General features: G+C 39.8%; 1 protein-coding gene across 1 annotated transcript; it reads left to right on the forward strand.

Annotated features, from left to right (window-relative positions):
• Positions 1-34,058: 34,058 nt before the first annotated feature.
• On the forward strand, positions 34,059-117,180 carry LOC120917303 (mucin-5B-like). Its single transcript, XM_040328506.1, is given in 59 exon segments — positions 34,059-34,126; positions 35,883-35,942; positions 38,333-38,461; positions 40,159-40,218; positions 41,740-42,001; positions 42,102-42,216; positions 43,193-43,283; positions 43,363-43,469; positions 43,689-43,905; positions 44,634-44,759; positions 44,846-44,963; positions 46,209-46,347; positions 47,779-47,889; positions 48,033-48,102; positions 48,404-48,541; positions 50,663-50,827; positions 52,264-52,358; positions 52,666-52,708; positions 52,711-52,748; positions 52,750-52,792; positions 52,938-53,193; positions 54,504-54,556; positions 57,505-57,605; positions 59,305-59,456; positions 59,558-59,696; positions 60,954-61,064; positions 61,215-61,394; positions 61,476-61,715; positions 62,962-63,118; positions 63,216-63,344; positions 65,088-65,241; positions 67,143-67,180; positions 68,536-68,739; positions 71,149-78,045; positions 78,199-83,870; positions 84,024-85,473; positions 93,137-93,568; positions 94,080-94,178; positions 95,268-95,308; positions 95,938-96,063; positions 98,670-98,768; positions 100,746-100,874; positions 101,952-102,009; positions 103,370-103,441; positions 103,820-103,894; positions 105,247-105,318; positions 106,309-106,380; positions 107,014-107,085; positions 107,474-107,545; positions 108,183-108,254; positions 108,770-108,844; positions 109,859-109,930; positions 110,729-110,800; positions 111,437-111,508; positions 112,035-112,106; positions 112,727-112,798; positions 114,592-114,663; positions 115,231-115,393; positions 116,709-117,180. Coding segments are annotated over 59 exon segments (20,496 nt in total). The 5' UTR covers positions 34,059-34,098; the 3' UTR covers positions 116,956-117,180.
• The last annotated feature ends 4,101 nt before the right edge of the window (positions 117,181-121,281 follow it).

Genomic DNA, 121,281 nt, shown 5'->3' on the forward strand with positions numbered 1-121,281 from the left:
ACCCCAATGGTGCTTTACATCTATTTTGTTCTAAATACTTGTTAGCAAGCATCACATAACCTAATCCAGCCACAATCGCCTATCACTTACTTTTTTTTTACTTTGAAAAACAAATTCTTCCTGGATACTTCAGTACTGTTATCTGAGTCTGATTTCCACCCGTTCATGTATCCCTTTGCCACAATCTAGTGCATGTGCGATCATGTAATAGCCAAGCCTCCTTTTCAATCTGATGTTTCCACGACAACAGCCGCTCATTGCCGAGTTTGTAGAATTACTCATAATGGATAAGGGCCCTTTCACACTGGGGCATTTTTCAAGCGCTTTAGCGTTAAAAAAAGCGCCTGTAAAACGCCTGAAAGAAGCTGCATCTGCAATCCCAATGTGAAAGCTCGAGTGCTTTCACACTAAAGCGCCTGAAAAACACCCCAGTGTGAAAGTGGTCTTAGCGTTAAAAAAAGCGCCTGAAAGAAGCTGCATCTGCAATCCCAATGTGAAAGCCTGAGTGCTTTCACACTGAGGCGCTGAGCTGGCAGGGCGTCAAAAAAAGTCCTGCATGCAGCTTCTTTGCAGCGCTTTAGGAGCGGTTAATACACCGCTCCTAAAGCCCCCTTCCCATTGAGGAAGCTTTTTTTAAACGCCAAAGCGCCTGAAAAGCGCCTCAGTGTGAAAGGGGTCTTAGCAGCGCTTTACCAGCGTTTTTCGGGCGCTGGCAGTGTGAAAGGCCTCTGAAAGCACTTGGGCTTTCACATTGGGATTGCAGATGAGGCTTCTTTCAGGCGCTTTACAGGCTTTTTTTAAACGCCAAAGCGCCTAAAAAACGCCCGAAAAACGCCCCAGTGTGAAAGGGGTCTAAGCACAATTGCATATATGTGCCTGTCAGTCCTGCTGCAGCTGATCATCGCTCTAGAATACAGCATGATTGACAAGGTTTATCCCCCCATGTGACATCACACGGTCACACAGAGAGTACCAGGAAGTAGAAAACACTGCAGTCTCGCAAGCTTAAATTGCTGTGCCACTGGGAGAGGAAATCCCATTCACGGCACCATGTCAATGGATGGAGAGTACACAGAGCGCACCGTGAAACAAGGAAAGGTAAGCGCATGCGCTGGTGACGTCATTAATCAAAACAGGATGATTTGTAGCCAAACAAAACAAGTAAGGAGACAGTTATTAGCAGCGATCGTGAGTGTTTTTTACAATGAGGATTACAATGGGATAAACTTGTTAAGGAGAGTTTACAACCACTTTAAAGTTGTGGTCTTGGGGGTGAAGGCCTGGGGTGATGAAGTCAGTATTGTAAGGCCTGTTAGGCCCTGCAGGGGAGAAAGCTTGGTCTCCAATGGTGTGACCCAGTGTTTCTCAACTCCAGTCCTCAAGGCACCCCAACAGGTCTTGTTTTCAGGATTTTCATTATTTTGCACAGGTGATGTGATTAGTTTTACTGCCTTAGTAATTACCACAGAGGACTGGAGTTGAGAATTACTGGTGTGACCGATGAGGTATTCTGTGGAGGTAGGTGAGGGTTTCAATGCCTGCTGACAGTTTCCATGGGATAGAGGGATGTAGGTTAGAGTGGCTGGGGTGAGCACTTGCCTGTGTTCTGTGCCTCCATCAATGCTGAAAGCATGAGGCTGAGTGCCTACAGTGGCCCCAGTGGCCATCTTGGTACACCTGGCTCAGGTGGAGGCCTCGAATTGCAGTCCTAGATCTCGGTGAGCGGCCAACCTGCTCATCCGGGGGTGTTTTCTGGTTGTTCGGGGGAACGATCCGCTTACTGTGTGCCTTCCCAGGGTGAGCTGACCATTGGTTTGATGGGTGCAGAGGTCCGGGCTCAAGCGGCCATCTTGGATCTCTCACGCATGCGCACTGACCTGTTCCATTATTACCTTTGTATAATGTCACAAATATTGACTGTAAAATTAAATGATGAGGATTATAATAAAAGTTCAAGTACATTTTCCCTCCAGAGTTCTCCTTCCAGAAACACTACTTCTAGATCATCACAAAGAGTTTCTTCACCAGCAGCATCTTAAAGTAAGGAAATGTTACACACCAAATTAAAGCAACGTTTACCCATGTTTAAATGCATGTCTGGATCCATAAAAGTGTACACAACCACTTTTAAATAATAAAATAAAAAACAAATAGTGGTGCGCAGTTCCTCTTTATCAACAATAAAAATTATGTTGAAAATACTGTGCTAAGTGTGTAAACCTTTTTACATCATACAACAAATAAAAACTACAATAAAGCAATAAATACATTTCATTTGCAAATTCATCCAATGAGCAAAGTGCTCTCAAACTTAATAAGTGTCAATATTATGTGATATGTTGTGCTCCAATACAGTCTACATTCCAAAAAAAAAGCACAAAAGCATGAATAATCGAAACGTGCTTCCAGCCACCACCTCCAATGGTTATTGGTTGGATGCAATTGTTAGGTACTTACTTTTGCATCTCCCATTACATTGAGTAATAATCAGTGAATACATCTCTCTAATTATGATCTTAAGTCCAAACAAGCTAAAACCTGATCTCAGGGTTGTCTGAGCTCTGAATATCTCTTCTGGGAATAAAGTATTCAGCTAAAATCATAACTATAGATCCGGTGCCAACACGGATACAGCACATGAAAACAAGGCATTAGGGATGAGCCGAACACCCCACCGTTCGGTTCGCACCAGAACCTTCGAACGGACCGAGCGTTCGCGCGAACATTTAGAACCCCATTCATTGACATCTATGGGACTCGGACGTTCGAATTCAAAAGTGCTAATTTTAAAGCCTAATATGCAAGTTATTGTCGGAAAACATATATCAATGGAAAAAAAAGTTATAATAACGGTTGTTTTTTCTGGAGCAGTGATTTTAATGATGCTTAAAGTGAGAAAAAAAATGAAAAATTCCTTTAAATATCATACCTGCTGGGTGTCTATAGTATGCCTGTGAAGAGGCACGTGTTTAGAACTGTCCATGCACAAAATGAGATTACTATAAGAAAAAAGTAATTTAAAACTGCTTGCGGCTTAAATGTAATGTCTGGTCCCTGCAATATGGATGAAAATCATTGAGAAAAATAGCATGGGTTTCCCCCAACTCCCCCCAGGTCATTACAAGCCCCTTTGGCCCTATATACTTTGAACAGCAGTATATAGGCGGTGCAAACAAGACAGGGACTGTAGGTTTGTTGTTAAGTAGAATCTGTTTGTAATTGTGAACTGGTACTTTTTTAAAGTGTAGCAACAGCCATAAAATCTATTTTTAAGCTTTTCTAAAAACATAGAAAAGAGTTATCACTCCTGAACATTTGTTTTGCTGTCTGTGTGCATCTGTTCAGAAGATTGCAATTAATTTTCTGTCCCAATGACAAATGATTTTTTGAAAATGTTTTTTTTTTAGTGAAACAAGAATTGGTGATAAAGCATCAGTGGACAGGAGACACCTCTTATAGAAGAGAATTTCCCTTCCTAGGGGTAGATTTCCTCTCACTTCCTGTTGTCTCCTTCCGTTTGCAAGTAGGAGTCATTTGTAAGTTAGATGTTTGAAAGTAGGGGCCTGCAGTATATACTCTGCCTAAATTTGGACCCTAGGTGTTGGTGTTGCCACAACACTGTAAGCCCTCACAGTTAGTCTTGGTGGGCGCTAAAACGCCCTGCTGTGAACTATTATATCAAGAATTGTAATTACATGCCATTGTTGAACAGTGGTAGAAAAATTGGGCCTTTGTTGGTGGTGGTGGTGCTGGTGTCACAACACAGAGGACACGGGCAGTACACACCACATAGCTTTAGGTGCAAACTGCAGAGGACACAGGCAGTACACACCACGTAGCTTTAGGTGCAAACTGCAGAGGACACAGGCAGTACACACCATGTAGCTTTAGGTGCAAACTGCAGAGGACAAGGGCAGTACACACCACGTAGCTTTAGGTGCACACTGCAGCGGACACAGGCAGTACACACCACATAGCTTTAGGTGCAAACTGCAGAGGACACAGGCAGTACACACCACGTAGCTTTAGGTGCAAACTGCAGAGGACACAGGAAGTACACACCACATAGCTTTAGGTGCAAACTGTAGAGGACACAGGCAGTACACACCATGTAGCTTTAGGTGCAAACTGCAGAGGACACGGGCAGTATACACCACGTAGCTTTAGGTGCACACTGCAGAGGACAACACCTGAGATGCATATATATACTCTACACACTGTAACTTTAACTGACCAGCCTGCCTGCTCTATCTACCTACAAAAAATGACACTCTCTCTCTCTGTCTTCTCTCTCTTAACATTCGCAACACACTACACAAGACCGACCTGCAGGCGGCCTTTTATAGTGTGGGGCGTGTACTAAAACCCCCTGAGCCATAATTGGCCATAGCCACCCTGGCTTTGGCCAATTATGGCTCTCCGTTTTTTGCAAGCTGTGATTGGCCAAGCATGCAGGTCATAGTGCATTCTTGGCCAATAATCAACCAGCAATGCGCTGCGATGTCACAGTGAATTATGGGCCATGACACGCCACTCTAATTTGGCGTGAACGGCCCATAACGTTCGTTATTAGACATGGGTTTGACTCGAACATGAAGCTCATCCCTACAAGGCATACTATTAGTAGGGGCTGCTCTACCCAAGGTATAAACATTGTTAAAAGGAGCCCTTGGATAACCACCCGATGGGCAGCTGAAGCTACGCAATCGTATAGCAATCGTATAGCAAAATGCATTGATATCATCAACGACCGAGACACCACCTGAAATATCCCCCTGCAGTGTTGGCAAGCTCTAATGGGGAGGTTACTTTGATAAAGAGTGGATCCAGCGCCTGTCATTCCGAAGCCGGCATGTGCAGCCACTTCCACTACAGAGTGGTTCCAGCATCCACTATCTCGGAAGCCATCAGCGCAGGGTTTTCGTGTACAGCTACTTTGGCACTAGAATCATTTGGGACAAGCATGGAGCAGAGTATCCTCGGTGGAGACATATTTATATGGAGACCGGTTGGAGACCTGATTGGACAGTGGTAAATTATTGATGCCATTGGCAGAGACTGTCATGTTTGTACGCTTTGATGTCATGTTATGACTGCAATTTCTTGTCCCAACCTCTCCTTAACTGTATCTGACCCATGCAAGATCGCACACACAGCATCCACTCATAGAATGGTATGGGTCATACAATTCATGACCATTCTCACACAGGTGCATAGCGCAACTGTGAGATTCAGAAGATTACCCATCACCCAAAAGATGTGTACAATTGATCACTGCGACCGGCTGAGTTCCCATATACAACCACTATTCTCCAGTCCTTTGACTGCTACCGATGCATGAAGCATAAGTTTCCTTATCTGGGGGTTTCATATAATTATCAACAATTAAAAACAATAATAAAACAATTACTAAATATAGCTTGCAAATTCATCCAATGAACAAAGTGCTCACAAACTTAATAAGTGTCCATATTATGTAATATTTTGTGCTCCAATACAGTCCACATTCCAAGTATAGCACAATAGCGTGAATAATACAAACATGCTTCCAACCACCAAACACCTCCAGGTGCAATGCTCGCTCACCTTAGGATTTGACCACAAAGGTCAGTAAACGCAGGTTAAAAAGCTGGCCCAGTTCATTCATCATGTAGTTAATCATAGTAAATCCAAAACGCATTTGTAACCCTTTAATCCACAGACATGGCTCGAATATATAAACAGAAACCTATCTTTATTATTTCCTGGGTATCGTACGGTTTCAATTCCCTCCCATACCCCTTTTAGTTTTTTTCTGCATTGTATTACAGGGATTTTTCAAGCCTAGAAACCAAGCTGAATTTATAAACTGAAACAATTCAAAGCGCAGTATGTTTAACCAGTTCCCCACCGAGCCATAGTAATATGACGTTGGCAGGAACTGTCTGTCCCTCAGAGTAGACGTCAAATGATGTCCTTTGCATCGCGGCCGCTAGGGGCGTGCGCACGCCTGCGGCATTTCTTGCGACCCGGTGCGCGTGCCCGGCAGCCGCGATGTCCGCTGGGCACCCGCGATTACCGCCAATCAGGGCAGGAGTGTGGATCTGTGTGTGTAAACACACAGATCCACCTCCTGTCAGAGGTGAGGAGACCAATGTGTGTGTCCCGGTACAGAGGAACACAGATCGGTCTCCTCCCCTTGTGAGTCCCATCCCCCTACAGTTAGAACATACTTTAGGGAACATATTAACCCCTTCAGCACCCCCTAGTGTTAACCCCTTCCCTGCCAGTCATATTTACACAGTAATCAGTGCAGTTTTATAGCACTGATCGCTGTATAAATATGAATGGTCCCAAAAACTTGTCAAAAGTGTCCGATATGTCCGCCGCAATGTCACGGTCATGATAAAATCGCCACCATTACTAGCAAAATAAAAATAATAAATAAAAATGCCATAAATCTATCCCCTATTTTGTAGACGCTATAACTTTTGCACAAACCAATCAATATACGCTTATTGCGTTTTTTTTTTACCAAAAATATGTAGAAGAATACGTATCGGTCTAAACTGAGGAAAATACATTTTTTGATATTTATTAAATCAAAAAGTAAAAAATATGGTGTTTTTTCAAAATTGTTGCTCTTCTTTTGTTTATAGCGCAAAAAATAAAAAACGCAGAGATGATCAAATACCCCCAAACGAAAGCTCTATTTGTGGGGGGAAAACCATAAAGATTTCATTTGGGTACAGTGTTGCATGACCGCGCAATTGTCATTCAAAGTGCAACAGCGCTGAAAACTATAAAATGGTCTGGGCAGGAAGGGGGTGAAAATGCCCTATATGGAAGTGGTTAACTTTCAACCAATTAATTTAACCATACATATGCGCTCACCGCTCACATGTGATGTTTCTTGACTAAAGCATAGAAAACAGTAAAAGAACTGTCGGCAAGGATCCTTCTCTGTAACACTTGTCTCAGAGACATCCAGAAGTGACATCACTGGTTCCAACCAACGCATTGAGTCACTGTTCACGTGACTTCCTCAGTATAGGGAGCCAAGTGACGAGCGCAAGAACTTATAGCCGCTGGTCATTTTTATATAGCCATAGTGACGACTACCAACTCACAGTTTATACAGTGCCTATTGTCGAATATTACCAGAAACAAAAGAGCAGTATAAATACTGCAACAATGTAAAGCACCTAATCATACTACAAATTACAAAAAAAATGGGAATAATATATAAAAATATACACGTATATATCAGAGCTCCTAACAGCTTTATAATATCCATATAACCATTTTAAAATAGTTATAAAGGGTACATTAAGGTTTAATTAAAAAATTTAGTTTAACCTACTACTCAAATATATATTAAAATTAGATTTACCCTGATGCCGCGTACACACGGTCGTTTTTTGTCTTGTAACTCAAACTTCATTTTAAAAAACAACGTTGCCTACACACCATCGGTTTTTTAAAAAGCTCTAGCAAAGCGCGGTTACGTACAGCATATACGACAGCACTCTGTTCCATTCAAGCTCGCGTCATAACTTGCTTCTGAGCATGCGCGGGTTTAAAAACGTTGTTTTAAACAACGTTTTAGCCCACACACGATCATTTTTTATGACGCAAAAAAAAAACGTTTTGAAAAACGACATAAAAAATTGAAGCATGTTCGAATTTTTTTTTTTTCGTTTTTCAGAAGACAGAAAAAACGACGTTTTCCCCACACACAGTCATTTTAAATGACGTTTTTAAAAATGTTGTTTTTTTTCATCACAAAAAACGACCGTGTGTACGCGGCATTAAGGTTACATGGGTTAGACACTACCCTTCTCCATATAGTGGACAGAAAAGGGTACTAAGAAATATCTTGAATGAAGTGAAATTACCTAAATATACTTTATAACTAAAATCTACTGCAACCAACTGGGACAAAATCTTAAGGGTGAAAAGGGACCTTAAATACAAAATTTAAGCAGGGAAAATATAAATAAAAATAGAAAAAATTCAAAAAAAATAAAATAAAAATTGAACAAAAATTAAAACAAAAATAAAATTTCAAAAAGTGTAACATAAGATTAAAAATCCCCTCATAGAGCTCATTAGGAGTGATTCAAATTGATTTCTTAGGCCCCGTACTCACGACCAAACATGTTTGCTGAAACTGGCCCGCGGACCAGTTTCAGCAGACATGTTTGGTCGTGTGTAGTTACGAGCGTACAGAATTTCACCGTACATTTGCCCGCCGGGCCGTTTTTCAGCAGACATTTATTTGCAAACTTGTTTTAAAACCGTCCGCTCAAATCCTGTCCAAACGGACATGTTTGGTGGTGAGTACACAAAACCAACGTACAAAAACCCCGCGCATGCTCAGACTAAATGAGGCCACGGGAGCGCTCGTTCAGGTAAAACTCACGTTTGTTTGGGATATGGCACATTCGTCACTAGTGTTGCTCACGAATATTCGCATTGCGAATATTCGGCTCGAATATAGCATATTCGAGAAATCGCGCTATATTTCGAATTTCGCGGTGAATATTCGCAATTCCGAATATTCGCATTTTTTCAATTTGATTTTTAAAACAGATCACATCCTATCGACGTCTAAAAGCATTGCTGGTATGATTAGAGACCCTGGGCAGAGTAGCTAAGCTGAGGCGATCCTTTTATGTTGCCAAATTGAAAAAAAAAATATTGCGATTTTTCGCTATTGCGAATGCGAAAATAATTGCGAATTTTCGATAACTGTGGTAGGAGAACTCTGATTGTCTCTGATGCAAAAGGGGGGGGCTTTGTGTATGTGTATGTTATGAATATTTGTATGTTTGATATTATTATTTTTTGTAAGAAGGAAAAAATTGCGCATACCTTAAAAAAGGGGAGAATACAGCAGCAACTCAAAAATGTTATACAACATAAATTAATACAAGACAGAAAATGGAGTCGCTCTACAAGAATAAAAAATATGTCTAGTGACAAGACATGTGGGCAAATTATAAAATAAGCAAGCGCAAATAACTTGTGAAATACACAGTGAAACAAATATATAAAGAAATATAGTCCCAATAATAGAAAAATAATCTTTCATAAAAATGTCTTTGATATGTGAAGTGAAAAAAAGTCCAAAGCATGCAGCATGAACGTGTTCAATCTTTAAGGTGTTTGATTGACAAACGGCTGTGACAGATGGATAGAGTAAAGAATCACCACCAATGCAAAGAATATTCTGAGCCAATCAGAGTGCTCCTTCCGCATTTGCCGAATATTCGCAATTATTTTGTATTGTAAAATATCAAGAATATTCTGAGCCAATCAGAGTGCTCCTTCTGCATTTGCCGAATATTCGCAATTATTTTGTATTGTAAAATATCAAGAATATTCTGAGCCAATCAGAGTGCTCCTTCTGCATTTGCCGAATATTCGCAATTATTTTGTATTGTAAAATATCAAGAATATTCTGAGCCAATCAGAGTGCTCCTTCCGCATTTGCCGAATATTCGCAATTATTTTGTATTGTAAAATATCACGAATATTCTGAGCCAATCAGAGTGCTCCTACAGCATTTGTCGAAATTGCGCAATAAATATCGCATTCGCATGTTGCGATATTTCGATAAAATATCACGAATATTCTGAGCCAATCAGAGCGCTCCTCCAGCATTTCTCGAAATTGCGCAATAAATATCGCATTCGCATGTTGCGATATTTCGATAAAATATCACGAATATTCTGAGCCAATCAGAGTGCTCCTACCGCAGTTATCAAAAAATCGCAATTATTTTCGCATTCGCAATAGCGAAAAATCGCAATAATTTCATTTCGATAAAATATCACGAATATTCGAATTTAGCGAATATATCTCGAATATTCGAATATATATTCGAGATATATCGCGAAATCGAATATGGCATATTCTGCTCAACACTATTCGTCACTAGAAAGATTAATTCTAGCAATAGAACACTGAAGAAAACGACACAATAAACAACACTTGATGCCGTCGTTTTATTCATTCTTCTCTTGCTAGAAATAATCAGTTATTTAGCTCATGTTATTTCAACTGAGTTGTTCCATACTGAAAAGTGACATTTGTTAGCTGTGATGTAGTAAGATTTTAGCAATCTTTTATTGGCCCGACGTATCATATTTTTATTGGTCCTCCACATTTCATTTTTTTTGCTTTTAATGTTTAATGGTTATCTTTCCCACTTTATTTAGGTGTTTATAGTTATGTCACCATTTAGAATATTTTAATAGCAAATAGTTTTGATTTTGCTTTTGTTTGTATATTTAACAGGATTATTTTGAAGGTTGTTTAAATTGTCTACCATGTTGGCACACCAAATGCCCCCCCCCCCCCCCATGAGTTAGTGAATATTTTACATTAAACATTTTATTTGTTTGTAATGTTTGATGCCTAAAATAATACCCACAGTATTACAAACAATAGGCACGTTTTTCAAATCAACAAAAAGGCTTTTATTTGAGCAAATTATAAAAAGGATCAAAAACAGAATGGCAGCACTTGAACAGCTAGCAAAATACATGCAAACTTGCATTTCAAACATGGTGAAGGATAAACTAGCCAACCTCAGGAAGCACACAAAATAAAATCTGAAGCAGCAGCACATAACACCAAAGGAACCCAAGCTGTGGTAGTCCAAACAAGATGCCATTTGTGGGGGATCAAATGGAAGGCAGGGCATCAACGTCTCCTCTTCCTTGCAACCTTCCTTCCAGGCTGCCTTCCAGCGGGTCTTCCCTGGGCCCTTGCAGGTGGGGATGATGTGGCAGCAGGAGTATGATGTTCAGCAAGCCGGGCCGGGTCACATAGCCCAGTGTCTGGGGTCAGCAGCTCCCTCTGCATCCACCAAAGGGCCTGGTTGATGATGCCCTTGGCCAATAGCCTCTGCTCCTCCGTGCCTTTATTGAGATCATGTGCCACGGAGGCACTGTAGGCCTCAGTGGGGTTGAGGGGGGCCCTCATGATGGCACTCGCCTCCTGAATCATTTTGAGGCTGGCTTCCTCCACTGCCCCCAATTTCTTCTTACGGCCTGGTGGCCTAATATAAAGGGGAGGAGCCTGGCTGGTGGTGCTTGTCCTGGGGAGCTGCTGAACGCCACTGGGCCCGGCCTCCTCCTGGCTGCCACTGACCCCTTCGTCCTGGCTGACAGTGAGGAGAGGATCTGCCACCTCCTGGCTGGTCTCTTCTTCCTGTGTAAAAAAAAGGGACATGTTGTAATATATTTAGGAATATACTCACTCACATTTTCATGCTTGAATCTTATTTTTTGCCTTGAATTTAAACTTGAAAACAGACTCACCCTCTGACCCCTGCAGTTGTCATCCCTGACACCTATTTGTTTGGCCACGATTTTAGATTTTTACTTCCCAGCTTGTATTTTATTAACCAATATCAAGTCAAGAATCAAACAATAATTAAGATTATTACATAAATAGTTATGAAACTACTATACCTCATCATCGTAGAGGCGCAGATCTGCCTCTCTGTCAGCCAGGCCCTCTTCATCCGACTCTGCAGGGCTGTGGTGATCTGGGGAAGTCCCGCTGGGAGGTAGCGTGGAGGAAAGGTTGGGATTCAGACTTGACATAGATGGCCTGCCTTCCAGTTGATCCCGCAAAAAAGACATCTGGTTGAAATACCACAGCTTGGGTTCCTTTGGTGGTCTTGCTGCTGCTCCAGATCTTAGCTGCTTTTGGTGAGCTTTGTACGCTCTCCTATATGTGCCCCTGAGGTTGGCAAGTTTATCCTTCACCATGTTGGCACTGCATTCTGGCACCCATGTCCTCATGTATGCTGCTAGCTGTTCAAGTGCTGCCGCTCGTAGGTCCTTATTGTGGTAGGTGGGCTGCTTTGAATCCCACAGGATGGGCATTTCCCTAAATTTATCCAGCAAGTGCTGGATAATCTCTTGGGTCTGCAGGAGATCCATTGGGAAATTAGGATTTACTCTTTTTTATTCTAGATTTAAAAAAAAAAAAAAAAAAAAAAACACAATTAAAAAAAGCCTCAGCATTTACATTGATAGAATATGTTGTTTAAAAAGTAGTACCTATATAGAAATACAAACACAGTGTCTCTTGTTTAGCAAATGCTGGCCAGCTCTGCCCCATTGGTTGGTTTTAGCTAACATTTTTTTTATACATGCCGCCCCTTTGGTTACATTGCAGGAAATAATAGAAATCTACAACCATACACAATTTTTACAAATGACAGCATTCATCAAGGCACTATTGCATGTGTAGATATCCTGCCCCTCAGCATTGATTACATGAAAGAAACTTCCTAATGACCTCTGTGCAACCAACACAGAACAATACTTGGCCTGATCTGAATACACCCTACATAATTGATAATGAGTCACAGCATTTTTGACCTCTCTATTTTGTGATGTCTCCAAAAGCATTTTGTTACGAAAATCACATTCTGGTATCCAAGAGACATAATAGCTTAATAAAACTGTGCAACCAACAGACCAAACCCCCATCCCATGGCTCTACATTTTAGAGCCCGCTGCTGATCCCATGTTTAAATTTCTTACCTGCCTCTCTCAAAATCCTCGTTTGTTACGCTCGATGAATGAACACGTAACCTACGTAATCACGTCAATCGCCTTTTATCCACTCCGCGTATGTATGAAACGCCGCCCTCGTCACCTTTGCCATGCCCCTAATCAATTGAAAAAGAAAATATGGCGTTAACTGTGTAGGTTCTGGAATCGCGCGAATCTTCTCCGCGTAACCTACGTCAATACGTTGTTGGCATTTGCGACACTCCGCATATGCAAGAATCCCCGCCCTCATCTCCGCCCCTGACGGGACATTTCCTCGTTTCCACGCCCCTAATCTCTGTGGGAAGGAAAGATGGCGATGTCACACGAGCGGGCACGGAGCTCTCATGGCGCAAGTGAAGGGACAGAGGCAGGACCGTCCCGATCCAGGCCTAAAAGATATAAAGCCACTAATATGGCGTTCGAAGAAATGGTGGAGTTGGTTTACATCATGAGGAGGAAGGATTATGATGGTGAATGTGGGCCCTACAAAACACCGAACCGTAGAAAGTCACACATAATGGACAAGGTGGCAAGGAGAATTAGGAGAATGTTTGGTGTCACCAGGTCAAAGGAGCAACTACGGAAGCGTTGGTCCGATTTAAAATTGAGGGAGCCACATCACATGAAGAAGATACTCAAAATTCTGCGTAAAAGTAAGTCCATATTATTTAAGGGGGGGGGAATGTCTGCAATAATGTGTTGACATGTATTTTTTCACATCTGCCTCCTTGGCCTGCTTGTACTTTTGAACACGTGTAGATACTGTATTGTGTTTATGTAAAATAACAACCTTTACCAAATTTTGTGAAATAGTAAACACGCGTAATATGACATTGTTTTGCAAAAATGTGACGTTACTCCAGGAACAACACACCTGGACATGGCTGACTGGCCCCAAACTTGGTTTTCAAACATTGTTGACTAGCAAAATCACAGAAATTAAATTGAGTGAATGTGACAGGCAAACAAGATTCATTCTCCAAAATGCAAATGAAGATGATGTTTTAACATCTTGAAATGCAAAGCACCTGTGTCTCAAAAATCAAAGTATATTTATTTGGAGGGTCGACGAGAATTAATGTTTTGGGGGGACATCCATGTGTGTCACTTCTTTGCAAAAAAGGGGCAGGATCAGAGCTTGGCCTAGAACTACACAAAAAATGGAGGATTGCTGAAAGAATAAACAACCAAAAATCAGCATAAATGTATCGTCTATGCAATGTGTGCGATTTATGATATCCAATATCTGTGTGCTGATGAGTATACCTTTTGTTTTTTATTATTTCTTATAGGGGAAAGAAGACGCCAGCAATTGGAGGAGGCAGAGAGGGCCAGACACCCCCAAAATCAAACACCTCCACATGTTGAGCAGGAGGAGGCTGTGGAAGGAAGAGAGGAGGCTGTGGAAGGAAGAGAGGAGGATGTGGAAGGAGAAGAGGATGTGGAAGGAGAAGAGGATGTGGAAGGAGAAGAGGATGTGGAAGGAGAAGAGGATGTGGAAGGAGAAGAGGATGTGGAAGGAGAAGAGGATGTGGAAGGAGAAGAGGATGTGGAAGGAGAGGAGGAAGGAAGAAAGGAGGAAGAAGTAATTTTGGACTTAGAATGTATAGCAGATGAAGGGCAAGTGGCGGAAGAACAATTTGGCGAATTGAAAGAAGGTGGATTGATGGATGAAGGAGGAGTCGAAGATGATGGGGAAGTGGTGGAAGAAGGAGGAGTGATAGAAGATGATGGGGAGGTGGTGGAAGAAGGAGGAGTGATAGAAGATGAAGAAATTGGGGATGTGGAAATTATCAGGCCATCAGGTCAGTGTCACCCCTATATTAATAGGGCCAAACATATGCAGATAGGCTGGAAATTATTTACATATTTTGAATGCCAATTTGTTTCTTTTTAGGGGATGAAGATGGTGTTGCACATTTTTCACGTGCAAGTGCTTCTATAATTGTACAGCAAGTAATGGAGTGCAGCACGGAAATGGACATTATGCGGGAAAGGATGCTAGTAATGGAGCAGAATGTGCGAAATGTCATTTCAGAGTGTAGCACGGAAATGGAGAACATGCGACAAAGGATGCTAGTCATCGAACAAAATTACAAAAATATCATTGACATGATGGGCCGTGTCAAAGACTGAACCACAGAAGCCCATCCCCCGCCCATCCCCCGCCCACAAAACCATTTTTAATTTTTGTACTTTATAATACGCCAACATTTCAAAATGCACACACAGTGTGCCAATATGTGCTATCTGCCATCACAGACTATCTATTGTCTGTGCTTTGTGGGTACAAACCCCTCCTCGATCCTCAAGTAGTTGAGAGGAAGGGTTTGCTCCCACAAAACACAGACATTGATCACCCATGATGTCAGATAGCACATGTGGCCATTTGTCTGTTTAACCAATGACATTTGGCGAGTTTTCACTGAATGTGTGCATTTTGAAATTTTGGCGTCTTCCAGTGTGAAAGCACACATCCATGACTGACTGCTGTTCTTTTTTTAAATTTTGGTTTGGTGTTGATCTTTTTTGGTTTGTAAATGTTTACAGTTTCAGATCACAAAACGAACAAGAAATCTCACCTAAAGAAAGAAGTTAACTAATTTTTAGGAAAAAAATACAAAAATTTGGGTTGTGTTAAAATGTTTTAGAAAAAATTAGACACAAACAAATACACAGCCAAAAAATGTTTTCTCTAAAAAAAATACACAAACATTTCTAAATGTAAATAAATGTCTTCGAAACAAATTTAAAAAAAAATATAAAAAAATAAAAAATAACCAAAAAAATTTCTACCTAAATTAGTCTGGGTTATTGAAAACCTAACTAAATAAGAACTTTAATTTTGAACCAAAGTCTAAAAAAATTATGTTTAGAAGTGTGTATATATATATATATATATATATATATATATATATATATATATATATATATATATATATATATCTATCTATCTATCTATCTCTAGAGATAGATATATAGGAGACAAGCCCAAAAATTCTGGCGTATAGTTTCAGTGAAATTATTATTACATTGTGTTTCGATCAGTATTATTGCTAATCACTGTCAATAAAGACAAATACATAAATAATTAAAAGCCAATATTTTTATACAAAAAATTACAGAAAATGTTTTCTGGCTAAAAAAACACATTTCTTGTTACAAAATGACTAAAATAAAAAAAAAAATTGTGACATCAAAAGCAGAAAAATGAGTGGCTTCTTATTTCTAGACTGAATACCCAGTTAGTAGATGAGTGAATAATGTGCAAATGTGGTTAGTTAATACATCTGAGTAAGTAAATTTGGCACTAGAAGTGCACTATTTTTGGAGATAACCTGGAAGACAGAAAAATAGAGAAAAAGCAGTAATGACAAACAACTGTATAAAGTCCAATGGTCTAATTATTTATTAGTTGTGAGAATATTCCTTTCTTTGGGGGCCGAATTAGAAAGAAATATGATCTGGCATAGCAATGGCCCCCCGACCCATGAAGTACTCAACATATTTGTCGCGTACCTCACGAGCAGATTGGGGGGCCAAGCCAGCGCGACCAGTGTCCAGGCCAGGAATGTTCTCTGAGGGTAGTCCTGCCTCAGAGCCCATGGAGGCTAGGTACGTCTGGGAGTGCCTGCGTAGAAAATTGTGCAAAATGCAGCAGGCAAATATAATGGTGTTCAATTTATATTCCGCCAAATGTATCGATGTCAGGAACAGGCGGAACCGGTTGCTGAGGATCCCAAAGGCATTCTCGACTACCCTCCGAGCCCTGGACAACCGAAAATTGAAGGAAACAAAAGAGGAAAAACGGAGGGCGCACCGACCTAGTGTGATACTGTTTGGTGGATTTTATTAAATCAATAAAAACAAATCATAATACTCACAAAAGGAGTGTTAAAAACAGGCCTTGAATCACAATGCAGCAAAGAACCAACACCATCGGCATAGCACGATATTGTTTCGATCCGTGACCGTGGCTAGGGCTGACGCGTTTCAGGGGAGAACCCCTTTCCTCAGAGCTAAAAGGTCTGCAGTGCTTCCTCACCAAGGGACTTGTCTCAATAAATACTAGCTTTCAGTAAGTGGTAAAGACGCCCCTCCCATAAAGTAGGAGGTGCATGGCCGGACACCCACCCACATGTCTGTCACCTTTTCCTTATTCCTCTCTCCATATCTATATCAAGCCATTCTTAGTATGAATGCACAGTCCAAAATTGCACTATACCCAGCAATAAAAATGTACATACAAAATGACTACCACAATAAGGCATCAATATGTATACACATGCATACACACACCACAATATGGAAAGCCTTTTCAGTCAAAGCACTCAGCAGATTGCTGCCTCCAAGTGTATAGTTATAGCAAATCAAATCAATAAAGTGCCAGAGTGTAATGAGGCCTCTCCTAATCACACTTCCAATAAGGGGCTGTGTAGTTGCTCATATGTGCCACACAAGCCCCACTTGCAGTGCTGTGCCTACCTTCCTCCTCTTTTGTTTCCTTTAGTTTTATGAATTCCAACGATTCAGAGGAGGGCTGCAAGACTTTGGAAGATACCTTTTAATTGAGTTGCTATTGAGTATCACCTTTTTCTTCAAACATCTTTCCAAAGAATACCGGAGCGCAGGAGATTTGTTTTTGTATTGCAACCGAAAATTGAACACACTCCTCTCTGAGGTGAGGGTCCTCTGGGGAAAAGGCCGCATTAGGTGAGGTCCAAGGCCGAAAGCCTCGTCCGCTAGGAACACAAACGGAAGTCCTTCCACATTATCTTCATCTGGTGGCAATGCCAGACCACCAGCTTGGAGACGATCATAGAAATCAGTCCGTGCGAACACTCCCCCATCTGACATCCGGCCGTTCTTCCCCACGTCCACATATAGAAACTCATACTGTGCCGACACCACCGCCATCAACACAATACTATGATAACCCTTGTAGTTATAATAGAAGGACCCCGAGTGGGGTGGGGGCACAATGCGGACGTGTTTCCCATCTATTGCTCCACCGCAGTTAGGAAAATCCCACCGCTCGGCAAATTGGGAAGCCACAGACTGCCATTCCTGTGGTGTGGAGGGTAGCTGTGGGGACAAACAAAAAAAGAGATTTAGTACTTTGGAACATAAACATTGCAAACAGAATCCTACAAGCATCCTTGTGCAACTTTACATTTTTAAAATAGCATTTGCAAATTATGAAGGGAGAATTTCGGGGCACAAATAGATAGGCCCACTTAATTAATAAGAGACTCCACAGCCCTCTGATGGGGACAAAAACACTTTGAAGGGGGGGTGGGGGGTGTTTAAAATGTTTTTATAAAACAAAAAACCAAAAAAAAAGTGGCATGGTGGGGGTTGGCCCGAAGATAGAATGCTGGACAGGTTAATATTGGGTAAGATCAAAATATGCAGGTAGGCCAAAATAAAAAGAACATGTAAAAGCTGATATCAACATGCATAGGGAGAAAAGGGAACGTTAGTTAAACACACAGCATATCTGGGAAATAAAATCAAAAGTTAGTTTGCCACATTATTAAAGACACATTGTGAGGTTAAAATGAGGAAACTTACCTTCATATACTCCTCGTGCATAACTTTAATGATGGCAGCACACGTGTCCGGTATGATGACCCCAAGCGCCTGCGGAGAGATGCCTGTCGAGAACTTGAGGTCCTGCAGGCTCCTCCCAGTCGCCAGGTACCGCAACGTGGCAATAAGCCTCTGCTCGGCCGTGATGGCTTGGCGCATCACAGTGTCCTGCCTCGTGATATAGGGGGACAGAAGTTCCAGCAGACTGTTGAATACGGGGTCCGTCATGCGGAGAAAATTCCTATAGTCATTAGGATTATTCTCCTGGAGTTCCCTAAGCAGAGGCATATGTGAGAACTGGTCACGCTGGCGCAACCAATTCTTGGTCCAGAAACGCCTCCGCCCCCTGTTTCTGGCCAAAGTACTGGAATAATGAACATATCCAGCAGCCATCCCATAAACAGCACCAACTCGCGAAAATTGACGCTGCTGCTCCATCATGGCTTCAAACCGGCCGGCTGGTCAGTCAAGAACACACTCCAACAGAAAGCACAATCAAATCCAGCGGTACCTGCAAAGAACGCACGACACACAGATACGAACGCACAGTACGAATCTGCTAAGCAGAACGAACTGCACGCCTGTACCCGAATGCCAACTACGTACCCACAAGCACACGCACTGAACGAGAAAATACTACCTGCTAAAGCGTGGGGACCGAGAAGCGCGAATCAGCTCTAACCAAACCTTCACTAACACGAGCAAAGCCGTAACTAGCAAAAGCGGAACAGAGGGCGTCGCCATTGACTTTGGCCTTTCCCTTTATAGTGACGTCAAACGTGGATTACGTGCACGCGTTCAGGTCCGCAGGGAAATATCGTCCGCTGGTGTGTACAAGCCAGCGGGCCAAATGAAAAAACAGCCTTGTACGCCGGAAACAGCCCGTCGGACATTACGAACGAACATGTTTGCTCGTGAGTACTCGGCCTTAGTTAGAAACACCCCAGACCAAAGTACACAATATAGATTTTGTTTTATTTTAAATGATTAACTACAGTATTTATTAAGTACCTCCGTTCTACCATTAGATGGAGTAAGGCTTCACCCTTGGGGCTTCTTGCTCTTGTTACACGTTTTTTAATTAAAACTTTAATTTTAATTTTTGCAGACCAGCCACCCTCATTATGCTGCAGCAAGGTGGCACGATCCCGTGAATTGCCGTAGGTGTACGTCAGCGCAAGATCTCGCTTTTTTGGGCTCCCATTGGCCATTGGGGGAGCCAGTCAGCTGGCCACCAGCGATCATTCCCCGCAGTGACAGAACGGGGATCTGTCTGTGTAAACAAGGCAAATCTCCATTCTGACAGGGGAGATCACACAGATCCTGTATTTCTGCTGGTCCTTAAGTGGTTAAAGGCTAAGATAAAACAGCGCTTTGATATACGGTATGTATAAAGGCAGCAGTGGAGCCCATCATGACACATTTCGCCTAATGAGACGCGTCAGCACGGGCTCCACTGCTGCCATTATACATGTACCAAAGCGCTGTTTTATCTTCTCAAATGTGAGTTTTTCTTTTTTTTTATTCACATTTATGTCATTATTTATGTGAACATATATATTCATAGTTTTTTTACACATTTGAAAAATTGGTCTTGAAATTCACACTTATGGTCTCAGTTTATTCCGAGATGTGTTTTTAGCGCTGCACTTTTATTCACTTTATTTTTTTTGTAATTGTCTGTTTGCTGTGCTGGCTGCTGTTTGTTGTTTGAAGGGACAGCGCAATATAACTTTTTTATTTCTATTATTTTACACATGCTTACCTCCCTCTCTTCATGGCTGTTTACAAACAGTTCTTCAAAGAACCTGAAAAAGTTTAGAATGACCACAAAGAATTTATCAAATTTTTTTTATTTTTTATTACAAAGCATTTAAAAAGATAAATGCATCCTGTGCAATTGGCCATATTAATGAGCAATCATCATATTTAAAAGTACACCAAAAAGGCCATACTGTTAAATAGGGATGAGCCCGATGTTCGACTCAAACATCAGGTGTTCACCTGCTCACCGAATAGGGAACAATTTGGGGTGTTCTTGGCAAATTCGAAAGCTGCAGAACACCCTTTAAAAGTCTATGGGAGAAATCAAAAGTGCTAATTTTAAAGGTTAATATGCAAGTCATTGTCATAAAAAAGTGTCTGGGCACCTGAGTCCTGCCCCAGGGGACATCTATCAATGCAAAAAAAGTTTTAAAAACCTTCCGTTTTTTCAGGAGCAGTGCTTTTAATAATGCTTAAAGTGAAACGATAAAAGTCAAATATTCCTTTAAATTTCATACCTGGGGGTGTCTATAGTATGCCGGTAAAGTGGCGCATGTTTCCCGTGTTTAGAACAGACCCTGCGCAAAATGACGTTTCTAAAGCAAAAAAAGTCATTTAAAACTACTCGCGGCTATAATGAATTGTCGGGTCCCGGCAATACAGATAAAAGTCATTGACAAATGACATGGATTCCCCCCCAGTCCATTACCAGGCCCTTCGGGTCTGGTATGGATTTTAAGGGGAACCCCACGCAAATGCACCTTGTTTCCATGTTGATGGGGACAAATGACTCTATGTGAATTGGTAATGGGGTACAATGTACCCCTACTATTTAACAAAACAAGTGTAAAAAATGGTAAAAGACACAGCTTGGGACAAGTCCTTTATCAAAAAATAAAAAAAATTCCAGCGATGTAATACATTGTAAAAAACGCCGCCACCATCCGATTCACCTCCATGGGAGGGGCCCGCTGAATGATGCTACACCCGCCGTGACAGCTCTATAATAGCTAAGGGCAGGACCACCCATCACGTGTATGGTTTACCCTGCCCCCTCTGATGCAACTGGGTTTCCTGTGGTTTCCCAGTGGCGTCACGGTTGTGTCAGGGTTGTGGGGATGAGGCCCTTGTTGGGGTCTTAGACCCCCAAAGCATTCTCCCCATGTTGAGGGCATGTGGCCTGGTACGGTTCAGAAGGGGGGGTGTTCTCTCATCCCCCCTCTTTTCCTGCGGCCTGCCAGGTTGCGTGCTCGGATAAGGGTCTGGTATGGATTTTTCGGGGGATCCCCGTGCCATTTTTTTATTTTGAGGAGTTATGGATTTTGAGGGGGACCCCAACACTATTTTTAGAAAGAAAAATAGGACCGGGGTTCCCCTTAACCACTTGCTTACTGGGCACATATACCCCCTTCCTGACCAGAGGACTTTTTGCGAATCGGAACTGCGTCGCTTTAACTGACAATTGCGCGGTCGTGCGACGTGGCTCCCAAACAAAATTGACGTCCTTTTTTTCCCACAAATAGAGCTTTCTTTTGGTGGTATTTGATCACCTCTGCATTTTTTATTTTTGCGCTATAAACAAAAATAGAGCGACAATTTTGAAAAAAATAAATAATATTTTTTACTTGTTGCTATAATAAATAGCTCAATTTTTTTTTAAGCATTTTTTTCTCAGTCTAGGCCGATACTTATTCTACATATTTTTGGTAAAAAAAAAAATCGCAATAAGCGACTGGTTTGCGCAAAAGTTATAGCACCTACAAAATAGGGGACATAATTAGTATTTTTTTTGTACTAGTAATGGCGCGATCTGCGATTTTTATTGGGACTGCGACATTATGGCGGACACATCGGACACTTTTGACAAATTTTTGGCACCATTCACATTTATACTGCGATCAGTGCTATAAATATGCACTAGTTACTGTATAAATGTGACTGGCATTGAAGGGGTTAACACTAGGGGGTGAGGGAGGGGTTAAATGTGTACCCTGTGTTACTAACTGTGGGGGAAGGGGACTGACTGGGGGAGGTGACCGATCTGTGTCCCTATGTACAAGGGGCACAGATCGGTCTCCTCTCTCCCTGACAGGACGTGGATCTGTGTGTTTACACACACAGATCCACGTCCTTGTCTCTGTAACCGCCGATCGCGGGTGCCTGGCGGACATTGCGGCCGCCAGGCACGCACATCGGCATCTCAGTGATGCGGCGGGCACGCGCGTGTGCCCCCCAGTGGCCAGGAGGAGCGGAGGCCGTAAATAGACGGCGAGTCAGAGAATTACAACCACCCTGCGGCCGTATAAAGTCGTACAGCCGTCGGGAAGTGGTTAATATCCATACCAGACCTGTAGGCCCTGGTATGGAATTTGGGGGGACCCCCACGCAATATTTGTTTTAAACTTTGGTTCAGGGTTCCCCTTACTATTCATACCAGACCCAAAGGGCCTGGTAATGGACCGATGGGGGGGGGGAACCCATGCTGTTTTTTTCAATGACTTTTATTTGTATTGCCGGGACCCGACAATTCATTATAGCCGCCAGTAGTTTTAAATTACTTTTTTTCTTTCTTTCTTTTTCATCCTCTGAGGCCCCAGAGGATGCCTTTTTAGAACGCATTTAGCGACAACTTTGCGCAAAAAATAAAAAAAATATATATATTTTTCCCGCAACTTGTGTCAAAATATAAAATATTCCATGGACTCGACATGACTCTCAGCAAATAGCTTAGGGTGTCTACTTTCCAAAATGGGGTCATTTGGGGGGGATTTTAAATGTGTCCTGGCATTTTATGCACCACATTTAGAAGCTTATGGCATACATCACTCACTCTAACCACTTCTAAAGACAAAGCCCTTTCTGACACTGTTTGTTTACATAAAAACATATATTTTTTTTGCAAAAAAGTTAAGTTGAACCCCCAAACATTATATATTTCTTTAAAGCAAAGGCCCAACAGTATAAAATGGTGGGTATTGCATTTTTTTTTCCACACAGTATTTGCGCAGCGATTTTTCAAACTCATTTTTTGGGGAAAAAAATACACTTTTTTTATTTTAAAGCACTAAAACACACTATATTGCCCAAATTATTGATGAATTAACCGGTTAACGCCCGCCGCATGTATATGTACGTCCACAGAATGGCACGTACAGGCATATGGGCGTACATGTACGTCCCTGCCTTTCCGCGATTGGGGGCCCGATCGGGACCCCCCCGGTACATGCGGCAGTCGGAAACCCGCGGGGAGCGATCCAGGACGAGGGCGCGGCTATTCGTTTCTAGCCGCCCCCTCGCGATCGCTCCCCGGAGCTGAAGAACGGGGAGAGCCGTATGGAAACACGGCTGTCCCGTGCTTCACTGTGGCTGCATCGATCGAGTCATCCCTTTTATAGGGAGACTCGATCGATGATGTCAGACCTACAGCCACACCCCCCTACAATTGTAAACACACACTAGGTGAACCCTAACTCCTTCAGCGCCCCCTGTGGTTAACTCCCAAACTGAAACTGTCATTTTCACAATAAACAATGAAATTTACCGTAAATGCATTTTTTGCTGTGAAATAGACAATGGCCCCAAAAATTTGTCAAAATTGTCCGAAGTGTCTGCCATAATGTCGCAGTCACAAAAAAATCGCTGATTGCCGCCATTAGTAGTAAAAAAGATAAAAATAATAAAACTATCCCCTATTTTGTAAACTCTATAAATTTTGCGCAAACCAATCGATAAACGCTTATTGCGATTTTTTTTACCGAAGGTACCATAGGTAGAAGAAAACGTATCGGCCTAAACTGAGGGAAAAAAAATGTATATATGTTTTTGAGGGAAATGTATTATTTTTTTCAAAATTGTCGCTCTATTAAACCGCAGAGGTGATCAAATACCACCAAAAGAAAGCTCTATTTGTGGGAAAAAAAGGACGTCAATTGATACCAAACTCGCCTTTGCGCAAGAGCAGGGGGGGGCAGGGGTACTTTTTTTATATTTATTTCGTGTTTTTTATTTTATTTGTAAACTGTTCCTTCCATTTTATTTATTTGTTTTACCATTTTTATTATCTCAGGGAATGTAAATATCCCTTATGATAGCAATAGTTAGTGACAGGTACTCTTTTTTTTTAAAAAAAATGGGGTAGATCCTAGATCTTTCCTCTGCCCTCAAAGCATCTGACCACACCAAGATCGGTATGATAAAATGCTTTCCCAATTTCCCAACGGCGCTGTTTATATTCGGGGGGGGGGACATTTCCTCCCACTGAATGTAAAAGCAGTCTAGAGGCTAATTAGCCGCTAGGACTGCTTTTACATGAAAGCCGACTGCTGGCTGAAAAGAATGATACCAAGATGATACCTAAACCCGCAGGCATCAAGAAAGGAGGCCGACATCAAGAAAGAGTAGAGAGCAGCCACCCTATTCCATCACATTCTGCAGCTGTTATCTCCCAATCCACTCCCCAAAGCTCAGCTGTCTGGGCCTTTTTTAGCACATCTGCAGCAGATCGCACTGTTGCTATCTGCAAACTGTCTTAGGCAGATAAAAGGTGGCAAAAACACCAGCCATTTGGGTACCACATGCTTAACAAGGCATTTAACATCCAACCACTCAGTCCATTGGCAAGAGCACCTAAAAGCTACACAAAAGGGGCACAAATATGTCCCTCCTCCTTACCTACTTCAGTCTGCCCCTGCTATACCGAGTCATTACCTCTCAGCAGCCTCCACTCCCAGGGATGATGGTATAGCACCGGGTGTTCCAGGTCCTAGCAGCACATCTGCTGTAGACTGTAGCCAGCAAATTTCTCTGCCCCGTCTGCGGAACAAAAATACAGTCCCTGCCACCTACATGCCCAGCGTCTAAATGCAAGCTTGTCAAAGCTGTTGGCTTTCCAACTTCTGCCCTTCAGCCTAGTGGATTCTGCCCCCTTTCCATGAATTCACACAATGTGCTCTACCACAATGGCAGGTTCCCAGTCACTACTATGTGAAAACGTAAGACCGCTCCATCATGTGGATGGGAATGTTCTGGCATCATTGGGTAAGGCAGTCAGCTGTAAAAATCCACCTTACTGCTGACAGGTGGTCCAGCAAGCATGGGCAGGGACGATATATTTTGTTCACAGTACACTGGGTAACGCTGCTTGCAACTCGACAGGATGCAGGACAGGGCTCAGCTTGTTGTTCCCCCACGTCTTCAAAAAGCTGGTAGTGATGATGTCAAACCTGTGAGCTCTACCCCCTCCTCCTCCACCTTCTCCTCCGCCACCTCCATGCCCTCCTCAACAGAATTCTCCTATGAACATCAGGTACTCCCTAAATGTTCAAAGGGCTATTCCATGTGTCAGGCTAAAAGGTGCCATGCAGTGCTTCAGCTGATGTGTTTAGGGGACAGGAACCACACCGGAGAAGAGATTTTTGGAGCTCTGCAGGGACAGGCCCAGAGGTGGTTTTACACCATGCCAGCTGGAGCTAGGAATGGTGGTGTGCGATAATGGCTTAAACCTCCTGTCCGCCCTTAGACAGGGAAAGTTGACACATGTGCCATGCCTGGCACATATCCTCAATTTGGTGGTGCAGCGTTTCCTAAATACGTACCCAGGGTTGCAAGATGTGCTAAAGCTGGCCAGTAGAGTCTGTATCCATTTCAGGCGGTCATACACAGCCAGTGCTCGGTTGGCTGAAATTCAGCGGAAATTCCACCTGCCTTTAAACCGCCTGATTTGTGACATGCCCACCAGGGGGAACTCGACTTTGGCAATGCTGAAGTTGCTATACATGCAACAGAGGGCCCTCAACAAGTACCTGTGCGTGTTTGGCACAATGTCAGGCTCCGGCCGCCTCTGCTTTTTTTCCCCATGCCAATGGCTGATCATTAAGGTTGCATGCACTGTTTTGTCACCATTTGAGGAGTCCACAAGGTTGGTGAGCTGTGACAATGCATGCATCAGTGACACAATCCCTGTTGTGTTCCTGCTGGAGCAGATTCTGCATGGCATTATGGACAGGGCACTGGAGGCAGAGCAGCAGGCGGAAGAGGAGGACTTCCACCATCATTCCTATGTCACAGAACACACAGGAGGAGAGAGGGGAGGAGGATGAGGAGGCAGATTCTGACATGTTCATAGGCTTCAAAGAAGAGGAAGACATGCGTCAATCTCTAAGCAATGGCTTTCCAACCCCAGGACCCTTGGGAGTAGTACAATGCTGGGAGGAGGAAGTTCCAGATGCTGTCATCCTAAATGACCCCGAGTAGTCTCAAGCCTCAGCAAAATTGAGGCGCATGGGAAACCTTATACTTGAAAGCCTACAACAGGAGCCAAGAATACATGGCATAAAGGAGAATGATAATTACGGGTTGGCAGCCCTCCTTGACCACTGTTATAAGGGGAAGGTCTCAGAACTCAAAAAGACCAGTTTTTACGCACCGGTTACTTCTATCCAAAGTCAAAATGACACAAGAATGTATCCAAAAAATCTTGAATCTTGTTCCTAGTGCACTACATTGTGGCCTCATCATACACACTGGCTCCCTAGATGTTGCTGAACAAACTAATGGCAGCCTACAGAAAAAATGTCATTTTTGTGGGCTTTATAAATGCAATTATTGCTGCAGCAGATTCTAGACATTGTACAGATCTGCCACTTTACAGGTAGACTAATGGGACCCCCAGGCACTATATTCAAAGTAATTTTTCATTTTTATGTTTTTACTTAAAAAATATAAAAATCGCTGCTAAAAATTATGTTTTTCACTAACTTTTTTTATTGATACATGTCCCCTAGGGCAGGACCTGACCCCTATAACCATTGTATGCCCATTTACTTGCATATAAGCCTTCAAAATGGGCACATTTTTGACGTCCGGGTCCCATTGACTTTTATGGGGTTCGTTATTCAGGTCCGAACTTTTGCAGTGTTTTAAAGTTCTGGAGTCAACAGAACAGGGGTCCATTTGGCCTTACCCTATCCCAAAACATGGCCTCCCAAAAATACACAATCCCTTCATTTATAGAGAAAATTACACCTGAAAATCATGAGAAAATTAATCAAGCTCTTGCAAGAGCAATATATACCGTATTTATCGGCGTATAACACGCACCCTAACTTTAAGAGGGAAGTTTCAGGAAAAAAACTTTCCACAGCTCCCTGCGTATAACACGCAGGCACAGTTTAACCTCTATTTTCAGGGTAAAATAGGGAGTGTTATATGCCAATAAATACAGTACTTCTAGATCAGCTTTGTCAATAACTGAAAATGTATATTAGCAGTACGTTTTTAAATTTACAGCGGGCGGTTACCTGTTCTCATGTATTGGGGATATGTAGTTATCGTCCTTTAAAAAATATTTAAAAAAAAAAGTTTAGTTTATTTACTTTTACTTGAATTTTATTAAGCTTAATAAAAAAAATGGACATTTAAATAGTGCAAGAGGATTATGCAAAAACAGAAACAAATTCAGAAGGAGTTTCTCTCTGCAAAACTTGAACATTAACCACTTCAGCCCCGGAAAATTTGGCTGCCCAATGACGGGGCCATTTTTTGCAATTCGGCACTGCTTTGCTTTAACTGGCAATTGCACGGTCGTGCGATGTTGTACCAAAACAAAATTGATGTCCTTTTTTCCCCACAAATAGAGCTTTCTTGTGGTGGTATTTGATCACCTCTGCAGTTTTTATTTTCTGCGCTATAAACAAAAGAATAGCAACAATTTTGAAACAATGGGGCAGATCCACAAACGAATTACGCCGGCGTATCTGTTGATACGCCGCGTAATTTCAAAGTTCCCCCGTCGTATCTTTGTTTTGTATCCACAAAACAAGATACGACTGAATGAGGGATCGATCTGACAGGCGTACATCTTAGTACGCCGTCAGATCGTAGGTGCATATTTACACTGGCCGCTAGGTGGCGTTTCCTTCGAATTCCGCGTTGAGTATGCAAATTATCTGAATACGGCGATCCACAAACGTACGTCCGGCCGGCGCATTTTTTTACGTCGTTTGCGTTCGGCTTTTTCCAGCGTATATTTACCCTTGCTATATGAGGCGTATCCTATGTTAAGTATGGCCGTCGTTCCCGCGTCGAATTTTGAAAATGTTACGTCGTTTGCGTAAGTCGTTCGCGAATAGGGCTTTGCGTAGAATGACGTCACCGTCGTAAGCATTGGCTTGTTCCGGTTTAATTTCGAGCATGCGCACTGGGATACCCCCATCGACGGCGCATGCGCCGTTAAAAAAAACGTCATTTACGTCGGGTCACGATGTATTAACATAAAACACGCCCCCATCACATACATTTGAATTGCGCGCCCTTACGCCGCCTAAGTTACACTACGCCGCCGTAACTTATGGCGGGACATCTTTGAGGATACAAAAAAAAAAAGGAAGTTACGGCGGCGTAGTGTATCTGAGATACACTACGCCGGACGGAGAGAAGCGCCGCAATTCGTGGATCTGGCCCAATATCTTTAACTTTTTGCTATAATAAATATCCCTAATTTAAAAAAAAAAAAAATGTCCTCAGTTTAAGCTGATATATATATTCTTCTACATATTTTTGGTTAAAAAAAACGCAATAAGCGTGTAGTGATTGGTTTGCGCAAAAGCTATAGCGTCTACAAAATAGGGGGTAGTTTTATGGCATTTTTATTACTATTTTTTTTTTACTAGTAATGGCAGCGATCTGCGATTTTTATCAGGATTGCGTCATTATGGTGGACACATCGGACACTTTTGACACATTTTTGGGACCATTGACATTTATACAGCCCTCAGTGCTATTTCTGGAAATTTTACATCTCTAATCACACCTGATTAGCCTCTAATGCTATCCCATCTGCTTTAAGTCTTCATTCCTTAGAGGATAATCGAATTGTGGGAACAAATAAAATTTAGGTACATAAACTAGTTTTCTAAATAAAATACTTTTACATTTAATATTATTATTATTATTATTATTATTATTATTATTATTATTATACAGGATTTATATAGCGACAACAGATTGTACAGCACTTTACATAATAAAGGGAAACAGTACAGTTATAATAAAATTCAATACAAGAGGGTTTAGATTTTCTTTTAATCTGCTTGCAATTTAGCTTTAACAGATAAAAACAGTAAAACATCTTTGGTGAAAATGAAAATATATGCTACCACGAGGAAAGCTACTTCCCTTCACAGTGGAAGCAGGAGCTCAACATAGTACAAAAGCTGCACCCCATTAGGACACCTTTAAGCTACATTTTTAACGCACATAAGTAAATTACTTATCACAATGATATGTCCCGTATTGGATGGTTTAAGCTTACCATACACCAATTGAAATGCGGCCATTTCAGCAGGAATTTCAATAAGTCTGTGGCCATTCTGTCAAAGGGACATTTTGGAAAATGTTCCTCGATCAGTGACTACAACTGTAGCTGTAGCCGCTGATCAGTGTGTTCAGACAAAAGCCAATGTTCTGGGATTGTATATACAGTATACAGTAAAACAACAGTTATATTTTATTGCACTGAGCAAAATTATAAACGCAACACTTTTGTGTTTGCCCTTATTTATCATGATCGAACTCAAAGATCTATGACTTTTTCTATGTACACAAAATACCTATTTCTCTCAAATATTGTTCACAAATCTGTCTAAATGTGTGTTAGGCTGGCCATACATTATACAATTTTCTTGTACAACTTTTCTTTAAATTTACCAAAACCATATAATATGAAGTCACACCTCAACACTTTCAATTTGTGAAATGGGCCTCAGGATCTTGTCACTGTATCTCTGTGCATTCAAAATGCCATCAATAAAATGCACCTGTGTTTGTTGTCCATAGCATACGCCTGCCCATACCGTACCCCACCGCCACAATGGGTCACTCAAATCACAATGTTAACATCAGCAAACCGCTCACCCACACAATGCCATATACGCTGTCTCCCATCTGCCCTGTACTGTAAAACCTGTGATTCCTCTGTGAAGAGCATTTTCCCACTCAAGTCAGTTATGATGACGAACTGCAGTCAGATTTAGACCCTGATGAGGATGACAATCATGCAGATGAACTTCCCTGAGACTGTTTCTGACAGTTTGTGCCGAAATTCTTTGGTTATGCAAACCGATTGTTACAGCAGCTGTCCAGGTGGCTGGTCTCAGACGATCTTAGAGGTGAAGAGGCTGGATGTGGAGGTCCTGGGCTGGTGTGGTTACATGTGGTCTGTGGTTGTGAGGCCAGTTGTTGGCCAGGATGTACTGCCAAATTCTCTGAAATGCCTTTGGTGACGGCTTATGGTAGAAAATGAACATTTAATTCAAGGGCTACAGCTCTGGTGGACATTCCTGCAGTCAGCATGCCAATTGGATGTACTGTCAAATTCTCTGAAATGCCTTTGGTGATGGCTTATGGTAGAAAAATGCGACGTCCGTGGCATTGTGCTGTGTGATAAAACTGCACATTTTAGAGTGGCCTTTTATTGTGGACAGCCTAAGGAACACCTGTACAATAATAATGTTGTCTAATCAGCATCTAGATATGCCACACCTGTGAGTCGGATGGAGTATCTTGGCAAAGGAGAAGTGCTCACTAACACAGATTTAGACAGATTTGTGAACAATATTTGAGAGAAATAGGCCTTTTGTGTACATAGAAAAAGTTGTAGATAAATAGGGGCAAGCACAAATGTGTTGCGTTTAAAATTTTGCTCAGTGTATATATATTATTCTATATAAGTACCTCTAATATTTACACATTATAGCTTACCTTAAGGCTTAGTTGAGCTATAAAAGTAACAGCCAATTGTTTATAAGTGACAAATAAGTTCACCTATATGGCCCCGTACACACGACCGGATCTATCCGCTGAAACTGGTCCGACGGACCAGTTTCAGCGGACAGATCCGGTCGTGTGTAGGCCCGAGCGGACAATTGTCCGGCGGATCGGACAGTTTCCAGCGGATCAAAATTTCTTAGCATGCTAAGAAATCTATCCGCTGGAAACCTGTCCGTCGGACGTGTTCGGTCGTCTGTACAGACTCACCGGACACGTCCGACCGACCGTCATCCCTCGCATGCGTCATACTGATTCGACGCATGCATGGAAGCTTTGAACTTCAAGGCAGCCCACGTCGCCGCGTCATCGTCACGCGCAGATTTCTGTCTGATGGTGTGTACAACCATCAGACAGAAATCTCCGGGCGGACATGTCTGCTGAAAACGGTCCATCCGTCCGTGTGTACGGGGCCTCAGAGTTACTGGAGACAACACTTTTGGCACCGAGCTTCCTGCACCAGTTAAGATGCCTTTTAAGTGAATTTACCATTTGTTGGGCACTGAACTTGTATATTTTATTTTATTAACCTCCCTGGCGGTATGATTCTGTCTGGAATTACGTACCAAAAGCGGTACAATTATTTTGCAAGGAAATTTGGCGTTTTATACTGTAGGCCTGTAATTTTTTGAAATAACTCACTTAAATCTGACCAAGCAAGAGTCTTGTAGGCATCCCGGGTATGATTTTTTTTTAAAACAAAATTATAAATTATAATATAATAAATAATTATAAATAATTATAACAAATAATAATATAATTATAATAAAAATTATTCAATAATGTAATCAACTCAAAATCACTGAAATTTGCTCAGTTGCAGAATTGTCGCTGTCATTATTATTATTTTTTTATGACGAATTTCCCCACAAATCGCTATCGCACAATTCTGCAAGTGATTATAATTTATTATCGCTGTTTTCTAGCTGATCTAAAACCATTTTTGACATAAAGGGACACTTTTGGACAATCTACAGTTTCCAGGCAGAAAGAACATGTTTTATTATATAAAAGTACATGCAGGGCACTGGGCAGACCACTAGGGACAAGGGGGGTGTGTATTTTTTACATACAGTACTGTAATCTATAAGATTACAGTATACTGTATGTAAAGTGTTTGTTTACTTTTTTGAATTTGGCGCCGTTCTCCGCCCCCGTGCGTCGTAACGTCGCAGGGAACGGAGATCGGCGGCACACGGGGACACTGTGAATCGAGCAAGGAGGTCCCGCTCGCTCACACAGCGGGGTGGCATCGCTGGATCCAGGGACAAGGTAAGTAACTTGCCTGTGGATCCAGCGAGAAGGTAAGCCGCGTGGCTGCACACTCTGCACGTCCACCCCGAGCGTGACTCGGGGATACCGATCCTAACATTGGAAACCTACCCCGAGTCACGCTCGGGTTTACCGCCAAGGGGGTTAATGGTTGTGGTCAGTTAGTTATTTCACTTCACTGAAAAGGGTTAGCCAAGACAAATGAAAAACCCAACCCTTCTGTGATACCTTCTTTGATACCTAAGTGGTAAACTATACATAGTTGTTGGATATTCACCTTTTAATCTGTATGTAATTTTTCAGCTTTTTTTCACATACAAATACAGTGCCTTGAAAAAATATTCATACCCCTTGAAATTTCCACATTTTGTCATGTTATAACCAAAAACGTAAATGTATTTTATTGCCATGTTATGTGATAGACCAGCACAAAGTGGCACATAATTGTAAAGTGGAAGGAAAATAATAAATGGTTTTCAACAATTTTTTGCAAATAAATATCTGAAAAGTGCGGTGTGCATTTGTATTCTGCCCCCTTTACTCTGATACTCTCGAATAACAACAGATTCCACTAACAGCACAGTTCCGCTCCACTGGCCCCTCAAGATAAAATTAAGATAGGAAAAATGACTCCACAAGAGACATTGAGATGGGTAGAGATGGGTCTCATAGTGTAGTAATTTTAATGGATAAAAATATATGACAACAACAAATGGCGATTACACTCACATGTTTCTCACATGCTACAGTGCCGAACCGGGCACCAGGTGTAATCAGCATATGCAAGCCAACTAGTCCTAGCATCTCTTCTAAGGGCAAAGCATAGATTGGATGTGGGATGAGGACCTGGAATGGCTGCTCCTTTGAACATCACTACTTGGTGTTGGGATTCATCATTATGGACTTTTAGCTTGCTATTTATTTTGTATTCATTTTGATTCACTGGACATTATTAGCGCCTCATCCTTTAATATATTTTTGCAGTATAAAAAAAAACAACCACACTAAACATACAGCCAGAGCTGTAATGGAATGGTTTATATCAAAGCATATGTGTTAGAATGGCTCAGTCAAAGTCCAGACCGAAATCCAAGAGAATCTGTGGCAAGACTTGAAAATTGTTGTTCACAGATGCTCTCCATCCAATCTTATGGAGCTTGAACTACTTTGCAAAGAAGAATGAGCAACATTTCAAGCTTTAGATGTGAAAACCTGCTAGAGAAATACCCAAATAGACTTGCAATGTAATTGCAGTGAAAGGTGGTTCTACAAAGTATTTAATACAAATGCACGCCACACTTTTCACATATTTATTTGTAAAATAAATTGCAAATTCTTTATCATTTTTCTTCCACTTCAAAATGATGTTCCACTTTGTGTTGGTCTATCACAAAAAAAATGAAATACATTACGTTTTTGGTTGAAACATGACAAAATGTAGAAAATTTCAAGGGATATGAATACTTTTTCAAGGCACTGTACTTGATTATGATAAATTGCATGATGATCATAAATCCTCAGCTATCAATCTATGATAAATTAAATCTTAAGTTTTGAAAGCTTTGTTTACCATTGTTAACTGGTAAATTTACACAATTTTTTTAGCAATGCAATCATGCATTATCCAAAAAGTCTCTTTATAAATACTGTATGTTATTTCCATAAAATAGGCTTAAAGTATGTACACAACTTTCTAAGGAACCATATGGGTCATTTAACATTGCTCCTTAGAAGATCCTATTCTAAACAATTCTTTGCAGTATTTTCCTTCTTCCGCAGGTACTTTACATATTTACCATTTGTTTAAGGGATTTCTTCCATTGATTCTTCATCACTTCTAAGATTTATTTAGCAAAACATCCTGGATCTTTAGAGTGACAGGTTAAGCATTTGACGTCAATGGCCATCTCTAGTTTCTTCTGCCCACAACATGTGGCTTTGGAAAGGGAATTTTTTTGCTATATATACCACATTTGGTGAACAGAAACAGTGCCAGCTTTCAACATTCAGCTCATCTCATCTCATGAGCTGCAAAAAAATGGGGACCTCCAGGGGCCTCTGGATATCAATATGTGCCTTATTAATGATGAATACATGTCTTCCAGCACAAGGTAAGTGTTACTGACCTTTTCCAATTTTATTTTTTTTGGAAGTCCTAGACATATTATCCTGGAATGCATAAAAAATTAACTTTCCACTTGTAAATTTCACTCAACATTGCATCATAGCTAGTATTTAAATGAACAAAAAAGTAACAGAAAAACTCATGTGATGCCAACCAAAAATGTTAGTCTGATACACATTGCACATCTGAGTTTATCTTTTTATGTATGCAACTATAGGGCATACAATAAAATATAGCATCTGTGTTGATGTGCTGTCAGGGTTGATCCTGTGTTGTTTCAGGATCTGTCCAGCACTGATCTTGTGTTGTTTCAGAATTAGCCCTGGAGGGGTATTTTTTGTTGTTTAGGCAAAAGGGATTTTTGTTAAATTGCTCAAAATGTATGTGTTATATCATACTAAAGGGTATTGCATTACACCTATTATTTTTTATCATTTGCATCATTATACATATCAGTTATTTGCCTAGAAGTGCTAACTTTATTATAATAAAATATTTATGTTTTAAATCATTATTTTTAATATTTTTTTCATTGTACAATTTAACTAATCTACCATTTTTTTGCATATATAAAGTCTTAGCTATTTTTTTTAACATAATTAAATGTTTGGGTTTAACCTTAACTGGACAAGGGTTAAAACAATTCATATTGTCAATGACTACAAAATTATGACCAAAATTGTTAAGAACAATACCAGAATGTTTTGAATTTTCTAAAATATTATTATTAATATTGTTATTATACACGATTTATATATTGCCAACAGTTTGCACAATGCTTTACAACTATAGGGCAGACAGTAGAGTTACAATACAATTCAATACAGGAGGAATCAGAGGATCCTGCTCGTTAGAGCTCACAATCTAATAGACCTCTGACTAATATTTAATAATAGGTATATTACTGCTAACAATAATTTTAATGCCGTATTATCTTCCTTATCTTACATTATGGGAAGAATAATATAAATTGGTATAAAACACTTATACATTTTTATTGAAAAAAGTAATCTAAGGTTTAAAGGGGTTGTAAAGGTAAAAAAAAAAAAAAACACCTTAATAAAGGTAAAAAAAAACATCAGATAATGCCGCCCCCCCAGCCCCCATTTTAATTATCTGACCCTTCGAAAGTCCCGCACTTGCCCCCGTCATCCTCCTCGAGTCGAAGCCTGGCCGTTGATTGGCTGCAGTGAATGGATTGAAAGCAGCACAGCCATTGGCTGGCGCCGCTGTCAATCACATCCAGTGACACGGTGCGCCAGGGGCGGGGCCGAGTGAAACAGCGGCGGCTATAGCACTTGAGTTCCTGGGTCTATACACCTGATTTGGTTAATAAAAGGACCATGTTCTGTTGGATTTTCATTATTTATTTTATTTAATGTAGAAGGCAGTAAGAGCTTCTGGATCATACAAAGGTAGGCAGCAGCACTCAAACCTACCAGGTGGACAGGAAAAGAGTTGGAAATGATGGCAGGAATATTAGCAGTTGAACTGTCCTTCAAATAGGCTGAAACTCAATTTAATATATCACTTTAGGGTGGACTGATATAAACGTGCATAACACTGATGTAAATTGCGCTCACTAGTTTGACCCTATAATGCTTTTAAGGAGTGTAACCATTAAGATCTGCAAAGGAGGCACTTATTTAAAGTATATAAAATACCAGGTAGTACTAATAATCTATTAATGCTGACTTTTTTTATGTATTACAACAAATAACACTGAAAATTACCTTATACAGCAGCAATGAAAATGTCAAACAACAAGGTCGTACAGCAAGATGTAAATAGTGACTTATCAGGTAAGGTTTTATTTCTGCATGTTGGAAAATGTCAAAAGCTGGAACTTTATTATTATTATTTTTTTAATAACTTAAAGCAAACCTGTGCTTTGCAGGGAAAAAAACAAAAAGTTGCTACCCAAAAGCACATACCCACCCTTCCCTTAGTCCTATATCATTTTATTCAGTTACTAGAAGAAAGGAAAGGAAGCCCTCTTTAAGCTCCAAATCACTCTAGACAGGACTGAGAAATCTCTACTCCATGTGACAGGGATATGCCAATTGCCAAATACCAGAGCTGTCATGTGAAAAGAGTGGAGTGAGTCATAGATCCATTCTCAAAAGAATCAAGACATGGAATAAATGTTATCTACGGTGTAAAATCACCCACATTTTCCCTACAAATTAAAAGGATATTACGTAAATACAAATGTTTAACAAGGATCAAAAGAAAAAATTGAAAAATTAAAAATGAAAACAGCAAACTAGTAAAACCCCAACCAAGACACAACATACTTTATCATGATTACCAGTTAAAGCCCAAGCTTAAATCATCACTGTAGTAAAGTTAGAATGCATATACAGTAATAAATATGGCCCACTAAAACAAAAATAGTCAAGTATAGCCACAGACGGTTTGTCTGTGCAGTCAGATTAGCCGTGACTGTATTTGCTTTGTACCCGTCTAATATTTTCTCAGTTGTCATACGAACACCAGTAAGCACACAGTTCTTAGCCAAAAGTCAATAATTACACAGACTCAATAACCATCAACATATAAGCGTAAAACGTACATTGATGACATTATGCAGCAAGGTTTAAAACCAACAAAAACTTCCAATGTGGAAACATACTACAGACCATGCAAAGCCAATAACTACACACTTGGGTAAACAACCTCATTGAGTGATGTACATAACTCTGCAAATAATATTCTTTCAGTTTACACTCACCTGTAGTTTGGTTAACTAGGTGAAGTCATTGTTTCTGCACACGCAGAATTTGTTGCATCATTTGAGAAGCAACATCCCACTTGATGATATCCATGTAGCTGTTGGATGCGCATATCCATCTGTATGCCACAGGCATGTAATGATATGATAAATGTAGAGTTTAATCCACACGGGTGACTTACCTCACATGCTACCTGAGAACTGCTGTACTGAAACCTGTCCTGTGTGTTATACAGCTGCCATTAAAGTATAACTAAAGGCACCTGTATAATAATGTAAACAAGAACCAAATACAGTTACTATGCGATGTACAAGCCTCATAAATTAAAGAAGAGATACATTTACCTTCTGTGACTGCGCCATATCCTTCTCCATTTGTGCCTTACAATGTGTCCCAGTCATTGCAGCTCACGGTGGGAGAGTTTCAGTAACAGAGGCAGTGCTGCAAATCCAGAAAGCAGTGGAAGGACTAGGTGTGGCCAGGTGATGATTGACGAGTTACACAGTTGTACAACAGCAGAGATAATTCTGATATCCAGGCCCCCTGCACCTCAGCCCACTGAAATACAAGCTTCTGATAATACGTGTTGCTTGTCTTTCATCCTGATCCAATGCTTCAGTATTTTCTGGGTCAGTGTCCCAGAAAAAGTATGCAGATTAAAAGTCCTAATTTCACTCTCACTTTCCTTGATTTCACTCATACTTGTTTTGGCAAACTATCTTTTAAAGTGGACCTGTTGGTCATTTTAAATCTGCATGATTATGAAATCCTTACATGTCACAATATACAGAAAAATATCATAAAAATACTTATATAATTAAAAAGAAATCAGCTGAGTCTTAAGGTGGCCATAGACTGGCTGAATGAAAAGAAAACAGACTCCTTGAGAAATCCATCCCGCCGGGACATTCCAAATTCACGGCTCAGTGGCTGCAGTCACTGCAGTCACTGTTCGAAAATATTATTTTGTCCACAAAAGTTGATCAAACATTCGCTTTCAGCCCTTCTAAATATCCTGATCAATATATGGCCAGCTTTAGCGGAACATTTCGGAAGAATGATGTCATTGGTTTTCTGCAGTCAGAAGGAGGCATTTACCCAGTCTTCTCTAGTTTAGCCATGCTTGGTACTGTTGTTCAATGTAATTATGTGAAACAACACGTGTGCATCACAGCCCTAAAACAAAAGTCTACTGTGGAGGCAACATGACCTATGGTTGTGTCATTTATTGGCCAGTGCCCTGGCTCTAGAACAAGAGACTGAAAAAGATAGTGCTATCCCTCCAGTAAAAGGAGGATGGAGGTGCTATATCAGCAGGTGTACTATGAGCCTATTTATTTCCAAACTTCCAAAGAGTTCTGATTTAACATGAATCGCCATCCTAATAAAGATACAACTGTTTTATTAAAAACAGAATTTCAGTATATGGAATATATAATTGTGTACTGTTCCTGCAGGTGAAGGGAACAGCGATGAATCTCCTCTTACTGGCAATAAGCAGCAGATCTCCAAATCTGTCCAAATGCCGGATTCCAGCGCAGCAGACAATTCTTGGTACCACAATCAGAGGAACAGTTATGATACGAGTAAGTCATTTAAAAAAAAAACATCCAAATGTAATACTGCTACACACACATTTCATCCCTGAATTATAGAAATGTAAATAAAAGTCACATACAGCATTAATACAATAACATTTGAATGCTACTCTGCCACCCATAATCCTTGCACTGAAGGAGATCAAATAATTGCAATACATGAGGAGGATTCCTTTGTCATTTTTCACAACAATTACTCACTAGAAGCCCATTTGTATCAATACATGCTCTTAATAGTGTCAACAGGCAACCTTTTGTGAGCAGGAACACCAAGGGCTGAATCACACTTTTTCAATGCAGTATGTTGGCTAATGGATTGCATAAGAACAGCAAAGTGTGAATGGGCCCTAAACCCTTCATGTGCTCCTCATGGATATTGTTATGAGGACCACTTTTGGGCCTGTAATAGCAACATGGGGAAAAGGGGAAAGAATGTATTGAGTTTTCAGGGATCATTTGCTAAGATCATTTAATAGAGCATCATCTTTTTAAAGAAAATAATACCTAGTAGCTAAGTCTATCATTCAGAAAAGATATATTTGCAGGAATAAAATGTGCACCTTTTTCTTTAAGAGCCCACAAAGCATAGCAACTGCCCTTAGTGGATGACGGGTCCAATGCCAGGCTCCTGTAGGCTCTTCCTTCAGCTCTACTTCATTACCAAGTTATAGGCTTTCAGTTGGAAAGCTATAGGAAGTGTCAATGAACTACGGCTGTGCATGGTGTTGATTTACCTTCTTGATGACACAGTTGGACTACAGCTTTTTTTTCACAACACATTTTTTTATATGCTGTAATGTGCTTTTTATTTTATCTGGATGGGAGTAGCCCTACACTGTTATATTATATGAATGGACTATACGTGTGACAATTACCACACTTGTGTTCTATTGAGAACTACAAGCTCATCTCCTGCGGTGGCAGATGGGACTTCTAGTTTATGTTTTCACAAATCTCAGTGAATGAATGACTCAGCTGTGCAGGCAGATTAAAACTGCTTAATGTGCCTGTATAAGTACAATGCTCAATGCCTGTATTTTTAAATATTAATGGAGCAAAAAATAAAAATAAAGGCATATAGCAACTGAGAACATGCACTTTCCTTCCCCAAGAAGTCTGGCCTTTACCACATATCCACCAATGTGGGAGATTTACTAATATTGGTGCACACAGAATCTGGTGCAGCTGTGCATAGTAACAAATCAGCTTCTAGGTTTTATTGTCAAAGCTTCATTGAACAAGCTGAAGTTACATGATGAGTGGTTACTATGCGCAGTTGAACCAGATTCTGTGTGCACCAGTTTTACTAAATCTCCCCCAACATTTTAAAAGTGTTGCATTACAAGTACAAAAGTACTTACTTAAAGTGATTGTAAACGATCACCTGTGTTAACAGCATAGCTAGAGAACTGATCACAGTGTTTTTCTACTGCTTAGTGTGGTCAGTTTTTAATAGGAAAGCAGAGAGATTGGCAGGAACACCAGGGATTTCACATAAAGGAAGCAATGCAAAGAGAACAGGATACTTTCTCATACAAGCACATGGTACATCAGGAATATGGTGTGTTGGTTTAACAAACGCTTTAAGTAGGGCTTTATGTTTATGTTCATTTATGTATGTTAATCATCTTTAATTCATCCATGATATCATTGTTATTAATACCATATTGATAATACTTTTATAGGTGCAGAGCAATCCTCCAAGGTGACCTTTTTTGCACCAACAACTCCTCCTTTACTAAGAAGTAAGTAACTTTAGATTTAAGAATGCTTTATTCAACAGTATGCTGTACATTCTGACCACATGTCAGACTACATGTGTAAATTAAACCAAATTTGCACCCCAGCAAAAAACAAGTGACAAAACATATAAGGTTATGGCCACTGTTTCTTTCCAACCCCATTAGCACCTATAATGAAGAATAGACCTCAGCCTTTGGCGAGACCCGGATAACTGTTCAAAAAAGGCAAGCAGAGTGCAAGATTAGTCACTAGTATTGCCTGTAGGCTTCTTACAGCTGATCCTTCAGTAATAACTTACTTACCTTGATTTATACCATGGGGTTGATTTACTAAAGGCAAGTAGGTTGTTCACTTAGCAAGAAAACATTTTTGTAACTTTGTTAATGTGGTGAAATCCACTTTGCAAAGAATATCTGGTGATGTGAAAATAAAAATAAAAAAACAGTAGTTTTGCTTGTAAATGATTAGATGTTGGAAGTCAGCAGGTCTTCACCCCCTTCACTAAGCTTCACTAAGCCCGAGGGCTTTCACACTGAGGTGATGCACTGGCGGGAGAAAAAAAATCTCCTGTAAGCAGCATTTTTGGAGTGGTGTGTTTACCGCTCCTTCCCATTGAAAACAATGGGAAACCGCGGTAATACCGCCGTCAATGCTCCTCTGCAGAGGCGCATTGCAGGCGGTATTAACCCTTTTTCAGCCCTTAGCAGGGGGTTAATACCACACTGCTAGTGGCCAAATACCGCCACAATTCCGCAGCAATTCAGACGGTATAGTGCTGCTATTTTTAGCGGCGCTATACCTCCACCGTACGTCCTGCCCCAGTGTGAAAGGGGCCTTAAGGCAGATCTGCATATCAAACCTAGAAATGCAATTGTAAGAAATTTTGATCAATTCATCTCTTGATGTGCACTGTGATTTGCCAAGTCAAAGTCTGGAAAGGCTTCTTAGGTTGTTACAATCAAAAAGGATATGAAACCCCCCTACATATCCATATACATATCCATATACAAATGGAAACACCAATTAAAACTGCTAAAAATATATAACTCAGTATTGTGTTTTGTTTCACAACATTTTATTAGGGTTTTTTAAAGTAAGTAACAAAAACAGAAATATAAACAAATAGTAAATCAAAAGTGTTACAAATAAGATGGGCTAGCCAACCCCTTGAGTATAAAGTATCATTGAGTACCATGATTGCATATAATAGGTAAGAGGGGGTACAACTGAACAGTCAAGGTAATATGTAGGATCAGAAAAATCTGTATAGCCAATATAGGATTTATAGGTTAGTTAGTCCATGCTGAACAGAGTACTTAGGAGCCATGTTCCTACTTTGGAGGTTCATAAAAGGAGTTGGCAGATACAGATTTAATCCAATATCTATTGTTACAGGGCCAAAAGCCCAGATGATTGGGAGGATTTATGGTTTTACTGTTCTACGTTTTAATTATGCAAAATAAAAAAAAATGTGTATCAAAGAGAAGCATAAGGGCTAATTATAAGTATTTATCATAACACAGATGTCACATCCGCTCACAATGGACGAGTGTGCAGCACATGGGGTAACAATTACTTTAAAACCTTTGATGGTGATATCTTCCATTACCCCGGCACCTGCAACTATGTTTATGCATCAGACTGTAATGACATCTATCAGGATTTCAATATTCAAATGAGACGATCCATTGTCAATGGGCTTCCCACCATCAGCCTCATTACAATGCTACTTGATGGGGTCTCTATTGAAATATCCACTGGAAAGATTACATTCAATGGACAACAGTAAGTGTACACTTTTTGAATATTGCTTTTTAATGAGTCAAACTTTCATCTCTGTTCCAAAATCACAACACTAATGTGATTTTTATTTGTTTATTACCAGAGTGGATCTGCCATATGCTTTCTCAGGAATCCAGATTGACAGGAATGGAATATACATCACAGTTGTGTCCAAGATGGGTCTAAATTTCATGTGGAATGAAGATGATGCAGTTTTGGTAATGTTAACTTGAAAACATTTTAAAATACATGAGTAAATGCCTTTCTTATTATCACTGGTCATAAATTACTACTGGTCATAAATTACTACTGAGTAATAGGAATGAGAAAATCTGCCTGGGTTCAGTTGGCAAACAGTTTTGCAAATCTTTCTCAAAGTTTCTGAACTTTGCAGTGTGAACTCCATTTTTGGGAGGGGGGGGGCAAATCTTGGTTAATACACTCTGGTTTATCCATTCCTTCAAATTATTGGCTCTTGTGACTCATCTAACCAGATGTAAAGGCTATTCACTTATTATAAATAGTTCCCATTGCAGTGAATAATGAGTTTTTGTTAACAGTGGGAGAGGCTAAAAGGGACATGCATACACTTCAGCACAATCATTGTTTTTAAATGTACAATATAGTGCAGGGCCAGGACAAGGGGTGGGCAGGAGGAGTGGCTGCAAGAGTCTGTAATGTATCATATAGTGTATGTTGTGCAGGAGTCTGTAATGTACAATATAGTATATATAGTGCAGGGGTCAGACAAGTATTCCAGCGTTTCTCTTAAGTTTCTCTCCATCACCCAGCCAACGTGACGCCAGCGCTAACAGATAGGAGTGGGGGGGGGGGGGGGGGGGGCAAACAAGGATGTCCTCATGGCCTGGCATGATGCTGAAAATTGTACTTCTTCACAAAATTGTTGCTTTTTGTAACAAGACAGGCTTGATCCATCTGCTAGCTTGGTAACAATTTTGGGGCAATTTAGAACTATTTTTTGAACCCCTGAATAACCCAGATGAAACCCCAGGGTGCTGCAGCACTTATGTTGAGAAAATCTAATGGACAATATAGTGCATATAGTGCAGCAGTCTGTAATGTACAATATAATATATATTGTGCAGAAGTCTGTTAAGCTAGTCATACACTGATGTTGTGTTATATTTGCATTTGACTTTAAAAATCTTAACAGGTATTTCTCTTTTTTTTTAGCTGGAGTTGGATTCAAAGTTTGCCAATAAGACCTGTGGTTTGTGCGGTGACTTCAATGGCATTCCCATCTACAATGAATTTATTTTAAACAGTAAGCTAAAATCTTAATTTAGGATTTTAAATGTTACTGAGAGATGAGGTACCAACAGTATTTATTTATTTATTTTTAGATGCTGTAATGACACCCATCCAGTATGGAAACAAGCAAAGGTTGAATGGACCAACAGAAATATGTCAAGATCTGACCATCCAGCCCCTGAACAACTGCTCAGACACTGTAAGAGCTTATCCTAATATGATATATTATGGATATTTAATAAGGGGGCCTGGAATTTAGAATAGATTTTAGTTAAAATATATAATTATATGATTGTTCTGCAAGTGCACATTTTCTTATATGCCAACATTTTTAGTTTTTCCTTTTATCTTGAAATATTCAATCATTAATGTATGAGAACACTCACTTAATTATTTGTAATTTTTTTTCTCCTTACAGAGGAGAATGTGTGAAGTGATCCTAACCAGCTCACAGTTTTCATCCTGCAACCGCCTTGTGGACCCCACTCAATACATTGATGCCTGTGTACAGGATCTTTGCAGATGTGCTCAAAATGCAACTGGCTTTTGTCTTTGTAGTACCTTTACTGAGTATTCTAGGCAATGCGCCCATGCTGGTGGAACACCCAGCAACTGGAGAACTGATACACTTTGCCGTAAGTCTTCCTATAATGTGTTACTTTATTTTACCATCTGCACTTAAAAAATCAGAGAGACATCTCTAAAAAATAGGAAGCCAGGAATATAGCTTTAATCTGACATACATGCAGTTCTCTTGTTCAACATATACAGCTCCCCCCTCACCCCGATATGAGCCTTATTTACAGTTCTCACACCCCACACAATTATATAGTTTAAAGTTTGTAACCCCCACTGCTGTCTAAAAAACAATTAGCTTTTTCTCCTTCCCACATAGCAGAATTATATACAGTTCATTCTTCCCCTACCTCCACAACAGCCTCATAAGCAGTTCTCAACCCTCCACAGCAGCCATATATAAAACCTCTCTTCAGCAGGCTTATATACAGATGGTACCTTCCCAGCAGTCAACTAGAGACTGATCAGCCATCACATGACCACTTCACTTTGTAAAAAATACCCAATCACTTACACAAAAAATGCCTTTTTACTTGCACGTGATTGGATTATAGAAATCAGCAGAGCTGGGAAAATGAAGCCAACTGCATTTGCAAAATGCACAGCCTTTAGTAAGTTCAACCCAAAGTGCTCCACCTGTTACCTGGAAATCAAAATGAAGGCACAAAAACATCCCATTTTCCCTTCAAACAGACTGACATGCTATTCTTTCTTTTACAATTGTTGTGAAGTTAGTAAATTAACCTGTGTGCTTTCATTGAGTAAAACCTTTTATTTTTTATTGCAGCCCTTCAGTGTAGCTATAACCTTGAATACAGAGAGTGTGGAAGTTTCTGCCCCAACACCTGTACCAACCCTGACCGCTCCTCAGTTTGTGATACCCACTGCATCGATGGTTGCTTCTGTCCTGCAGGTGAATGCCTGGTTTGGTATTAGATTAAGCTTTGCTTACTGAGTTAATTAATTACATTGCTTACCGTGAGTAAATTCTTTTTTTAGGGACTGTCTTTGATGACATTAACAATTCTGGCTGCATCCCTGTACAGAGGTGTTCCTGTACATACAATGGAAATGTCTATAAGTCAGGCACAGGATATACCTCACAATGTCAATCATGGTAAGTTCTAATTGATTATGTTTAGTATTTATGTAATAATCTGCCCTATTATATAGAATTATATAAGATTAAATGTATACATATATACAGTACATATTGCTATCTATATAGTGACAAACAGCCCCAGGAAGTCAAGAGGTTAATCTGGGACAGGAGATAGTAGCCGCCAAGGCTGTGGTGCCCTACTGGAAAATCGTGCTATTTTACACAAGAGGAGGAAGCCAAATAGGAAGGGAAACAAGAGTTTTGGCGGTCATTAATAAATAGTAAACTGATAGCTCCCCTGTAATGCTTTTGGGGGTGTAGCAGTGGACAGCTACAGGCTGAGCCTGGATTTTCTCCATAAAATGCACTACCATCCATACCTCATTTTAATAGGTAAAGGACATCTCCGTATCCTTAATACAGACTGCAGAGTCACAAAACCAAGCCAATAAAAGCCAGGGCTAGTCAAATTCTCACGAACAACAATGCCTTACCAATCATTGAGGGATAATGTATCTAGCCAGACCACAGGTCATAGAAGTTTTATCCTGGGATGTAAACACCAACCTTTCAACTGCTATAATCTTATTTACTTCCATCTAACAATCTGAAATAGTTGGACAATTTTCCCAATACCTAGCGATAAAGCTTTTGATGGTATTTACTAAATGTGGTAACACTATTTTTATAAGGCTTGATGAAGGAGTGTATCATGACGTACTGGAGAGTATCAAATCTAATAGGTTTGAGGGTGGTCCTCTCTATTTAAGGTTATATGGATTCCAAATTTTGTTTATTTTACTATATGTCCAGCAAATATTAAGAAATGTACAAGACATGTGAACATCCCCATCAGCACCTGGGGGGAGGTACCAGGAAAAACAAAGGCCAGCCAGGAACAAGTCTTCTTGTGCCACCCAAGTTAGAATGTACAACAGGATTCCTGCTTTTTAGTACTACTAGAGGAGACTGTAAGAATCTTAGCTTTTCATTTTCTAATGAAATAAGACAGTAGTTGGACAGGAATTTGCATTCTGTCAGTTCAGCTTCTGGAGCCTGGCCAGGAAAAGCAAGGGTGGGATATGCAAGAAGCAGGTTAGTCTGATTTGTACAAGAGACTAGCCCTGAAGCTGGCCTGACATCTGCAAAAGTTGTTATAAAGTTGGATTTACCTCTGTGTTGGAAAGATTCCTGTACAACCTTAACCAGACATTTTATAATACGGTACTATTTTGCTAACATTTATGTTATTCTTTTTAGCACCTGTTTTCAAGGAAAATGGAGCTGTGTAGAAAACAACTGTCCAGGAATCTGTGCAATTGAGGGAGGTTCTCATATCACCTCTTTTGATTCCACCCGTTTTAACTTCTTTGGTGATTGCTCATATGTCCTTTCTAAGGTATGTAAAGTAACCATTATGATACAAAGGGGTTTATTTACTAAAGGCAAATCCACTGTGGACTAGGATATGCACTTTGAGATGCAGTCGCTGTAGATCGGTGTGGGACATGTAAGGAAAATAAAAAACATAATTTTTGCTCAAAGGATTATAGAAATCAGCAGATCTTCCCCCTCAGATCTATAGCGACTGCACTTCTAACTGCACTTACAGTGCACTTGAAGAGCACAGTGGATTTTTCCTTTAGTAAATAACCCCCAAAGTTAATAAATTAACTGCAGAGAACAGTCTTCCTTGTCATGCATGGAAAAAGGACAATGTTTTAAATACCTAATCTCTGATTAACAGAGTATTGCTTAAAGTAATGTCAGGTAAAAGATATTCTATGTGATGATCTCTTGTGTATTTATGAAACCATACAGATTCCTGTAAATACTCCCTGTGCTAGTGCCTGGCTGTCTCTGACTTCAATATTTCAAGTTACTAACTTGAAAAAGAAGTGCAGCACCAGGGCAGATTGAATTGATGTTTAAACTTCTAATCTGCATAATTGTTGAAAGTATTTAAACCATTAGATCAACCATCACAAGCAGGCAACTAGCATTTCTATAAAGGGATGTCAATACTATACAAATTTCCTTTAACAACCATTGTTGTACAACTGTACTGGTTACACACTATGCCATGAAATGACTGAACCATTCAGATAGTTTAAGATGTACTAATCATAATTTAGCGTAGTAAGGGAGGCAAATTTATGTTTTATTGACACATTTTTTAGCAACAAAAATATCCTATAACAATAGTTTTCAAAGTCCCAAGAACCCTTTGATCACACATAATTATAGATGAATGTTTGTCAATTTAGCATCTGGAATTAGAATAGCTTTAAAGGTAAGTTTAATTTTATAAACTCATAAACACATAGGTATTTGTTATTATTGGGTTGGAAATGCCAATCTGAAGGGCAACAATTTCAGAAAACACTCAAAAAGAAATTAACAAGATCTGGGTAGCTTTCGGAAAGCTCTTAATTTAGACAAATAATAACATTTTGTTAAACTTTTACATTGTTATACTAGTGTAACTTTACTCTCAGGGCCAGCTGTTCATGCCACTATTCAAATGTATCCTCTACCTGTCAGAGCTAAAATGGCTTTAAGGCTCCTTCAGCTGAACACGCTCTGCACTGATTATACAGTATGTGTATATATATATAGATATATATAGATACATATCTATATATATAGTATATTATAATTAAATAATACTTAATAAAATACACAAATAATTCACACTAACCAATTGCCTGACTTGAGTTATATTATAATTATTATTCATTTTAATTTCTTGCAAAATACCTTGTGGTTCAATGTGTCTGCATTTGCAGTATGGCTTTTTTCATTGCACTCTTGTTTTTTTTTTTTTTAGAGTTGCAACAGCAACAAATTCAGTGTTCTGGGAGAGCTGTTGAATTGTGGTCAGTCTAACACAGAGACCTGTTTAAAGAGTGTTGCCCTCAATTTGAATGATGGAGAAGATGTAAGTTCAATGAGATAATACCACTGTGTTTTGGCGATAGTTTCATATATATGTTACACCCAGTCATTAGATAATGAAATAAACACATTTTTCAACAATGACTATATGCAAATAACTTATTTATTTTTTAAATCTCTTAACAGGTCATTTACATTAAACCATGTGGCAGTGTGTATGTCAACTCAATGTACACTCAGTTACCAGTCTCTACAGGTATGTTTCAAAGCCCTGATAGTAACAAAAGTTCACACAATGCAAACTTTCATATTCCTCCTCTTTGTTCATTTATCTTGAATGTGGAAAGAATGTGTCACTGTATTCGTTTCATATTATCAAGTTCTTATTCCCAGACACATTCATCTTTCTTTTTACAAACCCCTCTATAGACAGATCTACTACGAAGAATAACTACGCTTCTCTTAGAGCAACCCTCTAACATACATACTGTTATAAATGACCCACTAAATAACTTTCTGTGCATTAATAAATATGAATATATATGTTTGATCCACAGCCAGTGTTACTATTTTCCAACCATCATCATTTTACATCATTGTGCAAACCAAAGTTGGAATCCAACTCCAAATCCAGCTCACCCCCACTATGCAACTTTACATCCATGCTGATCCATCCTTCAAGAGCCAAGTGTGTGGTGAGTAATAATAAATAAAATACAGTAAAATAAAACTGTCAAAAAGCAAAGAAAACTTCAAATGGCACATTACCATCATTCAAAGTATCCTTTTAAAGCTCTCTTATGAAGGCATAAATGCAAGGCCTGTAACCTTTTGATGTAGTATGCATCCAAATACAAAATACTTCTATTTATTATTTTCATTCTGACACAGTTTACGTGATATGGGCTATGCTAAGTATTTTGTGCAACTATTATACTACTATTGTGTTGAACTGGCATCTCTAGCTCTTAATTTGACCTGGAGCTGTAGCATCATTATGTAAATATACGTTTTGTAAAAGACCAATTGAAGCCTCAAATGTGCTAATAAGGTGCCTGTATATGGTGAAATCTAGCTATACAGATGTCAGCTTGAATATTATGGGTCCAGTTTTCCTCTCCCACTGCTAAATTGGAATTCCTCTATGCTCACTCATTTGCCCAAAGATCTGTATTCTTAACCTGCTCTGAAACTTGCCATCAGCTGTGGAACATCCCCAATCATAGCAGAAGCATAAGAAAACTGCCACTTGCAGGGCAGACCTAATGCTGTGTGTGATGCAGCAGTCTTAGAATTAGCACTGCTTTGGGGATTCAGGCAGAGGAAGGCTAAGGCCCCATGCACACGAGACGCTATTACAAACGCCTCTAATCTCAGCTTTTCAAAGGCAAAAACCGGCATTTAAAACGCCCGTTTTTGCCGCGAATCGCGCTGCGTTTTTCCGCGATTTGCGGCGTTTTACCACGATTTGCGGGTGTCAGCGTTTATTCCCAAAACACTGTAGACCCTCCCCAAGCTCAGAATCAAACTATTTGTGCCGCGTTTTGCCGCGATTAGCGGCGTTTTGCCGCATTTAGCGGCGTTTTGCTGCGATTTGCGTCTAAAACGCAAAAGCTGAAAGCTTCTGAACCCAAAATTTTGGGTTTGGAAAAACGGCCCTAAACCCAACTGCTTTGAAACGCCAAAAAAACGTGATCGTGTGCATGGACACATAGGATAACATTAAATGTGTTCAGGGGCAGTTGAAAAAAATGCCCAAATGCCTCTTGGTAATATGTTGTGACAGGTTCCCTTTAAAGTCCCATCAGACACTACTAGTGACCACAGCCTTTTTTGTTAAAATATATGTCAGTTAAAAAACATTTGCGGTACAATTTTGAAATACATGACCCTGCAATTGCAGAAAAATGTGTGTTGATCTGTACTCAGCAACTAACTTTCTGTTGAGGGCTGACAGCACAGAACCCTTTTGTGTACTGAAATGACAAGAAATGGTGTCAGCCCTGCCCATTTGTCATTTGCTAAACTACTAAATCCCTTCCAATCTGCTCAGCTCTGCAACATGGAGAGTGAGGCCCCGTACACACGACCAGTTTCCTCGGCAGAATTCAGTTTCCGACCGAGTTTCTGGCTGAATTCTGCCGAGAAACCCGGCCGTGTGTACACTTTCGGCCGAGGAAGCCGACGAGGACCTCGGTGAGGAAATAGAGAACATGTTCTCTATTTCCTCGTTGTTCTATGGGAGCTCTCGGCCCGCCGAGGTCCTCGGCGGCTTCAGGGCTGAACTGGCCGAGGAACTCGATGTGTTTGGCACGTCGAGTTCCTCGGCCGTGTGTACGGGGCCTAATTGTTATTTTGCCCCAGCAGCTAATGCTCAACTTTTTTGCTCCCCTGTTGTTTCATTTAGCTGTCAGGATTGAGGAATGTCCTGGGTAAGCCACAAGTCACCAGAGTCATAGTTTACACAGGGTTATAGGCTGCCTGTAAGGTAGAGCTGTTTGGCCCAGCACTGCTAGAGCTGTTTGGCCCAGCACTGTCACATTATGCACATAAAGTGTATTTATATCCTTTGTATCTATTGAGGAATATATAGCAATGCAGGTTGTTGTGCCTAGCATTCAGCTTTATCAGCAAAGACACAGATTAAAGCACTTACACTAGGGGTCACTAGACTCCATCAGAATGAAATAAGTTTGGCTTCTAACTGATCTGATCTTTTAAAGATAGTTCACAGGTATTAAGCTGAAAATCAAATAGCATGAAAAGCTTTTTTTTAAACTGAAGCACTGTAAAAATAACTGTTTTGTGTACTATAGGTCTTTGTGGAAACTTTAACAACATTCAAGCTGATGATTTCCAAATACTCAGTGGAGTGGTTGAAGGAAATGCTGCAGCATTTGCCAACACCTGGAAGACCCAAGCTAGCTGTTCCAATGCTAACACCAATTTTGAGGACCCTTGCTCTCTGAGCATTGAAAATGGTAAGTCCCTGTTTCAAACTCAGAATAGTTTTTCCTTCATAACTTATGTTACACCTCCCCTTTCCTTGCTTTTAAGTTACAAAACATGCTATAGAATTTATGATATTCACTTTTGTGGAAGGTACCTGACTTGTCTACCAGATCTGTAGTGCAAGTATTCATTTTGGCTCACAAACCAATTATTCCATCATATTGTGTGTAGTGTTCTCTTTACCCCAAGTAGCTGGTTGGCATTGCATGGTCTGGTATACGCCATCTGAAAATATGGCATTGTGCATGCATAGCCACAGGCAGGTCAGAATGATTAAAATGTAAGACCCCTGTGTAAACGATTATCCCTAGCACACATCAAACATATATACATCTATCAAAAACAGAAAAAGAAAAATGGGTGATAACAATGCAATAAGAGGTGCAATCCTATGACCTCTATGCATACAATCAATTCACCATTTTGAGGTATTGGTCCCCTTCATCAGACCTCTTTTGATGAAGGGGTCCAAAACACCAAAATAAAGAAATCTATTTTTTTATCATCCACTGTGCTGATTTGTTGGAGTCAACTACCTTGTAGATTGTTAAGTTTTGGGTACATATATATAGTGTCTTGACTTGCTGTTATAAGGTATATATACCTAGTACTCTAGGCATCTACTTGTCTTTATATGACAAAAAGTGCATTTGCTAGTAATTTTTGTTGCACTAATCTTTGAGTCCCTTCTCATCTGTATACTTTAGGTGTAGTGCATTGGGGGAGATTTGCTGAAACTGGAGCACACATAATTTGGTGCAGCTGTGCATAGTAACCAATCAGCTTCTAAGTTCGGCTTGTTCAATTAAGCTTTGATAATAAAATCTATAAACTGATTGGTTACTATGCCTAACTTCACCAAATGCTTTGTGTACAATTTTAGTAAACCCCCCCAACTTTATGCATATGTCTTGTTTAAGTGCATTTTCCATGCATTTTTCATATGTTACCATAGAACTATGCAATTTGTGCTTTGTTGGTAACCCCATCCAAGATCCAGAAACCAGTTTTTTTTTTTTTTATCACACTGCATCCACACTACACCTAAATAAAGTATCTATTAACAGGCCAACATCATATACCTGCACCCATGCCCATACTAAACAATGTACTTTGATTTATCATAGTAAAAATTAATGTTCCCCTTACTAGACCTTCACCATTCAGAGAACAGGCATGCTTTAGTCTTTAATAATAAAAAAATTCATTATATGATTTATTGGAAATAGTAGACTGATAAATGTATTGAAAATGGGGGAAGTAAACAATTGAATAATAATTTACTGTAGTCTTTGTTAATGTAAATACATGTTTAAACTATATTAAGCATTAAATAAGGTTTATTGTGATTTTTACTATTAATATAAGTTTATTGTATTAACTTTCCTTTTTTTTTTATCTGCAGAGCAATATGCTTCCCACTGGTGTTCAATGCTTAGTGACCCTAATGGACCTTTTGTAGATTGCTTTTCAGCAGTTAATCCAGCCTCCTACAAAGCGGTATGCTTTTCACCCATTTATTCTTTGAAGGGTCTCCACACTATGACCCTCCAGTTGTTCAGGAACTACAATTCCCATCATGCCTGTGAATGTCAGAGTTTTACAATCCTCATGGGATGTGTAGTTCCGCAACAGCTGAAGGGCCATAGTTTGGAGATCCCTGCTTTATTCCACTCACTATACTTTCTCTACAATAATCTGAAGGGGTCAAAGTTGAATATTGTTTTTAGTTGAAATGGTGCCAGTACTAATAACGGGTGCTTTATAGATAAGAAATGTCAACAGTGTTTCTCTCCTGTTTCTGCAGAGGTGTATGTTTGATTCATGTAACTGCGAGAAGAGTGAGGAATGCATGTGCGCCGCCCTGTCCTCCTACGTACACGCTTGTGCTGCAGAGGGAATCTACTTGAGAGGATGGAGAAAGAATGTATGCCGTAAGTATTTAGTAACTAATATAAGGAAAATAAATACTTGTAGTCCTGTTCTTGCTGTAAAGGTGGTACAACTCATAAATATTAATGCTCAGTAATGCTCATAAATATGTAAACCGAAAATATTTTTTTTCTGTTTAAACCTTAGAACTGTACACAACTACCTGCCCCAAGTCCCTGACTTACAGTTACTATGTCAACGCTTGCCAGCCAACTTGCCGCTCCTTGAGTGATCCTGACATCACCTGTGATATCTCGTTCACACCTATTGATGGCTGTGTCTGCCAAAATGGAACCTACATGGATGACAGTGGAGTGTGCGTACGTCAGTCAGCTTGTCCTTGCTATTACAAGGGAACCGCAGTGCCACCTGGAGAGGTGGTTCATGACAATGGAGCTCAGTGGTAAGCATTTTATTTATTGTCTGTGAATTTTTTTATTTATTTTCAGTTCTGTGAATATCTTGAATATTTTGTGATGTTAAGAATAGAGACATTTCTTGGCAAACTATTTAAGATGCCCCTTTTAAAAAATTAAGTGGGTGTTATCTTTAATTCTTATAAAATCCAATAATTTAAGTAAAATTTTAACCCCAGCCAAGCACTTAAATGCCCAGTTGGAATACTGGAATGTGTTATATTTTTTCCTGACAAAACATGCGTAATTCAATTCAGCTATTCTTCTGATTTTCATAAACCTTTCAAACTGTGTAACCAAAGGGTTATACTACAGTTCAAAGCCTGCAGCTTCACCTCTAACCTGTTTGAAGGATTCTACATGACCATTGCCACCCTGGTAAAGATGTGCATGTGCACTCCCATCTCTTGTAAACCTAAAATGCCTCTCCCTCCAGTGCCCCCAATATGTTAGGCCCCATACACACCATAGAATCTATCCGCAGATAAATCCCATCAAATGGGTTTCTGCGGATAGATCCTATGGTGTGTACACTCCGTGGGATATTTATCCGCAGATAAATCTCCCCTGGGATGGATTTCCAGCAGATGGATATTTGCTGACATGCTCAACAAATCCATCTGCTGAAATCCATTCCAACGGATGGATCCGCTCGTCTGTACAGACTTACCGGATCCATCCGTCCAAAGGGATTCCCCGCACGCGTCGTAATGATTTGACGCATGCGTGGAATTCCTTATATGACAGCGTCGCGCCCGTCGCCGCGTCATAATAGCGGCGACGGCGCGACACGTCATCGGCAGAGGATTTCAGCGCGGATTTCAATGCGATGGTGTGTACACGCCATCGCATTGAAATCTTCTGAAATCCTCGAGAGGATTTATCCGCGGATACGGTCCGCTGGACCGTATCTGCGGATAAATCTTCTCGTGTGTATGGGGCCTCAGGATGATGGAACTGTGCAGTGTAATAATATGATTGGCTCACAGTGTTGCTGTGTCCACTGATTTTGGGCAATTATTTTAAATTTTAAAATACATTTAATGATGTTAACTGTTTAAAGGCTGTGCATGCATATACCATCTTGTACACATGTGTATGAGATGATATATCAGTTGGGTGCAGTGGCAAATGAAAGCATTCCATTTGTTTTCTGGTAATTGTAATTGTGTAAAAGAGTATTTCCCTACTTTATATCAGCTTGTGTACAGATTATGCTACTGGAGATTAAATCTGTCCAAAAATATACATACATCAAGAATACACCAGTTTGAACTTGTTCATTTTAATATTGCAGCACATGTTCAATGGGAAAACTAGACTGCATTGGGCAAACATCCCCAAAGACAGGTAAGAATATATATCAAATCTTAATTTAGCAACATGGAACAAAGTCGTTTTTAACTTATGAAAAGGTTGTGAATATAGTCTGTTTCATAACAAATAAGTGACAAATTAGATAACAGGGGACTGTTAACATGCATCTAAATCCAAACATTTTTTTTTAGTTTTGGACAAAGTAGGAAAGAATGAGAAATAACTGTAGAGTTTTTACTGCTGTCTTCCCTACTGGGAAAATTCATCCTCTCTCTGTGCCCTGGTGATTATGTCAGTAGGGCTAAAAGAGGAGTTGGTACCTGGAAAAAACTTTCAGCAGAGGTTGTGAGTCAGTCAACAGCAAGTTAATTTAAACTTGTTTGGGGAAACAAAGAGCTATACTCAGAAAAAGGTTACAAAAAAAAAAAAGCTAAAAAAAAGGCAGATTTGATGGACTTGGTCTTTTTCTATCTCCTTTCTTCAATGTTTGTGTGACTGAAATTAAATCCGAAATTTTAAGTTGCTACTAGAACAGTGATGGCGAACGCGTGGCACGCGTGCCACAGCTGGCACATAGAGCCATCTCTGTGGGCACGCGAGAGGGGGATCAGGTTTGCGATGGGGAGAGCCAGCAAGCAGCAGCGAGGTGCAGGAAAACGAGTGCCCGAGTGAATGGGCGGCCTGCAGCCTCCGCGCGGAAGGTTACAGCCCTAAGAGCATAGGAGGGAGAGAAGCAATTGGCGGCGAAGTACAGGAAATGATTTGCCCAAGTGAGTGAGTGGGTGGCCTCTGTGCGGAAGGTTACAGGCCTGAGAGCATGGGACAGAGAGAAACAAGCAGCGGAGAGGTGCAGGGAACGATCTGCTCGAATGAGTGAGGCTCTGCATGGAAGGTTACAGGCCTGAGAATGGGACAGAGAGAAGAGCTTCACCGCTTACTTGATGGCTGAAGAGGGGCGCAGGCCCAGAGAACTTGCGGACTGTGGGCCCTGAAGATGAGGACAGGCGAGAGGCGCATGCTGTGAGGTAATAGAACAGAGAGCTCTCCCAGATCAAAGACGGAGACAGGTACCGGGCACAATTAAACATTGACTACCTGCAGACAAAGACGGGCAGGGAGGCAGAGCAGGGATGGCAGAAAAGGACAGAAATAGAGGTCTCTCTCGCCTCTCAGCCCCCTCCTTCTCTCTTAGCCCCCCTCTTTTTCAGTCCCTCTCTCTCTGTCCCCTTCCCTCTGTCTAACACCCCTCTCACCCTGTTCCCCCTCTCTCTCAGCTCCCGCCTCTCTCAGCATCTCTCTCTGTCCCCCCCTATCTCACACACTCCCCTTCTCTCTCTCACACACTACCCCCTCTCTCTCACAACCCCCTTCTTTCTCTCTCTCTCACAACCTCTCTCACTCTCTCACACACACACACACACACACACACACACACACACCCTCTCTCTCTCTCACACACAACCCCTCTCTTTCTCTCACAACCCCTCTCTTTCTCTGACAGCCCCTCTCTTTCTCTCGCAACCCCTCTATTTCTCTCTTTCTCTCACAACCCCTCTCTTTCTCTCTCAACCCCTCTCTTTCTCTCACAACCCCTCGTTTCTCTCTCTCTCTCTCTCTCTCTCTCTCTCTCTCTTTCTTTCTCACACAACCCCTCTCTTTCTCACACAACCCCTCTCTTTCTCTCACAACCCCTCTCTTTCTCTCACAACCCCTCTATTTCTCTCACAACCCCTCTCTTTCTCTCTCTCTCTCTCTCTTTCTCTCACAACCCCTCTCTTTCTCTCACAACCCCTCTCTTTCTCTCACAACCCCTCTCTTTCTCTCTCACACACCCCCATCTCGCTTTCTCTCTCACACACCCCCATCTCTCTTTCTCTCTCACACACCCCCATCTCTCTTTCTCTCTCACACACCCCCATCTCTCTTTCTCTCTCACACACAGCCATCTCTCTTTCTCTCTCACACACCCCCATCTCTCTTTCTCTCTCACACACCCCCATCTCTCTTTCTCTCTCACACACCCCCATCTCTCTTTCTCTCTCACACACCCCCATCTCTCTTTCTCTCTCACACACCCCCATCTCTCTTTCTCTCTCACACACCCCCATCTCTCTTTCTCTCTCACACACCCCCATCTCTCTTTCTCTCTCACACACCCCCATCTCTCTTACTCTCACACACACCCTTTTCGCTCAGCCCCCCTCTCTCGCGAATTGCTGTGTTGGCACTTTACAACACAAAACCAAGTTATTTATTTCAGTTTGGGCACTCGGGCTCAAAAAGGTTCGCCATCACTGTACTAGAACATGAATAAAGGGGAAACCTTCCACAATGAAGACGTGTTCCAGTGATAATTATCTGGGAGAAATTTCATCTCACTTCTTGTTGTGTGTATGGCAGAAAACTAGTCCCTACCCAATCCAAAAAATAAATAAAAATGTTTTGGCTTTGGATATGCTTGTTCCACTGGTTTTTGTAATGAAGTTTTGATGCAAACCTTTCCTTTATCAATATTTCAAAAACAATGCTGCCAATTGTGAATAATTTGGCATATACATTACACAACTTATCACTGCATAATACGTGAATAAAAAAGTTTATTTTGTGGATGCCACCATTTTACTTCTCACACAGTACAGAGAAAGTGAGGTCAGGATGTCAGTCACAGACGCCATGACAAAGACCACTCTGCTCTTCGTATGATTGTCATGTGTCACTGCTCTCTGCAAATGTTAGCAGTGTAGTTAGTGATTTGAGAGATACATCCTCAGCTCTTGACTTTTGATAAAGAGTCTAAATTTACATAATAGAAACCATGCTGGTTAGTCTTAGGCTGCATGTTTTGAAGAAAGTAGGGTGCATTTGAAATAGCTTATTATGATGGAGCCACCATGCATACATGTTTAGGGAATTAAAAAAGTTCATTGTAAATGTTAGAAATATATTGTCAAGTATTAATTAGTTGTGTTATAATTATGCAGCTTGTCAGTCCCCTATGGTGTACTTTGACTGTACTAATCAAACTGCCGGCACAAAGGGATCCGAGTGCCAGAAGAGTTGCCACACCCTTGACATGAACTGTGTAAGTAATCCTCTAGAAAAGCATTATTAATATATTTTTTTCGCTAGCTGAGTTATTAATATGGTCCTTACAATATAGTTACATGATACTGAAATTGGGAAAAATATGGAAGACGACATTGCTGATGTCCTTCAAAAATTGTTAGTTGCCTGATTATTACTGGCTTAGATACATTAAGACACGGACTCAGAACAAGCATGCAGGCCAGGAAAATTAGAGTGAAGCCTTTCTAAACTGTGCAAGTTAGTAACTTAGAAAGTACTGAGGCCATTGAATGAGAGCCAGAGAACTGCAATGGCAGTCTCTATACTTCCTCACGACATGTTTACATGACTACAAGTGATTTACCTAACTGCAGTGGACTGGTTGATATAACCAAGGTGTATGGAAGAAGAGTGAATGATTATGGACACTTGCGTCAATCTTTGAGATCTATTGGCTCTATTTAGACAATATTCGTACCCTGGAAATGTTGAGTTAAGGAAATGTCCATGACTTTGGCACTGTATGCTGTTTTACTGCTGCCATTATTAGTGCATTCTAATATCACAAAGCAGAATTCAAGACACGGGTTTTTGTTACTCTTCTATTACAAAGAGAGGATGCAGAGCAAGATAACGTTTTTGTTGCTGGATTATCAATGATAGTAGTTGCCATACAAATAGTCAATGGGGACAGATTTATACTTTTTTCTTTCCTTTTTCCTTGTGCCAATTCCCCCTATGTCCCCAAAACACATACATATTGTTCCAGAATGAAATAAATACATAATACTAAGAGGATTTAATATTAGTTACTGTTCAAAAATAGAACAAACAAAATTAAGAGCCCCTGAAACTCACCAGAAACATGTCCACATTGGTAAAATCAGATACTGACACTAGCAGAAACACGCTTGCATAGATAATTGTGCTGACAACCAGAAACATCCAAACAGAAACACAATCAGTCAGTACCATATTTCCATATTTACACAACCAGAAACATGTCCAAGACAAAATTAGTACCTTTCTGATATTATAAATTTGGAAAAAACATGCAGTCACAATCTCTAAATTATCTTCCAAATGATTGTGTCCTAGTGGAACAGCATTCAGTAGATGATGTCACTACATGCCAGGGGGTGGAGTTATTTCAGGAACATAGGAGTCTATGTAAATGGCCATAACTAGCAGTGCCAATGCTGTGTAGGTTCCACTAACAATGCCCACGCCCCACATTAGGGGAAAAGGGTGGCAGCTTTGGCTCCCTAGACCATGGCTTATATGGCTCACCCAGAAATCCAGAAATGCCAGTCACTACACAGCATAGGTATGTTTTTATTGTTTTGTATATGTTTTCTATATGCATTGCATTATTTTTCTTACAAAAATAGGCTAACAGAGATTATGTTTTTGTTTAGTTTTCAATAGAGTGAGCAAAGGCTTCAAACCTCTGCTTGTTTTTTCTTGCTGTATGTGTTCCCATTGGGGAGCAATACCCTCACTTCCTGTCTGGGTGACACTGGCACTGTCATGTGAAAGGGAGAAAAAATAAATCTCCCTGGTGGCGATGCAAATAGTACTGCCATACTCCAGTTGAAACACATTTAGCATTAAAAAAAATCTATTTAAAAAAAAAAAAATCTGCCACCTGGGCATAATTATGGTTTACAGCATTATGTATGAGGGTCTTTCAAAATGTTTTCTTTCTGTTACAGTACAGCACACAATGCATGTCTGGCTGTGTGTGTCCAGATGGACTGATTGCTGATGGAAATGGAGGATGTGTGCAAGGGGAACAATGCCCATGCATCCATAATAGCAACCCTTACTCACCTGGAGACACAATTAAGGTCGGATGCAACACTTGGTGAGTCCATAAAACTGCCAAAACAAAATGCCAGGTATATATCTTATTGTACACTGTTTATGACAATGAACTCTCTAATATACTACTCTATCTAATTGCAGCACCTGTAAAAACAGAATGTGGGACTGTGATAGTAAGCTTTGTATGGCCACCTGTGCTGTATATGGAGACGGCCACTATCTTACTTTTGACAGCAAATCATACAATTTTGATGGAAACTGTGAATATACCTTGGCTCAGGTAAGTAAACTTGATTTAACTGCTCAAGTAAGCAGGTAATAATTATAAAAAAAAATTATATCATTGTACAAACCTAGTTAAGGCATAGCTAGACAAGTTTATGTCAATTATGTTTGGGTTAGAAAAAAAGTGACTCTTTAATCTAAATAGAGTTCAAACGTTGGTGTAGCAGTAATTAAGGTTATCAGTTAGATTAGGGAATTCTAATGTAATTCTTAACAAGATTCAGAGTCATATTACTCAGTACTCGTGTGAGGTCTGAGATGAAATTTTCACTATACTTTCTGGCTGTCATCTAATTCTCGGCCACATGGGTCCTAGGACAACTTGAAGATATAGGGTCAGGATTTCATTGTCTAAATGTTCAGGTTTTAAATACACATGTTGGGGGGGGGCAGGGCGGGGGCTAATTAAGTGTAGGGCTTGGGGGTTGGGAACAGCTGTAGAGATTGAAGGACATTTATCAAAACTGTGTTTGTATGTGGTTGCTAGTTTGTTGGCTACCTTTATTTTTAATGCAAGTTAGGAACAGATTTGTTTTATACATATTCTGTATAATACATTTTCTGATATAAAAATAAACACATCTGTATTTAAAAAGGGATCCTTAACACTTCTAAGCTTCTGATTCTGAATTTCTTCCCTAAAAATAAGTGCTTGCAGTTTTGCAGTACAACAGAGAAAAGAGGTGAATGATCGCTATTTGGCAGTATGATCATGTTTTCACACCAAATAAATGCGCAATTTGACAAGCAATAGCATTAATACATGTTCCTCCTTCTATATTGGGTTCATGTTAAGGATGGAAGGACAATTGCACCATTGGTACTCTTTACTTTCAGATCTCTGACCTTGATTTCTACTGTAAATCACTTTTGGGTCAAAAACAAAAAAAGACTGATAATAAGACTAAAACATTACATGTTTATGAAATAATATGGTTTAGAAAGCTTCAGATTCTTTCATGCTTTTGAAGAATGCAGTAGATTTGTAGATTTGTTCAAATGTACAATTCATATTTCACTATGTCCTGAATTCTGTGATTCCCTGCATATCACTCAAATCTTCATGTAAATACTCAGGCTAAAAGATGTGCAAATCACCAAATCCTCCAAGTTACAGGAATATCTGTAAATGTATAGTAACATTAGCATACTATGTTGAACTATTTAATAGTACCAGTTGTACTTAGTTATATTTCACAGTTTAAACCACTAAAATAACTATTGTAATGTTTTTCTTAACCTGGAAATTTAGGACTACTGCAGCAGTGACACTAACAATGGAACTTTCCGGATCATCACTGAGAATATCCCATGTGGTACCACTGGAACCACCTGCTCTAAATCAATTAAAGTTTTCCTTGGCGTGAGTATATTTATTTTCAAATATATATTACTAATGTTGTATTTATCCTGTATGCCCCCATATACCGTAATTAAGATGAGAGCAAAATCAACCCAAAAAAGCTAACAAAACCATTCTGAGTTCATTTTTTTTTTTTTTGGGGTTTCGCAGAATTATGAACTCATACTTGCTGACAACACATTTGAGGTTGTGCAACAAAATACTGGAAATTATGTGCCATACAAGGTGCACCAAATGGGTATCTACATGGTGATTGAAGCACTCAATGGTCTGGTCTTGGTGTGGGACAAGAAAACTAGCATATACATCAAGTTGGATCCAAGCTTTCAGGTAATTCATCTTTAAATATTTAATTTAGTAATAGTTTATCTACAAGTAGGTTGCTATAAATACTTGTTTTTTTTCTTCTAGGGTAAAGTCTGTGGTCTTTGCGGTAACTATGATGGCAACTTTGTCAATGACTATACCACCAGAAGTTTGGCTGTAGTTGGAGATGTGATGGAGTTTGCTAACAGCTGGAAGCAGTCTCCAAGTTGTTTGGATGTTACAGACGTAGGAGATTCCTGTGCCCTGAACCCATACAGAAAAGCTTGGTCCCAGAAACAGTGCAGTATCCTCACCAGTGTAGCATTCGCAGATTGTCACTCCCTGGTAGGTCTTATATTTAATCCAGCTAACTGTAGTATTACATACTCTTTTAAGTATATCAACTTTTGTTTTCACAATTTTACTTCACTTAAAGGTTACATTCCTCTAAAGCTGAATTCAAGCAAATAAAATTATAAATAAAAAAATGCTTTTGCAGCAGAACACACCATCAATCTGGAGTTATCCTCCACAGTACTTTTACTCTGAGCCCAGTCATTTTTTAATCTTCTAAATTAAATCACAGCCAGCATCATGCAGCCCACTTGTTCTGAGTCCAGACTGCCATGGGCCTTCCATATAAAAAATATATGTATTAAATATTACCTGACTCTCAGGAACTTCCATGGCACATAACGTATCGTTTCTACGATGTGTGATATTTAAGTTTTACCTGATAATAAATAATGTGTTAATATTATTTCCAAACCTACTTCATAAAGTAAAACTATGGTCTTCTTAAAAAATAATTGTGCTGCAGCATATAATTATAAGTAAACCTGCAGTTACAGTATTCTTTTAGTCTCCCTGAAAATTGTCACAAATACCTGTTGATCCTGCTACTGTAGTCCACATAAAGCAGTTTCATGTGATGGTAAGGCAATGATGCTGCACTGCTCCTGAATTCAGAGCGGAGTTACACAGTTACATAGTTACATAATTAGTCATGTTGAAAAAAACACAAGTCCATCTAGTTCATCCAATAATATAAAAAACAAACAAACATATAATCCCACCAATAAAAACCTATAACCACAGTTGATCCAGACGAAGACGAAAAACCCCAGCAAAACATGATCCAAATTGCTTACAGCAGGGGAAAAATATTCCTTCCTAATCCCCGGAGAGGCAATTGGATATCCCCTGCATCAACATTATCTATAAATGTTGCCACTACCATGTAGACTGTGCCTGCCTGCACTACAGTGAGATGGCAAGATGTTGCAGTGGGTGTGGCTATTACCAGTGCCACTGCAGTGCTGATTGACAAGCTTGTAGCTTGCCTATCAGCAGCTGGAAACACCTAGTCTTGTCCACTGCTTTCTGGGTTTACAGCACTGCCTCAGTTGCCAAAGTCCTCCCACTGTGAGCTGCAGTGTCTGAAAGGGGGAGCATTTGAGACACAAATGAAAGGAAGACTTGGCACAGTCGGGGAAGGTTTATATTCAAGATATTGTTTAAAATTATGATTTGCTCACCAGTGTGCATGTAGCTTCCAATCTAATACATTTGCATATTGTGCCAATCTCAGGTGAATCCAAATAAGTTCTATGATGCTTGTGTCACTGACGCATGTGCTTGTGATACTGGTGGAGATTGTGAGTGTTTCTGTACTGCTGTAGCTGCATATGCCCAAGCCTGCAGTGAGGCCGGAGTCTGCGTCAACTGGAGGACACCCACTATGTGCCGTGAGTAGATTTATATTCTGATAACAGTACAAGCGATACAGTCATTAAATATGATTGATTCTTTGAAGAATAATCTTAATTTTCTTTAAACCAACAGCAATTTTCTGTGATTTCTACAATCAGCAACAGCTGTGTGAATGGCACTACAAACCATGTGGTTCTCAATGCATGAAGACCTGCAGAAACCCTGATGGTGTATGCTATCACAACCTGCCAGGCTTGGAAGGTAAATATACTGTAACTGTAAATTGCAAGTGGCTTCAGAATGAATGACACAATTCAGTTTTAGACCTCTGTGAATACTTTAAATGTTTGTGACTCCAGTAAAAATTATTGTTATGGTCTATGCAGAAGTGATATATTGTTAGACCTCGTACACATTGTTAGACCGTTTTCCTCGACAGAATCCATCAAGAAACTTGGTGGCAGAGCTTTTTTGCTGAGGAAAACGGTTGTGTGTATGTTTTTAATCGAGAAAACTGTCGAGGAACGGGAGTCTCAATTTCCTCGTCGTGTTCCTCGTCGGGCTGGTTTTCGACGAGAAACACGTTCGTGTGTATGCTAAGAAACCCGCGCATGCTCAGAATAAAGTATGAGACGGGAGCGCATCTTCGGTAAAAGTAGCGTTTGTAATGGAGATAGCACATTGGTCACGCTGTAACGGTCTGAAAAGTGCAAATCATCTCTTACCAAACTTTTACTTAACACGCAGTAACATGAGATTAGCAAAAGCAGCCCCAAGGGTTGTGCCAGTGGAATCGAACTTCCCCTGCCGTTGTATGTGTTGTACGTCACTGCGTTTGAGAACGAGGAGATTTGGTCTTGACAGTGTGTACGCAAAGAAAGCTTGTCAAGTTTCTCCACAAGCCTGACAAGGAACTCGTCGAGGAAAACGATGTGTCTTTTACGACAAGTTCCTCGATCGTGTGTACGAGGCCTAACACGTATGCCATTTGTTGTGAATAGTGACATACAAAAAATGCAGTAACATGGGAAAATGAATTACAAGATAAAATTACTGACTAGCTGTTATGTATTTCCAGGTTGTTTTCCAATTTAAAATGCCACATACAAAATGTTAGGGTATGTTACAGAATAATATAGAGATACATACATCATAATTAAAGAATTACTGGAACTTTACAGAATACTGCACTGTCCTGTTTAATTTTTGAAGGATTGGGGGATACAAATGTTGGGAATACCCTTCCCTGATAATAAATAATGATCTTTAAAAAAATGTCCAAACCACAGAATTACAGAAAATTATTAACCACCTGTGAATTTTTGGTGAATGGCACATTCACTGCTTTATAAATATGCAGGTTGTTACAATCATACACTTAACCTTATGGCTGCTTTCTTCTGAACCACAGTTTATATGTAACTCATCCAGTTCTATCAACAATTTATTTCTAAGTTTTGGCTTAAAGCGGAGTTCCACCCAAAAATGGAACGTCCGCTTTTTGGAATCCTCTCCCCCTCTGGTGTCACATTTGGCACCTTTCAGGGGGAGAGGGGAGCAGAAACCTGTCTAATACAGGTATTTTGCTCCCACTTACAGGGATAGATAGCCGCAGTATCCGTGGATATCTACGCCACGTCCGGTGCCTCCTCCGTCCCCCTGCTGTCTAATGGGAGACACACAGGTTCCAGAAGACAGCATGAATCTATCAGATCATGCTGCTTGACTCGCGCATGAACAGTAGGGAACCAGGAAGCAAAGCTGATGGCGGCGGCAGCACCTGAGAGCTGAGGGACAGATCGGCTTCAGGTGCCAACATCGCGGGAGCCCTGGACAGGTAAGTGTCAGCAGCTGCAGTATTTGTAGCTGCTGCCTTTTTAAAAAAAAAAATAATTGGGTGGAACTCCGCTTTTCCTTGCATTAAATACTATAATTGAAAAAATAATTCTATTATTTTCTTCCTTTACCTTTTTAAAATGAATCATGTTCTGTCTCTTTGTGCAGGTTGTTATCCAAACTGCCCACCTGAAAGACCTTTCTTTGATGAGGATAAAATGGAATGTGTTCCTGTTTGTCCCTGCTATTCGGTTAATGGAACAGTATATAATGTTGGTGATGTCATGCCCCGCAATAGTAATGATAGCATCTGCACCACATGGTAAGACTTATTTAGTAAAAGGGGTAAAAAGAAAAAAAGAATATATGTACTATGTAGTATATATATATATATATATATATATATATATACACTTTATTACCAATGGTATTGGGACGCCTGCCTTTACACGCAAATTAACTTTAATGGCATCCCAGTCTTAGTCAGTAGGGTTCAATATTGCATTGGCCCATAGAACAGCTTCAACTCTTCTGGGAAGGCTGTCCTCAAAGTTTAGGAGTGTGTCTGTGGGAATGTTTCACCATTATTTCAGAAGCGCATTTATGAGGTCAGGCACTGATGTTGGATGAGAAAACCTGGCTTACAGTCTCTGCTCTAATTCACCCAAAAGGTGTTCTATAAGACTGAGGTCAGGTCTCTGTGCAGGCTAGTCAATTTCCTCTACCCCAAACTCACTCACACGTGTCTTTATGGACCTTGATTTGTGCACTGGTTCAAATCATTTGATGGAGGGGCAATTATGGTGTGGGGTTGTTTTTCACGGGTTGGGCTTGGCCCCTTGGTTCCAATGAAGGGAATTCTTAAGGCGCCAGCATACCAAGAAATTTAGGACAATTTCATGCCCCAACTTTGTGGGAACAGTTTGGAAATGACCCCTTCCTGTTCCAACATAACTGTGCACCAATGCACAAAGCAAGGTCCACAAAGACATGGATGAGCGAGTTTGGGGTTGAGGAACTTGACTGGCCTGCACAGAGTCCTGACCTCAACCCGATAGAACACCTTTGGGATGAATGAGGGGGGCTGCTGCACACAGAAAGTTTTTTATCTTTATGCAAAGAATGAACTTCAGAACCACTTTAACCTCCCTGGCGGTATGATTCTTTCTGGTTTTAGGTGCTGAAAGCGGTACAATTATTTTGCATGGAAATTTGGTGTTTTATATTGTAGGCCTGCAATTCTTAGGAATAACTCACTTAAATCTGTCCAAACCAGAGTCTAGTAGACTTCCCGGGTATGATAAAGTTAGAAACACAAAATCATAAATTATAATATAATAAATAACTATAAATAATTATAACAAATAATAATGTAATTATAATAAAAATTATTCAATAATGTAATCAAATCAAAAACACTGAAATTTGCTCAGTTGCAGAGTTGTCGCTGTTATTACTTTTACTGTTTGATCACAAATTTCCCCACAAATCACTATCGCTCAATTCTGCAAGTGATTCTAATTTATTATCGCTGTTTTCTAGCTGCTCTAAAAGCACTTTTGATGTAAAGGGACACTTTTTGGTTGCTATGGACAATCTCCAGTTTCCAGGCAGAAAGAACAGTTTTTATTATATAAAACTGCATGCAGGACACTGGACAGACCACTAGGGACAAAGGGGATGTGCAATTATTTGATACAGTACTGTAATCTGTAAGATTACAGTATACTGTATGTATATAGTGTGTTTAACTTTTTGAATTTGGTGCCGAACTCCATCCCCATGCGTCGTAACGTCGCAGGGAACGGAGCTCGGCACTTGGCACTGTGAATCAAGCGAGGAGACACAGCGGAGGAGCTTGCACACACAGCGGGGACACATCGCAGGATCCAGGGACAAGGTAAGTAACTTTCCCTGTATCCTGCAATGCGATCCCGAGTCTGGCTTGAGGTTACCGCTTTTGGTATGTAAAATTCACCCTGAGCCAATAAAAGTTGATCTTGGCCCTGTCCCTTTCACATCCTAAACTTAATAGAAAGCAGGAAGGGGCAAGGTCCAGAAAATCAAGATTTTCAATTAATGTAGCTACCTATATCTTTTGATCTTATTTTGAGATGCTGTTTTCACTAAAGGTAATCTCTGCTTACACTTTTTTCATCATATGCTCAGTTTGAATTGCAAAAGGTGCTTGATGAGCACTTTATATTTTACTTTATTTTACAGCAAGTGTACCTTGAAGGGAAAAGCATGCACAACTGAAGGTAAGTTTAAAATTCATTCATTGTCTTTTTTAGGCTTTTTCTCCTTTATTTTCACCTGGTGATTCTGCGAGTAAGTCTGTTATATATGTAGCAGTTACAGAAATGGGAAAAAAACATTTACAGGGGAGTTTACAATGATTGGCTTTTATTCATTTAGCAGGGTTGTTAAATAAACCTAGACTTTATCACCTGCACTTAAATGGCCAAGCTGTTATTTGCAAATACAGATATCTGTCAGACTTGGATACACTTAATGATTTATAAGGTTTACGGGTGAATAACAAAAAATATAAACTCAAGCAAACAATTACAGTACATGCAAGATTGAAGAGGTTGTAAAACCTTGTTTTTAAAAATAAATAAATAAAAAAAACATGCCTATACTTACCTGCTCTGTGCAATTATTTTGCACAGAGCAGCCCCGATCCTCTTCTTCTGGGGTCCCCTGCCGGCACTCCAGGCACCGCCCCCATGTCACTGGATTTGATTGACAGCAGCGGGAACCAATGATGTGAACATCAGAGGTACACGTCTCAAAGGATGCATGAAATGTGTTCTTTCATGTAATACTCAAGGTAGGGAGATGTGACGTTTATGAGAGTCCTCCAACTCCTCCCATTAACCTCTACTTTGCAAAGGCCATCAGAAAGAGCCAACAATGATATCACTTAGTCTCAAAATGATTTGACTGAAGATTTTTAAATTCATGTTGATCAGGGAGAAGGTGTGTGTGGGGCAAAGGAAAGTATCATATACCGTATTTGCCGGTGTATAAGGCGACCGGGCATATAAGACGACCCCCTAATTTTACAGTTTTTTAAAGATTTTTTGCCTGTACTCACCGTATAAGACGACCCCCCTTCTGAGGCTTCCGACTCTTCATATTTCTTCCTTCTGTAGCCATATTCTTATTCCTTCTTGCTGGAGCTGGAGCCAATCACGGCGAGCGATGTATTCTATTAATGAATACAAAGCCTGCTTGGATTGGCAGAGGCTGTAACAACATCAGCCCACGCCTCTCTGACTCTCAAAGCCATTCCAAGCAGGCTACTATATGTAGCCTGCTCGGATTGGCAGAGGTTGTTACTCCAATCCAAGCAGGCTCTGTATTCATTTGAATACATCGCTCACCGGGATTGGCTAAGCAGTATATACTGTATGTAGCCGAAGCTATTTGCAGTATTACCGCACATCCAGCAGTCATCCGAGTAGCTGACTCGGCGTATAAGACGACCCCTGCTTTTTGGCCAGTTTTTGTAAGTGTAAAAGGTAGTCTTATACGCCAGCAAATACAGTACATACATTGCAATTCAGTTTTAAGCTTTCCTCACAGAATATTTTCATGTATTTTGCAGAATGTTGTATATATGAAGGAAACATGTACAAGTCTAACCAAGTTGTTTACAACACTACTGATGGAATGGGAGGCTGCATTGTAGCATACTGTATTGGCAAAAAAATCGTTGGTAGTATCACTCCCTGCACAACAACGGCACCAACCACAGTGTTCAGCTTTACTACAACCTCTACTGTCTCAACCACCACAGTAACCACTCCAGGTAATTTATGGTCATGATTTCTAATAAAATGCTATTTATTTGAGAAACTGCATGAAGGTAGATAAAAAGGTAAAGGAGAAGGTTAAAAAAAAAAACAATGCATGTCACTTAACAACTGCCATGTCACTGTCCAGGGATTTCAATGTAGTACCTGTGTGTGTGGTGACTCCTACTAATCTTAAAGCGGAGCTCCACCCTAAAGTGGAACTTCTGCTCATCAGAACACTCCCCCCCTCCTCTTTTGTTTCATCAGTCCACAAAACATTTTCCCAGTAGTGTTGTGGTTTGCCAAGAAGCTCTTTAGGAAACTTCATGCACAGAGCAATTTGTTTTGCTTCATCCATGGTGTTCTGCCAAGGACATCCTGTAAGTTCAAAGACTTATGTATGGTAGATTCATGAACATGAATTTTTGCCAGTTCCAGTGATGTCTTCAAGCCTTTACCTGATACTTGTGGGTTTTTCTTTACCTCATTTAGAATTCTTCTTTGTGCCTTGGGAGTCATCTTGGCTGTACACCCATTTCTAGAAAGAGTAGTCACAGTACTAAACTGTTTCCATTTTTAGACAATTTGTCTAAGGGCGTATCCACACTAGGAACAACATGTGAATCACACAAAAGCACTGTGCGGTTCCTGTGCAATTCAAATGCAGTTCTGTGCAGTGCAATCACACTGCACCAAAAGTACATGCACTTCTTTTTGAAACGAGCAGCAACTGCATTGCATGGGACTTTTCTTTTGTGACCTGCTTTGGGGTATAGTTAACTTTAAACTGCCCCTCCCCCCAGCAGATCGCTAGGGCAGTGCAATTGGAATGCAGTACGGGAAGCTGCACATTCTTGTGTGAACGGGCCCTAACTGTTGACCAATCGATGCCTAAACACTTTGAGATTGCTTTGTATTCCTTTCCAGCTTTAAGCAGATTAACTACTCTTGATCATATGTCCTCAGAGAGCCTCTGTTTTGTGAGGCATGGTTTACATCAGTTGATGCTCTTATTAACAACACTCTTAAAGTGTTTGAGTGTCTTTTATCAGTCAAAGTAGCTCTAAGCAACACCTCCAAACTGATTTCATTAACTGGACTCCAGGCATGGAAACTACTGACTCCAATTAGCTTTTGTTGAAGCAATTAGTCTATGGCTTGACTTACTTTTTCTTCTAGCATTGTGAATGTTTAATGGAATGTGTTTAATAAAGAAAGGAGAAATTAGAATTGTTTATGTTTTATTATATGTGTATGTGTTATGTGTCGCATTGTGCTTGTCTATTGTTGTAACTTAGATGAGAATCAGATCACATACTTTTTCTTGCCACTGTATATACTGCATTTGTTTTATTATTTAACAATGACAATTGCTTTAAAGACCTAAGTGATACCTCATGCAAGGTCATACATGAGTCATACATCATAACTCATTTATTCTATGTTGTATTTTAATTGTATGGATGTTTTATGTGTACGGTAGTTTTTATTTGGTGTTAATGGCTGTTATTGGTAATTTTTTCTTGTGTTTTTGCATCTTGTGCAGTCTATTGTTGTAATCTTGTGTTGTCTTTGTTAAGTGTGTATGTGTCGTAACAATTTCCCAAATTCCCAAGTATTCTGTATACCACATGTCTGGAACTCATTATAATTTTATTTTTGCTAGTGTATCCAATCATTTTTAATACTCAGTCCAAAAAGATTTTAATGTTTTTCCAAAGTTTTAAAAATACTTTTTTGTAAACATTTTTTGCCACACTTTGTACCAAAAACATCATTTGATTATATAAAAAAAATGGGACTATCTATAGAATAATTTTATAAATGTATATCTAAAGCAATTATAGATGTTTTCAAATGATTAAAACAACAACAAAAAAATGTTTTACTTTTTAAAATTAATTTTACTTTCAAAATGGAAAAAAAAATGGTGGGGGTCTGTATCATAAGTAACAGCAGAGGTATTGTAGAATAGGCCCACTAACTGAAATGTGCAAGTAGCTTTGGAGTTTAAATATTCAAAGTCTGATTTTACTTTTTCTACAAACTAAAAATAAACATACCACATTTTTTTTATTCACTAAATGCAATATCTCAAGTGTAATTTAAACTTTTTGGTAATAGAGCACACTTATGATTCTAGTAGGCTTAATTTTTAATATATTTTCCAGTGAGAGTTAGAGAGCAAAATGCCCCCAGTTTTTAATGATTTAAATATATCATACGTATTGAAAAGTAAGTCTAAGTAAAGAACAACATACAGGTTAAAGATAAGGAAAGCTGAATGAGACAACGATTTTACAGTAAAGCAGACAAAGAATTTGGGAACATAACAAACAATGCTGTATATACTTCTGATTACAGATCTTAAAAATAGTATGATAATGTCACTAAAAGAAGCACTCTTTGATTATTTCTTCCAGTGTGCACTGTAACCATGAAAGACGCAGGTTGCACTTGGTCGGACTGGATTGACGTGGACTATCCTGGAAATGATGAGGAGAATGGAGATTTTGAAACTTTTGAAAACATTAGGAAAAAAGGAATTAATATATGTGCTGCACCTCAGAATGTAGAATGCAGAGCAAAACATTTCCCTGAAGATGCCTTGGAAGATTTAGGTCAACAGGTGACATGCAGCAAATATGTTGGTCTAATTTGTCTCAATAGTCAACAGCCAGAGCGACTGTGTTACAATTATCAAATCAAAATTCAGTGTTGTTCTTCGACAACAACATGCACTAGAATTGAAACATTACCAACACCTTCTACTACAATAGCTACAGGAACAACTTCGACACCAACAATATCAACCACAGGTGAAATATCAACAACCCCACACTCTACTTATACTAAAACTATTAGTACAACACAGACGCCATACACTAAATCTACACCATTAACGGTTAGTGGAACAACAACAACCTCTACTACTTCCACGTCATCAACCACAACAGGAACAACTACTTCTACTGTATCCACTACCCCCACCTCAACAACAAAATCAACCAGCAGTGCAACAACTACTCCTAATTCTTCCACCACCAAAACTACAACAGAAACACCTCACACTACATCTAAACCATCAACGACTTCTACAACAACAACATCTACTACTTACACAGGATCAACCTCTCAATCTACCCCTCATTCTACAACACCATCCACAAATAGAACAATAACTTCATCTACACCTTCCACCCTTTTATCCACTACAAAATCTATCACAACGTCAACAACCTGTGCATTAGCAACTACAATGAAATGCTACTGGACACCATGGATTGATGACAGCAGTCCGATAATTAAATCCTACACTGACAGTAGTGACCGTTCAAGAGGTTCTTCTAGTAAAGAATCCCATGGTCAATTTAGAGATAACTGGATTGAGGATGACCACAGTCCATCAAGGCTTGACTCTAAAGAGAATCAAAAGAGCTCTCAAAGAAAGGATTCTTCACAAAGAGATCACAATCAATTTGGAGACAATTCTAATGAAAGAGGTAGCAAGAGTTCAAGTGGGGAGGACAACACTCGTTCAAGATTGCACTCTGATGAAAATCAAAGGAGCTCTTCAAAAAAGGATTCTTCACAAAGAAATGACAATTTATTCAGAGACAATTCTAAAGAAAAAGGTAGCAGGACCTCAAAAGGCTCTTACAGTGAAGAACACCAGAATCCTTCCAGAGTAAAATCCAGTGAAGAAAACAACCCCTTGGATAGACTGACAAATTCTGGATATGAAATTTGTTCATTGCAGGAAATGGCAAGCCAAATAGAGTGTGAGGTGGCAGATTCCAATAAAATAGCACCTAATTCTGTTTCAAAATGTAATGTAAATATGGGACTTGCATGCCTCGATCCAAATCTACGAGGACCAGAGTGCTCAAATTATAAGATTAGGGTGCAGTGTTGTTCTACATTCTGTGGTGAAACAACACCTGTTTCCTCAACAACAGTTTCAACCACAACAACTACCACCACTGTTCCTACAACCTCATCCACAACTAAAACTACTGCTACTACGGTATCCAGCACCATTACAAAAACACCAACCATTACTTCCTCTGTGTCCACATCGTCAACCACAAGACCAACAACTACTTCTACTGTATCTACTACCCCCACCTCAACAACAAAATCAACACCACCAACCAGCAGTGCAACAACTACTTCTACTGCATCTACCACCACCAAAACAGAAACACCAGTTACTTACATAATACATACACCTTCAACCACAAGTGGAACAACTACTTCTACTGTATCCACTACCCCCACCTCAACAACAAAATCAACACCACCAACCAGCAGTGCAACAACTACTTCTACTGCATCTACCACCATCAGAACAGAAACACCAGTAACCTACATAGTACCTACACCTTCAACCACAGGTGGACCAACTACTTCTACTTCTTCCACCACCAAAACTACAACAGAAACACCTCACACTACATCTAAACCATCAACGACTTCTACAACAACAACAACCTCTACTACTTACACAGGATCAACCACTCAATCTACCCCTCATTCTACAACACCATCCACAACTAGAATAATAACTTCATCTACACCTTCCACCCTTTCATCCACTACACAATCTATCACAACGTCAACAACCTGTGCATTAGCAACTACAATGAAATGCTATTGGACACCATGGATTGATGACAGCAGTCCAATAATTAAATCCTACACTGATAGTAGTGATCGTTCAAGAGGTTCTTCTAGTAAAGAATCCCATGGTCAATTTAGAGATAACTGGATTGAGGAGGACCACAGTCCATCAAGGCTTGACTCTAAAGAGGATAAAAAGAGCTCTCAAAGAAAGGATTCTTCACAAAGAGATCACAATCAATTTAGAGACAATTCTAATGAAAGAGGTAGCAAGAGTTCAAGTGGGGAGGACAACAATCGTTCAAGACTGCACTCTGATGAAAATCAAAGGAGCTCTTCAAGAAAGGATTCTTCACAAAGAAATGAAAATTCATTCAGAGACAATTCTAAAGAAAAAGGTAGCAGGACCTCAAAAGGCTCTTACAGTGAAGAACACCAGAATCCTTCCAGAGTAAAATCCAGTGAAGAAAACAACCCCTTGGATAGACTGACAAATTCTGGATATGAAATTTGTTCATTGCAGGAAATGGCAAGCCAAATAGAGTGTGAGGTGGCAGATTCCAATAAAATAGCACCTAATTCTGTTTCAAAATGTAATGTAAATATGGGACTTGCATGCCTCGATCCAAATCTACGAGGGCCAGAGTGCTCAAATTATAAGATTAGGGTGCAGTGTTGTTCTACATTCTGTGGTGAAACAACACCTGTTTCCTCAACAACAGTTTCAACCACAACAACTACCACCACTGTTCCTACAACCTCATCCACAACTAAAACTACTGCTACTACGGTATCCAGCACCATTACAAAAACACCAACCATTACTTCCTCTGTGTCCACATCGTCAACCACAAGACCAACAACTACTTCTACTGTATCTACTACCCCCACCTCAACAACAAAATCAACACCACCAACCAGAAGTGCAACAACTACTTCTACTGCATCTACCACCACCAAAACAGAAACACCAGTTACTTACATAATACATACACCTTCAACCACAAGTGGAACAACTACTTCTACTGTATCCACTACCCCCACCTCAACAACAAAATCAACACCACCAACCAGTAGTGCAACAACTACTTCTACTGCATCTACCACCATCAGAACAGAAACACCAGTAACCTACATAGTACCTACACCTTCAACCACAGGTGGACCAACTACTTCTACTTCTTCCACCACCAAAACTACAACAGAAACACCTCACACTACATCTAAACCATCAACGACTTCTACAACAACAACAACCTCTACTACTTACACAGGATCAACCACTCAATCTACCCCTCATTCTACAACACCATCCACAACTAGAATAATAACTTCATCTACACCTTCCACCCTTTCATCCACTACACAATCTATCACAACGTCAACAACCTGTGCATTAGCAACTACAATGAAATGCTATTGGACACCATGGATTGATGACAGCAGTCCAATAATTAAATCCTACACTGATAGTAGTGATCGTTCAAGAGGTTCTTCTAGTAAAGAATCCCATGGTCAATTTAGAGATAACTGGATTGAGGAGGACCACAGTCCATCAAGGCTTGACTCTAAAGAGGATAAAAAGAGCTCTCAAAGAAAGGATTCTTCACAAAGAGATCGCAATCAATTTAGAGACAATTCTAATGAAAGAGGTAGCAAGAGTTCAAGTGGGGAGGACAACAATCGTTCAAGACTGCACTCTGATGAAAATCAAAGGAGCTCTTCAAGAAAGAATTCTTCACAAAGAAATGAAAATTCATTCAGAGACAATTCTAAAGAAAAAGGTAGCAGGACCTCAAAAGGCTCTTACAGTGAAGAACACCAGAATCCTTCCAGAGTAAAATCCAGTGAAGAAAACAACCCCTTGGATAGACTGACAAATTCTGGATATGAAATTTGTTCACTGGAGGAAATGGCAAGCCAAATAGAGTGTGAGGTGGCAGATTCCAATAAAATAGCACCTAATTCTGTTTCAAAATGTAATGTAAATATGGGACTTGCGTGCCTCGATCCAAATCTACGAGGGCCAGAGTGCTCAAATTATAAGATTAGGGTGCAGTGTTGTTCTACATTCTGTGGTGAAACAACACCTGTTTCCTCAACAACAGTTTCAACCACAACAACTACCACCACTATTCCTACAACCTCATTCACAACTAAGACTACTGCTACTACGTTATCCAGCACCATTACAAAGACACCAACCATTACTTCCTCTGTGTCCACATCGCCAACCACAAAACCAACAATTACTTCTACTGTATCTACTACCCCCACCTCAACAACAAAATCAATACCACCAACCAGCAGTGCAACAACTACTTCTACTGCATCTACCACCACCAAAACAGAAACACCAGTTACTTACATAATACATACACCTTCAACCACAAGTGGAACAACTACTTCTACTGTATCCACTACCCCCACCTCAACAACAAAATCGACACCACCAACCACCAGTGCAACAACTACTTCTACTGCATCTACCACCATCAGAACAGAAACACCAGTAACCTATATAGTACCTACACCTTCAACCACAGGTGGACCAACTACTTCTACTGTATCCACTACCCCCACCTCAACAACAAAATCGACACCACCAACCAGCAGTCCAACAACTATTTCTACTGCATCTACCACTACCGGAACAGAAACACCAGTTACTTACATAATACATACACCTTCAACCACAAGTGGAACCACTACTTCTACTGTATCCACTACCCCCACCTCAACAACAAAATCAACATCACCAACCAGCAGTGCAACAACTATTTCTACTGCATCTACCACCACCGGAACAGAAACACCAGTTACTTACATAATCCATACACCTTCAACCACAAGTGGAACCACTACTTCTACTGTATCCACTACCCCCACCTCAACAACAAAATCAACATCACCAACCACCAGTGCAACAACTACTTCTACTGCATCTACCACCATCAGAACAAAAACACCAGTAACCTACATAGTACCTCCACCTTCAACCACAGGTGGACCAACTACTTCTACTTCTTCCACCACCAAAACTACAACAGAAACACCTCACACTACATCTAAACCATCAACGACTTCTACAACAACAACAACCTCTACTACTTACACAGGATCAACCACTCAATCTACCCCTCATTCTACAACACCATCCACAACTAGAATAATAACTTCATCTACACCTTCCACCCTTTCATCCACTACAAAATCTATCACAACATCAACAACCTGTGCATTAGCAACTACAATGAAATGCTATTGGACACCATGGATTGATGACAGCAGTCCAATAATTAAATCCTACACTGATAGTAGTGATCGTTCAAGAGGTTCTTCTAGTAAAGAATCCCATGGTCAATTTAGAGATAACTGGATTGAGGAGGACCACAGTCCATCAAGGCTTGACTCTAAAGAGGATAAAAAGAGCTCTCAAAGAAAGGATTCTTCACAAAGAGATCGCAATCAATTTAGAGACAATTCTAATGAAAGAGGTAGCAAGAGTTCAAGTGGGGAGGACAACAATCGATCAAGACTGAACTCTGATGAAAATCAAAGGAGCTCTTCAAGAAAGGATTCTTCACAAAGAAATGGCAATCCATTCAGAGACAATTCTAAAGAAAAAGGTAGCAGGACCTCAAAAGGCTCTTACAGTGAAGAACACCAGAATCCTTCCAGAGTAAAATCCAGTGAAGAAAACAACCCCTTGGATAGACTGACAAATTCTGGATATGAAATTTGTTCACTGCAGGAAATGGCAAGCCAATTAGAGTGTGAGGTGGCAGATTCCAAAAATATAGCACCTAATTCTGTTTCAAAATGTAATGTAAATATGGGACTTGCATGCCTCGATCCAAATCTACGTGGACCAGAGTGCTCAAATTATAAGATTAGGGTGCAGTGTTGTTCTACATTCTGTGGTGAAACAACACCAGTTTCCTCAACAACAGTTTCAACCACAACAACTACCACCACTGTTCCTACAACCTCATCCACAACTCAAACTACTGGGTCTACGGTATCCAGCACCATTACAAAAACACCAACCATTACTTCCTCTGTGTCCACATCGTCAACCACAAGACCAACAACTACTTCTACTGTATCTACTACCCCAACCTCAACAACAAAATCAACACCACCAACCAGCAGTGCAACAACTACTTCTACTGCATCTACCACTACCGGAACAGAAACACCAGTTACTTACATAATACATTCACCTTCAACCACAAGTGGAACCACTACTTCTACTGTATCCACTACCCCCACCTCAACAACAAAATCGACACCACCAACCAGCAGTCCAACAACTATTTCTACTGCATCTACCACTACCGGAACAGAAACACCAGTTACTTACATAATACATACACCTTCAACCACAAGTGGAACCACTACTTCTACTGTATCCACTACCCCCACCTCAACAACAAAATCAACATCACCAACCAGCAGTGCAACAACTATTTCTACTGCATCAACCACCACCGGAACAGAAACACCAGTTACTTCCATAATACATACACCTTCAACCACAAGTGGAACCACTACTTCTACTGTATCCACTACCCCCACCTCAACAACAAAATCAACATCACCAACCAGCAGTGCAACAACTACTTCTACTGCATCTACCACCACCGGAACAGAAACACCAGTTACTTACATAATACATACACCTTCAACTACAAGTGGAACCACTACTTCTACTGTATCCACTATCCCCACCTCAACAACAAAATCGACACCACCAACCACCAGTGCAACAACTACTTCTACTGCATCTACCACCATCAGAACAGAAACACCAGTAACCTATATAGTACCTACACCTTCAACCACAGGTGGACCAACTACTTCTACTTCTTCCACCACCAAAACTACAACAGAAACACCTCACACTACATCTAAACCATCAACGACTTCTACAACAACAACAACAACCTCTACTACTTACACAGGATCAACCACTCAATCTACCCCTCATTCTACAACACCATCCACAACTAGAATAATAACTTCATCTACACCTTCCACTCTTTCATCCACTACAAAATCTATCACAACATCAACAACCTGTGCATTAGCAACTACAATGAAATGCTATTGGACACCATGGATTGATGACAGCAGTCCAATAATTAAATCCTACACTGATAGTAGTGATCGTTCAAGAGGTTCTTCTAGTAAAGAATCCCATGGCCAATTTAGAGATAACTGGATTGAGGAGGACCACAGTCCATCAAGGCTTGACTCTAAAGAGGATAAAAAGAGCTCCCAAAGAAAGGATTCTTTACAAAGAGATCACAATCAATTTAGAGACAATTCTAATGAAAGAGGTAGCAAGAGTTCAAGTGGGGAGGACAACAATCGTTCAAGACTGCACTCTGATGAAAATCAAAGGAGCTCTTCAAGAAAGGATTCTTCACAAAGAAATGAAAATTCATTCAGAGACAATTCTAAAGAAAAAGGTAGCAGGACCTCAAAAGGCTCTTACAGTGAAGAACACCAGAATCCTTCCAGAGTAAAATCCAGTGAAGAAAACAACCCCTTGGATAGACTGACAAATTCTGGATATGAAATTTGTTCACTGCAAGAAATGGCAAGCCAAATAGAGTGTGAGGTGTCAGATTCCAATAATATAGCACCTAATTCTGTTTCAAAGTGTAATGTAAATATGGGACTTGCATGCCTCGATCCAAATCTACGAGGGCCAGAGTGCTCAAATTATAAGATTAGGGTGCAGTGTTGTTCTACATTCTGTGGTGAAACAACACCAGTTTCCTCAACAACAGTCTCAACCACAACAACTACCACCACTGTTCCTACAACCTCATTCACAACTAAAACGACTGCTACTACGTTATCCAGCACCATTACAAAAACACCAACCATTACTTCCTCTGTGTCCACATCGTCAACCACAAGACCAACAACTACTTCTACTGTATCTACTACCCCCACCTCAACAACAAAATCAACACCACCAACCAGCAGTGCAACAACTACTTCTACTGCATCTACCACCACCAACACAGAAACACCAGTTACTTACATAATACATACACCTTCAACCACAAGTGGAATAACTACATCTACTGTATCCACTACCCCCACCTCAACAACAAAATCGACACCACCAACCAGCAGTGCAACAACTACTTCTACTGCATCAACCACCACCGGAACAGAAACACCAGTTACTTCCATAATACATACACCTTCAACCACAAGTGGAACCACTACTTCTACTGTATCCACTACCCCCACCTCAACAACAAAATCAACATCACCAACCAGCAGTGCAACAACTACTTCTACTGCATCTACCACCACCGGAACAGAAACACCAGTTACTTACATAATACATACACCTTCAACTACAAGTGGAACCACTACTTCTACTGTATCCACTACCCCCACCTCAACAACAAAATCAACATCACCAACCAGCAGTGCAACAACTACTTCTACTGCATCTACCACCACCAGAACAGAAACACCAGTAACCTACATAGTACCTACACCTTCAACCACAAGTGGAACCACTACTTCTACTGTATCCACTACCCCCACCTCAACAACAAAATCATCATCACCAACCACCAGTGCAACAACTACTTCTACTGCATCAACCACCACCGGAACAGAAACACCAGTTACTTCCATAATACATACACCTTCAACCACAAGTGGAACAACTACTTCTACTGTATCCACTACCCCCACCTCAACAACAAAATCGACACCACCAACCACCAGTGCAACAACTACTTCTACTGCATCTACCACCATCAGAACAGAAACACCAGTAACCTACATAGTACCTACACCTTCAACCACAAGTGGAACCACTACTTCTACTGTATCCACTACCCCCACCTCAACAACAAAATCAACATCACCAACCACCAGTGCAACAACTACTTCTACTGCATCTACCACCATCAGAACAGAAACACCAGTAACCTATATAGTACCTACACCTTCAACCACAGGTGGACCAACTACTTCTACTGTATCCACTACCCCCACCTCAACAACAAAATCGACACCACCAACCAGCAGTCCAACAACTATTTCTACTGCATCTACCACTACCGGAACAGAAACACCAGTTACTTACATAATACATACACCTTCAACCACAAGTGGAACCACTACTTCTACTGTATCCACTACCCCCACCTCAACAACAAAATCAACATCACCAACCAGCAGTGCAACAACTATTTCTACTGCATCTACCACCACCGGAACAGAAACACCAGTTACTTACATAATCCATACACCTTCAACCACAAGTGGAACCACTACTTCTACTGTATCCACTACCCCCACCTCAACAACAAAATCAACATCACCAACCACCAGTGCAACAACTACTTCTACTGCATCTACCACCATCAGAACAAAAACACCAGTAACCTACATAGTACCTCCACCTTCAACCACAGGTGGACCAACTACTTCTACTTCTTCCACCACCAAAACTACAACAGAAACACCTCACACTACATCTAAACCATCAACGACTTCTACAACAACAACGACCTCTACTACTTACACAGGATCAACCACTCAATCTACCCCTCATTCTACAACACCATCCACAACTAGAATAATAACTTCATCTACACCTTCCACTCTTTCATCCACTACAAAATCTATCACAACATCAACAACCTGTGCATTAGCAACTACAATGAAATGCTATTGGACACCATGGATTGATGACAGCAGTCCAATAATTAAATCCTACACTGATAGTAGTGATCGTTCAAGAGGTTCTTCTAGTAAAGAATCCCATGGTCAATTTAGAGATAACTGGATTGAGGAGGACCACAGTCCATCAAGGCTTGACTCTAAAGAGGATAAAAAGAGCTCTCAAAGAAAGGATTCTTCACAAAGAGATCGCAATCAATTTAAAGACAATTCTAATGAAAGAGGTAGCAAGAGTTCAAGTGGGGAGGACAACAATCGTTCAAGACTGCACTCTGATGAAAGTCAAAGGAGCTCTTCAAGAAAGGATTCTTCACAAAGAAATGATAATTCATTCAGAGACAATTCTAAAGAAAAAGGTAGCAGGACCTCAAAAGGCTCTTACAGTGAAGAACACCAGAATCCTTCCAGAGTAAAATCCAGTGAAGAAAACAACCCCTTGGATAGACTGACAAATTCTGGATATGAAATTTGTTCACTGCAGGAAATGGCAAGCCAAATAGAGTGTGAGGTGGCAGATTCCAATAAAATAGCACCTAATTCTGTTTCAAAATGTAATGTAAATATGGGACTTGCATGCCTCGATCCAAATCTACGAGGGCCAGAGTGCTCAAATTATAAGATTAAGGTGCAGTGTTGTTCTACATTCTGTGGTGAAACAACACCTGTTTCCTCAACAACAGTTTCAACCACAACAACTACCACCACTGTTCCTACAACCTCATTCACAACTAAAACTACTGCTACTACGGTATCCAGCACCATTACAAAAACACCAACCATTACATCCTCTGTGTCCACATCGTCAACCACAAGACCAACAACTTCTTCTACTGTATCTACTACCCCCACCTCAACAACAAAATCAACACCACCAACTAGCAGTGCAACAACTACTTCTACTGCATCTACCACCACCAGAACAGAAACACCAGTTACTTACATAATACATACACCTTCAACCACAAGTGGAACCACTACTTCTACTGTATCCACTACCCCCACCTCAACAACAAAATCAACACCACCAACCAGCAGTGCAACAACTACTTCTACTGCATCTACCACCACCGGAACAGAAACACCAGTTACTTCCATAATACGTACACCTTCAACCACAAGTGGAACCACTACTTCTACTGTATCCACTACCCCCACCTCAACAACAAAATCAACACCACCAACCAGCAGTGCAACAACTACTTCTACTGCATCTACCACTACCGGAACGGAAACACCAGTTACTTACATAATAAATACACCTTCAACCACAAGTGGAACCACTACTTCTACTGTATCCACTACCCCCACCTCAACAACAAAATCGACACCACCAACCAGCAGTGCAACAACTACTTCTACTGCATCTACCACCACCAAAACAGAAACACCAGTTACTTACATAATACATACACCTTCAACCACAAGTGGAACAACTACTTCTACTGTATCCACTACCCCCACCTCAACTACAAAATCGACACAACCAACCAGCAGTGCAACAACTACTTCTACTGCATCTACCACCATCAGAACAGAAACACCAGTAACTTACATAGTACCTACACCTTCAACCACAGGTGGACCAACTACTTCTACTTCTTCCACCACCAAAACTACAACAGAAACACCTCACACTACATCTAAACCATCAACAACTTCTACAACAACAACAACAACAACCTCTACTACTTACACAGGATCAACCACTCAATCTACCCCTCATTCTACAACACCATCCACAACTAGAATAATAACTTCGTCTACACCTTCCACCCTTTCATCCACTACAAAATCTATCACAACGTCAACAACCTGTGCATTAGCAACTACAATGAAATGCTACTGGACACCATGGATTGATGACAGCAGTCCAATAATTAAATCCTACACTGATAGTAGTGATCGTTCAAGAGGTTCTTCTAGTAAAGAATCCCATGGTCAATTTAGAGATAACTGGATTGAGGAGGACCACAGTCCATCAGGGCTTGACTCTAAAGAGGATAAAAAGAGCTCTCAAAGAAAGGATTCTTCACAAAGAGATCGCAATCAATTTAGAGACAATTCTAATGAAAGAGGTAGCAAGAGTTTAAGTGAGGAGGACCACAATCGATCAAGACTGCACTCTGATGAAAATCAAAGGAGCTCTTCAAGAAAAGATTCTTCACAAAGAAATGGAAATCCATTCAGAGACAATTCTAAAGAAAAAGGTAGCAGGACCTCAAAGGGATCTTACAGTGAAGAACACCAGAATCCTTCCAGAGTAAATCCTAGTGAAGAAAGCAACCCCTTGGATAAACTAACAAATTCTGGATATGAAATTTGTTCACTGCAGGAAATGGCAAGTCAAATAGAGTGTGAGGTGGCAGATTCCAATAAAATAGCACCTAATTCTGTTTCAAAATGTAATGTAAATATGGGACTTGCATGCCTCGATCCAAATCTACGAGGACCAGAGTGCTCAAATTATAAGATTAGGGTGCAGTGTTGTTCTACATTCTGTGGTGAAACAACACCAGTTTCTTCAACAACAGTTTCAACCACAACAACTACCACCACTGTTTCTACAACCTCATCCACAACTAAAACTACTGGTTCTACAGTATCCAGCACCATTACAAAAACACCAACCATTACTCCCTCTGTGTCCACATCATCAACCACAAGACCAACAACTACTTCTACTGTATCTAGTACTCCCACCTCAACAACAAAATCAACACCACCAACCAGCAGTGCAACAACTACTTCTACTTCATCTACCACCACTAAAACAGAAACACCAGTTACTTACATAATACATACACCTTCAACCACAAGTGGAACCACTACTTCTACTGTATCCACTACCCCCACCTCAACAACAAAATCAACACCACCAACCAGCAGTGCAAAAACTACTTCTACTGCATCTACCACTACCGGAACAGAAACACCAGTTACTTACATAATAAATACACCTTCAACCACAAGTGGAACCACTACTTCTACTGTATCCACTACCCCTACCTCAACAACAAAATCAACACCACCAACCAGCAGTGCAACAACTACTTCTACTGCATCTACCACCACCAGAACAGAAACACCAGTTACTTACACAATACATACACCTTCAACCACAAGTGGAACAACTACTTCTACTTCTTCCACCACCAAAACTACAACAGGAACACCTCACACTACATCTAAAACATCAACGACTTCTAAAACTACAAAAAGCTCTACTACTTACACAGGATCAACCACTCAATCTACCCCTCATTCTAAAACACCATCCACAAATAGAACAATAACTTCATCTACACCTTCCACCCTTTCATCCACTACAAAATCTATCACAACGTCAACAACCTGTGCATTAGCAACTACAATGAAATGCTACTGGACACCATGGATTGATGACAGCAGTCCAATAATTAAATCCTACACTGATAGTAGTGATCGTTCAAGAGGTTCTTCTAGTAAAGAATCCCATGGTCAATTTAGAGATAACTGGATTGAGGAGGACCAAGGATCAAGACTGCAATCTGATGAAAATCAAAGGAGCTCTTCAAGAAAGGATTCTTCACAAAGAAATGGCAATCCATTCAGAGACAATTCTAAAGAAAAAGGTAGCAGGACCTCAAAAGGCTCCTACAGTGAAGAACACCAGAATCCTTCCAGAGTAAAATCCAGTGAAGAAAACAACCCCTTGGATAGACTGACAAATTCTGGATATGAAATTTGTTCACTGCAGGAAATGGCAAGCCAAATAGAGTGTGAGGTGGCAGATTCCAAAAATATAGCACCTAATTCTGTTTCAAAATGTAATGTAAATATGGGACTTGCATGCCTCGATCCAAATCTACGAGGACCCGAGTGCTCAAATTATAAGATTAGGGTGCAGTGTTGTTCTACATTCTGTGGTGAAACAACACCAGTTTCCTCAACAACAGTTTCAACCACATCAACTACCACCACTGTTTCTACAACCCCATCCACAACTAAAACTACTCCTTCTACTGTATCCAGCACGATTACAAAAACACCAACCAGTACTTCCACGGTTTCCACATCATCAACCACAAGACCAACAACTACTTCTACTATATCCACTACCCCCACCACAAGCAGAACACCAACAACCACGTCAACCTCTTCTACTACCTCAACCACGATTACCATTACTTCCACCTCTGGAACAACCATGTCTCCAACATATACAAACTCATTTACTACATCAATGACATCAACTACTTCTCTAAGTACCCCTTTGTCTACTACTCTTTCATCTACTACAATTCCAAAATCTACAATTAGTTCTTCTTTTACCACGTTCTCTTCTACATCATCCTCAACAATTCCTAGTACAACTCACTGCTTCTGTCAAGTAAATACAGCACTATTTTCACCAGGTATGTGCTTATTTTCTATTATCAATAACTAAACAAAAATCTACATTTGGTATAGTTTTTTAGAACTTTTTTAATAGTTGTGAATTATAGCAAAAACACTTAAGCGCTTGGGCTTTTAAGGCACCAGGTTTCAAACAAATGACAACCACATATCAACATAAATAATTTTATTTTTCCATAATATATAAAGATATAACACCTAATAAAAAAGAGAAAGGATTCTTATAATCATTCTATTAGTGTACCCAAAACAAATATCCAGTGTACTACAGACTTAATAAAATTGTAAGTTAGGATAACCAACTGCTCTGCCCCAAAATGGCCCATATATAATGCTGTAAAAAATAAACACCTCACAAAGAGGGAGGAGAAGATGGTCAGCAATAAGCTCTGCCTCAAAAATTTATTGCAATGTGTATATTTGAAAAAATAAAAAATAGGATCCGGTGCCAATGGTATAATTAATTATATCAACAAGTACAGCTCCAAAAATGTGTAGAACTAATAACAGTGATTAACAATAAAAAGGGCGCAACAAGTATTCAATTAGTGTCCATATAGTGTAAAAAAGGGAATAGATTCATAAAAATCGAACCTCTCCCAGAATAGGATCAATCCTCAATTCAAATCAACAGAAACTGCTCTCCATTATATACAAAAAACGACTGTGTATTTCATTAATAGGTCCTCCAATTTGGAAAGTTCAAAAAGGCTCCACCATAATGAGCCAAAAAAATGAGTGTGATACCGTCTTTTATTAAAATTACTTATAGGGTAAAAATGCATTTCGCACTCTGCTGCGCATCATCAGGAAAATTACCATTTTCCTGATGACCTGAATACAGCCTTTTATGAATTATGATAGACTGTGAATTTAATATCTGCATTTAATTTTGGATTTTTATGAATCTATTCCCTTTTTTACACCAAATGGACACTAATTGAATACTGTTGCGCCCTTTTTATTGTTAATCATAGTTAATGTGTATATTTGTAAACAAAGTTCTTATAAAAAGTGCTTCAATGATAACACAACAAATGTGTTCCAGTGCACTAAAGTGCTGCATGCGATTTTCTTCATGCAATACTATGCATTAATGTAAATATAAAGTCCATTTCAATACCATCAAATTCATAAATTCAGGTGATAAAAATTAATCTGACTTTTTTCATCGGAAATTCCGATCGTGTGTATGTGGCATTAGAGAGTGTAGAATAGAGTCAGAGAGTGAGTAAAGCATTTGCGAGGGAGCAGGATCCAGGTGGCAGGTGGATAGATTGGTGTGAGAAAAAAGTTCAGCAACCTCATTAACACTAGCATTTATGAAAACAAAAATGGTAAATTTATACAGGAACAGAATATAACAAAAAAGATACAAATGCACATCATATTTTCTTTACCATGTCATATTTTATTTTCCCTATCCAGGCATAGCCATCAGCCGAATAGGGGGAAGTCACCCCTGGGATCATGTACAATCCTCAATGCAAGATCTCTGCAGCATACTGGGACAGACCGGGCCATCACCTCACCAGCTTCCAACATTTGCAACATTTGCACCTACATGGTGACATAGATATACTGTATGTAATATCTAGCAAAATACTATAGTATGTATTCACATCCCTAAATATAATATCACCACAGGTACTATATAATACCACAAACTCAGTCTCTGGAGTCAATATTACTAACAATGTATAAATCAAATGCACTGTTAATGTCCCATTAAACTATCTAGGTTAAATTCACAATAAGAATACATGTTTTCGTTAACTCAATAACACCAAGGGGTTGATTTGCTATAACTTGAGCATTCAGAATCTAGTGCAGCTGGGCATGGTAGCATCTACAGTATCAGCTTGTTCAATTAACAATAATTTGATTAAAAAAAATGAAAGCTGGTTGGTCTCTGTGCCGAGCTGCACCAGATTTTGCACTCTTCAGTTATAGAAAATCAATCCCCAAAAGTCAAGCAGTACATCAATAGCTTAATCCCCAATCAAATTTATTAAATATGTATACTAACTACCAAAACCCAGAGACAAGTTTATACATACAAGATGGAATGAGATATACAGTACATATAGGATGAAACAGACTGTAAAGCCCTTAGCATATCAGGAAGATGTTCAAGCACAACCACTATCAGGGGCATGCAACATGTCCGGAGGAAAAGCAGATGAAGGTCCATATATAGTTCCACTGGAGTCCACCCACCGGCATCATCAAATGGGCCTTCCTAGAGGGAGGTGGTTGTTGGGACTGTGTCCCTTCCCTCCTTTGCCTCAGACACTTTTGCTAGCTCATTAATCCACCCCTCCTGTTGGTTCACTGGCATCTGGGGGGTGTGGTCAAGTATATATATCATAATGCCCATGCCAGAAGTGACATAATCAGCACCATTTGATGATGCCTTGTATATATGGGCTAATCTTGGGACTTAATTTCCTTTTCCTTGGGCCGTGTTGCATATCCCCAATGGTGGCTGTATTTGAACATCTTCTTGATATGCTAAAAGTTTAAAAGTCTGTTTCATCCTGTATTTATATCTTGTTCAAATTTGTATGTGTGTTTTAGCACTTGTTTCTGGTGTTTGGTAATTATTATACATGTTTTCTATATCAGATTGAGGGTTAAGCTATTGATGTACTGCTTCACTCTTGGTGTTATTGAGATTACCACCATAGGTATTCTTATTGTGAGTTTATATATTTATAATATATTTTATATGGTTGGTTGTAAACAGTCAGCACTAAAATAGTTTAGATAATTTAATGGGAAATTATAAGTACATTTGATTTATGCATTGTTGCAATATTGACTCCAGAGAGTTTGTAGTATTACATAGTACCTGTGGTGATATTATTTTTAGGGATGTGTATACATACTATAGTATCTTGCTGGATACTACATATATTTATACTACCATGCAGGGGATGTTGCAAATGATGGAGGCTGGTGAGGTGATGTCCCGGTCTGTCCCAGTATGCTCTAGTGGTTTTGCGTTAAGGATTGTACATGATCCCAGGGTTGACTCTCCCCCCTTTGGGAGGGGTCTTGGGCTAATGGTTATGCCTGGTCAACCTAACCACATGTATCTGAGGTAACAAAATATCACGCAGTAAAGAAAATATGATGCGTAATTGTATTTTTATTGTTACATTCTGTTTTCATGTTTTAAATTACAGATTCTGATATGTATTTTTCCTGATGAAGCGCCTTTGGCTGTAAAACGCTCTTTGTGGAATGTATTTGTTTACATCATTATATATGGTCGATTTTTGGCAGAGCAGTTGGTTATCTTGACTTACAATTGTAATAAGTCCGTAGAAACCTGGATATTTGTTTTGGTTATACCTTTAATAACGATTATCAGAATCGTTTCGCTTTTTTAATAGGTGAATTATGTATACTTTTTATATGATAGAAAAACAAAATTATGTATGATATTCATTTGTTTGATACTTGGTTCACACAGGGGCAACCTGTCAGGTGACTTAGCCGCCTGACAAGTCGCGCTCCATGCACTGCAACGGAACTGTTCTAATAGGAGCAACTCAAATCACTCCGACTTAGTAAAAGGTTCCTGTACTACTTTGGGGCGACTTTGGAGCGGCTTGCATTGGCGTCTATACAGAAGTAGTTTTGCAAACTGCGCTGAAGTCGCGCTGTGTGAAACGGCACTTAAGAGACCAAGTGTTTAAGTGTTTTTTGTAATTGTAACCAATAGTAGGGTGTGGCACCTTCGATCCCACCTGCAATTTAGATTTGTAATATTTGTAAATAGATCATTTAATATGAAATGTGTTTTTACGAATATTTAAAGATCGTAAACCTCCCCGTGGAACTTATGTCAAGGCTATACATGGCTATAATGTGATTTTCCTTAAATGTATTTACATCTACTGTCCAGTGCAGTTCTGGCATTAAAACTTTTTCGTTTGTTTTTGATTAGGGTAGGGAATGTACCAAACCCTTATCTTTTGTCATCTCCCCAGTCTTATTCGGGAGTTTCATAACCTCCTGTCCTGTAGATGCAAAAACATAACATAAGGTCAGAAGATAGAACTCTAAGGTCAGAGGTCAGAAGATAGGACTCTAAGGTCAATGGGCACCAGAAGCAAAAAAGGGGGTGGGGGAGGGGTGAATTTCTTGAGTAGTGACATAGATAAGAATAAAAACCTGACAGAAGTTCTCACCCTACCCCATGTTATAAAAAAAACATGAAACAAAGTTTTAGCATTAGATGCAGTTTAAAATTGTGACAAATGGATTAGCAGCAGAAAGTAATTATTCTTGAGTCAGATAGGCCCCTATGTACATCCCTGGTTAAAATCCAAGTACTTACAGGCTCTCCTAGGCACTTTTCCTACCCATAAAAGCTTTAGGCCAGACTAGGGTTACTTTTAAAGGACAACACTATTCTATTTAATATTTTTTAGCCATGTTATACTAATCCACTTTATTTTCTGCTGTATTTTGTAATTGATCTATTATGTATGTAGTTCCTTCTTCTTTTTCTTGTTGTGGTGCACAGTTTCTGTGTCTTGTTATCAGTTTGTACCTTTTAGTCAGGTCAGTTAGGGCTGATAGACTGAAACTATGGCTTTTTACATTAGTAAGTGGTGATCTGGCTTTAAGTATTTGCAACGAAAAAAAAAAAAAAGGCCAATGCGTGTATCTATAACTAATCTTTATTATGTGAACATGAAAAGGCTATATTATACATTACCTTAAAATGGTGCTGTTGGAACTCATACTGAATAGCAGCATGCCACAAAAGATAATTTACTGGTACTTACTTTCCTGTAGGCTGGGACTCCGATCTATTGTAAGGTAATGTCTGTGACTGGAATCAAACAAGTGGCAGATGTCTGTGCACTGTGTATTCCCCTCACTGCCCTCACATCATTACTATGTCCTGTAGTGCAATCATATGACCATTGGAGTTGCCACATTGTTGGCAAGGTTCTAGTTTTAGTTTTAGTTTCTCAGTGGTGGGGTGACTTTAAGGTTAAGTATGATTTTTGAAAATGCAGCATGGTTTACCTTCAATTAAATGATTGTCTGATGGCAAACATTTGGTTAAATGGTAATAAAGTGGTTGTAAGCCTCTAAAGAATAATACAAAAAAAAAAGTAAGATAATGGCATAATGTGTTAGTATACATCGCATACTAGCACATTATAAAATACTTACCTTAGAACAAAGCCGTTCCAGTGGCACCTGCTCACCGCTGAGACAGCTGACATATTTTCCCGCTTTGTATGGGTTTGTAGGCTCCGGCGCTGTGAGCCACAATAACATTACTCCCACGTCACTCCCGCAATCCCGTTTCTGGCTCTGAAGGTCTGAAACTGTAAGCCGAACCTACAGAGTGCATGCGGCATGCGCCAATGATGTCATGTTTAGGAGATATTCACATTACCTACAGGTAGGCCTTATAATATAGGCTAACCTGTAGATACATTAATTTGAAAAAGTAGTTATACCCCTTTAAATTGTCCACATTTTGTCATGTTACAACCAAAAACGTCAATTTATTTTCATTTCAATAGTTTTTATTGAAGTTTTATATATACAGAGAAAGAAAATAGACAAATAATGAGCTGTATTATGTCCTGTTTTACATTCAAATTTGGATGTTACATTGATAAACTTAGGCCCCATACACACCATAGAATCCATCCGCAGATAAATCCCAGCAAATGGGTTTCAGCGGATAGATCCTATGGTGTGTACACGCCAGCGGATCTTTATCCACGGATAAATCTCCCCTGGGATGGATTTCCAGCAGATGAATATTTGCTGACATGCTCAACAAATCCATCTGCTGAAGACTGCTGGACCGTATCCGCGGATAAATCATCCCGTGTGTATGGGGCCATACAGTTATAGATCATTTTGAAGATTGTTGAAGGCCCAATGTCAAATCAAATGGCCAGGATATTACCCCCCCCAATTAATTCCAATTAAATACACAAGGACATTCAAAGTTATAAGAAACAATATGGAACAGAGACACCAGGGTGCTCTGTGCCCAAGCTCTGCAGTAGTAACAAACACACATAAATTATTTTTTGGGGGATTTTGTGAGATAGACAAAGTGGCACATAGTTGTAAAGTGGAAGGAAAATGATAAATGATTTTCAATTTTTTTTTTTACAAATAAATATGTGAAAATTGTAGCGTGCATTTGTATTCAGTCCCCCTTTTTTACTCTGATACCCCTAACTAAAATCTAGTGGAACCAATTGCCTTCAGAAGTCACCTAATAGTAAATAGAGTCCATCTGTGTGTAATTGAATATCAATTTAAATATACAGGCATACCCCACTTTTAAGTACACAATGGGGTTTATTTACTAAAGCTGAAAAGTGCAAAATCAGGCTCAATTCTGCATAAAAACCAATGAGCTTCAAGGTTGTATTACCAGGCTTAATTGAACAATCTGGGGTTTGAAGCTCATTGGTTTCTATAAAGAAGTGAGACAGATTTTGCACATTCTAGCTTTAGTAAATAAACTCCATTGTGTACTTAAACGTGGGGTATGCCTGTAGCTGTTCTGTGAAGACCTCAGAGGTTTGTTAGAGAACCTTAGTGAACAAACAGCATCATGAAAGCCAGACAGGTCAGGGATAAAGTTGTGGAGAAGTTTAAAGCAGGGTTAAACGGTACTGCATAAATGTTAGCTGGAGTTAGTGTATCCAAATCTGCTAGTACATTTAACACTCCCCTACTCCAGAATGACAATACTGCTATCCAAAAGGTATCTCGATTGCTCCTTCATCCAGAGTGTAGGCTAATACAGGAGATATATTACTGGCTTGATCACCAGGTCAAAACAACAGAAACCCCTAAAAAAAGAAAACAAACGCAGTCACCACAGCTAAAGTGGAGTTCCACCCTAAAAAAAAAAATTCACCAAAAAATGAAAAAAATTATGTTTTACTTACCAGAAATTGTGGTTGCTATGCGGATCTTTCTAATCTGCCTCTTATTAGTCCACGGCTGGTCTTCATCCTCGTGTTGTCTTCTGGGGTATGGTGCGGTCTGCCTTCTGGGAACTGTGTGTATCCTAGAGAGCAGCCGCTCATTCATACATCGCCGCGAGACTCACGCAAGGCTCCACTGCCTGTTTCCCTTAGTGAGGATGGCGGTGAGGGATCAGCCTCGGGGGGCAGACATTGTGGGCACCTAGGAAAGGTAAGTGTCCTTATTAAAAGTCAGCAGCTACAGTGTTTATAGCTGCTGAATTAAAAAAAAATCACGGGTGGAACCCCGCTTAAGGATTGGTAAACTACAGTATTATACATTTTTTGGCTTTATACCGCTTTAATTTATACAGTGACTATCGTATTCTCAAACTCTTTTGCAAAGAAAAGCAACATGACTATGAAAGCAGGTCCATGCCAATTTATTTATAGTATTATTTCTTCCTCACCCGCAAATAGATTCAGGTTCTTTAATAGGTGGGTATGTTTTAGTATTTTATGTACAGCCCTTATGGCACATTCCAGTATCCTGATAGATTCAATAATTTCATAAAAATACATATTAACAGCTGGGGGATTTTGCATTATTAGGGTCCATATACTTTAATGTTAATGTTTACATATAGTTTTGTTAATGCTTAAGTGTTTTTATTTTGCCTTTAAGGGGATATTATTTACAGAAAAGCGGATCTGAATGGCTGTGAATATTATGCAAGATGCAGCAGTGAATGCACAGCAGAGAAATTTGTTGAAAATTGTGGAACAACAACACCACCTTCCACTTCTAGTTCAACTGCGTCAACAACCACAGTGTCAACAACTGTACCAACAACCACAACTAAACCAACAACAACATCCTCAACAACTGGTTCAACAACAACATCCTCAACAACTGGTTCAACAACAAAATCCTCAACAACTGGTTCAACAACAAAATCCTCAACAACTGGTTCAGAAACAACATCCTCAACAACTGGTTCAACAACAACATCCTCAACAACTGGTTCAACAACAACATCCTCAACAACTGGTTCAACAACTAACACATCAGTTACCCTCTCAACACCTGTATCAACTACAGCCCCTCTCACTACTCGTAAGTATAAGCAACAGCTTACAAATGGCCTGTCAGAAACTATAAACCCCTAAAGTTTAATATGATGCAGCTGACCAGTCCTTAGTGGTGGCGGCTTAGTATACTTTTTTTAGACAACAAGCATGTTAGCAAGTACAGAAAACCCCCGTTGATCATGCCTGAAAATTACTTTACTTGTCAGTTCCTGTAAGTTTAAAAGAAAGCACAAAGAACCTTTATTGTGTAAAAAAATAAAAATAAAGAGCCCCATCAATTCACTATGTATGGTGAATAGGCATGTTTTACATGTGGCCTGCATGGCAAAGATGGCTGTCTCCAGAGATACATTAGAGAAATACAGTCAGGCAAGACGTTAGGGGTCAAGAAGTGTGTTTTGCAGGATTATTATGGGAAAATAAAAGGAAAGGGAACTAGCCTTTTCAGTTTAGCAAAGGTGTGCTATTTGTATTACTTTTAAAAAAATACCTTAATCACAGGAAAAATATAACGTATTCCTGTTCTTCTCATCTAGCTTGCGATGAATGCGTGTGTCAAATGCCAACATGCGGGTCTGGCTACCGAGTAATGTCTTTCTTGCCTCCTGGTGCTTGCTGTGTTAACATTACTTGTGGTATGTATTTTTGATATTTTTAATCAAATTATTATCCTGGCTCAGTATTTTTGTGTTTGTTTTCCAGTACAACTAACAGAATATTTCATACACAATAGGATAATATTCCCAAAACGAAACTAAACTCTGTACACCACCAGTCCTAATGCCTAATTTATCCGAGAATGTTTTAGCGCTAAGATAAAAAACAGCATATAGGTAACATTGGTAACTTTTTACATTCCAGACATCTACTTTAAATTTACAGTACATATACTACTAGTTGACATGTGAGATCTACTAAAAATGCAAAGCACTTAAGTTTAAACACCAACATATAAGAACTTATTGTCTCATTATATAAAAACAACACGCTGAAAGAATATTACTAGATAAAGTTTCAAAAAGGTTAAATCTGTAGGTTTGCAGGGGTATACATACGTCTGGTTCTTCCTTTAGTACTTGCAGAGTTCTTAATGACTCCCCAATGTTGGAATGAGTATGGGGTAAATAACAACTAGCATAGATTTGAAAAAGCTGGATATTCTCCAATCAAAAGAAACTAGCATCCAAAGCCTTAAAGAAGGTAAATTCTGGACTCTTGCTCTCCTTTGAAAAACATGAGGCATCCCAAGCAAATTCACTGGAATTTGGTCTAGCTGTTTGGGTCCAATGACTGACACCCTGGCATGCTTTCATACACATGCTTAATATGTGCTGCGCTAGTGAATTGAATACAGATATACAATACAACCTGCACTAAAGTCTACATGTAAAACTGATGCACAATTCCACAATATTCAATATACCCTAATTCTAACCCGCAGAATTGCAGTGCAATGTGATACAAGTCCCACAGTGCATCATATATAATTTGATCACAGCTTGGAAGTGAAATTTGTATTCATTTATACGTTTTATTTCAATTTTTTTCTTTTCTATACACAGCTGTTTTTATTTGATTTTCTTTCTTCTCTGTATAAGAAGACTGGAATTTTTTTTTTTACAAACGCAACAAATAAAATCTGACAGATAAAAAAGATGGAATGAGTTGACACATTAAATAGTTGGTATGATGTTACTCATGTCTTTTGTGCATTTTTTTCACAGTACCGGACACTGTCTGCGTGTATGAAAATGATGTGTACCAGGTAATACAATCTAGAAAGTTACAGTCTTTACGCATTGGAAATAAATAGCTGTTTTGTAATGGCAACATTAGGACTGAATAAAGAAGACTTGCGGAAATATTTGTTGTACATGGTTACAAGTTAAATGGTAGTTCAGTAAGAAATTGGAAACTTCACCTTAGCAATGGGCAGCAGTGGGGGTTCATGTAATCACCCAAAGTGGAGGCACTTTAATATAGGACATGTGTTACTGGCCAGTGGTCAGATCACCAGCTGAAAACAGAGGGGAAAAAAGAAAACAAATTTAGCCACCACATCTAATGATTGGTAACCCACAATATATCAAATGTTTGGTTTTGGTTGTAATACCACTTTAAGGATAGCTGCACAAGGACTGTTGCCTTATTAAGTAAAAGCCATTAGGGCTACAGAAAATTTTAATTTTTGACAAATCTTACAAAGCATATAATGTAAGTAAAATAGTATGTTGACACTGAAAATAAAGCTTTGTGAAATCTCATTAATTCATTTCTTGAAGATTAATGTATAACTGCTTATTGAGGCATCTGTAACATATATAAGAGTGTAGAAATTGTGTGATTATGCCAATAATAAAAAATAACATTTTCTCCCCCTCCCCTTTTTTTTAGCGTGGATCACTTATTCCACAGCCACTTAGTGCCTGTCAGAAGTGTGAATGTTCCTACGATATGGATAGTTCTGGATTCTATGCAATCAAATGCAGTCCAGTTGTCTGCAATACTACCTGCAATTCAGTAAGAATTTATTTAACTGTTTTATTAACTGTTGTATTAACAGCACATTAACGGCAGGGAAGAAGATTTTATTAATTATTAATCTTAAATAGCCTATGACTAAAAAACAAACACCAAAAATATTAACTGTGAAAACCTGTTGTAACAAACAGTGTGATAAGGCTTGTAATGGTTTAATGACAAGGAAAATAAGATCATGCTTGAATAAAGGGAACTAGACATGTGCATGACGAAAAAATTTGTTTTGTTTCGTTTAGATTCGTTAATCTAGTTAATTTTTTTTTTTTTAATTCGGTTGATCCGTTAAACTTGTATTCAGGATTCGTATTCGGAATTCGTTTTAAGTCTTTTTCTTTTTATAAAAATTTTCAATTTGAAACATTCAAATTGAGGAATTTTGAAAACTTTAGATTTTTTTTTTTTCAAATCGAATGTGGAAAAGTGAACAAACAAAAGAAAAATCTCCATCAAATGATTACAATGACTCTTTAAATTATCTTTGGCTTAACTAAAACAACATTATTTCAAAATGGTACCCTAATAAAACACACAGGGGGTTATTTACGAAAGACAAATCCACTTTGCACTACAAGTGCAAACTACAAGTGCAAAGTGCACTTGAAATTGCACTGAAAGTGCACTTGGAAGTGCAGTAACTATAGATCCGAGGGGGACATGCAAGGAAAATAAAAAATAGCATTTTAGCTTGCACATGATTAGATGGTAAAATGAGCAGAGCTTCCCCTCATTTCAGATCTACCCCTCAGATTTACAGTGAACACACTTCTAAGTGTACTTTCAAGTACAATTTGCACTTGTAGTTTGCACTTGTAAAGCAAAGTGTATTTGTCTTTTGAAAAAAAACCCTAAGGCCCCGTACACACGAGAGGATCCATCCGCTGGAATTGATCCGCGGACCGGCTCCAGCGGATAGATCCCCTGGTGTGTACAATCCAGCGGATCTGTTTCCGCAGATTTTTATCCCCTGGGATGGATTTTAAGCAGATAGAAATTTGAAGACATGCTTTCAAATCTATCCGCTTGAATCCATCCCAACGGATTGATCCACTGGTCTGTACAGACTCACCGGATCAATCCGTCCGAAGGGATCCCCCGCATGCGTCGTAATGATTCGACGCATGCGTGGAATTCCTTATATGACAGCGTCGCGCACACGTCATCGCGAGGGGATTTTGGCGCGGATTTCGATCCGATGGTGAGTACACTCCATCGTATCCTAATCCTCGCAAATCCTCGAGAGGATTTATCCGCGGAAACGGTCCGGTGGACCGTATCCGCGGATAAATCCTCTCGTGTGTACTAGGCCTAAGTGTTGTAAAAATGTATGCAAAAGACATTAAAATTAAAATAAATGTATAATAATAAGTTAAAAGTGCTGGGTGCAATGCTGTGAAGTGTCCATGCAACAAATTATATTGAGACAACTAAACTTTCATATTAAAATGTCCAACCAAATATCATCCACGAAAGTGCATCCACCGCTGACTCTTTACATCAACTTCGGTGCACCTTCACCCACCAAATGAGCACACAAATTGCTTACCAGAGCCTGAGGTCTCATAAGAATAGGCCATACATACAGCAATCTGAACCTAAACATACCTGAACTACGGGGGTTAATGTTCCATGCTCCAGCCATCGGATGACTCTGTATGTTGGCTGCAAGCCGATCGGTAAATTAGAACAGCCAACATCAAACTTCAGTTATGCAAAAAATAACATACTCAATAGTTCATTACCTGATAAATAACTGCTATATTAGGCCCCATACACACCATAGAATCTATCCGCAGATAAATCCCATCAAATGGGTTTCTGCGGATAGATTCTATGGTGTGTACACTCCGTCGGATATTTATCCGCGGATAAATCTCCCCTGGGATGGATTTCCAGCAGATGGATATTTGCTGACATGCTCAACAAATCCATCTGCTGGAATCCATTCCAACGGATGGATCCGCTCATCTGTACAGACTTACCGGATCCATCCGTCCAAAGGGATTCCCCGCACGCGTCGTAATGATTTGACGCACGCGTGGAATTCCTTATATGACAGCGTCGCGCCCGTCGCCGCATCATAATAGCGGCGACGGCGCGACACGTCATCGGCAGAGGATTTCAGCGCGGATTTCAATGCGATGGTGTGTACACGCCATCGCATAGAAATCTTCTGAAATCCTCGAGAGGATTTATCCGCGGATACAGTCCGCTGGACCGTATCTGCGGATAAATCCTCTCGTGTGTATGGGGCCTCAGTTTGTGAACTTACAGTGTAATAGAGAGATGAAGTATCAAACATAAGACTGACACGCTGTTCGAAATTGCGGCTGTGCAGGGCGACGTCACTGCCAAAAGCTTTTCCCCAATGCATTTCGTTCGATAACATCTTCACTGGATAGGTATCCAATTGAATGTAATTATAAAAAAAAAAATATAGAGAATATTCTGCAAACTTTTGAATCTAACCTAGGTAGATATAAAATAAACAAATTGATGCAGTTCTATAATCGTATAAACACATGGCCACTCATCAGAAATGTAATAACTTTATTTTATATCTTTACTACGTGTGCTTAATTTCACAGGGCTATGAATACACAAAAATGAGTGGACAATGCTGTGGAGAGTGTGTGGCCAAACAATGTACTATGAAGGGAGAGCAGAATACTGATGTCAACCTAGCGGTAAATAACCATCCCATATTATTCAATTATGTCTTCTGGAGCATTTTGAATTTGTGTGACTGTGCCTTGTGTTTGTGTATTTTTCCAGAAATATTGTTTTTAATGCTTTTTTTAGGCTCTCTTTTTAAATAAAAGCATTAATTTCAAGTTTCACATAAATAATCAGGAGTTGTAGACAGCTATATGACAAACCTGTGCTGGGGACATTGTGGCTGACAGATGATGTGGCTACAACAGGTTCTTGTTTTCCTTTTTATAATAAAAGGGCATGTTTAGTTTCTTGTCTCCGGGAATGATGTTTAGTATCCAAACTCCGGGAATGACAAAACTGCTCATCTCAAGCTTGCTACTAGTTTTTCCCATATCGTTATGGAACAGAGAGTCCTACTTTTTTAAGAACAGAGCTTTATCAACTCTTTTCAAACTTTAAATGTAAAGGTGACTGAAATGTACAAGTATCATATGGAGTCAGCCTGATTTCCATTGGGTTATTTGACATCTTCCAATATTTGTACCAATACAAAGCACAGATTTTAGGAACATTTACGGAGTCTACATTCTGTGGTTACAGTGCAAAAGCCATACTTTTATGTTCCATTTAAAGCAGACATGTACTTAAAGTAGAACTCCATCTTTTCCTCCAAAAAACAACAGATACATTGGACATGTAAATGCATCACAACCCCACTGTCATTTTATCTGTATCTTACATTATTTAGCTGTAAAAAAGCAAGTTTGTGTGTCTGTGATGTCACTCCTTCTGGGACTGATCATTTCATTCAGTTCTGGTGAAAAGAAAGTTGGAGTTCAGCTTTAAATGTTGACATTAACTAAGGGGTTACATTTATTTCCTCTAACAACGTTAAAGCAGAGATAGCCATCAGCAGCTCTGCAGGAACATTGGTCCTCTTCTTCAGTTGAGACCACATAAGAAAATGTCATATGTCCAGAAAAGGCAAGTTAATCCGTGCCTTCATTTTGTTTATATATCCCAGAATAAATGTTAAAGTGGATGTAAACCCGAATTTTTTTTATTTATTTTTTGATGTCACAATGTACAGTATAAGATTTCCTATCATCTGTGCCTAGTCCTGCCACACAGTTAATCCAGCTCTGAGCAATCCTCTTTTATTGTTCAGTAAAATAAAAACAGACTTACAGAGAAAAACCTTAGTCCGTTCGCCTCCTTGCTGTAAGTGACAGGTTATTTACATATCTCATGCACTATATGTACAAACAGTGTAGCGCTACACTGTTTGTATATATGTTTCTTTTGACTTGGTATCAAGGTTTTAGTGTTTAGCTGCAGGACACTTTCAGGGATTATTGATATTACCCTCAGGGATTATCAATATATTTTTTATTTCATTTTATCTATTTTACCAAGCGCACATTTTCCCCTTTAACCCTTCCCTTCTATACACATATCTCATGCACTAGCCTGGAGACAGGCATTATTTTTTAATTCCCACCCCCACTCCTTTTCTGAAGTCATGTAGTTACTTTTCTGGATTTTGACTGGATGTTAGTGATCATTGACAAGGGGAGTGTAGAGGGGGGGTGGGGAGTCTACTGAAATCACGACTCCATCCACAAAGCTCCAGACAACAGATCCACCCACAGAATCTGCAGTTTTTCAGTTCTTATAACAGACAGAGGGGAGACATTTGACAGGTGAGGATACATGCAGGAGGCATCTATATCCTTATAGATCAGCACTATGGCAGTATTTTAGAAAGGATGAGAGTGGGTTTACATCCACTTTAGCGTATCTTTAGATTTACAAGATGTGACGGTTTGATTTAAAAAAAATTAGCCCAATGTTTCCTTTTACTCTTAACCCAACTCATGATGTAACTACAAAATATTGGATTAGGTTTGTTTATGGGTGGATATGCTATCCAAAACTAAGTTTGGAATATTGTTTTGCCTTTAGACACAAATAAACTGACAAGGAAAACTGTCTCTTTGTTTTAGGTTGGTCAGAAGTACAGTACCCCCAGTGACAAATGCAGCTACTATGAATGTAATGAAGAAGATGGCTACCCTATTCTTACCAAAGTGCAAATGGTCTGCCAACAGTTGGATGTCACTAAATGTGCCATGGTAGGTTAAAGAACATCTAAAAAATTGGTGCCTTTAGAAAGAACACTGACTACTGTACACTTTTTTAAATAAGTAAAAAACTGTCCGCTTTAAGACTTCTAGCGGCACGCTATAAAATTAAAGTCAGAAATAATCAGCCTTGCCTTTTGCAAATAAGACACTTCTGATATCTGCTTCAGAACAGTCAGGCCACGTACACACGGTCGATCCATCCGATGAGAATGGTCCGACGGACTGTTTTCATTGGTTCACCGCTGAAGCAGACCGATGGTCTGATGTGCGTACACACCATCAGTTCAAAACCCGATCGGGTCAGAACGCGTGACGTAAAACACACGACGTGCTGAAAAAAACAAAGTTCAATGCTTCCAAGCATGTGTCGACTTGATTCTGAGCATGCGCGGGTTTTGAACCGATGCTTTTGTGTACTAACCATCGGTTTTGACCGATGGTCAGCCATCCATCGGTTCGATTTTAAAGCAATTTTTGTCATTTTTGTCCGAAGGACAACAGATCGATGGGCCGTACACACGGTTGGTTTGAACCGATGAAACTGGACTTCAGGCCGTTTTCATCGGTTTGGACCGACCGTGTGTACGCGGCCTCAGAGGCCCAACTAAGATGGATAGCAGGTTGACATAGAAAATGTTTAACATCATATTAATCAAACCAAACCAAACACTATGAATTAAGGTAAAGAAGCAAAAAAGAAAAAAAACAACAACAAGTGTATATTGATTGGTTTTCAGAAAAGTTATATCGTCTACAAAATAGAGGATAGATTTATGGCATTTTCATTATTATTATTTTTTATTGGTGAGCAGTTGAACATAACAATAGCGAAAAGGGTCCATGGTCATAACTGACCTTATTTATTCTCAGAGATTCATTTTATTTAAGTATAGTTAAAGCAAAAACATTTAAAAAAAATTGTTGGATATGATACCCTTGGTATGAACTATCTTATGTAATTATTAAGAATTTTGGTAAAATCTATGTATTTAGGTAAGCTACAGAAGAGTTTCTTTATTCAATAAAGCAAACGTGTAACTTTTAGTGTGTCTTTCTCTTTTTTAGAGCACCGTTCGATATGATGCAAATGGCTGCTGCATGACATGTGAACCTGTAGGATATGGTATGTCACAAACAGACAATTTTCTTTTCCTTCCAGAAATTAACAAGTGAAACCCTTATATTTTCTACTGTAATATTACACCAAACTCGACATAATAGAGACCCAGCCATTATTAATTTCAACAACAATAACAACAATATTCCCGTAAAATTATATAGTATGTACAGTCAACATATTTTTAGGAACATGATGAATGCGGGCACATGTTATGTATGTGCATACCTGGATCTGCTGCTGGGGGCTACCAACTTAGATGAGATGTCAGCAGTCTCAGCAGGCTCAAAACCTTATACTTTATAGTGTTCTCCTTCGCTGCTCCTCTGAATGCTGAATAAATGTTATGTAGGGAGATAAGAATCATATTTCAAGCAGATATAAAATTGTTAATAGAAAATAAAAATGCTGCAAGTGAGGCTTCGTTAATATGGGGTGACTACATGCATTCGCCATGCAGATTTGTGTTTTGCCAGCATGGGGATGTGTGCATTTCTGTGTGCATTTCCGTGGCAGAAGTTCCATTGCTGTCTATTGGGACTTAGTGGCTGCACAGACACAGCTGTTACTCCTAATATGAATCCGCCCAGCCCTTAAAGGGGTTGTAAAGGTAAAAAAAAAAAATCCTAAATAGCTTCCTTTACCTTAGTGCAGTCCTCCTTCACTTACCTCATCCTTCGATTTTGCTTTTAAATGTCCTTATTTCTTCTGAGAAATCCTCACTTCCTGTTCTTCTGTCTGTAACTCCACACAGTAATGTGAGGCTTTCTCCCTGGTGTGGAGTGCCCCCTCCGTTGGACTACAGGAGAGTCAGGACGCTCTCTACATTGCAGATAGAGAAAGGAGCTGTGTGTCCTGACTCTCCTTTTGTGCAAGGGAGGGGGCGAGCACGACACTCCACACCAGGGAGAAAGCCTCACATTACTGTGTGGAGTTACAGACAGAAGAACAGGAAGTGAGGATTTCTCAGAAGAAATAACGACGTTTAAAAGCAAAATCGAAGGATGAGGTAAGTGAAGGAGGACTGCACTAAGGTAAAGGAAGCTATTTAGGAAAAAACATTGTTTACCTTTACAACCCCTTTAAGCACTCTGGGTCAGTTTAAGTATTTGCAATGGGTATACATGGGACTACCTGCATGGGGATGCATGGAACACCTATGCATCCCTATGCAAGTAAACATGTTCCTACAGGGGGCACAGATGTGATTGCTCAGTGTAAATGAGAACTTAGCATCTAAAATATTTGATTTTAATGTGTGTTTACTTGCAATTTTAAACTAGTGATAGGTTCTCTTTAACCAATATAAAATCACACCTTTCAAATTACATGGAAATGTTAAATAATGTTTTTCTCTTTTCAACAGACCTCAGCACACCACATCCCAATATACCAGGATCATCAGTCACACCATCACCAGGGGGACCTGGAGGAAATGGTACGCCATCAAAACTTATTTCATACTCAAAGCAAAACACCAGTTTCAGTAATAAAAATATGTTTTTTTTTCATAGTTCAGACAATATTCTTTTCTTTCCTGAAGTGATAGCTTTTAAGAAAAAAAAAAGTATTACAATAACTTTGAAAGTTAATCATTTCAACAACAATAATAGTTATGTAGGGAGATTAGAGTCATATTAAAAGTGAATATAACATTTTTAATAGAAAAGCTGCAAGTAAGCATATACGGTACTTAATTTTTCTGTGCCTTTACTTGCAATTTTATAGTGATGACAGGTTCTCTTTAACCAACATACGAATCACACCTTCCATATTATATGTAAATGTTAAATAGCACATTTCTATGTTTCTACAGACTCCAACACTCCACCTCCCAATGTACCAGGATCATCAGTCACACCATCACCTAAGGTGCCTGGAGGAGGAAAAGGTAGGTCATCAGTTATTTTTTCATGTTCATAGCAAAACACCAGCTTCAGTGACACAAATATGAGTGGTTTTGTCATAGTTCCAACAAACAAGTGATAGCCTTACATTTTTTAATCTAATATTACAATAAACTGAACACAAAAGAGACCCTGTCACCACATCATTCATTTCAACAACTATATTTCCACAAGAATATATGGAATGTGCAGTCAACATATTTCTACCAAAGTTATGCATTTGCAAACATGTAATCTATGTGCATTACCTGGATCTGCTGCTGGGCACCACCATCTTAGCTGATATGTCAGCAGTCTCAAAGCCCTTTACTCTATAGCACAGGTGTCAAACACAAGGCCCGAGGGCCGAACCCGGCACTCCAGGCCATTTCACGTGGCCCTCGCACCTCTCCTGCAGCTGCAGGAGAGCTCCAGCCCTCCTCTGGTCCTCCTCCAGACCCCTACTTTCTGCTTTCAAGCAATGCATCCAGCTTCTTCCCAGTAGCAGCATAAGGAAAGGGGGTGCACTGTGATGTAAGGGAGAGTAGGGGACTAAATTTCTGATGGTGGGGTGGCTCTTGACATCTAATGTAAGGGGAGGGGATGCGCTAATCTTACAGATACAACCGGCCTTTTTGAGGACAATCATAATGCTGATGTGGCCCACGATGAAATTGAGTTTGACAACCCTACTCTATAGTGTTCCCCTATGCTGCTCCTCTGGATGCTGTATTAATGTTATGTATGTTGTGAGTCATATTTCAAGCGAATATAAAATTGTTAATAGAAAATAAAATGGTGCAAGTAAGACCTTGTTTATATGGGGTGATTACATGTGTTCACTATGTAGAGCTTTGTTTTGCCAGCATGGGGATGCACAATTTTTGTGTGCATTTCCGTGGCAAAAGTCCCATTGCTGTCTATTGGGACACAGTGGCTGCACAGACACAGCTGCTGCTGCTGCTGCTGCTAAAACAACATCCGCTTGAGTGCGGGTGCACAGCCCTGAATGTACTCTGGGTGAGTTGGAGGACACGCACCCACATCCACAGGAATGTCAAATTGGGACACAGGAGCTGTGTCAGTGCAGCCGATGTGTCCCAATAGACATGAATGGGACTACCTGCATGGGGATGCATGGAACACCTGTGCATCTCTATGTGAGTAAACATGTCCCTACATGGGGCACAGATGTGATTGCTCAGTGCAAACGAGACCTAAGCATAAAAAATAAATAGATTTTAATGTGTCTTTACTTGCAATTTTAAGCTGGTGACAGGTTCTCTTTAACCAATATAAAAATCTCCCCTTCCATATTACATGGAAATTTTAACAAATAATTTTCTCTTTTCAACAGACCTCAGTACACCACCTCCTAATGTACCAGGATCATCAGTCACACCATCACATGGGGGACCTGGAGGAAATGGTAAGCCATCAAAAAAATGTTCATGCTCAAAGCAAAACACGGTTTTGTCATAGTTCAGGCAATATTCTTTTCCTTCCTAAATCAAATAAGTGACAGCTTTACATTTTTTTTTTAAATTCCAAAATTACAATGAACTGGACATAAAAGAGTTTCTGTCACCAAATCATTCATTTCAGCATTGATATTTCCATAATATTATACAGTGTGTCTATTCAACAATTTTTCAGGAATGTCATACATTTGTACACATGATATGCATGTGAATACCTGGGTCTGCTGCTGAACGCCACCATCTTGGACGTGATGTTAGCAGCCCCAGCAGACTCATAGCTGTACACTCTATAGTGTTCCCCTTCGCTACTCCTCTGGATGCTATATAAAAGTTATGTAGGGAGATTAGAGTCATATTAAAAGTGAATATAAAATTGTTAATATAAAATAAAAATGCTGCAAGTAAGCATTTAAATACTTAATTTTTCTGTGCTTTTATGACCCGTACACACGATCGGTTCGTCTGATGAAAACGGTCCGATGGATGAACCGATCGTGAGTGGGCCCCATCGTTTTTTTTCCCATCGGTGAAAAACTTAGAACCTGTTTTAAAAATATCTGATGGTTTAAAAAACTATAGAAAAAAACGATCGTCTGTGGGCAAGTCCATCGGTTAAAAATCCATGCATGCTCAGAATCGAGTCGACGCATGCTCGGAAGCATTGAACTTCATTTTTCTCAGCACGTCGCAGTGTTTTACGTCACTGCGTTCTGACACGAACGGATTTTTAACTGATGGTGTGTAGGCAAGACTGATGAAAGTTAGCTTCATCGGATATCTGATGAAAAAAATCCATCGGTCCGTTTTCATCGGATGAACCGATCGTGTGTACAGGGCATTGCTTGTAATATTAAGGCAGTGACAGGTTCTCTTTAACCAACATAAGAATCTCACCTTCCATATTGTATGGAAATGTTAAAAATTCTATGTTTCTACAGACTCCAACACTCCACCTCCCAATGTACCAGGATCATCAGTCACACCATCACCTAAGGTGCCTGGAGTATATGGTATGTCATCATAACTTTTTTCATGTTCAAAGCAAAACACCAGCTTCAGTGACACAAATATGAGTGTTTTTTTCATAGTTCAGGCAACATATTATTTTCCGTCTTGAAAAATAAACAAGTGATAGCCTCTCAGTTTTATCTAATATTACAATAAACTGGACATAAAAGAGACCCTGTCACTACATCATTAATTTCAACAACAATATTCCCACAAGAATATATGGAATGTGCAGTAAACATATTTCTACCAACGTTATGCATTTGGAAACATGTTATGTATGTGCATTACCTGGATCTGCTGCTGGGCGCCACCATCTTAGCTGAGATGTCAGCAGTCTCAAAGCTCTATACTCTATAGTGTTCCCCTACGCTGCTCTTCTGGATGCTGTATAAATGTTATGTAGGTTATGAGTCATATTTCAAGGAAATATAACATTTTTAATATCAAATAAAATGGTGCAAGTAAGGCCTTGTTCATATGGGGTGATTACATGCGTTCCCCGTGTAGAGCTGTGTTTTGCCGACATGGGGATGCACAATTTTAAACTGGTGACAGGTTCTCTTTAACCAATATAAAATCACACCTTCCATATTACATGGAAATGTTAAATCATGTTTTTCTCTTTTCAACAGACCTCAGCACACCACATCCCAATGTACCAGGATCATCAGTCACACCATCACATGGGGGACCTGGAGGAAATGGTACGCCATCAAAACTTATTTCATACTCAAAGCAAAACACCAGTTTCAGTAATAAAAATACGTGTTTTTCATAGTTAAGACAATATTCTTTTCTATCCTGAATCAAACGAGTGATAGCTTTAAAAAAAAGAAAAAAAATATTACAATAACTTGGAAAGTTATTCATTTCAACAACAATAATAGTTATGTAGGGAGATTAGAGTCATATTAAAAGTGAATATAACATTTTTAATAGAAAATAAAAATGCTGCAAGTAAGCATATACTTTATTTTTCTGTGCCTTTACTTGCAATTTTAAGGTGATGACAGGTTCTCTTTAACCAACATACGAATCGCACCTTCCAAATTATATGTAAATATTAAATAGCACATTTCTATGTTTCTACAGACTCCAACACTCCACCTCCCAATGTACCAGGATCATCAGTCACACCATCACCTAAGGTGCCTGGAGTATATGGTATGTCATCATAACTTTTTTCATGTTCAAAGCAAAACACCAGCTTCAGTGACACAAATATGAGTGGTTTTGTCATAGTTCAGGCAACATATTATTTTCCGTCTTGAAAAATAAACAAGTGATAGCCTTACATTTTTGTATCTAATATTACAATAAACTGGACATAAAAGAGACCCTGTCACTACATCATTAATTTCAACAACAATATTCCCACAAGAATATATGGAATGTGCAGTAAACATATTTTTACCAACGTTATGCATTTGGAAACATGTTATGTATGTGCATTACCTGGATCTGCTGCTGGGCGCCACCATCTTAGCCGAGATGTCAGCAGTCTCAAAGCTCTATACTCTATAGTGTTCCCTTACGCTGCTCTTCTGGATGCTGTATAAATGTTATGTAGGTTATGAGTCATATTTCAAGGAAATATAACATTTTTAATATCAAATAAAATGGTGCAAGTAAGGCCTTGTTCTTATGGGGTGATTACAGGGGTTCCCCCGTGTAGAGCTGTGTTTTGCCGACATGGGGATGCACAATTTTAAACTGGTGACAGGTTCTCTTTAACCAATATAAAAATCACACCTTCCATATTACATGGAAATGTTAAATAATGTTTTTCTCTTTTCAACAGACCTCAGCACACCACATCCCAATGTACCAGGATCATCAGTCACACCATCACATGGGGGACCTGGAGGAAATGGTACGCCATCAAAACTTTTTTCATACTCAAAGCAAAACACCAGTTTCAGTAATAAAAATATGTTTTTTTCATAGTTCAGACAATATTCGTTTCCTTCCTGAATCAAACAAGTGATAGCTTTAAAAAAATTAAAATATCACAATAACTTGGAAAGTTATTCATTTCAACAACGATATTCCCATAATATTATACAGTGTTTCCATTCAACATTTTCTTTAGGAATGTAACATATGTACACATGATATGCATGTGAATAGCTGTACACTCTATAGTGTTCCCCTTTTCTATCCCTCTGGATGCTATATAAAAGTTATGTAGGGAGATTAGAGTCATATTAAAAGTGAATATAACATTTTTAATAGAAAATAAAAATGCTGCAAGTTAGCATATACTTAATTTTTCTGTGCCTTTACTTGCAATTTTAAGGTGATGACAGGTTCTCTTTAACCAACATACGAATCGCACCTTCCATATTATATGTAAATCTTAAATAGCACATTTCTATGTTTCTACAGACTCCAACACTCCACCTCCCAATGTACCAGGATCATCAGTCACACCAACACCTAAGGTGCCTGGAGGAGGAAAAGGTAGGTCATCGTAACTTTTTTCATGTTCATAACAAAACACCAGCTTCAGTGACACAAATATGAGTGGTTTTGTCATAGTTCAGGCAACATATTATTTTCCTTCTTGAAACAAACAAGTGATAGCCTTACATATTTTAATCTAATATTACAATAAACTGGACATAAAAGAGACCCTGTCACTACATCATTCATTTCAACAACTATATTTCCACAAGAATATATGGAATGTGCAGTAAACATATTTCTACCAAAGTTATGCATTTGGAAACATGTTATGTATGTGCATTACCTGGATCTGCTGCTGGGCGCCACCATCTTAGCTGAGATGTCAGCAGTCTCAAAGCTCTATACTCTATAGTGTTCCCCTACGCTGCTCTTCTGGATGCTGTATAAATGTTATGTAGGTTATGAGTCATATTTCAAGGAAATATAAAATTGTTAATATCAAATAAAATGGTGCAAGTAAGGCCTTGTTCATATGGGGTGATTACATGTGTTCCCCGTGTAGAGTTGTGTTTTGTCGGCATGGGGATGCACAATTTTTGTGTGCATTTCCATGGCAGAAGTTCCATTGCTGTCTATTGGGACACAGTGGCTGCACAGACACAGCTGCTGCTGCTAAAGTGACATCTTCTAGAGTGTGGGTGCACAGACCCGAATGCACTCTGGGGGAGTTGGAGGACACACACCCCCACCATATCCACATCCACAGGAATGTCAAATTGGGACACAGGAGCTGTGTCAGTGCAGCCGATGTGTCCCAATGGACATGAATGGGACTACCTGCATTGGGATGCATGGAACACCGTTGCATCCCTATGCGAGTAAACATATATCATGGAGTACAGATGTGATCGCTCAGTGTAAACGAGATCTAAGTATATAAAATACTTGATTTTAATGTGTCTTTATTTGTAATTTTAAGACGGTGACAGGTTCTCTTTAACCAATGAAAAAAATCTCACCTTCCATATTACATGAAAATGTTATTAAATGATTTTCTCTTTTCAACAGACCTCAGCACACCACCTCCCAATGTACCAGGATCATCAGTCACACCATCACATGGAGGACCTGGAGGAAATGGTAGGTCATCAAAACTTTTTTACATGCTCAAAGCAAAACACCAGTTTTCGTGATACAAATATGGTTTTGTCATAGTTCAGGCAATATTCTTTTACTTCCTGAATCAAATAAGTGACAGCTTTACATTTTTTTATTACAATATTACAATAAACTGGACATAAAAACAGATCCTGACACCACGTCATTAATTTCAACAACAATATTCCCATAAGAATGTACAGTGTATGCAGTCAACATATTTTTAGGAATGTTATACATATGTACATATGATATACATGTGAATATCTGGGTCCGCTGTTGGTTGCCACCATCTTGGATGTGATGTCAGCGCCCCGGCAGACACTAGTACATTCTAGTGTTCCACTTCGCTACTCCTCTGGATGCTATATAAAAGTTATCAATAAACAAAAGTCACTGCCCCTACCTATGACTGGTTTATACAATAAGGAGCACTGGAATGGGCGCATATACATACAAAAACATAGAATATCCAGGCTCAGTTGGCTTACCAATCAGCTTGGTTGCTGATTGGTCGGTAAGTTTGAGCCTGGATATTCTATGTTTTTGTATATATATATATAAGTTATGTAGAGAGGTTAGAGTCATATTAAAAGTGAATATAACATTGTTAATAGAAAATAAAAATGTTGCAAGTTAGCATATAACTACTGGTATTTTAATTTCCTGTGCCCTTACTTGCAGTTTTAAGGTGGTGACAGGTTCTCTTTAACCAATATAATAATCTCACCTTCCATATTATATAGAAATGTTAAATAAAAAATGTCTATGTTTCTACAGACTCCAACACTCCACCTCCCAATGTACCAGGATCATCAGTCACACCATCACCTAAGGTGCCTGGAGTATATGGTAGGTCATCATAACTTTTTTCATGTTCAAAGCAAAACACCAGCTTCAGTGACACAAATATGAGTGGTTTTGTCATAGATTAGGCAACATATTATTTTCCGTCTTGAAAAATAAACAAGTGATAGCCTTACATTTTTGTATCTAATATTACAATAAACTGGACATAAAAGAGACCCTGTCACTACATCATTCATTTCAACAACAATATTCCCACAAGAATATATGGAATGTGCAGTAAACATATTTCTACCAACGTTATGCATTTGGAAACATGTTATGTATGTGCATTACCTGGATCTGCTGCTGGGCGCCACCATCTTAGCTGAGATGTCAGCAGTCTCAAAGCTCTATACTCTATAGTGTTCCCCTACGCTGCTCTTCTGGATGCTGTATAAATGTTATGTAGATTATGAGTCATATTTCAAGGAAATATAAAATTGTTAATATAAAATAAAATGGTGCAAGTAAGGCCTTGTTCATATGGGGTGATTACATGCGTTCCCCATGTTGAGCTGTGTTTTGCCGACATGGGGATGCACAATTTTAAACTGGTGACAGGTTCTCTTTAACCAATATAAAAATCACACCTTCCATATTACATGGAAATGTTAAATCATGTTTTTCTCTTTTCAACAGACCTCAGCACACCACATCCCAATGTACCAGGATCATCAGTCACACCATCACATGGGGGACCTGGAGGAAATGGTACGCCATCAAAACTTTTTTCATACTCAAAGCAAAACACCAGTTTCAGTAATAAAAATATGTTTTTTTCATAGTTCAGACAATATTCTTTTCCTTTCTGAATCAAACAAGTGATAGCTTTAAAAAAAAAAAAAATATTACAATAACTTGGAAAGTTATTCATCTCAACAACGATATTCCCATAATATTATACAGTGTTTCCATGCAACATTTTTTTTAGGAATGTAACATATGTACACATGATAAGCATGTGAATAGCTGTACACTCTATAGTGTTCCCCTTTTCTGTCCCTCTGGATGCTATATAAAAGTTATGAAGGGAGATTAGAGTCATATTAAAAGTGAATATAACATTGTTAATAGAAAATAAAAATGTTGCAAGTTAGCATATAACTACTGGTATTTTAATTTCCTGTGCCCTTACTTTCAGTTTTAAGGTGGTGACAGGTTCTCGTTAACCAATATAATAATCTCACCTTCCATGTTATATGGAAATGTTAAATAACACATTTCTATGTTTCTACAGACTCCAACACTCCACCTCCCAGTGTACCAGGATCATCAGTCACACCAACACCTAAGGTGCCTGGAGGAAAAGGTATGTCATTCCAACTTGTTCAAAGCAAAACACCAGTTTCAGCGACACAAATGTTATTTTCTTTCCTGAAACAAACAAGTGATAGCCTTACATTTTATAATCAAATATTACAATACACTGGACATAAAAGAGACCATGTTACCACATCATTAATTTCAACAACAATATCCCACAAGATTATATGGAGTCAACACATTTCTACCAAAGTAATGCATTTGTAAACATGTTATGTATGTGCATTACCTGGTTCTGCTGCTGGGCCCACCATCTTGGATGAGATGTCAGCAGTCTCCGCCGGCTCAAAGCCCTTTACTCTATAGCAGTGATGGCAGCCCAGATGTTTTGGAACTAAATTGCTTAACTACACTGCAGAGATTGCCATCACTGCTCTACAGTGTTCCCCATCACTGCTTCTTTGGATGCTGTATAAACGTTATGTAGGGAGATTAAAGTCACAATAAAAGTGAATATAACTTTGTTAATAGAAAATAGAAATGCTGCAAGCTAGCATTTAAATATTTTGATTTCCTATGTCTTTACTTTTAGTTTTTGCCAATATAATAAGCTCACCTTCCATATTATATGTAAATGTTAAATAACAATTTTCTATGTTTCACCAGACTCCAGCACTCCACCTCCCAATGTACCAGGATTATTAGTCACACCAACACCTAAGGTGCCTGGAGTATATGGTATGTCATCACAACTTTGTTACATGTTCAACACAAAATACCAGCTTCAGTGACACAAATATGAGTGGTTTTATCATAGTTAGGCAATATTATTTTCCTTCCCGAAACAATCAAGATATAGCCTTACATTTTTTGTATTCTAATATTACAATAAACTGGACATAAAAGTGACCCTGTCACCACATCATTATTTTAACAACAATATTGCCAGGTGTGCAGCCTATTGCATTAGGGTGTGCACCCTAAAGCTCAAACACACATGCATGTGTACATACAGTATAGCAGAGCAGTGGACAGTGTCAGTAGGGCAGTGGACAGTGTCTGTAGTTTTAATTTTTATTTTATTTATTACAATTTTTTTTAGGAGCCCTGTTAGGGGGTTTTGGTGAAATATCAGGGGTTTAAACAGGGGAAATCTGTACCACACAGGGTGATTAGGGTGTGCTCAGGCACACCTGGCACACCCTGTGCACACGCCTATGGTAGGGAGATTAGAGCCATATTAAAAGTGAATAGAAAATTGTCAATAGAAAATAAGAATGCAAAGTTAAATACTTAATTTTGCTGTGCTTTTACTTAAAATTTTAAGGTGGTGACAGCTCCTCTGGATGTTATATACCGTATATACTCGAGTATAAGCCGACCCGAATATAAGCCGAGGCACCTAATTTTACCACTAAAAATAGGAAAACGTATTGACTCGAGTATAAGCCTAGGGTGTCCATCTGCATGTCTCGCTGTGCCTCACTTTGCCTCACTGTGTCCATATGCATGCCTCACTGTGTCCATGTCTCACTGTGCCCATGCCTCACTGTGCCCATGCCTCACTGTGTCCATGCCTCACTGTGTCAAAGCCTCACTATGCCCATGCCTCACTGTGTCCATGACTAGACTGACATTTAACATGGGAGTCTATAGAAGGGGAGCCCAGCTTTGAAAAATTGGTGCTCACCAGCCGTAGGTTCTCAAGACAACAAACTTTGCACACTTGTAAAGGAGAAATGGGGCTACATGTGTCCAGGAGACCTATGACAGGCCGGTACTGGGTCCCCAAATTCCCCCGGAGAAGTGACCATTTAACATGGGAGTCTATAGAAGGGGTGCCCGGGTTTGAAATATCGGTGCTCCCCAGCTGTTGGTACCCCGGACAACAAACTTTGCACACTTGTGGTGCTACATATGTGCTAGGTTTGGGGTCCAGGGGACCTATGGCCGGCCGGTACAGGGTCCCAAAAGTCCGGGAGATCAGGCACAAAAAGGTGACTCGAGTATAAGCCATGGGGGGCATTTTCAGCACAAAAAAAATGTGCTGAAAGACTCGGCTTATACTCGAGTATATACAGTACATTTATGTAGGAGGATTAGAAACATATTACAAGCGAATATAAAATTGTTGTCGCATGCATCCCTGTGCCAGTGGTCCTATTGTTGTCTATTGGGACGCAGTGACTGCATGGACACAATATTATGTCCGTTCAGGTGCAGGTGCATGGCCCCAAATGCACCCTGAGTGAGTTTGGAACACACATCCATGTTGATGTCACATTGGGACACAGCCCCAGCATCCCAATAGATGGAACACCTTTCCATCCCTGTGTGGGTAAACATGTTCCTGCGCAGGGTACAGATCGTATTGCTCCTTGTAGATGAGGCCTAAGCATTTAAAATACTTGATTTTTCTGTGCCTTTCCTTACAATTTTAAGGTGGTGACAGGTTCTCTTTAACCAATGCAATAATCGCACCTTCCATATTATATGGAAATGTTAAATCATGATTTTCTCTTTTTCAACAGATCTCAGCACTCCACCTCCCAATGTACCAGGATCATCAGTCACACCATCACCTAAGGTGCCTGGAGGAAAAGGTATGTCATCAAAAAAATTAATTCATGTTCAAAGCAAAACAACAGCTTCAGTGACACATATATGAGTGGTTTTGTCATAGTTTATGGAAATATTTGTTTCCTTCCTGAAACAAACAAGAGAGAGCCCTAGTTTTTTTCTTGTTATATTACAATAAACTAGACATAAAATATGCCCTGTCATTGGATCACTAATTCAACAACAATATTCCCAAAGGATTTTACAGTATGTGCATTCAGCATAATTTTAGGAAGATTATGCATGTATACACATCTTATGTACGGTATGTACAAACCTGGCTCTTCTGCTGGGCACCACCATCTCAGACTGATAGCTGTACACTCTATAGTGGTCCCCTTCACTGATCCTCTGGATGCTATATTAAAAGCTATGTAGGGAGATGAGGGCCATATTACGGGTGAATACAATTGTAGAATAGAAAATAAAAATGCTGCAAGTAAGCATTTAAAATACTTGATTTTTCTGTGTCTATACTTGCAATTTTAATAACAATCTCGCCTTCCATGTTATATGGAAATGTTAAATAAAGATTTTCTATTTTTCAACAGACTCCACCACACCACCTCCCAATGTACCAGGATATTCAGTCACACCAACACCTAAAGTGCCTGACTGCGGTGTTCAGAGAAATGTTACTGTTCTGAAAGAAAATGACTGTGTTGCGACAGTGGAACTCACATACTGTGGAGGCCCCTGCATGGGAACTTCTATGTAAGTCCAATGTTTGGTTACTTTTTTAGTGTTTAATGAGTTCACTAGGGTGCTTAGAGTGCTTAACACTGAGGCTTTACTGTACACACATTATAGTGCATTGTGTTGTATGTTAGCATGCATTGCATTTAGCCCATTCATTTTGCCACAAATAACAGTGCATGGGTCCTTAAGGCTAAAATGCAGGCAAACGGCTAATTACACAGTCAGAGCTGGATCATTCACAAGTCAATCCAAGCAGCAGGCTAAGGCCTGGTGGATGTGCAAGTGCCCAGCTTTAATCTTCATGTTTTCCAAGTAAACCAGGGAATAAAGCAATTGGTCAAAGCTGTGCACTTGCCTGTCACTTTTTAAGAGTGGATCTACTTGTAGATGGTTGGTGCATGATGAACCCATGTTGGTGCAGACAATACAAATGGAATAGTTTCTCTGTGCCTTTTTCTATCCTTATTAATCAATGGAAGGGATGGCCTGACCCATTTTGAATCCATCTCTGTACACCATTATAATACTTTTGTGTTATTTGTTTTATCTTTTATCCAAAGATTTGTAAGCCTGTGGCCCCATGCACAAATGTGCGTTTGGCAGAAAAATTGTGTGCCTAGGTGCGTTTACGCACATTAAGCTCTTGGGCTATAATTAATTTTATTGGCCATAATAATAATTTATTTTGACCATTGAAATGTAGTAACGCTTGACGCACCTAGCCTTAACATGTTTACACATGGCGTTTTGTTTTGCAAAATGCTGCTGCTCCTGGACGAGCTGGCAATGTTTTTTTCTGCCTCCAAGCTCCTCTAAATGCCTATGGGCACATAGACTAACATAGTGATCTAGCGGTCGTGTGTGGTGGACTGTTCCTTATGTCATCACGCCCATAGACCTGCTCTGGACACAAGGACATCAAGAACAGCCCACCGCTAGATTGTGGGGGAGTGCCATTTGACGGAGGATTAGGTGAGTATACAGCTTTCTCCTCTCCTCTGGACAAAACGAGCGGTTGACTCGGGCAGGCACAGCCTCACTGCATGTAAAAATTGTTTTTGCCGGGAGTTGGGCTTTAGGTGTTTCCACAGATACACAATTGATTACAGGTTTTAGTGCCTTCAAAGCTCAACAATCTTTAATTTGTTTCTGTTTTAAAGTAATGTTTGTTATACTTTGCTTATATGTTAAGAAATGTGGTTTGCTTATTAAGCGTTTAAAAAAAATTATTAGTTGGGCATAGCCGTTTTTAATAAAAGAGTTTGATGGAATCTGTCCTATCCTTGTTATGCACTTCCTTTTGTTAATTATATTACTTTTCACTGTTTAGGTACTCTATGGCTACCAGGAGCATGGAGCACTCATGTTCATGTTGCTCAGAGCTTGAAGTTGGAAAGATGACTGTTGAAATGATCTGTGCTAATGGAGCTCGCATTGCCTACACTTACACCAATGTGATCAGATGTGGTTGCGTTAGTGCTTTCTGTACACCCAATAGTCCTTCTGTTGCATCGGGAAGTTTCTCCGGAAATAAGCGGAAAAGTATACAACGTGGAAGTTACAGCAATGAAGTCTAATCCTGATACCTGGAAGACGTCAGCATGAGCCTCTGCCATTGCTTATTCAAAACTTCATGATAGCTTTACAGTTTTTAGTAGTTTTGTAGAATGTAATATTTCCAAATTTTCGTACTGTTTACTTACAACAATGCATGCTTTTTATTGAATAAGAGTGGCTACATTCTTACTATACTATTCTGTGATGTTTTAAATGTAGATTTTATTAAATGTCAAAGCAAGAAACATGCGTGGTTATTATATTACCGTTTACCACTGTCATTCAGAAAAGGTGGCTGCATTTTTTCACTTCAGACTAAACATTTTCAGTGAGTACACCAAATACCCGTTGATCTCATTAGAAATGCAGTAGCATAGAAGAAAGCACAAAGGACCTTATCCTTATGTAGCACTACCCCCGAAGGAGCTGCTGGTTTAGATTTGGGCCTGTCGTTACCTTACCATGTGCTCATCTCAAGGGTTCTCCTTAAAGAGTTGTCCACAAAAATGTCTGCACCAAACATGAAGTCTCTTTCAAGGTTTTTATTGAACAAAGTTCTCCAACAGCGGGGTAGAGGGATGGGGGAAGACTCAGGTACAGGTTTGCTTTGTGGATTACGGGTACAACTTAGATCCAGAGAATTAATTCAGTTCCACGCTGGATTTCGGCAACCACCAGATAGGCCTACTCTCACTGACCTAGAAGCTGGTGCGAAGCTCGTCAAAGTCTCTGCCACAGACTTGATAAGTGTTGTCAGGCCGTCCCACGATCTTCTGCCACAAGATAGTGTAACCACTCGCACACTTTGTATAGTTCCAGTAAAGTACACAACTCACGGTGGCAAGAATCTTTCAGCCAGGCCGGCAGCAGAGCGAGGTAAATTTGCCAGGATACGTCCTTCAATTGAATCCTACAGGTTCAGCTTCCTCCCGTAGGTAAGATAGTGAAGGACCATCCCTGGATTAGTAGGCCCCAGAAACTCCTGGGCCTACTCTCAGTTGCGAGGCCTTGGACCAGCCGGCCCAGAGGCTACGAAACAGCGCACACATCCCTGAGGCCAGGAGGGCCATGAGGTTAGGATCCGAAGACCCTGCCAAAATGGTGTTTGTCCCTTAAGTACCCCTCCCCAGAATGCACAGCAGGTTGACCATGCCCCCTGAGCTGCTTCTGGGAAAGAGATACCCAATGCATCCAGCCTACTGCCTTTCCAACCTTGACCTGTGGTAACAGCGACACCCACCGTCAAGGGGAAAATTGTGCAACCCAGCTGAACTGAAACAGAACCAACAATTTAGCATAAGCCTTCTGAGCTAAACTACAGCTCAGACAACTAAAATTTAACACATAGCGCCTACTCAATGGGAGCATTACGCTACACTTATTATGAAAATTATTAGTCCCATCAATCCACCATATTTTGGAGATTAACAAAGGCAGCCATGTTTGAAATCCACTGCAGACAAATTCATCCACCACCAGAAACTTACTGACACAGTAGCAGAGTGCGGGACAAACATTGATACCATATATAAACGTAACATGAAAAGAAAGCCAGCACTCCTGAAATAAACCTCAAAGAAAAAACTTTTATGAGGGAAACGTACAAAAATGACAGAAAGTAATGGGATTGGCACGCTTTCTTTGTAATTTTTTACTTGCAGCTTTTGCATCTTTCTGCAATTTGACACAAGGAATATATAGTCAAAAATTATTGGAGTTTCTTGTCACCTTGAAAACTGAATCTATCGGAGCGGCAAAACATTTGTGTATTATGCTTGAGTCGACTTTCTGTAATTTTTGTGTGATGACCTCAGAAATTATTTCTGGAGGCTTATTTTGTGAGTGCTTGCTTTCTCTTCATACATGCTTGAAGTCAAGCCTGTGTAACAACCATGGCTGCCCTATAGATACAATAGAGGAGTGACCAAAGGTGTTACAGGCAGGATCACCATATGAAAATAAAGAAAATATGCAGAACAAAAAAGAAAACTAATGTAACTACTGCATCTAAGAACTGGTAAGCTGCAATGTATACAATTGTTGTTTTTAGCTATATATATACTTTAATAGTATATTTTAATTGTATATTTACACCAAGGTTCTTGGTACAAAACTGCATGAAAATCAGACATAGCCTGAAAGGCGTGCAGTAACATCCAGAGGTTGATTTATATGTATGTTCATATAAAAGCCTTTCCACTGCTTTGAGGATGGTTTCGCACTGTTCTGGGTCTGTTACAGCCTGCATTGTAATGAATGGATCAGTAATCAGTCAAATGATGATGCAGAGGGTAACTGTAGCCTATAGTTTACTAAACAGGTAAAAAAAGTAGAATCATTAAAGCAAAGCAGGTTCAGAAATGTAAAGGGCATGCATTTACTATAAAGACTTTTCAGCAGAATGGCTCTGTGGCTCAATCAGGGTAACATGGCTCCATAACATAGAGGTTGATTTAGGCAAAGAGACTTACACTTTGTGTAGCACTACCCCAGAAGGAGCTGCTGGTTAGTTTTGGGTGCCATGTTACCTCTATTTCTCTGCCGTCTAAGGTACTTGATGAGAGCTGCAAAAGAGTCAATGTCCACACGTTGCATTCCTTTTTCTACCGAACGTGGTAAAAGAACGACCAATGGATTGAAGAGGTGAAATAGGGTATAGGTAGTGGGTTCAGGTGTAAGAACTCAATCAGAAGCACTCCTGCTTCCAGTCACAAACTCTCGTCGCCACTCTAGCCAGAGTGGGTATTGTGCCCCTGGATAGGCCTCTCTCACTAGTTCTAGCAGCCAGGGCGTCACACAGAACTTTGGTAAAGTCTCTGCCACCGACCTTTCCAAAGGTGGAGATACGTTTGGTCCAGAATCTTCTGACTTTAGGATTAAGCACCTGGATCTCTTCTCGAAGCAACTGCTTGTGAACTCAGGAAACTGACAGGCGACCACTGCTCAGCCTTTCAGTATTAGTGCGTCCTTCAATGAAGTTCAGGCCTCCCCTGAGTGTACCAGCCTCATGCTCGGTGCTCTCCAGAACAGGTACTTCATTCGGTGGCTTCCTCCCTTTAGGATGGACAGCGCAGGACCACTTCATTAACGTAGACCCAGTCTGACTACTGGGCCTACCCGCAAATCACAACTCCAGACCAACGTGACCCTGGAGCCAGGAACTCTGTACACACACCCCTGGCCAGGAGGGCCACACACAGGGGTGGTGCGACGACTGCCCAGAACCAGTGACGTCTGTCCCTTAAATACCCCTCCCCAGCATGCACATCGGGGCGATCGACCCCCACTGATTGGCCGCTGAGAAAGAATATCCAACACACCTGGATCTGACTGCTGCCACCCTTGGCCTGGGGTGGAACCGACACCCCAGGCAACAATAGTGGTTAACTGAAGCACAGCCATGGCTGGAACAGAGTCCCAAATAAAATAAAAAAATCAGTCAGAGATAACTATTCCGCTGACCACTCTCTAAATTTAAATCAGGGCCAGCAGAGAAAACAGCTGCTCGCTACATTTGCAAAGTGCAGCTGAACTCTGCAGGTGCATTTGCTCCAGAGCTTAGTAAATGAGGTAAAACCTCACTTTGCAAAGAATACCCAATCACGTACAAGGGAAATAAAAAAAAACAGCATCTTTGCTTGCACGTGATTGGAGGGTGGAACTCGGTAAAGAGCTTTTGCTTATTTACTAAGCTCTGGAGCAATAGCACTTTACAAAAGTAAATTTTATCAAATCAACCCAAAGTCGTTAAGACTCTATAGCAAAAGAGAAAGTCTAGTTGAGGTTCACAACTTTAGTAAAACAGTTCTAACAGTGAAGGTCCTCCCACCTGGCTGCAACTCACTTGTTCGTCTACCTTTACTTCATCAGGTGTGGCCTTTCTCAGCTGGTGAGGGATGAAATTAGAGAATCCTCTTCCCTTAATGTTTCAAGAAACGCATGGAGTTGTAGGAAAGGAATTTAAAGGGCCTATCACCTGCATCTGAGCATGGTGAGTAAATGGGAATTCTGCTCAGCATTTGGAGTGAATGGTCCATACAATGTCCCATTCACACTAAACTGCAAAACATAGGTGTGAACAGGGGCGGACTGACAACTCATGGGGCCGGCAGGTAGGTTGTTCAAAACCTACTGTAAAACTAACCACAAATACATTTGGGGCCAATCACATGCCTCCCTGGTGGTATACCATGATGGATAAGTATCTGACAGTATTTCTCAACATTGAGGACACCTTTGAACCTGACCAAATTTCCAACTTAATTTGTAGAAATGCAGCCCCAAACTTGCAAGGATCCTTCACCAAGCTTCACTGTTGCCTGCATACACTCATTATTGTACCATCT

This window comes from Rana temporaria, chromosome 11 (assembly GCF_905171775.1).
Source record: "Rana temporaria chromosome 11, aRanTem1.1, whole genome shotgun sequence".
Classification (NCBI taxonomy): Eukaryota; Metazoa; Chordata; class Amphibia; order Anura; family Ranidae; genus Rana; species Rana temporaria.